The sequence below is a fragment of the Carcharodon carcharias genome, chromosome 15, assembly GCF_017639515.1.
Source record: "Carcharodon carcharias isolate sCarCar2 chromosome 15, sCarCar2.pri, whole genome shotgun sequence".
Taxonomy (NCBI): Eukaryota; Metazoa; Chordata; class Chondrichthyes; order Lamniformes; family Lamnidae; genus Carcharodon; species Carcharodon carcharias.
Window position 1 is genome coordinate 66960872 of NC_054481.1, and position 144179 is coordinate 67105050.

Sequence of the window (144179 nt, forward strand, 5' to 3'; positions counted from 1 at the left end):
ACAACTCACACCGTGTCCAGCTCCACAACTCACATCATGTCCAGATCCACAACTAACACTCTGCCAGATACACAACTCTCAACAAGTCCAGATCCACAACTCTCAACCTGTCCAGATACACAACTCACATGCCGGACAGTTTGACAACTCACACCCTGTCCAGATCCACAACACACACCCTGTACAGATCCACACCTCAGATGCTGTCCTGTCTCAGTACTCCCCCCATGTCCTGATCCACAATTGATACGCTGTCCAGTTTGACAACTCACATCCTGTCCAGATCCTCAAATCTCACCATCTCCACATCCACAATGATCACCCTGTCCTGATCCACAACTTGCACTTTGTCCAGATCCATAACTCACACTTTGTCCATATCCAGATCTCAAATTATTTCCAAATCCACAACTAACACCCTGCCCAGATCAACAATGAACACCCTCACCAGATCCACAACTCTCAACATGTCCAGATCCACAAATCTCAACCTATCCAGATCCACAACTCTCAATCTGTCCAGATCCACAACTCTCAACCTGTCCACATCCACAACTCCCCCACTGTCCAGAACTGCAAGACAGATCAAGTCCTGACTAACAATCCCACGCTGTCTAGATACACAACTCACACCCTGTCCAGATCCAAATCTCACAACATGCCCTGATTGAAAACTCTCACCCCGTTCAGATCCACAACTCTCACCCTGTCCAGATGCATGACTGACACCCTGTCCAGATCCACAACTCACACTCTGTCCAGAACAAAATCTCACACCCTGTCCAGATCCAGACCGCTCACCCTGTCCAGAGTGACATCTCATACCCTATCCAGAACCATTACTCACTTCATGTCCAGATCCACAACTAACACCACGCAAAGATCCACAACTCAAACCCTGTCCAGATCCACAACTCTCATACCCTGTCCAGATCCACACCTCAGACTCGGTCCTGTCTCACTACTCCCCTCATGTCCAGATCTACAAATCATACCCTGTCCTGATTGACAACTCACATTCTGTCCAGATCCTCAAATCTCACCATGTCCAGATCCACAACTCATGCACTGTCCAAATCTGCAACTCAGATCATGTCCGTTTCCACAAATCAAAGCCTGTCCAGATTCACAACTCAGACCATGTCCAGATCCACATTTCACACCCTGGCCTGATTGACAACTCACAACCAGTTCAGATCCACAATTCTCACCCTTTCCAGATCCACAGGTCACACCCTGTCCAGATCCACATCTCACACCCTGTCCATATCCAAAACTCACAAACTTTACAGATCCAAAACTTACACACCCTGCCCTTATTGACAACTCACAACCCATTCAGATCCACAACTCGGACCATCTCCAGCTCCACTACTCGCATCATGTTCAGATCCACAACTAACAGCCTGCCCAAATCCACAACTCTCACCCTGTGCAGATCCTCATATCTCACACCCTGTCCCGATTCACAACTTACATTCTATGCAGATCCATAACTCACACAGTGTCCAGATCCAAAACTCACATCACATCCATATCAACAATTAACACCCTGCCACAACTACCTCCTTGTACAGATCCACAACTCTCATACCCTTTCCAGATCCACATCTCCCACGCTGTCCAGATCCACAGCGATCACCCTGTCCAGATCCACAACTTACATTCTATCCAGATTCATAACTCACACCGTGTCCAGATCCAGAACTCACATCACGTCCATATCCACAACTATGACCTTGTCCAGATCCACAACTCACACCGCATCCAGCTCCACAATTCACATCATGTCCATATCCAAATGTAATGCCCAGCACAGATCCACAACTCACACCCTGTCACGATGCACAACTCTCACCCTCACCAGATTGACAACTCACATGCTGGACTGATTGACAATTCATATGCTAGACAGATTGAAAACTCGCATGCTGGACAGATTGACAACTCACACCCTGTGCAGATCCATGCCACATCGTGTCGAGATCCACAACTCATGCAATGTGCAGATCTGCAACTCAGATCCTGTCCACATCCTCAAATCTCACCCTGTCTGGAGTCACAACTCACCCAATGACCAGCTCGACAGCTCACACCCTGTCCAGCTCCACAACTCACACTCTGTCCTGCTCCACAATGCACACCCTGTCCAGCTCTGCAACTCACATCCTGTCCAGCTCCACAACTCACACCCTGTCCAGCTCCACAACTTACACCCTATCCAGATCCACAATTCACATTTTGGACAGATTGACAACTCACATGCTGGAGACGTTGAGAACTCCAACCCTGTCCTGATCAATGCCATACTGTATCCAGATCCACAACTCACCCAATGTCCAGATATGCAACTCAGATCCAGTCCAGATTGAAAATCCCACCCTGTCTAGATTCACAACTCACACTCTGTCCAGATCCAAATCTCACACCCTGCCCTGATTGACAACTCACACCCCGTTCAGATACACAACTCTCACCCTGTCCAGATGGACAACTGACACACTGTCCAGATACACACTTCACACTCTGTCCAGAACAACATTTCACACCCTGTCCAGATCCAGACCGCTCACCCTGTCCAGAGTGACATCTCAAAACCTATCCAGAACCATAACTCATTTCATGTCCAGATCCACAACTAACACCATGCAAAGATCCACAACTCACACCCTGTCCAGATCCACAACTCTCATACCCTCTACAATCCACACCTCAGACCCCGTTCTGTCTCACTACTGCCCTCATGTCCAGATCTACAAATCATACCCTGTCCAGATTGACAACTCACATCCTGTCCAGATCCTCAAATCTCACCATGTCCAGATCCACAATGATCATCCTATCCAGATCGACAACTCACATGCTGGACAGATTGACAACTCACATGCTGGAGAGGTTGACAACTCACATGCTGGAGAGATGGACAATTCACACCCTGTCCAGATCAACACCACACCATGTCCAGATCCACAACTCATGCACTGTCCAAATCTGCAACTCAGATACTGTCCAGTTCCACAAATCTCACCCTGTCCAGATTCACAACTCACACCATGTCCAGATCCACATTTCACACCCTGGCCTGATTGACAACTCACAACCCGTTCAGATCCACAATTCTCACCCTTTCCAGATCCACAGGTCACACCCTGTCCAGATCCACAACTCATAGCCTGTCCATATCCAAAACTCACAAACTTTACAGATCCAAAACTCACACACCCTGCCCTTATTGACAACTTACAACCCGTTCAGATAAACAACTCGGACCATCTCCAGGTCCACTACTCGCATCATGTCCAGATCCGCAACTAACACCCTGCCCAAATCCACAATTCTCACACTGTCCAGATCCTCATATCTCACACCCTGTCCCGATCCACAACTTACATTCTATGCAGATCCATAACTCACACCGTGTCCAGATCCAAAACTCACATCACATCCATATCAACAATTAACACCCTGCATAGATCCACAACTACCTCCTTGTACAGATCCACAACACTCATGCCCTTTCCAGATCCACATCTCACACCTTGTCCAGATCCACAACGATCACCCTGTCCTGATCCACAACTTACATTCTATCCAGATTCATAACTCACACCGTGTCCAGATCCAGAACTCACATCATGTCCATATCCACAACTATGACCTTGTCCAGATCCACAACTCACACCGCATTCAGCTCCACAACTCACATCATGTCCATATCCAAAAGTAATGCCCAGCACAGATCCACAACTCACACCCTGTCATGATGCACAACTCACACCCAGTCCAGATTGACAACTCACATGCTGGACTGATTGACAACTCATATGCTAGACAGATTGAAAACTCACATGCTGGAGAGATTGACAACTCACACCCTGTGCAGATCCATGCCACATCGTGTCGAGATCCACAACTCATGCAATGTGCAGATCTGCAACTCAGATCCTGCCCACATCCTCAAATCTCACCCTGTCTGGAGTCACAACTCACCCAATGACCAGCTCCACAACTCACACCCTGTCCAGCTCCACAACTCACACTCTGTCCTGCTCCACAATGCACACCCTGTCCAGCTCTGCAACTCACATCCTGTCCAGCTCCACAACTCACACCCTGTCCAGCTCCACAACTCACACCCTATCCAGATCAACAATTCACATTTTTGCCAGATTGACAACTCACATACTGGAGAGGTTGACAACACCTTCCCTGTTCTGATCAATGCCATACTGTGTCCAGATCCACAACTCACCCACTGTCCAGATCTGCAACTCAGATCCAGTCCAGATTGACAATCCCAACCTGTCTAGATTCACAACTCACACCCTGTCCAGATCCAAATCTCACACCCTGCCCTGATTGACAACTCACACCCCGTTCAGATACACAACACTCACCCTGTCCAGCTGGACAACTGACACACTGTCCATATCCACAACAAACACTCTGTCCAGAACAACATCTCACACCCTGTCCATATCCAGACCGCTCACCCTGTCCAGAGTGACATCTCATACCCTATCCAGAACCATTACTCACTTCATGTCCAGATCCACAACTAACACCAGGCAAAGATCCACAACTCAAACCCTGTCCAGATCCACAAAACTCATACCCTGTACAGATCCACACCTCAGACCCGGTCCTGGCTCACTACTGCCCTCATGTCCAGATCTATAAATCATACCCTGTCCAGATTGACAACTCACATCCTGTCCAGATCCTCAAATCTCACCATGTCCAGAACCACAATGATCATCCTATCCAGATCCACAACTCACACGCTGGACAGATTGACAACTCACATGCTGGAGAGGTTGACAAGTCACATGCTGGACAGATTGACAACTCACACCCTGTCCAGATCCACACCACACCATGTCCAGATCCACAACTCATGCACTGTCCAAATCTGCAACTCAGATCCTGTCCAGATCCACAAATCTCACCCTGTCCAGATTCACAACTCACACCATTTCCAGATCCACATTTCACACCCTGGCCTGACTGACAACTCACAACCCATTCAGATCCACAATTCTCACCCTTTCCAGATCCACAGGTCACACCCTGTACAGATCCTCATATCTCACACACCCTGTCCTGATCCACAACTTACTTTCTATGCAGATCCATAACTCACACCCTGCCCAGGTCCAAACCTCATATCACATCCATATCAACAATTAACACGCTGCACAGATCCACAACTACCTCCTTGTACAGATCCACAACTCTCATACCCTTTCCAGATCCACATCTCACACCCTGTCCAGATCCACAACGATCACCCTGTCCTGATCCAAAACTTACATTCTATGCAGATTCATAACTCCCACTGTGTCCAGATCCAGAACTCACATCACGTCCATATCCACAACTATGACCTTCTACAGATCCACAACTCACACCGCATCCAGCTCCACAACTCACATCATGTCCATATACACAAGTAATGCCCAGCACAGATCCACAACTCACACCCTGTCGTGATGCACTACGCACACCCAGTCCAGATTGACAATTCACATGCTGGACTGATTGACAACTCATATGCTAGACAGATTGAAAACTCACATGCTGGACAGATTGATAACTCACACCCTGTGCAGATCCATGCCACATCGTGTCGAGATCCTCAACTCATGCACTGTGCAGATCTGCAACTCAGATCCTGTCCAGATCCACAAATCTCACCCTGTCTGGAGTCACAACTCACCCACTGACCAGCTCCACAACTCACACCCTGTCCAGCTCCACAACTCACACCCTGTCCTGCTCCGCAACGCACACCCTGTCCAGCTCTGCAACTCACATCCTGTCCAGCTCCACAATTCACACCCTGTCCAGCTCCACCACTCACACCCTTTCCAGATCCACAACTCACATTTTGGAAAGATTGACAACTCACATGCTGGCGAGGTTGACAACTCCTTCCCTGTCCTGATCAATGCCATACTGTGTCCAGATCCACAACTCACCCCTGTCCAGATCTGCAACTCAGATCCAGTCCAGATTGACAATCCCACCCTGTCCAGATTCACAACTCACACCCTGTCCAGATCCAAATTTCACACCCTGCCCTGATTGACAACTCTCACCCAGTTCAGATACACAACTCTCACCCTGTCCAGATGGACAACTCACACCCTGTCCAGATCCACAACTCACACTCTGTCCAGATACAAAACTCACACTCTGTCCAGAACAACATCTCACACCCTGTCCAGATCCAGACCACTCACCCTGTCCAGAGTGACATCTCATACCCTTTCCAGAACCATAACTCACTTCATGTCCAGTTCCACAACTAACACCACACAAAGATCCACAACTCACACCCTGTCCAGATCCACAACTCTCATACCCTGTACAGATACACACCTCAGACGCGGTCCAGTCTCACTACTCCCCTCATGTCCAGATCCACAACTCATACCCTGTCCAGATTGACAACTCACATCCTGTCCAGATCCTCAAATCTCACCATGTCCAGATCCACAATGATCATCCCATCCAGATTCACAAACTCACATGCTGGACAGATTGACAACTCACATGCTGGAGAGGTTGACAACTCACATGATGGACAGATTGACAACTCACACCCTGTCCAGATCCACACCACACCATGTCCAGATCGACAACTCATGCACTGTCCAAATCTGCAACTCAGATCATGTCCAGATCCACAAATCTCACCCTGTCCAGATTCACAACTCACACCATGTCCAGATCCACATTTCACACCCTGGCCTGATTGACAACTCACAACCCATTCAGATCCACAATTCTCACCCTTTCCAGATCCACAGGTCACACCCTGTCCAGATCCACAACTCATACCCTGTCCATATCCAAAACTCAAAAACTTTACAGATCCAAAACTCACACACCCTGCCCTTATTGACAACTCACAACCCGTTCAGATCCACAACTCGGACCATCTCCAGGTCCACTACTCGCATCATGTCCAGATCCACAACTAACACCCTGCCCAAATCCACAACTCTCACACTGTCCAGATCCTCATAACTCATACCCTGTCCCGATCCACAACTTACATTCTATGCAGATCCATAACTCACACCGTGTCCAGATCCAAAACTCACATCACATCCATATCAACAATTAACACCCTGCATAGATCCACAACTACCTCCTTGTACAGATCCACAACTCTCATACCCTTTCCAGATCCACATCTCACACCCTGTCCAGATCCACAACGATCACCCTGTCCAGATCCACAACTTACATTCTATCCAGATTCATAACTCACACCGTGTCCAGATCCAGAACTCACATCACGTCCATATCCACAACTATGACCTTGTCCAGATCCACAACTCACACCGCATCCAGCTCCACAACTCACATCATGTCCATATCCAAAAGTAATGCCCAGCACAGATCCACAACTCACACCCTGTCATGATGCACAACTCACACCCAGTCCAGATTGACAACTCACATGCTGGACTGATTGACAACTCATATGCTAGACAGATTGAAAACTCACATGCTAGAGAGATTGACAACTCACACCCTGTGCAGATCCTTGACACATCATGTCGAGATCCACAACTCATGCAATGTGCAGATCTGCAACTCAGATCCTGTCCACATCCTCAAATCTCACCCTTTCTGGAGTCACAACTCACCCACTGACCAGCTCCACAACTCACACCCTGTACAGCTCCACAACTCTCACCCTGTCCTGCTCCGCAACGCACACGCTGTCCAGCTCTGCAACTCACATCCTGTCCAGATCCTCAAATCTCACCAGGTCCAGATCCACAATGATCATCCCATCCAGATTCACAAACTCACATGCTGGACAGATTGACAACTCACATGCTGGAGAGGTTGACAACTCACATGATGGACAGATTGACAACTCACACCCTGTCCAGATCCACACCACACCATGTCCAGATCCACAACTCATGCACTGTCCAAATCTGCAACTCAGATCATGTCCAGATCCACAAATCTCACCCTGTCCAGATGCACAACTCACACCATGTCCAGATCCACATTTCACACCCTGGCCTGATTGACAACTCACAACCCATTCAGATCCACAATTCTCACCCTTTCCAGATCCACAGTTCACACCCTGTCCAGATCCACAACTCATACCCTGTCCATATCCAAAACTCAAAAACTTTACAGATCCAAAACTCACACACCCTGCCCTTATTGACAACTCACAACCCGTTCAGATCCACAACTCGGACCATCTCCAGGTCCACTACTCGCATCATGTCCAGATCCACAACTAACACCCTGCCCAAATCCACAACTCTCACACTGTCCAGATCCTCATAACTCATACCCTGTCCCGATCCACAACTTACATTCTATGCAGATCCATAACTCACACCGTGTCCAGATCCAAAACTCACATCACATCCATATCAACAATTAACACCCTGCATAGATCCACAACTACCTCCTTGTACAGATCCACAACTCTCATACCCTTTCCAGATCCACATCTCACACCCTGTCCAGATCCACAACGATCACCCTGTCCTGATCCACAACTTACATTCTATCCAGATTCATAACTCACACCGTGTCCAGATCCAGAACTCACATCACGTCCATATCCACAACTATGACCTTGTCCAGATCCACAACTCACACCGCATCCAGCTCCACAACTCACATCATGTCCATATACACAAGTAATGCCCAGCACAGATCCACAACTCACACCCTGTCGTGATGCACAACGCACACCCAGTCCAGATTGACAACTCACATGCTGGACTGATTGACAACTCATATGCTAGACAGATTGAAAACTCACATGCTGGACAGATTGATAACTCACACCCTGTGCAGAGCCATGCCACATCGTGTCGAGATCCTCAACTCATGCACTGTGCAGATCTGCAACTCAGATCCTGTCCAGATCCACAAATCTCACCCTGTCTGGAGTCACAACTCACCCACTGACCAGCTCCACAACTCACACCCTGTCCTGCTCCGCAACGCACACCCTGTCCAGCTCTGCAACTCACATCCTGTCCAGCTCCACAATTCACACCCTGTCCAGCTACACCACTCACACCCTTTCCAGATCCACAATTCACATTTTGGAAAGATTGACAACTCACATGCTGGCGAGGTTGACAACTCCTTCCCTGTCCTGATCAATGCCATACTGTGTCCAGATCCACAACTCACCCCTGTCCAGATCTGCAACTCAGATCAAGTCCAGATTGACAATCCCACCCTGTCTAGATTCACAACTCACACCCTGTCCAGATCCAAAGTTCACACCCTGCCCTGATTGACAACTCTCACCCAGTTCAGATACACAACTCTCACCCTGTCCAGATGGACAACTCACACCCTGTCCAGATCCACAACTCACACTCTGTCCAGATACACAACTCACACTCTGTCCAGAACAACATCTCACACCCTGTCCAGATCCAGACCGCTCACCCTGTCCAGAGTGACATCTCATACCCTATCCAGAACCATAACTCACTTCATGTCCAGTTCCACAACTAACATCACACAAAGATCCACAACTCACACCCTGTCCAGATCCACAACTCTCATACCCTGTACAGATACACACCTCAGACGCGGTCCAGTCTCACTACTCCCCTCATGTCCAGATCCAGAACTCATACCCTGTCCAGATTGACAACTCACATCCTGTCCAGATCCTCAAATCTCACCAGGTCCAGATCCACAATGATCATCCCATCCAGATTCACAAACTCACATGCTGGACAGATTGACAACTCACATGCTGGAGAGGTTGACAACTCACATGATGGACAGATTGACAACTCACACCCTGTCCAGATCCACACCACACCATGTCCAGATCCACAACTCATGCACTGTCCAAATCTGCAACTCAGATCATGTCCAGATCCACAAATCTCACCCTGTCCAGATGCACAACTCACACCATGTCCAGATCCACATTTCACACCCTGGCCTGATTGACAACTCACAACCCATTCAGATCCACAATTCTCACCCTTTCCAGATCCACAGGTCACACCCTGTCCAGATCCACAACTCATACCCTGTCCATATCCAAAACTCAAAAACTTTACAGATCCAAAACTCACACACCCTGCCCTTATTGACAACTCACAACCCGTTCAGATCCACAACTCGGACCATCTCCAGGTCCACTACTCGCATCATGTCCAGATCCACAACTAACACCCTGCCCAAATCCACAACTCTCACACTGTCCAGATCCTCATAACTCATACCCTGTCCCGATCCACAACTTACATTCTATGCAGATCCATAACTCACACCGTGTCCAGATCCAAAACTCACATCACATCCATATCAACAATTAACACCCTGCATAGATCCACAACTACCTCCTTGTACAGATCCACAACTCTCATACCCTTTCCAGATCCACATCTCACACCCTGTCCAGATCCACAACGATCACCCTGTCCAGATCCACAACTTACATTCTATCCAGATTCATAACTCACACCGTGTCCAGATCCAGAACTCACATCACGTCCATATCCACAACTATGACCTTGTCCAGATCCACAACTCACACCGCATCCAGCTCCACAACTCACATCATGTCCATATCCAAAAGTAATGCCCAGCACAGATCCACAACTCACACCCTGTCATGATGCACAACTCACACCCAGTCCAGATTGACAACTCACATGCTGGACTGATTGACAACTCATATGCTAGACAGATTGAAAACTCACATGCTAGAGAGATTGACAACTCACACCCTGTGCAGATCCTTGACACATCATGTCGAGATCCACAACTCATGCAATGTGCAGATCTGCAACTCAGATCCTGTCCACATCCTCAAATCTCACCCTTTCTGGAGTCACAACTCACCCACTGACCAGCTCCACAACTCACACCCTGTACAGCTCCACAACTCTCACCCTGTCCTGCTCCGCAACGCACACCCTGTCCAGCTCTGCAACTCACATCCTGTCCAGATCCTCAAATCTCACCAGGTCCAGATCCACAATGATCATCCCATCCAGATTCACAAACTCACATGCTGGACAGATTGACAACTCACATGCTGGAGAGGTTGACAACTCACATGATGGACAGATTGACAACTCACACCCTGTCCAGATCCACACCATACCATGTCCAGATCCACAACTCATGCACTGTCCAAATCTGCAACTCAGATCATGTCCAGATCCACAAATCTCACCCTGTCCAGATGCACAACTCACACCATGTCCAGATCCACATTTCACACCCTGGCCTGATTGACAACTCACAACCCATTCAGATCCACAATTCTCACCCTTTCCAGATCCACAGTTCACACCCTGTCCAGATCCACAACTCATACCCTGTCCATATCCAAAACTCAAAAACTTTACAGATCCAAAACTCACACACCCTGCCCTTATTGACAACTCACAACCCGTTCAGATCCACAACTCGGACCATCTCCAGGTCCACTACTCGCATCATGTCCAGATCCACAACTAACACCCTGCCCAAATCCACAACTCTCACACTGTCCAGATCCTCATAACTCATACCCTGTCCCGATCCACAACTTACATTCTATGCAGATCCATAACTCACACCGTGTCCAGATCCAAAACTCACATCACATCCATATCAACAATTAACACCCTGCATAGATCCACAACTACCTCCTTGTACAGATCCACAACTCTCATACCCTTTCCAGATCCACATCTCACACCCTGTCCAGATCCACAACGATCACCCTGTCCTGATCCAAAACTTACATTCTATGCAGATTCATAACTCCCACTGTGTCCAGATCCAGAACTCACATCACGTCCATATCCACAACTATGACCTTCTACAGATCCACAACTCACACCGCATCCAGCTCCACAACTCACATCATGTCCATATACACAAGTAATGCCCAGCACAGATCCACAACTCACACCCTGTCGTGATGCACTACGCACACCCAGTCCAGATTGACAATTCACATGCTGGACTGATTGACAACTCATATGCTAGACAGATTGAAAACTCACATGCTGGACAGATTGATAACTCACACCCTGTGCAGATCCATGCCACATCGTGTCGAGATCCTCAACTCATGCACTGTGCAGATCTGCAACTCAGATCCTGTCCAGATCCACAAATCTCACCCTGTCTGGAGTCACAACTCACCCACTGACCAGCTCCACAACTCACACCCTGTCCAGCTCCACAACTCACACCCTGTCCTGCTCCGCAACGCACACCCTGTCCAGCTCTGCAACTCACATCCTGTCCAGCTCCACAATTCACACCCTGTCCAGCTCCACCACTCACACCCTTTCCAGATCCACAACTCACATTTTGGAAAGATTGACAACTCACATGCTGGCGAGGTTGACAACTCCTTCCCTGTCCTGATCAATGCCATACTGTGTCCAGATCCACAACTCACCCCTGTCCAGATCTGCAACTCAGATCCAGTCCAGATTGACAATCCCACCCTGTCCAGATTCACAACTCACACCCTGTCCAGATCCAAATTTCACACCCTGCCCTGATTGACAACTCTCACCCAGTTCAGATACACAACTCTCACCCTGTCCAGATGGACAACTCACACCCTGTCCAGATCCACAACTCACACTCTGTCCAGATACAAAACTCACACTCTGTCCAGAACAACATCTCACACCCTGTCCAGATCCAGACCACTCACCCTGTCCAGAGTGACATCTCATACCCTTTCCAGAACCATAACTCACTTCATGTCCAGTTCCACAACTAACACCACACAAAGATCCACAACTCACACCCTGTCCAGATCCACAACTCTCATACCCTGTACAGATACACACCTCAGACGCGGTCCAGTCTCACTACTCCCCTCATGTCCAGATCCACAACTCATACCCTGTCCAGATTGACAACTCACATCCTGTCCAGATCCTCAAATCTCACCATGTCCAGATCCACAATGATCATCCCATCCAGATTCACAAACTCACATGCTGGACAGATTGACAACTCACATGCTGGAGAGGTTGACAACTCACATGATGGACAGATTGACAACTCACACCCTGTCCAGATCCACACCACACCATGTCCAGATCGACAACTCATGCACTGTCCAAATCTGCAACTCAGATCATGTCCAGATCCACAAATCTCACCCTGTCCAGATTCACAACTCACACCATGTCCAGATCCACATTTCACACCCTGGCCTGATTGACAACTCACAACCCATTCAGATCCACAATTCTCACCCTTTCCAGATCCACAGGTCACACCCTGTCCAGATCCACAACTCATACCCTGTCCATATCCAAAACTCAAAAACTTTACAGATCCAAAACTCACACACCCTGCCCTTATTGACAACTCACAACCCGTTCAGATCCACAACTCGGACCATCTCCAGGTCCACTACTCGCATCATGTCCAGATCCACAACTAACACCCTGCCCAAATCCACAACTCTCACACTGTCCAGATCCTCATAACTCATACCCTGTCCCGATCCACAACTTACATTCTATGCAGATCCATAACTCACACCGTGTCCAGATCCAAAACTCACATCACATCCATATCAACAATTAACACCCTGCATAGATCCACAACTACCTCCTTGTACAGATCCACAACTCTCATACCCTTTCCAGATCCACATCTCACACCCTGTCCAGATCCACAACGATCACCCTGTCCAGATCCACAACTTACATTCTATCCAGATTCATAACTCACACCGTGTCCAGATCCAGAACTCACATCACGTCCATATCCACAACTATGACCTTGTCCAGATCCACAACTCACACCGCATCCAGCTCCACAACTCACATCATGTCCATATCCAAAAGTAATGCCCAGCACAGATCCACAACTCACACCCTGTCATGATGCACAACTCACACCCAGTCCAGATTGACAACTCACATGCTGGACTGATTGACAACTCATATGCTAGACAGATTGAAAACTCACATGCTAGAGAGATTGACAACTCACACCCTGTGCAGATCCTTGACACATCATGTCGAGATCCACAACTCATGCAATGTGCAGATCTGCAACTCAGATCCTGTCCACATCCTCAAATCTCACCCTTTCTGGAGTCACAACTCACCCACTGACCAGCTCCACAACTCACACCCTGTACAGCTCCACAACTCTCACCCTGTCCTGCTCCGCAACGCACACGCTGTCCAGCTCTGCAACTCACATCCTGTCCAGATCCTCAAATCTCACCAGGTCCAGATCCACAATGATCATCCCATCCAGATTCACAAACTCACATGCTGGACAGATTGACAACTCACATGCTGGAGAGGTTGACAACTCACATGATGGACAGATTGACAACTCACACCCTGTCCAGATCCACACCACACCATGTCCAGATCCACAACTCATGCACTGTCCAAATCTGCAACTCAGATCATGTCCAGATCCACAAATCTCACCCTGTCCAGATGCACAACTCACACCATGTCCAGATCCACATTTCACACCCTGGCCTGATTGACAACTCACAACCCATTCAGATCCACAATTCTCACCCTTTCCAGATCCACAGTTCACACCCTGTCCAGATCCACAACTCATACCCTGTCCATATCCAAAACTCAAAAACTTTACAGATCCAAAACTCACACACCCTGCCCTTATTGACAACTCACAACCCGTTCAGATCCACAACTCGGACCATCTCCAGGTCCACTACTCGCATCATGTCCAGATCCACAACTAACACCCTGCCCAAATCCACAACTCTCACACTGTCCAGATCCTCATAACTCATACCCTGTCCCGATCCACAACTTACATTCTATGCAGATCCATAACTCACACCGTGTCCAGATCCAAAACTCACATCACATCCATATCAACAATTAACACCCTGCATAGATCCACAACTACCTCCTTGTACAGATCCACAACTCTCATACCCTTTCCAGATCCACATCTCACACCCTGTCCAGATCCACAACGATCACCCTGTCCTGATCCACAACTTACATTCTATCCAGATTCATAACTCACACCGTGTCCAGATCCAGAACTCACATCACGTCCATATCCACAACTATGACCTTGTCCAGATCCACAACTCACACCGCATCCAGCTCCACAACTCACATCATGTCCATATACACAAGTAATGCCCAGCACAGATCCACAACTCACACCCTGTCGTGATGCACAACGCACACCCAGTCCAGATTGACAACTCACATGCTGGACTGATTGACAACTCATATGCTAGACAGATTGAAAACTCACATGCTGGACAGATTGATAACTCACACCCTGTGCAGAGCCATGCCACATCGTGTCGAGATCCTCAACTCATGCACTGTGCAGATCTGCAACTCAGATCCTGTCCAGATCCACAAATCTCACCCTGTCTGGAGTCACAACTCACCCACTGACCAGCTCCACAACTCACACCCTGTCCTGCTCCGCAACGCACACCCTGTCCAGCTCTGCAACTCACATCCTGTCCAGCTCCACAATTCACACCCTGTCCAGCTACACCACTCACACCCTTTCCAGATCCACAATTCACATTTTGGAAAGATTGACAACTCACATGCTGGCGAGGTTGACAACTCCTTCCCTGTCCTGATCAATGCCATACTGTGTCCAGATCCACAACTCACCCCTGTCCAGATCTGCAACTCAGATCAAGTCCAGATTGACAATCCCACCCTGTCTAGATTCACAACTCACACCCTGTCCAGATCCAAAGTTCACACCCTGCCCTGATTGACAACTCTCACCCAGTTCAGATACACAACTCTCACCCTGTCCAGATGGACAACTCACACCCTGTCCAGATCCACAACTCACACTCTGTCCAGATACACAACTCACACTCTGTCCAGAACAACATCTCACACCCTGTCCAGATCCAGACCGCTCACCCTGTCCAGAGTGACATCTCATACCCTATCCAGAACCATAACTCACTTCATGTCCAGTTCCACAACTAACATCACACAAAGATCCACAACTCACACCCTGTCCAGATCCACAACTCTCATACCCTGTACAGATACACACCTCAGACGCGGTCCAGTCTCACTACTCCCCTCATGTCCAGATCCAGAACTCATACCCTGTCCAGATTGACAACTCACATCCTGTCCAGATCCTCAAATCTCACCAGGTCCAGATCCACAATGATCATCCCATCCAGATTCACAAACTCACATGCTGGACAGATTGACAACTCACATGCTGGAGAGGTTGACAACTCACATGATGGACAGATTGACAACTCACACCCTGTCCAGATCCACACCACACCATGTCCAGATCGACAACTCATGCACTGTCCAAATCTGCAACTCAGATCATGTCCAGATCCACAAATCTCACCCTGTCCAGATGCACAACTCACACCATGTCCAGATCCACATTTCACACCCTGGCCTGATTGACAACTCACAACCCATTCAGATCCACAATTCTCACCCTTTCCAGATCCACAGGTCACACCCTGTCCAGATCCACAACTCATACCCTGTCCATATCCAAAACTCAAAAACTTTACAGATCCAAAACTCACACACCCTGCCCTTATTGACAACTCACAACCCGTTCAGATCCACAACTCGGACCATCTCCAGGTCCACTACTCGCATCATGTCCAGATCCACAACTAACACCCTGCCCAAATCCACAACTCTCACACTGTCCAGATCCTCATAACTCATACCCTGTCCCGATCCACAACTTACATTCTATGCAGATCCATAACTCACACCGTGTCCAGATCCAAAACTCACATCACATCCATATCAACAATTAACACCCTGCATAGATCCACAACTACCTCCTTGTACAGATCCACAACTCTCATACCCTTTCCAGATCCACATCTCACACCCTGTCCAGATCCACAACGATCAACCTGTCCAGATCCACAACTTACATTCTATCCAGATTCATAACTCACACCGTGTCCAGATCCAGAACTCACATCACGTCCATATCCACAACTATGACCTTGTCCAGATCCACAACTCACACCGCATCCAGCTCCACAACTCACATCATGTCCATATCCAAAAGTAATGCCCAGCACAGATCCACAACTCACACCCTGTCATGATGCACAACTCACACCCAGTCCAGATTGACAACTCACATGCTGGACTGATTGACAACTCATATGCTAGACAGATTGAAAACTCACATGCTAGAGAGATTGACAACTCACACCCTGTGCAGATCCTTGACACATCATGTCGAGATCCACAACTCATGCAATGTGCAGATCTGCAACTCAGATCCTGTCCACATCCTCAAATCTCACCCTTTCTGGAGTCACAACTCACCCACTGACCAGCTCCACAACTCACACCCTGTACAGCTCCACAACTCTCACCCTGTCCTGCTCCGCAACGCACACCCTGTCCAGCTCTGCAACTCACATCCTGTCCAGATCCTCAAATCTCACCAGGTCCAGATCCACAATGATCATCCCATCCAGATTCACAAACTCACATGCTGGACAGATTGACAACTCACATGCTGGAGAGGTTGACAACTCACATGATGGACAGATTGACAACTCACACCCTGTCCAGATCCACACCATACCATGTCCAGATCCACAACTCATGCACTGTCCAAATCTGCAACTCAGATCATGTCCAGATCCACAAATCTCACCCTGTCCAGATGCACAACTCACACCATGTCCAGATCCACATTTCACACCCTGGCCTGATTGACAACTCACAACCCATTCAGATCCACAATTCTCACCCTTTCCAGATCCACAGTTCACACCCTGTCCAGATCCACAACTCATACCCTGTCCATATCCAAAACTCAAAAACTTTACAGATCCAAAACTCACACACCCTGCCCTTATTGACAACTCACAACCCGTTCAGATCCACAACTCGGACCATCTCCAGGTCCACTACTCGCATCATGTCCAGATCCACAACTAACACCCTGCCCAAATCCACAACTCTCACACTGTCCAGATCCTCATAACTCATACCCTGTCCCGATCCACAACTTACATTCTATGCAGATCCATAACTCACACCGTGTCCAGATCCAAAACTCACATCACATCCATATCAACAATTAACACCCTGCATAGATCCACAACTACCTCCTTGTACAGATCCACAACTCTCATACCCTTTCCAGATCCACATCTCACACCCTGTCCAGATCCACAACGATCACCCTGTCCTGATCCACAACTTACATTCTATCCAGATTCATAACTCACACCGTGTCCAGATCCAGAACTCACATCACGTCCATATCCACAACTATGACCTTGTCCAGATCCACAACTCACACCGCATCCAGCTCCACAACTCACATCATGTCCATATACACAAGTAATGCCCAGCACAGATCCACAACTCACACCCTGTCGTGATGCACAACGCACACCCAGTCCAGATTGACAACTCACATGCTGGACTGATTGACAACTCATATGCTAGACAGATTGAAAACTCACATGCTGGACAGATTGATAACTCACACCCTGTGCAGAGCCATGCCACATCGTGTCGAGATCCTCAACTCATGCACTGTGCAGATCTGCAACTCAGATCCTGTCCAGATCCACAAATCTCACCCTGTCTGGAGTCACAACTCACCCACTGACCAGCTCCACAACTCACACCCTGTCCTGCTCCGCAACGCACACCCTGTCCAGCTCTGCAACTCACATCCTGTCCAGCTCCACAATTCACACCCTGTCCAGCTACACCACTCACACCCTTTCCAGATCCACAATTCACATTTTGGAAAGATTGACAACTCACATGCTGGCGAGGTTGACAACTCCTTCCCTGTCCTGATCAATGCCATACTGTGTCCAGATCCACAACTCACCCCTGTCCAGATCTGCAACTCAGATCAAGTCCAGATTGACAATCCCACCCTGTCTAGATTCACAACTCACACCCTGTCCAGATCCAAAGTTCACACCCTGCCCTGATTGACAACTCTCACCCAGTTCAGATACACAACTCTCACCCTGTCCAGATGGACAACTCACACCCTGTCCAGATCCACAACTCACACTCTGTCCAGATACACAACTCACACTCTGTCCAGAACAACATCTCACACCCTGTCCAGATCCAGACCGCTCACCCTGTCCAGAGTGACATCTCATACCCTATCCAGAACCATAACTCACTTCATGTCCAGTTCCACAACTAACATCACACAAAGATCCACAACTCACACCCTGTCCAGATCCACAACTCTCATACCCTGTACAGATACACACCTCAGACGCGGTCCAGTCTCACTACTCCCCTCATGTCCAGATCCAGAACTCATACCCTGTCCAGATTGACAACTCACATCCTGTCCAGATCCTCAAATCTCACCAGGTCCAGATCCACAATGATCATCCCATCCAGATTCACAAACTCACATGCTGGACAGATTGACAACTCACATGCTGGAGAGGTTGACAACTCACATGATGGACAGATTGACAACTCACACCCTGTCCAGATCCACACCACACCATGTCCAGATCGACAACTCATGCACTGTCCAAATCTGCAACTCAGATCATGTCCAGATCCACAAATCTCACCCTGTCCAGATGCACAACTCACACCATGTCCAGATCCACATTTCACACCCTGGCCTGATTGACAACTCACAACCCATTCAGATCCACAATTCTCACCCTTTCCAGATCCACAGGTCACACCCTGTCCAGATCCACAACTCATACCCTGTCCATATCCAAAACTTAAAAACTTTACAGATCCAAAACTCACACACCCTGCCCTTATTGACAACTCACAACCCGTTCAGATCCACAACTCGGACCATCTCCAGGTCCACTACTCGCTTCATGTCCAGATCCACAACTAACACCCTGCCCAAATCCACAACTCTCACACTGTCCAGATCCTCATAACTCATACCCTGTCCTGATCCACAACTTACATTCTATGCAGATCCATAACTCACACCGTGTCCAGATCCAAAACTCACATCACATCCATATCAACAATTAACACCCTGCATAGATCCACAACTACCTCCTTGTACAGATCCACAACTCTCATACCCTTTCCAGATCCACATCTCACACCCTGTCCAGATCCACAACGATCACCCTGTCCTGATCCACAACTTACATTCTATCCAGATTCATAACTCACACCGTGTCCAGATCCAGAACTCACATCACGTCCATATCCACAACTATGACCTTGTCCAGATCCACAACTCACACCGCATCCAGCTCCACAACTCACATCATGTCCATATCCAAAAGTAATGCCCAGCACAGATCCACAACTCACACCCTGTCGTGATGCACAACTCACACCCAGTCCAGATTGACAATTCACATGCTGGACTGATTGACAACTCATATGCTAGACAGATTGAAAACTCACATGCTAGAGAGATTGACAACTCACACCCTGTGCAGATCCTTGACACATCATGTCGAGATCCACAACTGATGCAATGTGCAGATCTGCAACTCAGATCCTGTCCACATCCTCAAATCTCACCCTGTCTGGAGTCACAACTCACCCAATGACCAGCTCCACAACTCACACCCTGTCCAGCTCCACAACTCTCACTCTGTCCTGCTCCACAATGCACACCCTGTCCAGCTCTGCACCTCACATCCTGTCCAGCTCCACAACTCACACCCTGTCCAGCTCCACAACTCACACCCTATCCAGATCAACAATTCACATTTTGGACAGATTGACAACTCACATGCTGGAGAGGTTGACAACACCTTCCCTGTTCTGATCAATGCCATACTGTGTCCAGATCCACAACTCACCCACTGTCCAGATCTGCAACTCAGATCCAGTCCAGATTGACAATCCCACCCTGTCTAGATTCACAACTCACACCCTGTCCAGATCCAAATCTCACACCTGCCCTGATTGACAACTCACACCCCGTTCAGATACATAACACTCACCCTGTCCAGATGGACAACTGACACTCTGTCCATATCCACAACAAACACTCTGTCCAGAACAACATCTCACACCCTGTCCAGATCCAGACCGCTCACCCTGTCCAGAGTGACATCTCATACCCTATCCAGAACCATTACTCACTTCATGTCCAGATCCACAACTAACACCATGCAAAGATCCACAACTCAAACCCTGTCCAGATCCACAACTCTCATACCCTGTACAGATCCACACCTCAGACCCGGTCCTGGCTCACTACTGCCCTCATGTCCAGATCTATAAATCATACCCTGTCCAGATTGACAACTCACATCCTGTCCAGATCCTCAAATCTCACCATGTCCAGAACCACAATGATCATCCTATCCAGATCCACAACTCACATGCTGGACAGATTGACAACTCACATGCTGGAGAGGTTGACAACTCACATGCTGGACAGATTGACAACTCACACCCTGTCCAGATTGACAACTCACATCCTGTCCAGATCCTCAAATCTCACCATGTCCAGATCCACAATGATCATCCCATCCAGATTCACAAACTCACATGCTGGACAGATTGACAACTCACATGCTGGAGAGGTTGACAACTCACATGATGGACAGATTGACAACTCACACCCTGTCCAGATCCACACCACACCATGTCCAGATCGACAACTCATGCACTGTCCAAATCTGCAACTCAGATCATGTCCAGATCCACAAATCTCACCCTGTCCAGATTCACAACTCACACCATGTCCAGATCCACATTTCACACCCTGGCCTGATTGACAACTCACAACCCATTCAGATCCACAATTCTCACCCTTTCCAGATCCACAGGTCACACCCTGTCCAGATCCACAACTCATACCCTGTCCATATCCAAAACTCAAAAACTTTACAGATCCAAAACTCACACACCCTGCCCTTATTGACAACTCACAACCCGTTCAGATCCACAACTCGGACCATCTCCAGGTCCACTACTCGCATCATGTCCAGATCCACAACTAACACCCTGCCCAAATCCACAACTCTCACACTGTCCAGATCCTCATAACTCATACCCTGTCCCGATCCACAACTTACATTCTATGCAGATCCATAACTCACACCGTGTCCAGATCCAAAACTCACATCACATCCATATCAACAATTAACACCCTGCATAGATCCACAACTACCTCCTTGTACAGATCCACAACTCTCATACCCTTTCCAGATCCACATCTCACACCCTGTCCAGATCCACAACGATCACCCTGTCCAGATCCACAACTTACATTCTATCCAGATTCATAACTCACACCGTGTCCAGATCCAGAACTCACATCACGTCCATATCCACAACTATGACCTTGTCCAGATCCACAACTCACACCGCATCCAGCTCCACAACTCACATCATGTCCATATCCAAAAGTAATGCCCAGCACAGATCCACAACTCACACCCTGTCATGATGCACAACTCACACCCAGTCCAGATTGACAACTCACATGCTGGACTGATTGACAACTCATATGCTAGACAGATTGAAAACTCACATGCTAGAGAGATTGACAACTCACACCCTGTGCAGATCCTTGACACATCATGTCGAGATCCACAACTCATGCAATGTGCAGATCTGCAACTCAGATCCTGTCCACATCCTCAAATCTCACCCTTTCTGGAGTCACAACTCACCCACTGACCAGCTCCACAACTCACACCCTGTACAGCTCCACAACTCTCACCCTGTCCTGCTCCGCAACGCACACCCTGTCCAGCTCTGCAACTCACATCCTGTCCAGCTCCACAATTCACACCCTGTCCAGCTCCACCACTCACACCCTTTCCAGATCCACAATTCACATTTTGGAAAGATTGACAACTCACATGCTGGCGAGGTTGACAACTCCTTCCCTGTCCTGATCAATGCCATACTGTGTCCAGATCCACAACTCACCCCTGTCCAGATCTGCAACTCAGATCTAGTCCAGATTGAAAATCCCACCCTGTCTAGATTCACAACTCACACCCTGTCCAGATCCAAATTTCACACCCTGCCCTGATTGACAACTCTCACCCAGTTCAGATACACAACTCTCACCCTGTCCAGATGGACAACTCACACCCTGTCCAGATCCACAACTCACACCGCATCCAGCTCCACAACTCACATCATGTCCATATCCAAAAGTAATGCCCAGCACAGATCCACAACTCACACCCTGTCATGATGCACAACTCACACCCAGTCCAGATTGACAACTCACATGCTGGACTGATTGACAACTCATATGCTAGACAGATTGAAAACTCACATGCTAGAGAGATTGACAACTCACACCCTGTGCAGATCCTTGACACATCATGTCGAGATCCACAACTCATGCAATGTGCAGATCTGCAACTCAGATCCTGTCCACATCCTCAAATCTCACCCTTTCTGGAGTCACAACTCACCCACTGACCAGCTCCACAACTCACACCCTGTACAGCTCCACAACTCTCACCCTGTCCTGCTCCGCAACGCACACCCTGTCCAGCTCTGCAACTCACATCCTGTCCAGATCCTCAAATCTCACCAGGTCCAGATCCACAATGATCATCCCATCCAGATTCACAAACTCACATGCTGGACAGATTGACAACTCACATGCTGGAGAGGTTGACAACTCACATGATGGACAGATTGACAACTCACACCCTGTCCAGATCCACACCACACCATGTCCAGATCGACAACTCATGCACTGTCCAAATCTGCAACTCAGATCATGTCCAGATCCACAAATCTCACCCTGTCCAGATGCACAACTCACACCATGTCCAGATCCACATTTCACACCCTGGCCTGATTGACAACTCACAACCCATTCAGATCCACAATTCTCACCCTTTCCAGATCCACAGTTCACACCCTGTCCAGATCCACAACTCATACCCTGTCCATATCCAAAACTCAAAAACTTTACAGATCCAAAACTCACACACCCTGCCCTTATTGACAACTCACAACCCGTTCAGATCCACAACTCGGACCATCTCCAGGTCCACTACTCGCATCATGTCCAGATCCACAACTAACACCCTGCCCAAATCCACAACTCTCACACTGTCCAGATCCTCATAACTCATACCCTGTCCCGATCCACAACTTACATTCTATGCAGATCCATAACTCACACCGTGTCCAGATCCAAAACTCACATCACATCCATATCAACAATTAACACCCTGCATAGATCCACAACTACCTCCTTGTACAGATCCACAACTCTCATACCCTTTCCAGATCCACATCTCACACCCTGTCCAGATCCACAACGATCACCCTGTCCTGATCCACAACTTACATTCTATCCAGATTCATAACTCACACCGTGTCCAGATCCAGAACTCACATCACGTCCATATCCACAACTATGACCTTGTCCAGATCCACAACTCACACCGCATCCAGCTCCACAACTCACATCATGTCCATATACACAAGTAATGCCCAGCACAGATCCACAACTCACACCCTGTCGTGATGCACAACGCACACCCAGTCCAGATTGACAACTCACATGCTGGACTGATTGACAACTCATATGCTAGACAGATTGAAAACTCACATGCTGGACAGATTGATAACTCACACCCTGTGCAGAGCCATGCCACATCGTGTCGAGATCCTCAACTCATGCACTGTGCAGATCTGCAACTCAGATCCTGTCCAGATCCACAAATCTCACCCTGTCTGGAGTCACAACTCACCCACTGACCAGCTCCACAACTCACACCCTGTCCTGCTCCGCAACGCACACCCTGTCCAGCTCTGCAACTCACATCCTGTCCAGCTCCACAATTCACACCCTGTCCAGCTACACCACTCACACCCTTTCCAGATCCACAATTCACATTTTGGAAAGATTGACAACTCACATGCTGGCGAGGTTGACAACTCCTTCCCTGTCCTGATCAATGCCATACTGTGTCCAGATCCACAACTCACCCCTGTCCAGATCTGCAACTCAGATCAAGTCCAGATTGACAATCCCACCCTGTCTAGATTCACAACTCACACCCTGTCCAGATCCAAAGTTCACACCCTGCCCTGATTGACAACTCTCACCCAGTTCAGATACACAACTCTCACCCTGTCCAGATGGACAACTCACACCCTGTCCAGATCCACAACTCACACTCTGTCCAGATACACAACTCACACTCTGTCCAGAACAACATCTCACACCCTGTCCAGATCCAGACCGCTCACCCTGTCCAGAGTGACATCTCATACCCTATCCAGAACCATAACTCACTTCATGTCCAGTTCCACAACTAACATCACACAAAGATCCACAACTCACACCCTGTCCAGATCCACAACTCTCATACCCTGTACAGATACACACCTCAGACGCGGTCCAGTCTCACTACTCCCCTCATGTCCAGATCCAGAACTCATACCCTGTCCAGATTGACAACTCACATCCTGTCCAGATCCTCAAATCTCACCAGGTCCAGATCCACAATGATCATCCCATCCAGATTCACAAACTCACATGCTGGACAGATTGACAACTCACATGCTGGAGAGGTTGACAACTCACATGATGGACAGATTGACAACTCACACCCTGTCCAGATCCACACCACACCATGTCCAGATCCACAACTCATGCACTGTCCAAATCTGCAACTCAGATCATGTCCAGATCCACAAATCTCACCCTGTCCAGATGCACAACTCACACCATGTCCAGATCCACATTTCACACCCTGGCCTGATTGACAACTCACAACCCATTCAGATCCACAATTCTCACCCTTTCCAGATCCACAGGTCACACCCTGTCCAGATCCACAACTCATACCCTGTCCATATCCAAAACTCAAAAACTTTACAGATCCAAAACTCACACACCCTGCCCTTATTGACAACTCACAACCCGTTCAGATCCACAACTCGGACCATCTCCAGGTCCACTACTCGCTTCATGTCCAGATCCACAACTAACACCCTGCCCAAATCCACAACTCTCACACTGTCCAGATCCTCATAACTCATACCCTGTCCTGATCCACAACTTACATTCTATGCAGATCCATAACTCACACCGTGTCCAGATCCAAAACTCACATCACATCCATATCAACAATTAACACCCTGCATAGATCCACAACTACCTCCTTGTACAGATCCACAACTCTCATACCCTTTCCAGATCCACATCTCACACCCTGTCCAGATCCACAACGATCACCCTGTCCTGATCCAAAACTTACATTCTATCCAGATTCATAACTCACACCGTGTCCAGATCCAGAACTCACATCACGTCCATATCCACAACTATGACCTTGTCCAGATCCACAACTCACACCGCATCCAGCTCCACAACTCACATCATGTCCATATCCAAAAGTAATGCCCAGCACAGATCCACAACTCACACCCTGTCGTGATGCACAACTCACACCCAGTCCAGATTGACAATTCACATGCTGGACTGATTGACAACTCATATGCTAGACAGATTGAAAACTCACATGCTAGAGAGATTGACAACTCACACCCTGTGCAGATCCTTGACACATCATGTCGAGATCCACAACTGATGCAATGTGCAGATCTGCAACTCAGATCCTGTCCACATCCTCAAATCTCACCCTGTCTGGAGTCACAACTCACCCAATGACCAGCTCCACAACTCACACCCTGTCCAGCTCCACAACTCTCACTCTGTCCTGCTCCACAATGCACACCCTGTCCAGCTCTGCACCTCACATCCTGTCCAGCTCCACAACTCACACCCTGTCCAGCTCCACAACTCACACCCTATCCAGATCAACAATTCACATTTTGGACAGATTGACAACTCACATGCTGGAGAGGTTGACAACACCTTCCCTGTTCTGATCAATGCCATACTGTGTCCAGATCCACAACTCACCCACTGTCCAGATCTGCAACTCAGATCCAGTCCAGATTGACAATCCCACCCTGTCTAGATTCACAACTCACACCCTGTCCAGATCCAAATCTCACACCTGCCCTGATTGACAACTCACACCCCGTTCAGATACATAACACTCACCCTGTCCAGATGGACAACTGACACTCTGTCCATATCCACAACAAACACTCTGTCCAGAACAACATCTCACACCCGTGTCCAGATCCAGACCGCTCACCCTGTCCAGAGTGACATCTCATACCCTATCCAGAACCATTACTCACTTCATGTCCAGATCCACAACTAACACCATGCAAAGATCCACAACTCAAACCCTGTCCAGATCCACAACTCTCATACCCTGTACAGATCCACACCTCAGACCCGGTCCTGGCTCACTACTGCCCTCATGTCCAGATCTATAAATCATACCCTGTCCAGATTGACAACTAACATCCTGTCCAGATCCTCAAATCTCACCATGTCCAGAACCACAATGATCATCCTATCCAGATCCACAACTCACATGCTGGACAGATTGACAACTCACATGCTGGAGAGGTTGACAACTCACATGCTGGACAGATTGACAACTCACACCCTGTCCAGATCTACACCACACCATGTCCAGATCCACAACTCATGCACTGTCCAAATCTGCAACTCAGATCCTGTCCAGATCCACAAATCTCACCCTGTCCAGATTCACAACTCACACCATTTCCAGATCCACATTTCACACCCTGGCCTGATTGACAACTCACAACCCGTTCAGATCCACAATTCTCACCCTTTCCAGATCCACAGGTCACACCCTGTCCAGATCCACAACTCACACACCCTGTCCAGATCCACAACTCACACCCTGTCCATATCCAATACTCACAAACTTTACAGATCCAAAACTCACACACCCTGCCCTTATTGACAACTCACAACCCGTTCAGATACACAACTCGGACCATCTCCAGCTCCACTACTCGCATCATGTCCCGATCCACAACTAACACCCTGCCCAAATCCACAACTCTCACCCTGTGCAGATCCTCATATCTCACAGCCTGTCCTGATCCACAACTTACTTTCTATGCAGATCCATAACTCACACCGTGCCCAGGTCCAAACCTCATATCACATCCATATCAACAATTAACACGCTTCACAGATCCACAACTACCTCCTTGTACAGATCCACAACTCTCATACCCTTTCCAGATCCACATCTCACACCCTGTCCAGATCCACAACGATCACCCTGTCCTGATCCAAAACTTACATTCTATGCAGATTCATAACTCCCACTGTGTCCAGATCCAGAACTCACATCACGTCCATATCCACAACTATGACCTTCTACAGATCCACAACTCACACCGCATCCAGCTCCACAACTCACATCATGTCCATATACACAAGTAATGCCCAGCACAGATCCACAACTCACACCCTGTCGTGATGCACTACGCACACCCAGTCCAGATTGACAATTCACATGCTGGACTGATTGACAACTCATATGCTAGACAGATTGAAAACTCACATGCTGGACAGATTGATAACTCACACCCTGTGCAGATCCATGCCACATCGTGTCGAGATCCTCAACTCATGCACTGTGCAGATCTGCAACTCAGATCCTGTCCAGATCCACAAATCTCACCCTGTCTGGAGTCACAACTCACCCACTGACCAGCTCCACAACTCACACCCTGTCCAGCTCCACAACTCACACCCTGTCCTGCTCCGCAACGCACACCCTGTCCAGCTCTGCAACTCACATCCTGTCCAGCTCCACAATTCACACCCTGTCCAGCTCCACCACTCACACCCTTTCCAGATCCACAATTCACATTTTGGAAAGATTGACAACTCACATGCTGGCGAGGTTGACAACTCCTTCCCTGTCCTGATCAATGCCATACTGTGTCCAGATCCACAACTCACCCCTGTCCAGATCTGCAACTCAGATCAAGTCCAGATTGACAATCCCACCCTGTCCAGATTCACAACTCACACCCTGTCCAGATCCAAATTTCACACCCTGCCCTGATTGACAACTCTCACCCAGTTCAGATACACAACTCTCACCCTGTCCAGATGGACAACTCACACCCTGTCCAGATCCACAACTCACACTCTGTCCAGATACAAAACTCACACTCTGTCCAGAACAACATCTCACACCCTGTCCAGATCCAGACCACTCACCCTGTCCAGAGTGACATCTCATACCCTTTCCAGAACCATAACTCATTTCATGTCCAGTTCCACAACTAACACCACACAAAGATCCACAACTCACACCCTGTCCAGATCCACAACTCTCATACCCTGTACAGATACACACCTCAGACGCGGTCCAGTCTCACTACTCCCCTCATGTCCAGATCCACAACTCACACCCTGTCCTGCTCCGCAACGCACACCCTGTCCAGCTCTGCAACTCACATCCTGTCCAGCTCCACAATTCACACCCTGTCCAGCTACACCACTCACACCCTTTCCAGATCCACAATTCACATTTTGGAAAGATTGACAACTCACATGCTGGCGAGGTTGACAACTCCTTCCCTGTCCTGATCAATGCCATACTGTGTCCAGATCCACAACTCACCCCTGTCCAGATCTGCAACTCAGATCAAGTCCAGATTGACAATCCCACCCTGTCTAGATTCACAACTCACACCCTGTCCAGATCCACACCACACCATGTCCAGATCGACAACTCATGCACTGTCCAAATCTGCAACTCAGATCATGTCCAGATCCACAAATCTCACCCTGTCCAGATTCACAACTCACACCATGTCCAGATCCACATTTCACACCCTGGCCTGATTGACAACTCACAACCCATTCAGATCCACAATTCTCACCCTTTCCAGATCCACAGGTCACACCCTGTCCAGATCCACAACTCATACCCTGTCCATATCCAAAACTCAAAAACTTTACAGATCCAAAACTCACACACCCTGCCCTTATTGACAACTCACAACCCGTTCAGATCCACAACTCGGACCATCTCCAGGTCCACTACTCGCATCATGTCCAGATCCACAACTAACACCCTGCCCAAATCCACAACTCTCACACTGTCCAGATCCTCATAACTCATACCCTGTCCCGATCCACAACTTACATTCTATGCAGATCCATAACTCACACCGTGTCCAGATCCAAAACTCACATCACATCCATATCAACAATTAACACCCTGCATAGATCCACAACTACCTCCTTGTACAGATCCACAACTCTCATACCCTTTCCAGATCCACATCTCACACCCTGTCCAGATCCACAACGATCACCCTGTCCAGATCCACAACTTACATTCTATCCAGATTCATAACTCACACCGTGTCCAGATCCAGAACTCACATCACGTCCATATCCACAACTATGACCTTGTCCAGATCCACAACTCACACCGCATCCAGCTCCACAACTCACATCATGTCCATATCCAAAAGTAATGCCCAGCACAGATCCACAACTCACACCCTGTCATGATGCACAACTCACACCCAGTCCAGATTGACAACTCACATGCTGGACTGATTGACAACTCATATGCTAGACAGATTGAAAACTCACATGCTAGAGAGATTGACAACTCACACCCTGTGCAGATCCTTGACACATCATGTCGAGATCCACAACTCATGCAATGTGCAGATCTGCAACTCAGATCCTGTCCACATCCTCAAATCTCACCCTTTCTGGAGTCACAACTCACCCACTGACCAGCTCCACAACTCACACCCTGTACAGCTCCACAACTCTCACCCTGTCCTGCTCCGCAACGCACACCCTGTCCAGCTCTGCAACTCACATCCTGTCCAGATCCTCAAATCTCACCAGGTCCAGATCCACAATGATCATCCCATCCAGATTCACAAACTCACATGCTGGACAGATTGACAACTCACATGCTGGAGAGGTTGACAACTCACATGATGGACAGATTGACAACTCACACCCTGTCCAGATCCACACCACACCATGTCCAGATCCACAACTCATGCACTGTCCAAATCTGCAACTCAGATCATGTCCAGATCCACAAATCTCACCCTGTCCAGATGCACAACTCACACCATGTCCAGATCCACATTTCACACCCTGGCCTGATTGACAACTCACAACCCATTCAGATCCACAATTCTCACCCTTTCCAGATCCACAGGTCACACCCTGTCCAGATCCACAACTCATACCCTGTCCATATCCAAAACTCAAAAACTTTACAGATCCAAAACTCACACACCCTGCCCTTATTGACAACTCACAACCCGTTCAGATCCACAACTCGGACCATCTCCAGGTCCACTACTCGCATCATGTCCAGATCCACAACTAACACCCTGCCCAAATCCACAACTCTCACACTGTCCAGATCCTCATAACTCATACCCTGTCCCGATCCACAACTTACATTCTATGCAGATCCATAACTCACACCGTGTCCAGATCCAAAACTCACATCACATCCATATCAACAATTAACACCCTGCATAGATCCACAACTACCTCCTTGTACAGATCCACAACTCTCATACCCTTTCCAGATCCACATCTCACACCCTGTCCAGATCCACAACGATCACCCTGTCCTGATCCACAACTTACATTCTATCCAGATTCATAACTCACACCGTGTCCAGATCCAGAACTCACATCACGTCCATATCCACAACTATGACCTTGTCCAGATCCACAACTCACACCGCATCCAGCTCCACAACTCACATCATGTCCATATACACAAGTAATGCCCAGCACAGATCCACAACTCACACCCTGTCGTGATGCACAACGCACACCCAGTCCAGATTGACAACTCACATGCTGGACTGATTGACAACTCATATGCTAGACAGATTGAAAACTCACATGCTGGACAGATTGATAACTCACACCCTGTGCAGAGCCATGCCACATCGTGTCGAGATCCTCAACTCATGCACTGTGCAGATCTGCAACTCAGATCCTGTCCAGATCCACAAATCTCACCCTGTCTGGAGTCACAACTCACCCACTGACCAGCTCCACAACTCACACCCTGTCCTGCTCCGCAACGCACACCCTGTCCAGCTCTGCAACTCACATCCTGTCCAGCTCCACAATTCACACCCTGTCCAGCTACACCACTCACACCCTTTCCAGATCCACAATTCACATTTTGGAAAGATTGACAACTCACATGCTGGCGAGGTTGACAACTCCTTCCCTGTCCTGATCAATGCCATACTGTGTCCAGATCCACAACTCACCCCTGTCCAGATCTGCAACTCAGATCAAGTCCAGATTGACAATCCCACCCTGTCTAGATTCACAACTCACACCCTGTCCAGATCCACACCACACCATGTCCAGATCGACAACTCATGCACTGTCCAAATCTGCAACTCAGATCATGTCCAGATCCACAAATCTCACCCTGTCCAGATTCACAACTCACACCATGTCCAGATCCACATTTCACACCCTGGCCTGATTGACAACTCACAACCCATTCAGATCCACAATTCTCACCCTTTCCAGATCCACAGGTCACACCCTGTCCAGATCCACAACTCATACCCTGTCCATATCCAAAACTCAAAAACTTTACAGATCCAAAACTCACACACCCTGCCCTTATTGACAACTCACAACCCGTTCAGATCCACAACTCGGACCATCTCCAGGTCCACTACTCGCATCATGTCCAGATCCACAACTAACACCCTGCCCAAATCCACAACTCTCACACTGTCCAGATCCTCATAACTCATACCCTGTCCCGATCCACAACTTACATTCTATGCAGATCCATAACTCACACCGTGTCCAGATCCAAAACTCACATCACATCCATATCAACAATTAACACCCTGCATAGATCCACAACTACCTCCTTGTACAGATCCACAACTCTCATACCCTTTCCAGATCCACATCTCACACCCTGTCCAGATCCACAACGATCACCCTGTCCAGATCCACAACTTACATTCTATCCAGATTCATAACTCACACCGTGTCCAGATCCAGAACTCACATCACGTCCATATCCACAACTATGACCTTGTCCAGATCCACAACTCACACCGCATCCAGCTCCACAACTCACATCATGTCCATATCCAAAAGTAATGCCCAGCACAGATCCACAACTCACACCCTGTCATGATGCACAACTCACACCCAGTCCAGATTGACAACTCACATGCTGGACTGATTGACAACTCATATGTTAGACAGATTGAAAACTCACATGCTAGAGAGATTGACAACTCACACCCTGTGCAGATCCTTGACACATCATGTCGAGATCCACAACTCATGCAATGTGCAGATCTGCAACTCAGATCCTGTCCACATCCTCAAATCTCACCCTTTCTGGAGTCACAACTCACCCACTGACCAGCTCCACAACTCACACCCTGTACAGCTCCACAACTCTCACCCTGTCCTGCTCCGCAACGCACACCCTGTCCAGCTCTGCAACTCACATCCTGTCCAGCTCCACAATTCACACCCTGTCCAGCTCCACCACTCACACCCTTTCCAGATCCACAATTCACATTTTGGAAAGATTGACAACTCACATGCTGGCGAGGTTGACAACTCCTTCCCTGTCCTGATCAATGCCATACTGTGTCCAGATCCACAACTCACCCCTGTCCAGATCTGCAACTCAGATCAAGTCCAGATTGAAAATCCCACCCTGTCTAGATTCACAACTCACACCCTGTCCAGATCCAAATTTCACACCCTGCCCTGATTGACAACTCTCACCCAGTTCAGATACACAACTCTCACCCTGTCCAGATGGACAACTCACACCCTGTCCAGATCCACAACTCACACCGCATCCAGCTCCACAACTCACATCATGTCCATATCCAAAAGTAATGCCCAGCACAGATCCACAACTCACACCCTGTCATGATGCACAACTCACACCCAGTCCAGATTGACAACTCACATGCTGGACTGATTGACAACTCATATGCTAGACAGATTGAAAACTCACATGCTAGAGAGATTGACAACTCACACCCTGTGCAGATCCTTGACACATCATGTCGAGATCCACAACTCATGCAATGTGCAGATCTGCAACTCAGATCCTGTCCACATCCTCAAATCTCACCCTTTCTGGAGTCACAACTCACCCACTGACCAGCTCCACAACTCACACCCTGTACAGCTCCACAACTCTCACCCTGTCCTGCTCCGCAACGCACACCCTGTCCAGCTCTGCAACTCACATCCTGTCCAGATCCTCAAATCTCACCAGGTCCAGATCCACAATGATCATCCCATCCAGATTCACAAACTCACATGCTGGACAGATTGACAACTCACATGCTGGAGAGGTTGACAACTCACATGATGGACAGATTGACAACTCACACCCTGTCCAGATCCACACCACACCATGTCCAGATCGACAACTCATGCACTGTCCAAATCTGCAACTCAGATCATGTCCAGATCCACAAATCTCACCCTGTCCAGATGCACAACTCACACCATGTCCAGATCCACATTTCACACCCTGGCCTGATTGACAACTCACAACCCATTCAGATCCACAATTCTCACCCTTTCCAGATCCACAGGTCACACCCTGTCCAGATCCACAACTCATACCCTGTCCATATCCAAAACTCAAAAACTTTACAGATCCAAAACTCACACACCCTGCCCTTATTGACAACTCACAACCCGTTCAGATCCACAACTCGGACCATCTCCAGGTCCACTACTCGCATCATGTCCAGATCCACAACTAACACCCTGCCCAAATCCACAACTCTCACACTGTCCAGATCCTCATAACTCATACCCTGTCCCGATCCACAACTTACATTCTATGCAGATCCATAACTCACACCGTGTCCAGATCCAAAACTCACATCACATCCATATCAACAATTAACACCCTGCATAGATCCACAACTACCTCCTTGTACAGATCCACAACTCTCATACCCTTTCCAGATCCACATCTCACACCCTGTCCAGATCCACAACGATCACCCTGTCCTGATCCACAACTTACATTCTATCCAGATTCATAACTCACACCGTGTCCAGATCCAGAACTCACATCACGTCCATATCCACAACTATGACCTTGTCCAGATCCACAACTCACACCGCATCCAGCTCCACAACTCACATCATGTCCATATACACAAGTAATGCCCAGCACAGATCCACAACTCACACCCTGTCGTGATGCACAACGCACACCCAGTCCAGATTGACAACTCACATGCTGGACTGATTGACAACTCATATGCTAGACAGATTGAAAACTCACATGCTGGACAGATTGATAACTCACACCCTGTGCAGAGCCATGCCACATCGTGTCGAGATCCTCAACTCATGCACTGTGCAGATCTGCAACTCAGATCCTGTCCAGATCCACAAATCTCACCCTGTCTGGAGTCACAACTCACCCACTGACCAGCTCCACAACTCACACCCTGTCCTGCTCCGCAACGCACACCCTGTCCAGCTCTGCAACTCACATCCTGTCCAGCTCCACAATTCACACCCTGTCCAGCTACACCACTCACACCCTTTCCAGATCCACAATTCACATTTTGGAAAGATTGACAACTCACATGCTGGCGAGGTTGACAACTCCTTCCCTGTCCTGATCAATGCCATACTGTGTCCAGATCCACAACTCACCCCTGTCCAGATCTGCAACTCAGATCAAGTCCAGATTGACAATCCCACCCTGTCTAGATTCACAACTCACACCCTGTCCAGATCCAAAGTTCACACCCTGCCCTGATTGACAACTCTCACCCAGTTCAGATACACAACTCTCACCCTGTCCAGATGGACAACTCACACCCTGTCCAGATCCACAACTCACACTCTGTCCAGATACACAACTCACACTCTGTCCAGAACAACATCTCACACCCTGTCCAGATCCAGACCGCTCACCCTGTCCAGAGTGACATCTCATACCCTATCCAGAACCATAACTCACTTCATGTCCAGTTCCACAACTAACATCACACAAAGATCCACAACTCACACCCTGTCCAGATCCACAACTCTCATACCCTGTACAGATACACACCTCAGACGCGGTCCAGTCTCACTACTCCCCTCATGTCCAGATCCAGAACTCATACCCTGTCCAGATTGACAACTCACATCCTGTCCAGATCCTCAAATCTCACCAGGTCCAGATCCACAATGATCATCCCATCCAGATTCACAAACTCACATGCTGGACAGATTGACAACTCACATGCTGGAGAGGTTGACAACTCACATGATGGACAGATTGACAACTCACACCCTGTCCAGATCCACACCACACCATGTCCAGATCGACAACTCATGCACTGTCCAAATCTGCAACTCAGATCATGTCCAGATCCACAAATCTCACCCTGTCCAGATGCACAACTCACACCATGTCCAGATCCACATTTCACACCCTGGCCTGATTGACAACTCACAACCCATTCAGATCCACAATTCTCACCCTTTCCAGATCCACAGGTCACACCCTGTCCAGATCCACAACTCATACCCTGTCCATATCCAAAACTCAAAAACTTTACAGATCCAAAACTCACACACCCTGCCCTTATTGACAACTCACAACCCGTTCAGATCCACAACTCGGACCATCTCCAGGTCCACTACTCGCTTCATGTCCAGATCCACAACTAACACCCTGCCCAAATCCACAACTCTCACACTGTCCAGATCCTCATAACTCATACCCTGTCCTGATCCACAACTTACATTCTATGCAGATCCATAACTCACACCGTGTCCAGATCCAAAACTCACATCACATCCATATCAACAATTAACACCCTGCATAGATCCACAACTACCTCCTTGTACAGATCCACAACTCTCATACCCTTTCCAGATCCACATCTCACACCCTGTCCAGATCCACAACGATCACCCTGTCCTGATCCACAACTTACATTCTATCCAGATTCATAACTCACACCGTGTCCAGATCCAGAACTCACATCACGTCCATATCCACAACTATGACCTTGTCCAGATCCACAACTCACACCGCATCCAGCTCCACAACTCACATCATGTCCATATCCAAAAGTAATGCCCAGCACAGATCCACAACTCACACCCTGTCGTGATGCACAACTCACACCCAGTCCAGATTGACAATTCACATGCTGGACTGATTGACAACTCATATGCTAGACAGATTGAAAACTCACATGCTAGAGAGATTGACAACTCACACCCTGTGCAGATCCTTGACACATCATGTCGAGATCCACAACTGATGCAATGTGCAGATCTGCAACTCAGATCCTGTCCACATCCTCAAATCTCACCCTGTCTGGAGTCACAACTCACCCAATGACCAGCTCCACAACTCACACCCTGTCCAGCTCCACAACTCTCACTCTGTCCTGCTCCACAATGCACACCCTGTCCAGCTCTGCACCTCACATCCTGTCCAGCTCCACAACTCACACCCTGTCCAGCTCCACAACTCACACCCTATCCAGATCAACAATTCACATTTTGGACAGATTGACAACTCACATGCTGGAGAGGTTGACAACACCTTCCCTGTTCTGATCAATGCCATACTGTGTCCAGATCCACAACTCACCCACTGTCCAGATCTGCAACTCAGATCCAGTCCAGATTGACAATCCCACCCTGTCTAGATTCACAACTCACACCCTGTCCAGATCCAAATCTCACACCTGCCCTGATTGACAACTCACACCCCGTTCAGATACATAACACTCACCCTGTCCAGATGGACAACTGACACTCTGTCCATATCCACAACAAACACTCTGTCCAGAACAACATCTCACACCCTGTCCAGATCCAGACCGCTCACCCTGTCCAGAGTGACATCTCATACCCTATCCAGAACCATTACTCACTTCATGTCCAGATCCACAACTAACACCATGCAAAGATCCACAACTCAAACCCTGTCCAGATCCACAACTCTCATACCCTGTACAGATCCACACCTCAGACCCGGTCCTGGCTCACTACTGCCCTCATGTCCAGATCTATAAATCATACCCTGTCCAGATTGACAACTCACATCCTGTCCAGATCCTCAAATCTCACCATGTCCAGAACCACAATGATCATCCTATCCAGATCCACAACTCACATGCTGGACAGATTGACAACTCACATGCTGGAGAGGTTGACAACTCACATGCTGGACAGATTGACAACTCACACCCTGTCCAGATCCACACCACACCATGTCCAGATCCACAACTCATGCACTGTCCAAATCTGCAACTCAGATCCTGTCCAGATCCACAAATCTCACCCTGTCCAGATTCACAACTCACACCATTTCCAGATCCACATTTCACACCCTGGCCTGATTGACAACTCACAACCCGTTCAGATCCACAATTCTCACCCTTTCCAGATCCACAGGTCACACCCTGTCCAGATCCACAACTCACACACCCTGTCCAGATCCACAACTCACACCCTGTCCATATCCAATACTCACAAACTTTACAGATCCAAAACTCACACACCCTGCCCTTATTGACAACTCACAACCCGTTCAGATACACAACTCGGACCATCTCCAGCTCCACTACTCGCATCATGTCCCGATCCACAACTAACACCCTGCCCAAATCCACAACTCTCACCCTGTGCAGATCCTCATATCTCACAGCCTGTCCTGATCCACAACTTACTTTCTATGCAGATCCATAACTCACACCGTGCCCAGGTCCAAACCTCATATCACATCCATATCAACAATTAACACGCTTCACAGATCCACAACTACCTCCTTGTACAGATCCACAACTCTCATACCCTTTCCAGATCCACATCTCACACCCTGTCCAGATCCACAACGATCACCCTGTCCTGATCCAAAACTTACATTCTATGCAGATTCATAACTCCCACTGTGTCCAGATCCAGAACTCACATCACGTCCATATCCACAACTATGACCTTCTACAGATCCACAACTCACACCGCATCCAGCTCCACAACTCACATCATGTCCATATACACAAGTAATGCCCAGCACAGATCCACAACTCACACCCTGTCGTGATGCACTACGCACACCCAGTCCAGATTGACAATTCACATGCTGGACTGATTGACAACTCATATGCTAGACAGATTGAAAACTCACATGCTGGACAGATTGATAACTCACACCCTGTGCAGATCCATGCCACATCGTGTCGAGATCCTCAACTCATGCACTGTGCAGATCTGCAACTCAGATCCTGTCCAGATCCACAAATCTCACCCTGTCTGGAGTCACAACTCACCCACTGACCAGCTCCACAACTCACACCCTGTCCAGCTCCACAACTCACACCCTGTCCTGCTCCGCAACGCACACCCTGTCCAGCTCTGCAACTCACATCCTGTCCAGCTCCACAATTCACACCCTGTCCAGCTCCACCACTCACACCCTTTCCAGATCCACAATTCACATTTTGGAAAGATTGACAACTCACATGCTGGCGAGGTTGACAACTCCTTCCCTGTCCTGATCAATGCCATACTGTGTCCAGATCCACAACTCACCCCTGTCCAGATCTGCAACTCAGATCAAGTCCAGATTGACAATCCCACCCTGTCCAGATTCACAACTCACACCCTGTCCAGATCCAAATTTCACACCCTGCCCTGATTGACAACTCTCACCCAGTTCAGATACACAACTCTCACCCTGTCCAGATGGACAACTCACACCCTGTCCAGATCCACAACTCACACTCTGTCCAGATACAAAACTCACACTCTGTCCAGAACAACATCTCACACCCTGTCCAGATCCAGACCACTCACCCTGTCCAGAGTGACATCTCATACCCTTTCCAGAACCATAACTCACTTCATGTCCAGTTCCACAACTAACACCACACAAAGATCCACAACTCACACCCTGTCCAGATCCACAACTCTCATACCCTGTACAGATACACACCTCAGACGCGGTCCAGTCTCACTACTCCCCTCATGTCCAGATCCACAACTCATACCCTGTCCAGATTGACAACTCACATCCTGTCCAGATCCTCAAATCTCACCATGTCCAGATCCACAATGATCATCCCATCCAGATTCACAAACTCACATGCTGGACAGATTGACAACTCACATGCTGGACAGATTGACAACTCACATGATGGACAGATTGACAACTCACACCCTGTCCAGATCCACACCACACCATGTCCAGATCGACAACTCATGCACTGTCCAAATCTGCAACTCAGATCATGTCCAGATCCACAAATCTCACCCTGTCCAGATTCACAACTCACACCATGTCCAGATCCACATTTCACACCCTGGCCTGATTGACAACTCACAACCCATTCAGATCCACAATTCTCACCCTTTCCAGATCCACAGGTCACACCCTGTCCAGATCCACAACTCATACCCTGTCCATATCCAAAACTCAAAAACTTTACAGATCCAAAACTCACACACCCTGCCCTTATTGACAACTCACAACCCGTTCAGATCCACAACTCGGACCATCTCCAGGTCCACTACTCGCATCATGTCCAGATCCACAACTAACACCCTGCCCAAATCCACAACTCTCACACTGTCCAGATCCTCATAACTCATACCCTGTCCCGATCCACAACTTACATTCTATGCAGATCCATAACTCACACCGTGTCCAGATCCAAAACTCACATCACATCCATATCAACAATTAACACCCTGCATAGATCCACAACTACCTCCTTGTACAGATCCACAACTCTCATACCCTTTCCAGATCCACATCTCACACCCTGTCCAGATCCACAACGATCACCCTGTCCAGATCCACAACTTACATTCTATCCAGATTCATAACTCACACCGTGTCCAGATCCAGAACTCACATCACGTCCATATCCACAACTATGACCTTGTCCAGATCCACAACTCACACCGCATCCAGCTCCACAACTCACATCATGTCCATATCCAAAAGTAATGCCCAGCACAGATCCACAACTCACACCCTGTCATGATGCACAACTCACACCCAGTCCAGATTGACAACTCACATGCTGGACTGATTGACAACTCATATGCTAGACAGATTGAAAACTCACATGCTAGAGAGATTGACAACTCACACCCTGTGCAGATCCTTGACACATCATGTCGAGATCCACAACTCATGCAATGTGCAGATCTGCAACTCAGATCCTGTCCACATCCTCAAATCTCACCCTTTCTGGAGTCACAACTCACCCACTGACCAGCTCCACAACTCACACCCTGTACAGCTCCACAACTCTCACCCTGTCCTGCTCCGCAACGCACACCCTGTCCAGCTCTGCAACTCACATCCTGTCCAGATCCTCAAATCTCACCAGGTCCAGATCCACAATGATCATCCCATCCAGATTCACAAACTCACATGCTGGACAGATTGACAACTCACATGCTGGAGAGGTTGACAACTCACATGATGGACAGATTGACAACTCACACCCTGTCCAGATCCACACCACACCATGTCCAGATCCACAACTCATGCACTGTCCAAATCTGCAACTCAGATCATGTCCAGATCCACAAATCTCACCCTGTCCAGATGCACAACTCACACCATGTCCAGATCCACATTTCACACCCTGGCCTGATTGACAACTCACAACCCATTCAGATCCACAATTCTCACCCTTTCCAGATCCACAGGTCACACCCTGTCCAGATCCACAACTCATACCCTGTCCATATCCAAAACTCAAAAACTTTACAGATCCAAAACTCACACACCCTGCCCTTATTGACAACTCACAACCCGTTCAGATCCACAACTCGGACCATCTCCAGGTCCACTACTCGCATCATGTCCAGATCCACAACTAACACCCTGCCCAAATCCACAACTCTCACACTGTCCAGATCCTCATAACTCATACCCTGTCCCGATCCACAACTTACATTCTATGCAGATCCATAACTCACACCGTGTCCAGATCCAAAACTCACATCACATCCATATCAACAATTAACACCCTGCATAGATCCACAACTACCTCCTTGTACAGATCCACAACTCTCATACCCTTTCCAGATCCACATCTCACACCCTGTCCAGATCCACAACGATCACCCTGTCCTGATCCACAACTTACATTCTATCCAGATTCATAACTCACACCGTGTCCAGATCCAGAACTCACATCACGTCCATATCCACAACTATGACCTTGTCCAGATCCACAACTCACACCGCATCCAGCTCCACAACTCACATCATGTCCATATACACAAGTAATGCCCAGCACAGATCCACAACTCACACCCTGTCGTGATGCACAACGCACACCCAGTCCAGATTGACAACTCACATGCTGGACTGATTGACAACTCATATGCTAGACAGATTGAAAACTCACATGCTGGACAGATTGATAACTCACACCCTGTGCAGAGCCATGCCACATCGTGTCGAGATCCTCAACTCATGCACTGTGCAGATCTGCAACTCAGATCCTGTCCAGATCCACAAATCTCACCCTGTCTGGAGTCACAACTCACCCACTGACCAGCTCCACAACTCACACCCTGTCCTGCTCCGCAACGCACACCCTGTCCAGCTCTGCAACTCACATCCTGTCCAGCTCCACAATTCACACCCTGTCCAGCTACACCACTCACACCCTTTCCAGATCCACAATTCACATTTTGGAAAGATTGACAACTCACATGCTGGCGAGGTTGACAACTCCTTCCCTGTCCTGATCAATGCCATACTGTGTCCAGATCCACAACTCACCCCTGTCCAGATCTGCAACTCAGATCAAGTCCAGATTGACAATCCCACCCTGTCTAGATTCACAACTCACACCCTGTCCAGATCCACACCACACCATGTCCAGATCGACAACTCATGCACTGTCCAAATCTGCAACTCAGATCATGTCCAGATCCACAAATCTCACCCTGTCCAGATTCACAACTCACACCATGTCCAGATCCACATTTCACACCCTGGCCTGATTGACAACTCACAACCCATTCAGATCCACAATTCTCACCCTTTCCAGATCCACAGGTCACACCCTGTCCAGATCCACAACTCATACCCTGTCCATATCCAAAACTCAAAAACTTTACAGATCCAAAACTCACACACCCTGCCCTTATTGACAACTCACAACCCGTTCAGATCCACAACTCGGACCATCTCCAGGTCCACTACTCGCATCATGTCCAGATCCACAACTAACACCCTGCCCAAATCCACAACTCTCACACTGTCCAGATCCTCATAACTCATACCCTGTCCCGATCCACAACTTACATTCTATGCAGATCCATAACTCACACCGTGTCCAGATCCAAAACTCACATCACATCCATATCAACAATTAACACCCTGCATAGATCCACAACTACCTCCTTGTACAGATCCACAACTCTCATACCCTTTCCAGATCCACATCTCACACCCTGTCCAGATCCACAACGATCACCCTGTCCAGATCCACAACTTACATTCTATCCAGATTCATAACTCACACCGTGTCCAGATCCAGAACTCACATCACGTCCATATCCACAACTATGACCTTGTCCAGATCCACAACTCACACCGCATCCAGCTCCACAACTCACATCATGTCCATATCCAAAAGTAATGCCCAGCACAGATCCACAACTCACACCCTGTCATGATGCACAACTCACACCCAGTCCAGATTGACAACTCACATGCTGGACTGATTGACAACTCATATGTTAGACAGATTGAAAACTCACATGCTAGAGAGATTGACAACTCACACCCTGTGCAGATCCTTGACACATCATGTCGAGATCCACAACTCATGCAATGTGCAGATCTGCAACTCAGATCCTGTCCACATCCTCAAATCTCACCCTTTCTGGAGTCACAACTCACCCACTGACCAGCTCCACAACTCACACCCTGTACAGCTCCACAACTCTCACCCTGTCCTGCTCCGCAACGCACACCCTGTCCAGCTCTGCAACTCACATCCTGTCCAGCTCCACAATTCACACCCTGTCCAGCTCCACCACTCACACCCTTTCCAGATCCACAATTCACATTTTGGAAAGATTGACAACTCACATGCTGGCGAGGTTGACAACTCCTTCCCTGTCCTGATCAATGCCATACTGTGTCCAGATCCACAACTCACCCCTGTCCAGATCTGCAACTCAGATCAAGTCCAGATTGAAAATCCCACCCTGTCTAGATTCACAACTCACACCCTGTCCAGATCCAAATTTCACACCCTGCCCTGATTGACAACTCTCACCCAGTTCAGATACACAACTCTCACCCTGTCCAGATGGACAACTCACACCCTGTCCAGATCCACAACTCACACCGCATCCAGCTCCACAACTCACATCATGTCCATATCCAAAAGTAATGCCCAGCACAGATCCACAACTCACACCCTGTCATGATGCACAACTCACACCCAGTCCAGATTGACAACTCACATGCTGGACTGATTGACAACTCATATGCTAGACAGATTGAAAACTCACATGCTAGAGAGATTGACAACTCACACCCTGTGCAGATCCTTGACACATCATGTCGAGATCCACAACTCATGCAATGTGCAGATCTGCAACTCAGATCCTGTCCACATCCTCAAATCTCACCCTTTCTGGAGTCACAACTCACCCACTGACCAGCTCCACAACTCACACCCTGTACAGCTCCACAACTCTCACCCTGTCCTGCTCCGCAATGCACACCCTGTCCAGCACTGCAACTCACATCCTGTCCAGATCCTCAAATCTCACCAGGTCCAGATCCACAATGATCATCCCATCCAGATTCACAAACTCACATGCTGGACAGATTGACAACTCACATGCTGGAGAGGTTGACAACTCACATGATGGACAGATTGACAACTCACACCCTGTCCAGATCCACACCACACCATGTCCAGATCGACAACTCATGCACTGTCCAAATCTGCAACTCAGATCATGTCCAGATCCACAAATCTCACCCTGTCCAGATGCACAACTCACACCATGTCCAGATCCACATTTCACACCCTGGCCTGATTGACAACTCACAACCCATTCAGATCCACAATTCTCACCCTTTCCAGATCCACAGGTCACACCCTGTCCAGATCCACAACTCATACCCTGTCCATATCCAAAACTCAAAAACTTTACAGATCCAAAACTCACACACCCTGCCCTTATTGACAACTCACAACCCGTTCAGATCCACAACTCGGACCATCTCCAGGTCCACTACTCGCATCATGTCCAGATCCACAACTAACACCCTGCCCAAATCCACAACTCTCACACTGTCCAGATCCTCATAACTCATACCCTGTCCCGATCCACAACTTACATTCTATGCAGATCCATAACTCACACCGTGTCCAGATCCAAAACTCACATCACATCCATATCAACAATTAACACCCTGCATAGATCCACAACTACCTCCTTGTACAGATCCACAACTCTCATACCCTTTCCAGATCCACATCTCACACCCTGTCCAGATCCACAACGATCACCCTGTCCTGATCCACAACTTACATTCTATCCAGATTCATAACTCACACCGTGTCCAGATCCAGAACTCACATCACGTCCATATCCACAACTATGACCTTGTCCAGATCCACAACTCACACCGCATCCAGCTCCACAACTCACATCATGTCCATATACACAAGTAATGCCCAGCACAGATCCACAACTCACACCCTGTCGTGATGCACAACGCACACCCAGTCCAGATTGACAACTCACATGCTGGACTGATTGACAACTCATATGCTAGACAGATTGAAAACTCACATGCTGGACAGATTGATAACTCACACCCTGTGCAGAGCCATGCCACATCGTGTCGAGATCCTCAACTCATGCACTGTGCAGATCTGCAACTCAGATCCTGTCCAGATCCACAAATCTCACCCTGTCTGGAGTCACAACTCACCCACTGACCAGCTCCACAACTCACACCCTGTCCTGCTCCGCAACGCACACCCTGTCCAGCTCTGCAACTCACATCCTGTCCAGCTCCACAATTCACACCCTGTCCAGCTACACCACTCACACCCTTTCCAGATCCACAATTCACATTTTGGAAAGATTGACAACTCACATGCTGGCGAGGTTGACAACTCCTTCCCTGTCCTGATCAATGCCATACTGTGTCCAGATCCACAACTCACCCCTGTCCAGATCTGCAACTCAGATCAAGTCCAGATTGACAATCCCACCCTGTCTAGATTCACAACTCACACCCTGTCCAGATCCAAAGTTCACACCCTGCCCTGATTGACAACTCTCACCCAGTTCAGATACACAACTCTCACCCTGTCCAGATGGACAACTCACACCCTGTCCAGATCCACAACTCACACTCTGTCCAGATACACAACTCACACTCTGTCCAGAACAACATCTCACACCCTGTCCAGATCCAGACCGCTCACCCTGTCCAGAGTGACATCTCATACCCTATCCAGAACCATAACTCACTTCATGTCCAGTTCCACAACTAACATCACACAAAGATCCACAACTCACACCCTGTCCAGATCCACAACTCTCATACCCTGTACAGATACACACCTCAGACGCGGTCCAGTCTCACTACTCCCCTCATGTCCAGATCCAGAACTCATACCCTGTCCAGATTGACAACTCACATCCTGTCCAGATCCTCAAATCTCACCAGGTCCAGATCCACAATGATCATCCCATCCAGATTCACAAACTCACATGCTGGACAGATTGACAACTCACATGCTGGAGAGGTTGACAACTCACATGATGGACAGATTGACAACTCACACCCTGTCCAGATCCACACCACACCATGTCCAGATCGACAACTCATGCACTGTCCAAATCTGCAACTCAGATCATGTCCAGATCCACAAATCTCACCCTGTCCAGATGCACAACTCACACCATGTCCAGATCCACATTTCACACCCTGGCCTGATTGACAACTCACAACCCATTCAGATCCACAATTCTCACCCTTTCCAGATCCACAGGTCACACCCTGTCCAGATCCACAACTCATACCCTGTCCATATCCAAAACTCAAAAACTTTACAGATCCAAAACTCACACACCCTGCCCTTATTGACAACTCACAACCCGTTCAGATCCACAACTCGGACCATCTCCAGGTCCACTACTCGCTTCATGTCCAGATCCACAACTAACACCCTGCCCAAATCCACAACTCTCACACTGTCCAGATCCTCATAACTCATACCCTGTCCTGATCCACAACTTACATTCTATGCAGATCCATAACTCACACCGTGTCCAGATCCAAAACTCACATCACATCCATATCAACAATTAACACCCTGCATAGATCCACAACTACCTCCTTGTACAGATCCACAACTCTCATACCCTTTCCAGATCCACATCTCACACCCTGTCCAGATCCACAACGATCACCCTGTCCTGATCCACAACTTACATTCTATCCAGATTCATAACTCACACCGTGTCCAGATCCAGAACTCACATCACGTCCATATCCACAACTATGACCTTGTCCAGATCCACAACTCACACCGCATCCAGCTCCACAACTCACATCATGTCCATATCCAAAAGTAATGCCCAGCACAGATCCACAACTCACACCCTGTCGTGATGCACAACTCACACCCAGTCCAGATTGACAATTCACATGCTGGACTGATTGACAACTCATATGCTAGACAGATTGAAAACTCACATGCTAGAGAGATTGACAACTCACACCCTGTGCAGATCCTTGACACATCATGTCGAGATCCACAACTGATGCAATGTGCAGATCTGCAACTCAGATCCTGTCCACATCCTCAAATCTCACCCTGTCTGGAGTCACAACTCACCCAATGACCAGCTCCACAACTCACACCCTGTCCAGCTCCACAACTCTCACTCTGTCCTGCTCCACAATGCACACCCTGTCCAGCTCTGCACCTCACATCCTGTCCAGCTCCACAACTCACACCCTGTCCAGCTCCACAACTCACACCCTATCCAGATCAACAATTCACATTTTGGACAGAATGACAACTCACATGCTGGAGAGGTTGACAACACCTTCCCTGTTCTGATCAATGCCATACTGTGTCCAGATCCACAACTCACCCACTGTCCAGATCTGCAACTCAGATCCAGTCCAGATTGACAATCCCACCCTGTCTAGATTCACAACTCACACCCTGTCCAGATCCAAATCTCACACCTGCCCTGATTGACAACTCACACCCCGTTCAGATACATAACACTCACCCTGTCCAGATGGACAACTGACACTCTGTCCATATCCACAACAAACACTCTGTCCAGAACAACATCTCACACCCTGTCCAGATCCAGACCGCTCACCCTGTCCAGAGTGACATCTCATACCCTATCCAGAACCATTACTCACTTCATGTCCAGATCCACAACTAACACCATGCAAAGATCCACAACTCAAACCCTGTCCAGATCCACAACTCTCATACCCTGTACAGATCCACACCTCAGACCCGGTCCTGGCTCACTACTGCCCTCATGTCCAGATCTATAAATCATACCCTGTCCAGATTGACAACTCACATCCTGTCCAGATCCTCAAATCTCACCATGTCCAGAACCACAATGATCATCCTATCCAGATCCACAACTCACATGCTGGACAGATTGACAACTCACATGCTGGAGAGGTTGACAACTCACATGCTGGACAGATTGACAACTCACACCCTGTCCAGATCCACACCACACCATGTCCAGATCCACAACTCATGCACTGTCCAAATCTGCAACTCAGATCCTGTCCAGATCCACAAATCTCACCCTGTCCAGATTCACAACTCACACCATTTCCAGATCCACATTTCACACCCTGGCCTGATTGACAACTCACAACCCGTTCAGATCCACAATTCTCACCCTTTCCAGATCCACAGGTCACACCCTGTCCAGATCCACAACTCACACACCCTGTCCAGATCCACAACTCACACCCTGTCCATATCCAATACTCACAAACTTTACAGATCCAAAACTCACACACCCTGCCCTTATTGACAACTCACAACCCGTTCAGATACACAACTCGGACCATCTCCAGCTCCACTACTCGCATCATGTCCCGATCCACAACTAACACCCTGCCCAAATCCACAACTCTCACCCTGTGCAGATCCTCATATCTCACAGCCTGTCCTGATCCACAACTTACTTTCTATGCAGATCCATAACTCACACCGTGCCCAGGTCCAAACCTCATATCACATCCATATCAACAATTAACACGCTTCACAGATCCACAACTACCTCCTTGTACAGATCCACAACTCTCATACCCTTTCCAGATCCACATCTCACACCCTGTCCAGATCCACAACGATCACCCTGTCCTGATCCAAAACTTACATTCTATGCAGATTCATAACTCCCACTGTGTCCAGATCCAGAACTCACATCACGTCCATATCCACAACTATGACCTTCTACAGATCCACAACTCACACCGCATCCAGCTCCACAACTCACATCATGTCCATATACACAAGTAATGCCCAGCACAGATCCACAACTCACACCCTGTCGTGATGCACTACGCACACCCAGTCCAGATTGACAATTCACATGCTGGACTGATTGACAACTCATATGCTAGACAGATTGAAAACTCACATGCTGGACAGATTGATAACTCACACCCTGTGCAGATCCATGCCACATCGTGTCGAGATCCTCAACTCATGCACTGTGCAGATCTGCAACTCAGATCCTGTCCAGATCCACAAATCTCACCCTGTCTGGAGTCACAACTCACCCACTGACCAGCTCCACAACTCACACCCTGTCCAGCTCCACAACTCACACCCTGTCCTGCTCCGCAACGCACACCCTGTCCAGCTCTGCAACTCACATCCTGTCCAGCTCCACAATTCACACCCTGTCCAGCTCCACCACTCACACCCTTTCCAGATCCACAATTCACATTTTGGAAAGATTGACAACTCACATGCTGGCGAGGTTGACAACTCCTTCCCTGTCCTGATCAATGCCATACTGTGTCCAGATCCACAACTCACCCCTGTCCAGATCTGCAACTCAGATCAAGTCCAGATTGACAATCCCACCCTGTCCAGATTCACAACTCACACCCTGTCCAGATCCAAATTTCACACCCTGCCCTGATTGACAACTCTCACCCAGTTCAGATACACAACTCTCACCCTGTCCAGATGGACAACTCACACCCTGTCCAGATCCACAACTCACACTCTGTCCAGATACAAAACTCACACTCTGTCCAGAACAACATCTCACACCCTGTCCAGATCCAGACCACTCACCCTGTCCAGAGTGACATCTCATACCCTTTCCAGAACCATAACTCACTTCATGTCCAGTTCCACAACTAACACCACACAAAGATCCACAACTCACACCCTGTCCAGATCCACAACTCTCATACCCTGTACAGATACACACCTCAGACGCGGTCCAGTCTCACTACTCCCCTCATGTCCAGATCCACAACTCATACCCTGTCCAGATTGACAACTCACATCCTGTCCAGATCCTCAAATCTCACCATGTCCAGATCCACAATGATCATCCCATCCAGATTCACAAACTCACATGCTGGACAGATTGACAACTCACATGCTGGAGAGGTTGACAACTCACATGATGGACAGATTGATAACTCACACCCTGTCCAGATCCACACCACACCATGTCCAGATCGACAACTCATGCACTGTCCAAATCTGCAACTCAGATCATGTCCAGATCCACAAATCTCACCCTGTCCAGATTCACAACTCACACCATGTCCAGATCCACATTTCACACCCTGGCCTGATTGACAACTCACAACCCATTCAGATCCACAATTCTCACCCTTTCCAGATCCACAGGTCACACCCTGTCCAGATCCACAACTCATACCCTGTCCATATCCAAAACTCAAAAACTTTACAGATCCAAAACTCACACACCCTGCCCTTATTGACAACTCACAACCCGTTCAGATCCACAACTCGGACCATCTCCAGGTCCACTACTCGCATCATGTCCAGATCCACAACTAACACCCTGCCCAAATCCACAACTCTCACACTGTCCAGATCCTCATAACTCATACCCTGTCCCGATCCACAACTTACATTCTATGCAGATCCATAACTCACACCGTGTCCAGATCCAAAACTCACATCACATCCATATCAACAATTAACACCCTGCATAGATCCACAACTACCTCCTTGTACAGATCCACAACTCTCATACCCTTTCCAGATCCACATCTCACACCCTGTCCAGATCCACAACGATCACCCTGTCCAGATCCACAACTTACATTCTATCCAGATTCATAACTCACACCGTGTCCAGATCCAGAACTCACATCACGTCCATATCCACAACTATGACCTTGTCCAGATCCACAACTCACACCGCATCCAGCTCCACAACTCACATCATGTCCATATCCAAAAGTAATGCCCAGCACAGATCCACAACTCACACCCTGTCATGATGCACAACTCACACCCAGTCCAGATTGACAACTCACATGCTGGACTGATTGACAACTCATATGCTAGACAGATTGAAAACTCACATGCTAGAGAGATTGACAACTCACACCCTGTGCAGATCCTTGACACATCATGTCGAGATCCACAACTCATGCAATGTGCAGATCTGCAACTCAGATCCTGTCCACATCCTCAAATCTCACCCTTTCTGGAGTCACAACTCACCCACTGACCAGCTCCACAACTCACACCCTGTACAGCTCCACAACTCTCACCCTGTCCTGCTCCGCAACGCACACCCTGTCCAGCTCTGCAACTCACATCCTGTCCAGCTCCACAATTCACACCCTGTCCAGCTCCACCACTCACACCCTTTCCAGATCCACAATTCACATTTTGGAAAGATTGACAACTCACATGCTGGCGAGGTTGACAACTCCTTCCCTGTCCTGATCAATGCCATACTGTGTCCAGATCCACAACTCACCCCTGTCCAGATCTGCAACTCAGATCAAGTCCAGATTGACAATCCCACCCTGTCTAGATTCACAACTCACACCCTGTCCAGATCCAAATTTCACACCCTGCCCTGATTGACAACTCTCACCCAGTTCAGATACACAACTCTCACCCTGTCCAGATGGACAACTCACACCCTGTCCAGATCCACAACTCACACCGCATCCAGCTCCACAACTCACATCATGTCCATATCCAAAAGTAATGCCCAGCACAGATCCACAACTCACACCCTGTCATGATGCACAACTCACACCCAGTCCAGATTGACAACTCACATGCTGGACTGATTGACAACTCATATGCTAGACAGATTGAAAACTCACATGCTAGAGAGATTGACAACTCACACCCTGTGCAGATCCTTGACACATCATGTCGAGATCCACAACTCATGCAATGTGCAGATCTGCAACTCAGATCCTGTCCACATCCTCAAATCTCACCCTTTCTGGAGTCACAACTCACCCACTGACCAGCTCCACAACTCACACCCTGTACAGCTCCACAACTCTCACCCTGTCCTGCTCCGCAACGCACACCCTGTCCAGCTCTGCAACTCACATCCTGTCCAGATCCTCAAATCTCACCAGGTCCAGATCCACAATGATCATCCCATCCAGATTCACAAACTCACATGCTGGACAGATTGACAACTCACATGCTGGAGAGGTTGACAACTCACATGATGGACAGATTGACAACTCACACCCTGTCCAGATCCACACCACACCATGTCCAGATCGACAACTCATGCACTGTCCAAATCTGCAACTCAGATCATGTCCAGATCCACAAATCTCACCCTGTCCAGATGCACAACTCACACCATGTCCAGATCCACATTTCACACCCTGGCCTGATTGACAACTCACAACCCATTCAGATCCACAATTCTCACCCTTTCCAGATCCACAGGTCACACCCTGTCCAGATCCACAACTCATACCCTGTCCATATCCAAAACTCAAAAACTTTACAGATCCAAAACTCACACACCCTGCCCTTATTGACAACTCACAACCCGTTCAGATCCACAACTCGGACCATCTCCAGGTCCACTACTCGCATCATGTCCAGATCCACAACTAACACCCTGCCCAAATCCACAACTCTCACACTGTCCAGATCCTCATAACTCATACCCTGTCCCGATCCACAACTTACATTCTATGCAGATCCATAACTCACACCGTGTCCAGATCCAAAACTCACATCACATCCATATCAACAATTAACACCCTGCATAGATCCACAACTACCTCCTTGTACAGATCCACAACTCTCATACCCTTTCCAGATCCACATCTCACACCCTGTCCAGATCCACAACGATCACCCTGTCCTGATCCACAACTTACATTCTATCCAGATTCATAACTCACACCGTGTCCAGATCCAGAACTCACATCACGTCCATATCCACAACTATGACCTTGTCCAGATCCACAACTCACACCGCATCCAGCTCCACAACTCACATCATGTCCATATACACAAGTAATGCCCAGCACAGATCCACAACTCACACCCTGTCGTGATGCACAACGCACACCCAGTCCAGATTGACAACTCACATGCTGGACTGATTGACAACTCATATGCTAGACAGATTGAAAACTCACATGCTGGACAGATTGATAACTCACACCCTGTGCAGAGCCATGCCACATCGTGTCGAGATCCTCAACTCATGCACTGTGCAGATCTGCAACTCAGATCCTGTCCAGATCCACAAATCTCACCCTGTCTGGAGTCACAACTCACCCACTGACCAGCTCCACAACTCACACCCTGTCCTGCTCCGCAACGCACACCCTGTCCAGCTCTGCAACTCACATCCTGTCCAGCTCCACAATTCACACCCTGTCCAGCTACACCACTCACACCCTTTCCAGATCCACAATTCACATTTTGGAAAGATTGACAACTCACATGCTGGCGAGGTTGACAACTCCTTCCCTGTCCTGATCAATGCCATACTGTGTCCAGATCCACAACTCACCCCTGTCCAGATCTGCAACTCAGATCAAGTCCAGATTGACAATCCCACCCTGTCTAGATTCACAACTCACACCCTGTCCAGATCCAAAGTTCACACCCTGCCCTGATTGACAACTCTCACCCAGTTCAGATACACAACTCTCACCCTGTCCAGATGGACAACTCACACCCTGTCCAGATCCACAACTCACACTCTGTCCAGATACACAACTCACACTCTGTCCAGAACAACATCTCACACCCTGTCCAGATCCAGACCGCTCACCCTGTCCAGAGTGACATCTCATACCCTATCCAGAACCATAACTCACTTCATGTCCAGTTCCACAACTAACATCACACAAAGATCCACAACTCACACCCTGTCCAGATCCACAACTCTCATACCCTGTACAGATACACACCTCAGACGCGGTCCAGTCTCACTACTCCCCTCATGTCCAGATCCAGAACTCATACCCTGTCCAGATTGACAACTCACATCCTGTCCAGATCCTCAAATCTCACCAGGTCCAGATCCACAATGATCATCCCATCCAGATTCACAAACTCACATGCTGGACAGATTGACAACTCACATGCTGGAGAGGTTGACAACTCACATGATGGACAGATTGACAACTCACACCCTGTCCAGATCCACACCACACCATGTCCAGATCGACAACTCATGCACTGTCCAAATCTGCAACTCAGATCATGTCCAGATCCACAAATCTCACCCTGTCCAGATGCACAACTCACACCATGTCCAGATCCACATTTCACACCCTGGCCTGATTGACAACTCACAACCCATTCAGATCCACAATTCTCACCCTTTCCAGATCCACAGGTCACACCCTGTCCAGATCCACAACTCATACCCTGTCCATATCCAAAACTCAAAAACTTTACAGATCCAAAACTCACACACCCTGCCCTTATTGACAACTCACAACCCGTTCAGATCCACAACTCGGACCATCTCCAGGTCCACTACTCGCTTCATGTCCAGATCCACAACTAACACCCTGCCCAAATCCACAACTCTCACACTGTCCAGATCCTCATAACTCATACCCTGTCCTGATCCACAACTTACATTCTATGCAGATCCATAACTCACACCGTGTCCAGATCCAAAACTCACATCACATCCATATCAACAATTAACACCCTGCATAGATCCACAACTACCTCCTTGTACAGATCCACAACTCTCATACCCTTTCCAGATCCACATCTCACACCCTGTCCAGATCCACAACGATCACCCTGTCCTGATCCACAACTTACATTCTATCCAGATTCATAACTCACACCGTGTCCAGATCCAGAACTCACATCACGTCCATATCCACAACTATGACCTTGTCCAGATCCACAACTCACACCGCATCCAGCTCCACAACTCACATCATGTCCATATCCAAAAGTAATGCCCAGCACAGATCCACAACTCACACCCTGTCGTGATGCACAACTCACACCCAGTCCAGATTGACAATTCACATGCTGGACTGATTGACAACTCATATGCTAGACAGATTGAAAACTCACATGCTAGAGAGATTGACAACTCACACCCTGTGCAGATCCTTGACACATCATGTCGAGATCCACAACTGATGCAATGTGCAGATCTGCAACTCAGATCCTGTCCACATCCTCAAATCTCACCCTGTCTGGAGTCACAACTCACCCAATGACCAGCTCCACAACTCACACCCTGTCCAGCTCCACAACTCTCACTCTGTCCTGCTCCACAATGCACACCCTGTCCAGCTCTGCACCTCACATCCTGTCCAGCTCCACAACTCACACCCTGTCCAGCTCCACAACTCACACCCTATCCAGATCAACAATTCACATTTTGGACAGATTGACAACTCACATGCTGGAGAGGTTGACAACACCTTCCCTGTTCTGATCAATGCCATACTGTGTCCAGATCCACAACTCACCCACTGTCCAGATCTGCAACTCAGATCCAGTCCAGATTGACAATCCCACCCTGTCTAGATTCACAACTCACACCCTGTCCAGATCCAAATCTCACACCTGCCCTGATTGACAACTCACACCCCGTTCAGATACATAACACTCACCCTGTCCAGATGGACAACTGACACTCTGTCCATATCCACAACAAACACTCTGTCCAGAACAACATCTCACACCCTGTCCAGATCCAGACCGCTCACCCTGTCCAGAGTGACATCTCATACCCTATCCAGAACCATTACTCACTTCATGTCCAGATCCACAACTAACACCATGCAAAGATCCACAACTCAAACCCTGTCCAGATCCACAACTCTCATACCCTGTACAGATCCACACCTCAGACCCGGTCCTGGCTCACTACTGCCCTCATGTCCAGATCTATAAATCATACCCTGTCCAGATTGACAACTCACATCCTGTCCAGATCCTCAAATCTCACCATGTCCAGAACCACAATGATCATCCTATCCAGATCCACAACTCACATGCTGGACAGATTGACAACTCACATGCTGGAGAGGTTGACAACTCACATGCTGGACAGATTGACAACTCACACCCTGTCCAGATCTACACCACACCATGTCCAGATCCACAACTCATGCACTGTCCAAATCTGCAACTCAGATCCTGTCCAGATCCACAAATCTCACCCTGTCCAGATTCACAACTCACACCATTTCCAGATCCACATTTCACACCCTGGCCTGATTGACAACTCACAACCCGTTCAGATCCACAATTCTCACCCTTTCCAGATCCACAGGTCACACCCTGTCCAGATCCACAACTCACACACCCTGTCCAGATCCACAACTCACACCCTGTCCATATCCAATACTCACAAACTTTACAGATCCAAAACTCACACACCCTGCCCTTATTGACAACTCACAACCCGTTCAGATACACAACTCGGACCATCTCCAGCTCCACTACTCGCATCATGTCCCGATCCACAACTAACACCCTGCCCAAATCCACAACTCTCACCCTGTGCAGATCCTCATATCTCACAGCCTGTCCTGATCCACAACTTACTTTCTATGCAGATCCATAACTCACACCGTGCCCAGGTCCAAACCTCATATCACATCCATATCAACAATTAACACGCTTCACAGATCCACAACTACCTCCTTGTACAGATCCACAACTCTCATACCCTTTCCAGATCCACATCTCACACCCTGTCCAGATCCACAACGATCACCCTGTCCTGATCCAAAACTTACATTCTATGCAGATTCATAACTCCCACTGTGTCCAGATCCAGAACTCACATCACGTCCATATCCACAACTATGACCTTCTACAGATCCACAACTCACACCGCATCCAGCTCCACAACTCACATCATGTCCATATACACAAGTAATGCCCAGCACAGATCCACAACTCACACCCTGTCGTGATGCACTACGCACACCCAGTCCAGATTGACAATTCACATGCTGGACTGATTGACAACTCATATGCTAGACAGATTGAAAACTCACATGCTGGACAGATTGATAACTCACACCCTGTGCAGATCCATGCCACATCGTGTCGAGATCCTCAACTCATGCACTGTGCAGATCTGCAACTCAGATCCTGTCCAGATCCACAAATCTCACCCTGTCTGGAGTCACAACTCACCCACTGACCAGCTCCACAACTCACACCCTGTCCAGCTCCACAACTCACACCCTGTCCTGCTCCGCAACGCACACCCTGTCCAGCTCTGCAACTCACATCCTGTCCAGCTCCACAATTCACACCCTGTCCAGCTCCACCACTCACACCCTTTCCAGATCCACAATTCACATTTTGGAAAGATTGACAACTCACATGCTGGCGAGGTTGACAACTCCTTCCCTGTCCTGATCAATGCCATACTGTGTCCAGATCCACAACTCACCCCTGTCCAGATCTGCAACTCAGATCAAGTCCAGATTGACAATCCCACCCTGTCCAGATTCACAACTCACACCCTGTCCAGATCCAAATTTCACACCCTGCCCTGATTGACAACTCTCACCCAGTTCAGATACACAACTCTCACCCTGTCCAGATGGACAACTCACACCCTGTCCAGATCCACAACTCACACTCTGTCCAGATACAAAACTCACACTCTGTCCAGAACAACATCTCACACCCTGTCCAGATCCAGACCACTCACCCTGTCCAGAGTGACATCTCATACCCTTTCCAGAACCATAACTCACTTCATGTCCAGTTCCACAACTAACACCACACAAAGATCCACAACTCACACCCTGTCCAGATCCACAACTCTCATACCCTGTACAGATACACACCTCAGACGCGGTCCAGTCTCACTACTCCCCTCATGTCCAGATCCACAACTCATACCCTGTCCAGATTGACAACTCACATCCTGTCCAGATCCTCAAATCTCACCATGTCCAGATCCACAATGATCATCCCATCCAGATTCACAAACTCACATGCTGGACAGATTGACAACTCACATGCTGGACAGATTGACAACTCACATGATGGACAGATTGACAACTCACACCCTGTCCAGATCCACACCACACCATGTCCAGATCGACAACTCATGCACTGTCCAAATCTGCAACTCAGATCATGTCCAGATCCACAAATCTCACCCTGTCCAGATTCACAACTCACACCATGTCCAGATCCACATTTCACACCCTGGCCTGATTGACAACTCACAACCCATTCAGATCCACAATTCTCACCCTTTCCAGATCCACAGGTCACACCCTGTCCAGATCCACAACTCATACCCTGTCCATATCCAAAACTCAAAAACTTTACAGATCCAAAACTCACACACCCTGCCCTTATTGACAACTCACAACCCGTTCAGATCCACAACTCGGACCATCTCCAGGTCCACTACTCGCATCATGTCCAGATCCACAACTAACACCCTGCCCAAATCCACAACTCTCACACTGTCCAGATCCTCATAACTCATACCCTGTCCCGATCCACAACTTACATTCTATGCAGATCCATAACTCACACCGTGTCCAGATCCAAAACTCACATCACATCCATATCAACAATTAACACCCTGCATAGATCCACAACTACCTCCTTGTACAGATCCACAACTCTCATACCCTTTCCAGATCCACATCTCACACCCTGTCCAGATCCACAACGATCACCCTGTCCAGATCCACAACTTACATTCTATCCAGATTCATAACTCACACCGTGTCCAGATCCAGAACTCACATCACGTCCATATCCACAACTATGACCTTGTCCAGATCCACAACTCACACCGCATCCAGCTCCACAACTCACATCATGTCCATATCCAAAAGTAATGCCCAGCACAGATCCACAACTCACACCCTGTCATGATGCACAACTCACACCCAGTCCAGATTGACAACTCACATGCTGGACTGATTGACAACTCATATGCTAGACAGATTGAAAACTCACATGCTAGAGAGATTGACAACTCACACCCTGTGCAGATCCTTGACACATCATGTCGAGATCCACAACTCATGCAATGTGCAGATCTGCAACTCAGATCCTGTCCACATCCTCAAATCTCACCCTTTCTGGAGTCACAACTCACCCACTGACCAGCTCCACAACTCACACCCTGTACAGCTCCACAACTCTCACCCTGTCCTGCTCCGCAACGCACACCCTGTCCAGCTCTGCAACTCACATCCTGTCCAGATCCTCAAATCTCACCAGGTCCAGATCCACAATGATCATCCCATCCAGATTCACAAACTCACATGCTGGACAGATTGACAACTCACATGCTGGAGAGGTTGACAACTCACATGATGGACAGATTGACAACTCACACCCTGTCCAGATCCACACCACACCATGTCCAGATCCACAACTCATGCACTGTCCAAATCTGCAACTCAGATCATGTCCAGATCCACAAATCTCACCCTGTCCAGATGCACAACTCACACCATGTCCAGATCCACATTTCACACCCTGGCCTGATTGACAACTCACAACCCATTCAGATCCACAATTCTCACCCTTTCCAGATCCACAGGTCACACCCTGTCCAGATCCACAACTCATACCCTGTCCATATCCAAAACTCAAAAACTTTACAGATCCAAAACTCACACACCCTGCCCTTATTGACAACTCACAACCCGTTCAGATCCACAACTCGGACCATCTCCAGGTCCACTACTCGCATCATGTCCAGATCCATAACTAACACCCTGCCCAAATCCACAACTCTCACACTGTCCAGATCCTCATAACTCATACCCTGTCCCGATCCACAACTTACATTCTATGCAGATCCATAACTCACACCGTGTCCAGATCCAAAACTCACATCACATCCATATCAACAATTAACACCCTGCATAGATCCACAACTACCTCCTTGTACAGATCCACAACTCTCATACCCTTTCCAGATCCACATCTCACACCCTGTCCAGATCCACAACGATCACCCTGTCCTGATCCAAAACTTACATTCTATCCAGATTCATAACTCACACCGTGTCCAGATCCAGAACTCACATCACGTCCATATCCACAACTATGACCTTGTCCAGATCCACAACTCACACCGCATCCAGCTCCACAACTCACATCATGTCCATATACACAAGTAATGCCCAGCACAGATCCACAACTCACACCCTGTCGTGATGCACAACGCACACCCAGTCCAGATTGACAACTCACATGCTGGACTGATTGACAACTCATATGCTAGACAGATTGAAAACTCACATGCTGGACAGATTGATAACTCACACCCTGTGCAGAGCCATGCCACATCGTGTCGAGATCCTCAACTCATGCACTGTGCAGATCTGCAACTCAGATCCTGTCCAGATCCACAAATCTCACCCTGTCTGGAGTCACAACTCACCCACTGACCAGCTCCACAACTCACACCCTGTCCTGCTCCGCAACGCACACCCTGTCCAGCTCTGCAACTCACATCCTGTCCAGCTCCACAATTCACACCCTGTCCAGCTACACCACTCACACCCTTTCCAGATCCACAATTCACATTTTGGAAAGATTGACAACTCACATGCTGGCGAGGTTGACAACTCCTTCCCTGTCCTGATCAATGCCATACTGTGTCCAGATCCACAACTCACCCCTGTCCAGATCTGCAACTCAGATCAAGTCCAGATTGACAATCCCACCCTGTCTAGATTCACAACTCACACCCTGTCCAGATCCAAAGTTCACACCCTGCCCTGATTGACAACTCTCACCCAGTTCAGATACACAACTCTCACCCTGTCCAGATGGACAACTCACACCCTGTCCAGATCCACAACTCACACTCTGTCCAGATACACAACTCACACTCTGTCCAGAACAACATCTCACACCCTGTCCAGATCCAGACCGCTCACCCTGTCCAGAGTGACATCTCATACCCTATCCAGAACCATAACTCACTTCATGTCCAGTTCCACAACTAACATCACACAAAGATCCACAACTCACACCCTGTCCAGATCCACAACTCTCATACCCTGTACAGATACACACCTCAGACGCGGTCCAGTCTCACTACTCCCCTCATGTCCAGATCCAGAACTCATACCCTGTCCAGATTGACAACTCACATCCTGTCCAGATCCTCAAATCTCACCAGGTCCAGATCCACAATGATCATCCCATCCAGATTCACAAACTCACATGCTGGACAGATTGACAACTCACATGCTGGAGAGGTTGACAACTCACATGATGGACAGATTGACAACTCACACCCTGTCCAGATCCACACCACACCATGTCCAGATCGACAACTCATGCACTGTCCAAATCTGCAACTCAGATCATGTCCAGATCCACAAATCTCACCCTGTCCAGATGCACAACTCACACCATGTCCAGATCCACATTTCACACCCTGGCCTGATTGACAACTCACAACCCATTCAGATCCACAATTCTCACCCTTTCCAGATCCACAGGTCACACCCTGTCCAGATCCACAACTCATACCCTGTCCATATCCAAAACTCAAAAACTTTACAGATCCAAAACTCACACACCCTGCCCTTATTGACAACTCACAACCCGTTCAGATCCACAACTCGGACCATCTCCAGGTCCACTACTCGCTTCATGTCCAGATCCACAACTAACACCCTGCCCAAATCCACAACTCTCACACTGTCCAGATCCTCATAACTCATACCCTGTCCTGATCCACAACTTACATTCTATGCAGATCCATAACTCACACCGTGTCCAGATCCAAAACTCACATCACATCCATATCAACAATTAACACCCTGCATAGATCCACAACTACCTCCTTGTACAGATTCACAACTCTCATACCCTTTCCAGATCCACATCTCACACCCTGTCCAGATCCACAACGATCACCCTGTCCTGATCCACAACTTACATTCTATCCAGATTCATAACTCACACCGTGTCCAGATCCAGAACTCACATCACGTCCATATCCACAACTATGACCTTGTCCAGATCCACAACTCACACCGCATCCAGCTCCACAACTCACATCATGTCCATATCCAAAAGTAATGCCCAGCACAGATCCACAACTCACACCCTGTCGTGATGCACAACTCACACCCAGTCCAGATTGACAATTCACATGCTGGACTGATTGACAACTCATATGCTAGACAGATTGAAAACTCACATGCTAGAGAGATTGACAACTCACACCCTGTGCAGATCCTTGACACATCATGTCGAGATCCACAACTGATGCAATGTGCAGATCTGCAACTCAGATCCTGTCCACATCCTCAAATCTCACCCTGTCTGGAGTCACAACTCACCCAATGACCAGCTCCACAACTCACACCCTGTCCAGCTCCACAACTCTCACTCTGTCCTGCTCCACAATGCACACCCTGTCCAGCTCTGCACCTCACATCCTGTCCAGCTCCACAACTCACACCCTGTCCAGCTCCACAACTCACACCCTATCCAGATCAACAATTCACATTTTGGACAGATTGACAACTCACATGCTGGAGAGGTTGACAACACCTTCCCTGTTCTGATCAATGCCATACTGTGTCCAGATCCACAACTCACCCACTGTCCAGATCTGCAACTCAGATCCAGTCCAGATTGACAATCCCACCCTGTCTAGATTCACAACTCACACCCTGTCCAGATCCAAATCTCACACCTGCCCTGATTGACAACTCACACCCCGTTCAGATACATAACACTCACCCTGTCCAGATGGACAACTGACACTCTGTCCATATCCACAACAAACACTCTGTCCAGAACAACATCTCACACCCTGTCCAGATCCAGACCGCTCACCCTGTCCAGAGTGACATCTCATACCCTATCCAGAACCATTACTCACTTCATGTCCAGATCCACAACTAACACCATGCAAAGATCCACAACTCAAACCCTGTCCAGATCCACAACTCTCATACCCTGTACAGATCCACACCTCAGACCCGGTCCTGGCTCACTACTGCCCTCATGTCCAGATCTATAAATCATACCCTGTCCAGATTGACAACTCACATCCTGTCCAGATCCTCAAATCTCACCATGTCCAGAACCACAATGATCATCCTATCCAGATCCACAACTCACATGCTGGACAGATTGACAACTCACATGCTGGAGAGGTTGACAACTCACATGCTGGACAGATTGACAACTCACACCCTGTCCAGATCCACACCACACCATGTCCAGATCCACAACTCATGCACTGTCCAAATCTGCAACTCAGATCCTGTCCAGATCCACAAATCTCACCCTGTCCAGATTCACAACTCACACCATTTCCAGATCCACATTTCACACCCTGGCCTGATTGACAACTCACAACCCGTTCAGATCCACAATTCTCACCCTTTCCAGATCCACAGGTCACACCCTGTCCAGATCCACAACTCACACACCCTGTCCAGATCCACAACTCACACCCTGTCCATATCCAATACTCACAAACTTTACAGATCCAAAACTCACACACCCTGCCCTTATTGACAACTCACAACCCGTTCAGATACACAACTCGGACCATCTCCAGCTCCACTACTCGCATCATGTCCCGATCCACAACTAACACCCTGCCCAAATCCACAACTCTCACCCTGTGCAGATCCTCATATCTCACAGCCTGTCCTGATCCACAACTTACTTTCTATGCAGATCCATAACTCACACCGTGCCCAGGTCCAAACCTCATATCACATCCATATCAACAATTAACACGCTTCACAGATCCACAACTACCTCCTTGTACAGATCCACAACTCTCATACCCTTTCCAGATCCACATCTCACACCCTGTCCAGATCCACAACGATCACCCTGTCCTGATCCAAAACTTACATTCTATGCAGATTCATAACTCCCACTGTGTCCAGATCCAGAACTCACATCACGTCCATATCCACAACTATGACCTTCTACAGATCCACAACTCACACCGCATCCAGCTCCACAACTCACATCATGTCCATATACACAAGTAATGCCCAGCACAGATCCACAACTCACACCCTGTCGTGATGCACTACGCACACCCAGTCCAGATTGACAATTCACATGCTGGACTGATTGACAACTCATATGCTAGACAGATTGAAAACTCACATGCTGGACAGATTGATAACTCACACCCTGTGCAGATCCATGCCACATCGTGTCGAGATCCTCAACTCATGCACTGTGCAGATCTGCAACTCAGATCCTGTCCAGATCCACAAATCTCACCCTGTCTGGAGTCACAACTCACCCACTGACCAGCTCCACAACTCACACCCTGTCCAGCTCCACAACTCACACCCTGTCCTGCTCCGCAACGCACACCCTGTCCAGCTCTGCAACTCACATCCTGTCCAGCTCCACAATTCACACCCTGTCCAGCTCCACCACTCACACCCTTTCCAGATCCACAATTCACAGTTTGGAAAGATTGACAACTCACATGCTGGCGAGGTTGACAACTCCTTCCCTGTCCTGATCAATGCCATACTGTGTCCAGATCCACAACTCACCCCTGTCCAGATCTGCAACTCAGATCAAGTCCAGATTGACAATCCCACCCTGTCCAGATTCACAACTCACACCCTGTCCAGATCCAAATTTCACACCCTGCCCTGATTGACAACTCTCACCCAGTTCAGATACACAACTCTCACCCTGTCCAGATGGACAACTCACACCCTGTCCAGATCCACAACTCACACTCTGTCCAGATACACAACTCACACTCTGTCCAGAACAACATCTCACACCCTGTCCAGATCCAGACCACTCACCCTGTCCAGAGTGACATCTCATACCCTTTCCAGAACCATAACTCACTTCATGTCCAGTTCCACAACTAACACCACACAAAGATCCACAACTCACACCCTGTCCAGATCCACAACTCTCATACCCTGTACAGATACACACCTCAGACGCGGTCCAGTCTCACTACTCCCCTCATGTCCAGATCCACAACTCATACCCTGTCCAGATTGACAACTCACATCCTGTCCAGATCCTCAAATCTCACCATGTCCAGATCCACAATGATCATCCCATCCAGATTCACAAACTCACATGCTGGACAGATTGACAACTCACATGCTGGAGAGGTTGACAACTCACATGATGGACAGATTGACAACTCACACCCTGTCCAGATCCACACCACACCATGTCCAGATCGACAACTCATGCACTGTCCAAATCTGCAACTCAGATCATGTCCAGATCCACAAATCTCACCCTGTCCAGATTCACAACTCACACCATGTCCAGATCCACATTTCACACCCTGGCCTGATTGACAACTCACAACCCATTCAGATCCACAATTCTCACCCTTTCCAGATCCACAGGTCACACCCTGTCCAGATCCACAACTCATACCCTGTCCATATCCAAAACTCAAAAACTTTACAGATCCAAAACTCACACACCCTGCCCTTATTGACAACTCACAACCCGTTCAGATCCACAACTCGGACCATCTCCAGGTCCACTACTCGCATCATGTCCAGATCCACAACTAACACCCTGCCCAAATCCACAACTCTCACACTGTCCAGATCCTCATAACTCATACCCTGTCCCGATCCACAACTTACATTCTATGCAGATCCATAACTCACACCGTGTCCAGATCCAAAACTCACATCACATCCATATCAACAATTAACACCCTGCATAGATCCACAACTACCTCCTTGTACAGATCCACAACTCTCATACCCTTTCCAGATCCACATCTCACACCCTGTCCAGATCCACAACGATCACCCTGTCCAGATCCACAACTTACATTCTATCCAGATTCATAACTCACACCGTGTCCAGATCCAGAACTCACATCACGTCCATATCCACAACTATGACCTTGTCCAGATCCACAACTCACACCGCATCCAGCTCCACAACTCACATCATGTCCATATCCAAAAGTAATGCCCAGCACAGATCCACAACTCACACCCTGTCATGATGCACAACTCACACCCAGTCCAGATTGACAACTCACATGCTGGACTGATTGACAACTCATATGCTAGACAGATTGAAAACTCACATGCTAGAGAGATTGACAACTCACACCCTGTGCAGATCCTTGACACATCATGTCGAGATCCACAACTCATGCAATGTGCAGATCTGCAACTCAGATCCTGTCCACATCCTCAAATCTCACCCTTTCTGGAGTCACAACTCACCCACTGACCAGCTCCACAACTCACACCCTGTACAGCTCCACAACTCTCACCCTGTCCTGCTCCGCAACACACACCCTGTCCAGCTCTGCAACTCACATCCTGTCCAGCTCCACAATTCACACCCTGTCCAGCTCCACCACTCACACCCTTTCCAGATCCACAATTCACATTTTGGAAAGATTGACAACTCACATGCTGGCGAGGTTGACAACTCCTTCCCTGTCCTGATCAATGCCATACTGTGTCCAGATCCACAACTCACCCCTGTCCAGATCTGCAACTCAGATCAAGTCCAGATTGACAATCCCACCCTGTCTAGATTCACAACTCACACCCTGTCCAGATCCAAATTTCACACCCTGCCCTGATTGACAACTCTCACCCAGTTCAGATACACAACTCTCACCCTGTCCAGATGGACAACTCACACCCTGTCCAGATCCACAACTCACACTCTGTCCAGATACACAACTCACACTCTGTCCAGAACAACATCTCACACCCTGTCCAGATCCAGACCGCTCACCCTGTCCAGAGTGACATCTCATACCCTATCCAGAACCATAACTCACTTCATGTCCAGTTCCACAACTAACACCACACAAAGATCCACAACTCTCACCCTGTCCAGATCCACAACTCTCATACCCTGTACAGATACACACCTCAGACCCGGTCCTGTCTTACTACTCCCCTCATGTCCAGATCCAGAACTCATACCCTGTCCAGATTGACAACTCACATCCTGTCCAGATCCTCAAATCTCACCAGGTCCAGATCCACAATGATCATCCCATCCAGATTCACAAACTCACATGCTGGACAGATTGACAACTCACATGCTGGAGAGGTTGACAACTCACATGATGGACAGATTGACAACTCACACCCTGTCCAGATCCACACCACACCATGTCCAGATCGACAACTCATGCACTGTCCAAATCTGCAACTCAGATCATGTCCAGATCCACAAATCTCACCCTGTCCAGATTCACAACTCACACCATGTCCAGATCCACATTTCACACCCTGGCCTGATTGACAACTCACAACCCATTCAGATCCACAATTCTCACCCTTTCCAGGTCCACAGGTCACACCCTGTCCAGATCCACAACTCATACCCTGTCCATATCCAAAACTCAAAAACTTTACAGATCCAAAACTCACACACCCTGCCCTTATTGACAACTCACAACCCGTTCAGATCCACAACTCGGACCATCTCCAGGTCCACTACTCGCATCATGTCCAGATCCACAACTAACACCCTGCCCAAATCCACAACTCTCACACTGTCCAGATCCTCATAACTCATACCCTGTCCCGATCCACAACTTACATTCTATGCAGATCCATAACTCACACCGTGTCCAGATCCAAAACTCACATCACATCCATATCAACAATTAACACCCTGCATAGATCCACAACTACCTCCTTGTACAGATCCACAACTCTCATACCCTTTCCAGATCCACATCTCACACACTGTCCAGATCCACAACGATCACCCTGTCCAGATCCACAACTTACATTCTATCCAGATTCATAACTCACACCGTGTCCAGATCCAGAACTCACATCACGTCCATATCCACAACTATGACCTTGTCCAGATCCACAACTCACACCGCATCCAGCTCCACAACTCACATCATGTCCATATCCAAAAGTAATGCCCAGCACAGATCCACAACTCACACCCTGTCATGATGCACAACTCACACCCAGTCCAGATTGACAACTCACATGCTGGACTGATTGACAACTCATATGCTAACAGATTGAAAACTCACATGCTAGAGAGATTGACAACTCACACCCTGTGCAGATCCTTGACACATCATGTCAAGATCCACAACTGATGCAATGTGCAGATCTGCAACTCAGATCCTGTCCACATCCTCAAATCTCACCCTGTCTGGAGTCACAACTCACCCAATGACCAGCTCCACAACTCACACCCTGTCCAGCTGCAGAACTCTCACTCTGTCCTGCTCCACAATGCACACCCTGTCCAGCTCTGCACCTCACATCCTGTCCAGCTCCACAACTCACACCCTGTCCAGCTCCACAACTCACACCCTATCCAGATCAACAATTCACATTTTGGACAGATTGACAACTCACATGCTGGAGAGGTTGACAACACCTTCCCTGTTCTGATCAATGCCATACTGTGTCCAGATCCACAACTCACCCACTGTCCAGATCTGCAACTCAGATCCAGTCCAGATTGACAATCCCACCCTGTCTAGATTCACAACTCACACCCTGTCCAGATCCAAATCTCACACCTGCCCTGATTGACAACTCACACCCCGTTCAGATACATAACACTCACCCTGTCCAGATGGACAACTGACACTCTGTCCATATCCACAACAAACACTCTTTCCAGAACAACATCTCACACCCTGTCCAGATCCAGACCACTCACCCTGTCCAGAGTGACATCTCATACCATATCCAGAACCATTACTCACTTCATGTCCAGATCCACAACTAACACCATGCAAAGATCCACAACTCAAACCCTACCCAGATCCACAACTCTCATACCCTGTACAGATCCACACCTCAGTCCCCGTCCTGTCTCACTACTGCCCTGATGTCCAGATCTATAAATCACACCCTGTCCAGATTGACAACTCACATCCTGTCCAGATCCTCAAATCACACGATGTCCACATCCACAATGATCATCCTATCCAGATCCACAACTCACATGCTGGACAGATTGACAACTCACATGCTGGAGAGGTTGACAACTCACATGCTGGACAGATTGACAACTCACACCCTGTCCAGATCCACACCACACCATGTCCAGATCCACAACTCATGCACTGTCCAAATCTGCAACTCAGATCCTGTCCAGATCCACAAATCTCACCCTGTCCAGATTCACAACTCACACCATTTCCAGATCCACATTTCACACCCTGGCCTGATTGACAACTCACAACCCGTTCAGATCCACAATTCTCACCCTTTCCAGATCCACAGGTCACACCCTGTCCAGATCCACAACTCACACACCCTGTCCAGATCCACAACTCACACCCTGTCCATATCCAATACTCACAAACTTTACAGATCCAAAACTCACACACCCTGCCCTTATTGACAACTCACAACCCGTTCAGATACACAACTCGGACCATCTCCAGCTCCACTACTCGCATCATGTCCCGATCCACAACTAACACCCTGCCCAAATCCACAACTCTCACCCTGTGCAGATCCTCATATCTCACAGCCTGTCCTGATCCACAACTTACTTTCTATGCAGATCCATAACTCACACCGTGCCCAGGTCCAAACCTCATATCACATCCATATCAACAATTAACACGCTTCACAGATCCACAACTACCTCCTTGTACAGATCCACAACTCTCATACCCTTTCCAGATCCACATCTCACACCCTGTCCAGATCCACAACGATCACCCTGTCCAGATCCAAAACTTACAGTCTATGCAGATTCATAACTCACACTGTGTCCAGATCCAGAACTCACATCACGTCCATATCCACAACTATGACCTTCTACAGATCCACAACTCACACCGCATCCAGCTCCACAACTCACATCATGTCCATATACACAAGTAATGCCCAGCACAGATCCACAACTCACACCCTGTCGTGATGCACAACGCACACCCAGTCCAGATTGACAATTCACATGCTGGACTGATTGACAACTCATATGCTAGACAGATTGAAAACTCACATGCTGGACAGATTGATAACTCACACCCTGTGCAGATCCATGCCACATCGTGTCGAGATCCTCAACTCATGCACTGTGCAGATCTGCAACTCAGATCCTGTCCAGATCCACAAATCTCACCCTGTCTGGAGTCACAACTCACCCACTGACCAGCTCCACAACTCACACCCTGTCCAGCTCCACAACTCACACCCTGTCCTGCTCCGCAACGCACATCCTGTCCAGCTCTGCAACTCACATCCTGTCCAGCTCCACAATTCACACCCTGTCCAGCTCCACCACTCACACCCTTTCCAGATCCACAATTCACATTTTGGAAAGATTGACAACTCACATGCTGGCGAGGTTGACAACTCCTTCCCTGTCCTGATCAATGCCATACTGTGTCCAGATCCACAACTCACCCCTGTCCAGATCTGCAACTCAGATCAAGTCCAGATTGACAATCCCACCCTGTCCAGATTCACAACTCACACCCTGTCCAGATCCAAATTTCACACCCTGCCCTGATTGACAACTCTCACCCAGTTCAGATACACAACTCTCACCCTGTCCAGATGGACAACTCACACCCTGTCCAGATCCACAACTCACACTCTGTCCAGATACACAACTCACACTCTGTCCAGAACAACATCTCACACCCTGTCCAGATCCAGACCACTCACCCTGTCCAGAGTGACATCTCATACCCTATCCAGAACCATAACTCACTTCATGTCCAGTTCCACAACTAACACCACACAAAGATCCACAACTCACACCCTGTCCAGATCCACAACTCTCATACCCTGTACAGATACACACCTCAGACCCGGTCCAGTCTCACTACTCCCCTCATGTCCAGATCCAGAACTCATACCCTGTCCAGATTGACAACTCACATCCTGTCCAGATCCTCAAATCTCACCATGTCCAGATCCACAATGATCATCCCATCCAGATTCACAAACTCACATGCTGGACAGATTGACAACTCACATGCTGGAGAGGTTGACAACTCACATGATGGACAGATTGACAACTCACACCCTGTCCAGATCCACACCACACCATGTCCAGATTGACAACTCATGCACTGTCCAAATCTGCAACTCAGACCATGTCCAGATCCACAAATCTCACCCTGTCCAGATTCACAACTCACACCATGTCCAGATCCACATTTCACACCCTGGCCTGATTGACAACTCACAACCCGTCCAGATCCACAATTCTCACCCTTTCCAGATCCACAGGTCACACCCTTTACAGATCCACAACTCACACACCCTGTCCAGATCCACAACTCACACCCTGTCCATATCCAAAACACACAAACTTCACAGATCCAAAACTCACACACCCTGCCCTTATTGACAACTCACAACCCTTTCAGATCCACAACTCGGACCATCTCCAGGTCCACTACTCGCAACATGTCCAGATCCACAACTAACACCCTGCCCAAATCCACAACTCTCACCCTGTGCAGATCCTCATATCTCACACCCTGTCCCGATCCACAACTTACATTCTATGCAGATCCATAACTCACACCGAATCCAGATCCAAAACTCACATCAGATCCATATCAACAATTAACACCCTGCTTAGATCCACAACTACCTCCTTGTACAGATCCACAACTCTCATACACTTTCCAGATTCACATCTCACACCCTGTCCTGATCCTCAACTTACATTCTATCCAGATTCATAACTCACACCGTGTCCAGATCCAGAACTCACATCACGTCCATATCCACAACTATGACCTTGTCCAGATCCACAACTCACACCGCATCCAGCTGCACAACTCACATCATGTCCATATCCACATGTAATGCCCAGCACAGATCCATAACTCACAACCTGTCGTGATGCACAACTCTCACCCTCGCCAGATTGACAACTCACATGCTGGACCGATTGACAACTCATATGCTGGACAGATTGAAAACTCACATGCTGGACAGATTGACAACACACACCCTGCCCAGATCCACTTACCATCGTGTCGAGATCCACAACTCATGCACTGTCCTGATCTGCAAATCAGATCGTGTCCAGATCCACAAATCTCAGCCTGTCTGGATTCACAACTCACACGCTACCAAAATCCACATCTCACACCCTGCCGTGATTGACAAGTCTCACCCCGTTCAGATCCACAACTCTCACCCCATTCAGATTCACAACTCACACCCTGCCAGGATCCACAACTAACACGCTGATAGATCCACAACTCTCAACATGTGGAGATCCACAACTCTCAACCTGTCCAGATCCACAACTCATGCACTGTCCAAATCTGCAACTCAGATCATGTCCAGATCCACAAATCTCACTCTGTCCAGATTCACAACTCACACCATGTCCAGATCCACATTTCACACCCTGGCCTGATTGACAACTCACAACCCGTTCAGATCCACAATGCTCACCCTTTCCAGATCCACAGGTAACACCCTGTACAGATCCACAACTCAAACACCCTGTCCAGATCCACAACTCACACCCTGTCCATATCCAAAACACACAAACTTCACAGATCCAAAACTCACACACCCTGCCCTTATTGACAACTCACAACCCTTTCAGATCCACAACTCGGACCATCTCCAGGTCCACTACTCGCAACATGTCCAGATCCACAACTAACACCCTGCCCAAATCCACAACTCTCACCCTGTGCAGATCCTCATATCTCACACCCTGTCCCGATCCACAACTTACATTCTATGCAGATCCATAACTCACACCGAATCCAGATCCAAAACTCACATCAGATCCATATCAACAATTAACACCCTGCTTAGATCCACAACTACCTCCTTGTACAGATCCACAACTCTCATACACTTTCCAGATTCACATCTCACACCCTGTCCTGATCCTCAACTTACATTCTATCCAGATTCATAACTCACACCGTGTCCAGATCCAGAACTCACATCACGTCCATATCCACAACTATGACCTTGTCCAGATCCACAACTCACACCGCATCCAGCTGCACAACTCACATCATGTCCATATCCACATGTAATGCCCAGCACAGATCCATAACTCACAACCTGTCGTGATGCACAACTCTCACCCTCGCCAGATTGACAACTCACATGCTGGACCGATTGACAACTCAACTCACATGCTGGAGAGGTTGACAACTCACATGATGGACAGATTGACAACTCACACCCTGTCCAGATCCACACCACACCATGTCCAGATCGACAACTCATGCACTGTCCAAATCTGCAACTCAGATCATGTCCAGATCCACAAATCTCACCCTGTCCAGATTCACAACTCACACCATGTCCAGATCCACATTTCACACCCTGGCCTGATTGACAACTCACAACCCATTCAGATCCACAATTCTCACCCTTTCCAGATCCACAGGTCACACCCTGTCCAGATCCACAACTCATACCCTGTCCATATCCAAAACTCAAAAACTTTACAGATCCAAAACTCACACACCCTGCCCTTATTGACAACTCACAACCCGTTCAGATCCACAACTCGGACCATCTCCAGGTCCACTACTCGCATCATGTCCAGATCCACAACTAACACCCTGCCCAAATCCACAACTCTCACACTGTCCAGATCCTCATAACTCATACCCTGTCCCGATCCACAACTTACATTCTATGCAGATCCATAACTCACACCGTGTCCAGATCCAAAACTCACATCACATCCATATCAACAATTAACACCCTGCATAGATCCACAACTACCTCCTTGTACAGATCCACAACTCTCATACCCTTTCCAGATCCACATCTCACACCCTGTCCAGATCCACAACGATCACCCTGTCCAGATCCACAACTTACATTCTATCCAGATTCATAACTCACACCGTGTCCAGATCCAGAACTCACATCACGTCCATATCCACAACTATGACCTTGTCCAGATCCACAACTCACACCGCATCCAGCTCCACAACTCACATCATGTCCATATCCAAAAGTAATGCCCAGCACAGATCCACAACTCACACCCTGTCATGATGCACAACTCACACCCAGTCCAGATTGACAACTCACATGCTGGACTGATTGACAACTCATATGCTAGACAGATTGAAAACTCACATGCTAGAGAGATTGACAACTCACACCCTGTGCAGATCCTTGACACATCATGTCGAGATCCACAACTCATGCAATGTGCAGATCTGCAACTCAGATCCTGTCCACATCCTCAAATCTCACCCTTTCTGGAGTCACAACTCACCCACTGACCAGCTCCACAACTCACACCCTGTACAGCTCCACAACTCTCACCCTGTCCTGCTCCGCAACACACACCCTGTCCAGCTCTGCAACTCACATCCTGTCCAGCTCCACAATTCACACCCTGTCCAGCTCCACCACTCACACCCTTTCCAGATCCACAATTCACATTTTGGAAAGATTGACAACTCACATGCTGGCGAGGTTGACAACTCCTTCCCTGTCCTGATCAATGCCATACTGTGTCCAGATCCACAACTCACCCCTGTCCAGATCTGCAACTCAGATCAAGTCCAGATTGACAATCCCACCCTGTCTAGATTCACAACTCACACCCTGTCCAGATCCAAATTTCACACCCTGCCCTGATTGACAACTCTCACCCAGTTCAGATACACAACTCTCACCCTGTCCAGATGGACAACTCACACCCTGTCCAGATCCACAACTCACACTCTGTCCAGATACACAACTCACACTCTGTCCAGAACAACATCTCACACCCTGTCCAGATCCAGACCGCTCACCCTGTCCAGAGTGACATCTCATACCCTATCCAGAACCATAACTCACTTCATGTCCAGTTCCACAACTAACACCACACAAAGATCCACAACTCACACCCTGTCCAGATCCACAACTCTCATACCCTGTACAGATACACACCTCAGACCCGGTCCTGTCTCACTACTCCCCTCATGTCCAGATCCAGAACTCATACCCTGTCCAGATTGACAACTCACATCCTGTCCAGATCCTCAAATCTCACCAGGTCCAGATCCACAATGATCATCCCATCCAGATTCACAAACTCACATGCTGGACAGATTGACAACTCACATGCTGGAGAGGTTGACAACTCACATGATGGACAGATTGACAACTCACACCCTGTCCAGATCCACACCACACCATGTCCAGATCGACAACTCATGCACTGTCCAAATCTGCAACTCAGATCATGTCCAGATCCACAAATCTCACCCTGTCCAGATTCACAACTCACACCATGTCCAGATCCACATTTCACACCCTGGCCTGATTGACAACTCACAACCCATTCAGATCCACAATTCTCACCCTTTCCAGGTCCACAGGTCACACCCTGTCCAGATCCACAACTCATACCCTGTCCATATCCAAAACTCAAAAACTTTACAGATCCAAAACTCACACACCCTGCCCTTATTGACAACTCACAACCCGTTCAGATCCACAACTCGGACCATCTCCAGGTCCACTACTCGCATCATGTCCAGATCCACAACTAACACCCTGCCCAAATCCACAACTCTCACACTGTCCAGATCCTCATAACTCATACCCTGTCCCGATCCACAACTTACAATCTATGCAGATCCATAACTCACACCGTGTCCAGATCCAAAACTCACATCACATCCATATCAACAATTAACACCCTGCATAGATCCACAACTACCTCCTTGTACAGATCCACAACTCTCATACCCTTTCCAGATCCACATCTCACACACTGTCCAGATCCACAACGATCACCCTGTCCAGATCCACAACTTACATTCTATCCAGATTCATAACTCACACCGTGTCCAGATCCAGAACTCACATCACGTCCATATCCACAACTATGACCTTGTCCAGATCCACAACTCACACCGCATCCAGCTCCACAACTCACATCATGTCCATATCCAAAAGTAATGCCCAGCACAGATCCACAACTCACACCCTGTCATGATGCACAACTCACACCCAGTCCAGATTGACAACTCACATGCTGGACTGATTGACAACTCATATGCTAAACAGATTGAAAACTCACATGCTAGAGAGATTGACAACTCACACCCTGTGCAGATCCTTGACACATCATGTCAAGATCCACAACTGATGCAATGTGCAGATCTGCAACTCAGATCCTGTCCACATCCTCAAATCTCACCCTGTCTGGAGTCACAACTCACCCAATGACCAGCTCCACAACTCACACCCTGTCCAGCTGCAGAACTCTCACTCTGTCCTGCTCCACAATGCACACCCTGTCCAGCTCTGCACCTCACATCCTGTCCAGCTCCACAACTCACACCCTGTCCAGCTCCACAACTCACACCCTATCCAGATCAACAATTCACATTTTGGACAGATTGACAACTCACATGCTGGAGAGGTTGACAACACCTTCCCTGTTCTGATCAATGCCATACTGTGTCCAGATCCACAACTCACCCACTGTCCAGATCTGCAACTCAGATCCAGTCCAGATTGACAATCCCACCCTGTCTAGATTCACAACTCACACCCTGTCCAGATCCAAATCTCACACCTGCCCTGATTGACAACTCACACCCCGTTCAGATACATAACACTCACCCTGTCCAGATGGACAACTGACACTCTGTCCATATCCACAACAAACACTCTTTCCAGAACAACATCTCACACCCTGTCCAGATCCAGACCACTCACCCTGTCCAGAGTGACATCTCATACCATATCCAGAACCATTACTCACTTCATGTCCAGATCCACAACTAACACCATGCAAAGATCCACAACTCAAACCCTACCCAGATCCACAACTCTCATACCCTGTACAGATCCACACCTCAGTCCCCGTCCTGTCTCACTACTGCCCTGATGTCCAGATCTATAAATCACACCCTGTCCAGATTGACAACTCACATCCTGTCCAGATCCTCAAATCTCACGATGTCCACATCCACAATGATCATCCTATCCAGATCCACAACTCACATGCTGGACAGATTGACAACTCACATGCTGGAGAGGTTGACAACTCACATGCTGGACAGATTGACAACTCACACCCTGTCCAGATCCACACCACACCATGTCCAGATCCACAACTCATGCACTGTCCAAATCTGCAACTCAGATCCTGTCCAGATCCACAAATCTCACCCTGTCCAGATTCACAACTCACACCATTTCCAGATCCACATTTCACACCCTGGCCTGATTGACAACTCACAACCCGTTCAGATCCACAATTCTCACCCTTTCCAGATCCACAGGTCACACCCTGTCCAGATCCACAACTCACACACCCTGTCCAGATCCACAACTCACACCCTGTCCATATCCAATACTCACAAACTTTACAGATCCAAAACTCACACACCCTGCCCTTATTGACAACTCACAACCCGTTCAGATACACAACTCAGACCATCTCCAGCTCCACTACTCGCATCATGTCCCGATCCACAACTAACACCCTGCCCAAATCCACAACTCTCACCCTGTGCAGATCCTCATATCTCACAGCCTGTCCTGATCCACAACTTACTTTCTATGCAGATCCATAACTCACACCGTGCCCAGGTCCAAACCTCATATCACATCCATATCAACAATTAACACGCTTCACAGATCCACAACAACCTCCTTGTACAGATCCACAACTCTCATACCCTTTCCAGATCCACATCTCACACCCTGTCCAGATCCACAACGATCACCCTGTCCTGATCCAAAACTTACAGTCTATGCAGATTCATAAATCACACTGTGTCCAGATCCAGAACTCACATCACGTCCATATCCACAACTATGACCTTCTACAGATCCACAACTCACACCGCATCCAGATCTACAACTCACATCATGTCCATATACACAAGTAATGCCCAGCACAGATCCACAACTCACACCCTGTCGTGATGCACAACGCACACCCAGTCCAGATTGACAATTCACATGCTGGACTGATTGACAACTCATATGCTAGACAGATTGAAAACTCACATGCTGGACAGATTGATAACTCACACCCTGTGCAGATCCATGCCACATCGTGTCGAGATCCTCAACTCATGCACTGTGCAGATCTGCAACTCAGATCCTGTCCAGATCCACAAATCTCACCCTGTCTGGAGTCACAACTCACCCACTGACCAGCTCCACAACTCACACCCTGTCCAGCTCCACAACTCACACCCTGTCCTGCTCCGCAACGCACATCCTGTCCAGCTCTGCAACTCACATCCTGTCCAGCTCCACAATTCACACCCTGTCCAGCTCCACCACTCACACCCTTTCCAGATCCACAATTCACATTTTGGAAAGATTGACAACTCACATGCTGGCGAGGTTGACAACTCCTTCCCTGTCCTGATCAATGCCATACTGTGTCCAGATCCACAACTCACCCCTGTCCAGATCTGCAACTCAGATCAAGTCCAGATTGACAATCCCACCCTGTCTAGATTCACAACTCACACCCTGTCCAGATCCAAATTTCACACCCTGCCCTGATTGACAACTCTCACCCAGTTCAGATACACAACTCTCACCCTGTCCAGATGGACAACTCACACCCTGTCCAGATCCACAACTCACACTCTGTCCAGATACACAACTCACACTCTGTCCAGAACAACATCTCACACCCTGTCCAGATCCAGACCACTCACCCTGTCCAGAGTGACATCTCATACCCTATCCAGAACCATAACTCACTTCATGTCCAGTTCCACAACTAACACCACACAAAGATCCACAACTCACACCCTGTCCAGATCCACAACTCTCATACCCTGTACAGATACACACCTCAGACCCGGTCCAGTCTCACTACTCCCCTCATGTCCAGATCCAGAACTCATACCCTGTCCAGATTGACAACTCACATCCTGTCCAGATCCTCAAATCTCACCATGTCCAGATCCACAATGATCATCCCATCCAGATTCACAAACTCACATGCTGGACAGATTGACAACTCACATGCTGGAGAGGTTGACAACTCACATGATGGACAGATTGACAACTCACACCCTGTCCAGATCCACACCACACCATGTCCAGATTGACAACTCATGCACTGTCCAAATCTGCAACTCAGACCATGTCCAGATCCACAAATCTCACCCTGTCCAGATTCACAACTCACACCATGTCCAGATCCACATTTCACACCCTGGCCTGATTGACAACTCACAACCCGTCCAGATCCACAATTCTCACCCTTTCCAGATCCACAGGTCACACCCTGTACAGATCCACAACTCACACACCCTGTCCAGATCCACAACTCACACCCTGTCCATATCCAAAACTCACAAACTTTACAGATCGAAAACTCACACACCCTGCCCTTATTGACAACTCACAACCCTTTCAGATCCACAACTCGGACCATCTCCAGGTCCACTACTCGCAACATGTCCAGATCCACAACTAACACCCTGCCCAAATCCACAACTCTCGCCCTGTGCAGATCCTCATATCTCACACCCTGTCCCGATCCACAACTTACATTCTATGCAGATCCATAACTCACACCGAATCCAGATCCAATACTCACATCAGATCCATATCAACAATTAACACCCTGCTTAGATCCACAACTACCTCCTTGTACAGATCCACAACTCTCATACACTTTCCAGATTCACATCTCACACCCTGTCCTGATCCTCAACTTACATTCTATCCAGATTCATAACTCACACCGTGTCCAGATCCAGAACTCACATCACGTCCATATCCACAACTATGACCTTGTCCAGATCCACAACTCACACCGCATCCAGCTGCACAACTCACATCATGTCCATATCCACATGTAATGCCCAGCACAGATCCATAACTCACAACCTGTCGTGATGCACAACTCTCACCCTCGCCAGATTGACAACTCACATGCTGGACCGATTGACAACTCATATGCTGGACAGATTGAAAACTCACATGCTGGACAGATTGACAACACACACCCTGCCCAGATCCACTTACCATCGTGTCGAGATCCACAACTCATGCACTGTCCTGATCTGCAAATCAGATCGTGTCCAGATCCACAAATCTCAGCCTGTCTGGATTCACAACTCACACGCTACCAAAATCCACATCTCACACCCTGCCGTGATTGACAAGTCTCACCCCGTTCAGATCCACAACTCTCACCCCATTCAGATTCACAACTCACACCCTGCCAGGATCCACAACTAACACGCTGATAGATCCACAACTCTCAACATGTGGAGATCCACAACTCTCAACCTGTCCAGATCCACAACTCATGCACTGTCCAAATCTGCAACTCAGATCATGTCCAGATCCACAAATCTCACTCTGTCCAGATTCACAACTCACACCATGTCCAGATCCACATTTCACACCCTGGCCTGATTGACAACTCACAACCCGTTCAGATCCACAATGCTCACCCTTTCCAGATCCACAGGTCACACCCTGTACAGATCCACAACTCAAACACCCTGTCCAGATCCACAAGTCACACCCTGTCCATATCCAAAACACACAAACTTCACAGATCCAAAACTCACACACCCTGCCCTTATTGACAACTCACAACCCTTTCAGATCCACAACTCGGACCATCTCCAGGTCCACTACTCGCAACATGTCCAGATCCACAACTAACACCCTGCCCAAATCCACAACTCTCACCCTGTGCAGATCCTCATATCTCACACCCTGTCCCGATCCACAACTTACATTCTATGCAGATCCATAACTCACACCGAATCCAGATCCAAAACTCACATCAGATCCATATCAACAATTAACACCCTGCTTAGATCCACAACTACCTCCTTGTACAGATCCACAACTCTCATACACTTTCCAGATTCACATCTCACACCCTGTCCTGATCCTCAACTTACATTCTATCCAGATTCATAACTCACACCGTGTCCAGATCCAGAACTCACATCACGTCCATATCCACAACTATGACCTTGTCCAGATCCACAACTCACACCGCATCCAGCTGCACAACTCACATCATGTCCATATCCACATGTAATGCCCAGCACAGATCCATAACTCACAACCTGTCGTGATGCACAACTCTCACCCTCGCCAGATTGACAACTCACATGCTGGACCGATTGACAACTCATATGCTGGACAGATTGAAAACTCACATGCTGGACAGATTGACAACACACACCCTGCCCAGATCCACTTACCATCGTGTCGAGATCCACAACTCATGCACTGTCCTGATCTGCAAATCAGATCGTGTCCAGATCCACAAATCTCAGCCTGTCTGGATTCACAACTCACACGCTACCAAAATCCACATCTCACACCCTGCCGTGATTGACAAGTCTCACCCCGTTCAGATCCACAACTCTCACCCCATTCAGATTCACAACTCACACCCTGCCAGGATCCACAACTAACACGCTGATAGATCCACAACTCTCAACATGTGGAGATCCACAACTCTCAACCTGTCCAGATCCACAACTCATGCACTGTCCAAATCTGCAACTCAGATCATGTCCAGATCCACAAATCTCACTCTGTCCAGATTCACAACTCACACCATGTCCAGATCCACATTTCACACCCTGGCCTGATTGACAACTCACAACCCGTTCAGATCCACAATGCTCACCCTTTCCAGATCCACAGGTCACACCCTGTACAGATCCACAACTCAAACACCCTGTCCAGATCCACAACTCACACCCTGTCCATATCCAAAACACACAAACTTCACAGATCCAAAACTCACACACCCTGCCCTTATTGACAACTCACAACCCGTTCAGATCCACAACTCGGGCCATCTCCAGCTCCACTACTCGCATCATGTCCAGATCCACAACTAACACGCTGCCCAAATCCACAACTCTCACCCTGTGCAGATCCTCATATCTCACACCCTGTCCTGATCCACAACTTACATTCTATGCAGATCCATAACTCACACCATGTCCAGATCCAAAACTCACATCACATCCATATCAACAATTAACACCCTGCATAGATCCACAGCTACCTCCTTGTACAGATCCACAACTCTCATACCCTTTCCAGATCCACATCTCACACCCTGTCCAGATCCACAACGATCACCCTGTCCTGATCCACAACTTACATTCTATCCAGATTCATAACTCACACCGTGTCCAGATCCAGAACTCACATCACGTCCATATCCACAACTATGACCTTGTCCAGATCCACAACTCACACCGCATCCAGCTCCACAACTCACATCATGTCCATATCCAAAAGTAATGCCCAGCACAGATCCACAACTCACACCCTGTCGTGATGCACAACTCACACCCTCGCCAGATTGACAACTCACTTGCTGGACTGATTGACAACTCATATGCTAGACAGATTGAAAACTCACATGCTGGACAGATTGACAACTCACACCCTGTGCAGATCCATGCCACATCGTGTCGAGATCCACAACTCATGCAATGTGCAGATCTGCAACTCAGATCCTGCCCACATCCTCAAATCTCACCCTGTCTGGAGTCACAACTCACCCACTGACCAGCTCCACAACTCACACCTTGTCCAGCTCCACAACTCACACTCTGTCCTGCTCCACAATGCACACCCTGTCCAGCTCTGCAACTCACATCCTGTCCAGCTCCACAACTCACACCCTGTCCAGCTCCACAACTTACACCCTATCCAGATCCACAATTCACATTTTTGACAGATTGACAACTCACATGCTGGAGAGGTTGACAACTCCATCCCTGTCCTGATCAATGCCATACTGTATCCAGATCCACAACTCACCCACTGTCCAGACCTGCAACTCAGATCAAGTCCAGATTGACAATCCCACCCTGTCTAGATTCACAACTCACACCCTGTCCAGATCCAAATCTCACACCCTGCCCTGATTGACAACTCACACCACGTTCAGATACACAACTCTCACCCTGTCCAGATGCACAACTGACACACTGTCCAGATCCAAAACTCACACTCTGTCCAGATCCACAACTCACACTCTGTCCAGATACACAACTCACACTCTGTCCAGAACAACATCTCACACCCTGTCCAGATCCAGACCACTCACCCTGTCCAGAGTGACATCTCATGCCCTATCCAGAACCATTACTCACTTCATGTCCAGATCCACAACTAACACCATGCAAAGATCCACAACTCAAACCCTGTCCAGATCCACAACTCTCATACCCTGTCCAGATCCACACCTCAGACCCCGTCCTGTCTCACTACTCCCCTCATGTCCAGATCTACAAATCATACCCTGTCCTGATTGACAACTCACATCCTGTCCAGATCCTCAAATCTCACCATGTCCAGATCCACAATGATCATCCTATCCAGATCCACAACTCACATGCTGGACAGATTAACAACTCATATGCTGGAGAGGATGACAACTCACATGCTGGACAGATTGACAACTCACACCCTGTCCAGATCTACACCACACCATGTCCAGATCCACAACTCATGCACTGTCCAAATCTGCATCTCAGATCCTGTCCAGATCCACAAATCTCACCCTGTCCAGATTCATAACTCACATTATGTCCAGCTCTACATTTCACATCCTGGCCTGATTGACAACTCACAACCCGTTCAGATCCACAATTCTCACCCTTTCCAGATCCACAGGTCACACCCTGTCCAGATCCACAACTCACACACCCTTCCAGATCCACAACTCACACCCTGTCCATATCCAAAAGTCACAAATTTTACAGATCCAAAACTCACACACCCTGCCCTTATTGACAACTCACAACCCATTCAGATACACAACTCGTACCATCTCCAGCTCCACTACTTGCATCATGTCTAGATCCACAACTAACACCCTGCCCAAATCCACAACTCTCACCCTGTGCAGATCCTCATATCTCACACCCTGTCCCGATCCACAACTTACTTTCTGTGCAGATCCATAACTCACACCGTGCCCAGGTCCAAACCTCACATCACATCCATGTCAACAATTAACACCCTGCACAGATCCACAACTACCACCTTGTACAGATCCACAACTCTCATACCCTTTCCAGATCCACATCTCACACCCTGTCCAGATCCACAACGATCACCCTGTCCTGATCCACAACTTACGTTCTATCCAGATTCATAACTCACACTGTGTCCAGATCCAGAACTCACATCACGTCCATATCCACAAGTAATGCCCAGCACAGATCCACAACTCACACCCTGTCGTGATGCACAACTCACACCCAGTCCAGATTGACAATTCACATGCTGGACTGATTGACAACTCACACCCTTTGCAGATCCATGCCACATCGTGTCGAGATCCTCAACTCTTGCACTGTGCAGATCTGCAACTCAGATCCTGTCCAGATCCACAAATCTCACCCTCTCTGGAGACACAACTCACCCACTGACCAGCTCCACAACTCACACCCTGTCCAGCTCCACAACTCACACCCTGTCCTGCTCCGCAACGCACACCCTGTCCAGCTCTGCAACTCACATCCTGTCCAGCTCCACAACTCACACCCTTTCCAGCTCCACCACTCACATCCTTTCCAGATCCACAATTCGCATTTTGGACAGATTGACAACTCACATGCTCGCGAGCTTGACTATTCCTTCCCTGTCCTGATCAATGCCATACTGTGTCCACATCCACAACTCACCCACTGTCCAGATCAGCAACTCAGATCAAGTCCAGATTGACAATCCCACCCTGTCCAGATTCACAACTCACACCCTGACCAGATCCAAATTTCACACCCTGCCCTGATTGACAACTCTCACCCCGTTCAGATCCACAACTCTCACCCTGTCCAGATGCACAACTCACACCCTGTCCAGATCCACAACTCACACTCTGTCCAGATCCACAACTCACACTCTGTCCAGATACACAACTCATACTCTGTCCAGAACAACATCTCACACCCTGTCCAGATCCAGACCGCTCACCCTGTCCAGAGTGACATCTCATACCCTATCCAGAACCATAACTCACTTCATGTCCAATTCCACAACTAACACCACACAAAGATCCACAACTCACACCCTGTCCAGATCCACAACTCTCATACCCTGTACAGATCCACACTTCAGACCCAGTCCTGTCTCACTGCTCCCCTCATGTCCAGATCCACAACTCATACCCTGTCCAGATTGACAACTCACATCCTGTCCAGATCCTCAAATCTCACCATGTCCAGATCCACAATGATCATCCTATCCAGATTCACAAACTCACATGCTGGACAGATTGACAACTCACACCCTGTTCAGATCCACACCACATCATGTCCAGATCCACAACTCATGCACTGTCCAAATCTGCAACTCAGATCATGTCCAGATCCACAAATCTCACCTTGTCCAGATCCACAACTCACACCACATCCAGCTCCACAACTCACATCATGTCCATATCCACATGTAATGCCCAGCACAGATCCACAACTCACAACCTGTCGTGATCCACAACTCACACCCTCGCCAGATTGACAACTCACATGCTGGACCGATTGACAACTCATATGCTGGACAGATTGAAAACTCACATGCTGGACAGATTGACAACTCACACCCTGCCCAGATCCACTTAACATCGTGTCGAGATCCACAACTCATGCACTGTTCAGATCTGCAAATCAGATCTTGTCCAGATCCACAAATCTCACCCTGTATGGATTCTCAACTCAAATGCTATCAAGATCCACATCTCACACTCTGCCGTGATTGACAAGTCTCACCCCGTTCAGATCCACAACTCTCACCCCATTCAGATTCACAACTCACACCCTGCCAGGATCCACAACTAACACCCTGCTAGATCCACAACTCTCAACATGTGGAGATCCACAACTCTCAACCTGTCCAGATCCACAACTCTCAACCTGTCCAAATCCACAACTCACATGATGGACAGATTGACAACTCAGACCCTTTCCAGATCCACAACTCACACCCTGTCCAGATCCACAACTAACACCCTGACCAGTTCCACACTAACACCCTGCCCAAATCCACAACTCTCATACCCTGTTCCAATCCATTCCTCAGACCCTTTCCAATCTCACAACTCCCCCCATGTCCAGATCCACAACTCATACCCTGTCCAGACTGACAACTCACACCCAGTCCAGATCCTCAAATCTCACCATGTCCTGATCCACAAATATCACCCTGTCCTGATCCACAACTCACACCCTGTCCAGAGACACAATTCACACCCTGTCCAGATCCAGAAGTTACACCCTGTCCAGATCCGCAACTCACACCCTGTGCATATCCACAACTCCCATCATGTCCAGATACACAACTCACACCCTTTCCAGATACACAACTCACACACTGACCAGCTCCACAACTCACACCCTGTCCAGCTCCACAACACACACCCTGTCCTGCTCTGCAACTCACACCCTGTCCAGCTCCACAACTCACACCCTATCCAGATCCACAATTCACATTTTGGACAGAATGACAAATCACATTCTGGAGAGGTTGACATTTCAAACCCTTACCTGATAAATGCCATACGTCTCGACATCCACAACTCACCCACTGTCCAGATCTGCAACTCAGATCAAGTCCAGATTGACAATTCCCACCCTGTCTAGATTCACAACTCACACCCTTTCCAGATCTAGATCTCACGCCCTGCCCTGATTGACAACTCTCACCCCGTTCAGACCCACAACTCTCACCCTGTCCAGATCCACAACTCTCATACCCTGTACAGATCCACATCTCAGGCCCGGTCCTGTCTCACTACTGCCCCCATGTCCAAATCCACAACTCATACTCTGGCCAAATTGACAACTCACATCCTGTCCAGATCCGCAAATCTCACCATGTCCAGATCCACAATGATCACCCTAACCAGATCCACAACTCACATGCTGGACAAATTGACAACTCACATGCTGGAGAGTTTGACAACTCACATGCTGGAGAGATTGACAACTCACACCCTGTTCAGATCCATGCCACACCATGTCCAGATCCACAACTCATGCACTGTCCAGATCTGCAGCTCAGAACCGGTCCAGATCCACAAATCTCGCCCTGTCCAGATTCACAACTCACACCCTATCCAAATCCATAACTCACACCTTGCCCAGATCCACAACTCACACCATGTCCAGATCTACATCTCACACCCTGTTCAGATCCACAACTCCCACCCTGTCCAGATCCACACCTCACACCCTGTCCAGATCCACAACACACAGACTGTACAGACCCACACCTCAGAAGCTGTGTGTCTCACTACTGCCCCCATGTCCAGATCAACAATACATACCCTGTCCAGATTGACAACTTACACCCAGTCCAGATCCTCAAATCTCACCATGTCCAGATCCACAACAATCACCCTGTCCTGATCCACAACTCACACCCTGTCCAGAGACACAATTCACACGCTGTCCAGATCCAGAAATTACACCCTGTCCAGATCCACAACTCACACCCTGTCCATATCCACAAATCCCATCCTGTGCAGATACACAACTCAAACCCCTTCCAATTCGACAACTCATGCACTGACCAGCTCCACAACTCACACCCTGTCCAGCTACACAACTCACACCCTGTCCAGCTCCACAACTCACACCCTGTCCAGCTCCACAGCTCACACCCTATCCAGATCCACAATTCACATTTTGGACAGATTGACAACTCACATGCTGGAGAGGTTGACAAGTCAATCCCTGTCCTGATCAATGCCACACCGTGTCCACATCCACAACTCACGCACTGTCCAGATCTGCAATTCAGATGAAGTCCAGATTCACAAATCCCACCCTTTCTAGATTCACAACTCACACCCTGTCCAAATCCACATCTCACACCCTGCCCTGATTGACAACACTCACCCCGTTCAGATCCACAACTCACACCCTGTCCAGATGCACAACTGACACACTGTCCAGATCCACAACTCACACTCTGTCCAGATATACAACTCACAATCTGTCCAGAACAACATCTCACACCCTGTCCAGATCCAGACCGCTCACCCTGTCCAGAGTGACATCCCATACCCTATGCAGAACCATAACTCACTTCATGTCCAGATCCACAACTCTCATACCCTGTACAGATCCACACCTCAGACCCGGTCCTGTCTCACTACTCCCCTCATGTCCAGATCCACAACTCATACCCTGTCCAGATTGACAACTCACATCCTGTCCAGATCCTCAAATCTCACCATGTCCAGATCCACAATGATCATCCTATCCAGATCCACAACTCACATGCTGGACAGATTGACAACTCACATGCTGGAGAGGTTGACAACTCACATGATGGACAGATTGACAACTCACACCCTGTCCAGATCCACACCACACCATGTCCAGATCCACAACTCATGCACTGTCCAAATCTGCAACTCAGATTCTGTCCAGATCCACAAATCACACCCTGTCCAGATTCACAACTCACACCATGTCCAGATCCACATTTTACACCCTGGCCTGATTGACAACTCACAACCCGTTCAGATCCACAAGTCTCAGCCTTTACAGATCCACAGGTCACACCTTGTCCAGATCCACAACTCACACACCTGTCCAGATCCACAACTCACACCCTGTCCATATCCAAAACCCACACCCTGCCCTTATTGACAACTCAGAACCCGTTCAGATCCACAACTCGGACCATCTCCAGCTCCACTTCTTGCATCATGTCCAGATCCACAACTAACACCCTGCCCAAATCCACAACTCTCACACTGTCGAGATCCTCATATCTCACACCCTGTCCCGATCCACAACTTACATTCTATGCAGATCCATAACTCACACCGTGTCCAGATCCAAAACTCACATCACATCCATATCAACAATTAACACCCTGCATAGATCCACAACTACCTCCTTGTACAGATCCACAACTCTCATACCCTTTCCAGATCCACATCTCACACCCTGTCCAGATCCACAACGATCACCCTGTCCTGATCCACAACTTACATTCTATCCAGATTCATAACTCACACCGTGTCCAGATCCAGAACTCACATCACGTCCACATCCACAACTATGACCTTGTCCAGATCCACAACTCACACCGCATCCAGCTCCACAACTCACATCATGTCCATATCCAAAAGTAATGCCCAGCACAGATCCACAACTCACACCCTATCGTGATCCACAACTCACACCCTCGCCAGATTGACAACTCACACCCTGTCGAGATCCATGCAACATCGTGTCAAGATCCACAACTCATGCACTGTCCAGATCTGCAAATCAGATCCTGTCCAGATCCACAAATCTCACCCTGTCTGGATTCACAACTCTCACTCTATCAAGATCCACATCTCACATCCTGCCATGATTGACAAGTCTCACCCCGTTCAGATCCACAACTCTCACCCCATCAGATTCATAACTCACAACCTGCCCAGATCCACAACTAACACACTGTCAGGATCCACAACTAACACCCTGCTAGATCCACAGCTCTCAACATGTAGAGATCCACAACTCTCAACCTGTCCAGATCCACAACTCTCAACCTGTCCAGATCCACAACTCACATGATGGACAGATTGACAACTCACAACCTTTCCAGACCTACAACTCACACCCTGTCCAGATCCACAACTCACATCATGTCCAGATCCACAACTAACTCCCTGCCCAGTTCCACAACTAACACCCTGCCCAAATCCACAACTCTCATACCCTGTTCCAATCAATACCTCAGACCCTTTCCAGTCTCACAACTCCCCCCATGTCCAGATCAACAACTCACACCCTGTCCAGACTGACAACTCACACCCAGTCCAGATCCTCAAATCTCACCATGCCCAGTTCCACAAATATCACCCTGTCCTGATCCACAACTCACACCCTGTCCAGAGACACAATTCACACCCTGTCCAGATCCAGAACTTACACACTGTCCAGATCCGCAAGTCAAACCCTGTCCACATCCACAACTCCCATCCTGTCCAGATACACAACTAACACCCTTTCCAGATTCACAATTCACACCCTGTCCAGCTCCACAACTCACACCCTGTCCAGCTCCACAACTCACACCCTGTCCAGCTCCACAACTCACACCCTATCCAATTCCATAATTCACATTTTGGACAGATTGACAAATCACATGCTGGAGAGGTTGACAATTCAAACCCTGGCCTGATAAATGACATACGTGTCCACATCCACAACTCATCCACTGTCCAGATCTGCAACTCAGATCAAATCCAGATTGACAAATCCCACCCTGTCTAAATTCACAACTCACACCCTTTCCAGATCTAGATCTCACACCCTGACCTGTTTGACAACTCTCACCCCGTTCAGATCCACAACTCTCACCCTGTCCAGATCCACAACTCTCATACCATGTACAGATCCATACCTCAGGCCCGGTCCTGACTCACTACTCCTCCCATGTCCAGATCCACAACTCATACTCTGGCCAAATTGACAACTCATACCCTGTCCAGATCCGCAAATCTCACCATGTCCAGATCCACAATGATCACCCTAACCAGACCCACAACTCACATGCTGGACAAATTGACTTCTCACATGCTGGAGAGATTGACAACTCACATGCTGGAGAGATTGACAACTCACACCCTGTTCAGATCCATGCCATACCATGTCCAGATCCACAACTCATGCACTGTCCAGATCTGCAGCTCAGAACCGGTCCAGATCCACAAATCTCACCCTGTCCAGATTCACAACTCACAGTCTGTCCAGATCCACAACTCTCAACCTGTCCAGATCCACAACTCACACCCTGTCCAGATCCACATCTCACACCCTATCCAGATCCACAACTCACACCGTGTTCACATCCACATCTCACACCCTGTCCAGATCCACAACTCACACCCTGTCTAGATCCACACCTCACTCCCTGTCCAGATCCACAACACACACACTGTACAGACCCACACATCAGAAGCTGTGTGTCTCATAACTCCCCCCATGTCCTGATCAACAATACATACCCTGTCCAGATTGACAACTCACACCCAGTCCAGATCCTCAAATCTCACCATGTCCAGATCCACAACGATCACCCTGTCCTGATCCACAACTCACACCCTGTCCAGAGACACAATTCACACCCTGTCCAGATCTAGAAATTACACCCTGTCCAGATCCACAACTCACACCCTGTCCATTTCCACAAATCTCATCCTGTCCAGATACACAACTCAAAACCTTTCCAGATCGACACCTCACGCACTGACCAGCTCCACAACTCACACCCTGTCCAACTACACAACTCACACCCAGTCCTGCTCTGCAACTCACACCCTGTCCAACTCCACAACTCACACCCTATCCAAATCCACAATTCACATTTTGGACAGATTGACAACTCACATGCTGGAGAGGTTGACAACTCCATCCCTGTCCTGATCAATGCCATACTGTGTCCACGTCCACAACTCACCCACTGTCCATATCTGCAACTCAGATGAAGTCCAGATTGACAAATCCCTCCCTTTCTAGATTCACAACTCACACCCTGTCCAGATCCACATCTCACACCCTGCCCTGATTGACAACTCTCACCCCGTTCAGATCCACAACTCTCACCCTGTCCAGATGCACAACTGACACCCTGTCCAGATCCACAACTCACACTCTGTCCAGATACACAACTCACACTCTGTCCAGAACATCATCTCACACCCTGTCCAGATCCAGACCTCTCACCCTGTCCAGAGTGACATCTCATACCCTATCCAGAACCATAACTCACTTCATGTCCAGATCCACAACTAACACCACGCCAAGATCCACAACTCAAACCCTGTCCAGATCCACAACTCTCATACCCTGTACTGATCCACACCTCAGACCCAGTCCTGTCTCACTACTCCCCCTATGTCCAGATCCACAACTCATACTCTGTCCAGATTGACAAATCACATCCTGTCCAGATCCTCAAATCTCACCATATCCAAATCCACAATGATCATCCTATCCAGATCCACAACTCACATGCTGGAGAGTTTGACAACTCACATGCTGGACAGATTGACAACTCACACCCTGTCCAGATCCACGCCACACCATGTCCAGATCCACAACTCATGCACTGTCCAAATCTGCAACTCAAATCCTGTCCAGATCCACAAATCTCACCTGGCCAGATTCACAACTCACACCATTTCCAGATCCACATTTCACACCCTGGCCTTATTGACAACTCACAACCCGTTTAGATCCACAATTCTCACCCTTTCCAGATCCACAACTCACACCCTGTCAATATCCAAAACTCACAAACTTTACAGATCCAAAACTCACACACCCTGCCCTTATTGACAACTCACAACCCGTTCAGATCCACAACTCGGACCATCTCCAGCTCCACTACTCGCATCATGTCCAGATCCACAACTAACACCTGCCCAAATCCATAAATCTCACCCTGTGCAGATCCTCATATCTCACACCCTGTCCAGATCTACAATGATTACACTGTCTTGATCCACAACTTACATTCTATCCAGAACCATAACTCACACCGTGTCCAGATCCAAAACTCACATCACATCCATATCCACATTTTACACCCTGCACAGATCCACAACTACCTCCTTGTACAGATCCACAACTCTCATACCCTTTCCAGATCCACAACTTAGTCCCTGTCTAGATCCACACCTCAGACCCTGTCCTGTCTCCCTAATCCCCCACAGGTCCAGATCCACAATTCATACACTCTCCAGATGGACAACACACACCCTGTTCAGATCCTCAAATCTCACACGCTGTCCAGATCCACAATGATCACCCTTTCCTGATCCACAACTTATATTCTCTCCAGATTCATAACTCACACCGTGTTCAGATCCAGAACTCACATCACATCCATATCCACAACTATGTCATTGTCCATATCCACAACTCACACCGCATCCAGCTCCACAACTCACATCATGTCCATATCCAAAAGTAATGCCCAGCACAGATCCACAATTCACACCCTGTCGAGATCCACAACTCACACCCTCGCCAGATTGACAACTCACATGCTGGACCGATTGACAACTCATATGTTGGACAGATTGAAAACTCACATGTTGGAGAGATTGACAACTCACACCCTGCCCAGATCCACTTAACATCGTGTCGAGATCCACAACTCATGCACTGTCCAGTTCTGCAACTCAGATCCTGTCCAGATCCACAAATCTCACCCTGTCTGGATTCACAACTCATACGCCATCAAGATCCACATCTCACACCCTGCCGTGATTGACAAGTCTCACCCTGTTCAGATCCACAACTCTCACCCCATTCAGATTCACAACTAACACCCTGCCCAGATCCACAACTAATACCCTGCCAGGATCCACAACTAACACACTGCCAATTGCACAACTCTCAACATGTGGAGATCCACAACTCTCAACCTGTTCAGATCCACAACTCTCAACCTGTCCAGATCCACAACTCACATGCTGGAGAGATTGACAACTCACACCCTTTCCAGACCCACAACTCACACCCTGTCCAGATCCACAACTCCCATCCTGTCCAGATACACAATTCACAGCCTATTCAGATCCACAACTCACATGCTGGAGAGATTGACAACTCACATGCTGGAGAGATTAACAACTCACACCCTGTTCAGATCCATGCCACACCATGTCCAGATCCACAACTCATGCACTGTCCAGATCTGCAGCTCAGAACCTGTCCAGTTCCACAAATCTCACCCTGTCCAAATTCACAACTCACACCCTGTCCAGATCCACAACTGACACCCTGTCCAGATCCACAACCCACACCCTGTCCAGATCCACATCTCACACCCTATCCAAATCCACAACTCATACCCTGTGCAGGTCCACAGCACACACCCTGCCCCTATCCACAAAGCTCACCCTGTCCATGTTGACAACGCGCACTCTATGCAGACCTACAACTGTCACCTGCCCAGTCTCACTACTGACCCCGTGTCCAGCTCCACAACTCACACCCTGTCCAGCTCCACAACTCACATCCTGTCCAGCTGCACTACTCCTATCCTGTCCAGATACACACCTCCTCACCTTATTCAGATTCAAAACTCACATGCTGGACAGATTGACAACTCACATGCTGGAGAGATTGACAACTCACACCCTGTTCAGATCCATGCCACACCATGTCCAGATCCACAACTCACACCCTCTCCAGCTCCACAACTCACACCCTGTCCAGCTCCACAACTCACACCCTACCAGATCCACAATTCACATTTTAGACAGATTGACAAATCACATGCTGGAGAGGTTGACAATTCAAACCCTGGCCTGATAAATGCCATACTATGTCTACATCCACAACTCACCCACTGTCCAGATCTGCAACTCAGATCAAGTCCGGATTGACAAATCCCACCCTGTCTAGATTCACAACTCACACCCTTTCCAGATCTACATCTCACACCCTTCCCTGATTGACAACTCTCACCCCGTTCAGATACACAACTCTCACTCTGTCCAGATCCACAACTCTCATACCCTGTACAGATCCACACCTCAGACCCGGTCCTATCTCACTACTCCCCCCATGTCCAGATCCACAACTCATACTCTGTCCAAATTGACAACTCACATCCTGTCCAGATCCGCAAATCTCACCATGTCTGTATCCACAATTATCACACTATCCAGATCCACAACTCACATGCTGGACAGATTGACTTCTCACATGCTGGAGAGATTGACAACTCATATGCTGGAGAGATTGACAACTCACACCCTGTTCAGATCCATACCACACCATGTCCAGATCCACAACTAATGCACAGTCCAGATCTGCAGCTCAGAACTTGTCCAGATCCACAAATCTCACCCTGTCCAGATTCACAATTCACAGGCTGTCCTGATCCACAACTCTCATCCTGTCCAGATCCACAACTCACGCCCTGTCCAGATCCACATCTCACACCCTATCCAGATCCACAACTCACACCCTTTCCAGATCCACAACTCACACTCTGTCCAGATCCAGATCTCACAACCTGTCCAGATCCACAACTCACACCCTGTCCAGATCCACAACACACACACTGTACAGATCCACACCTCAGAAGCTGTGTGTCTCACTACTCCCCCCATGTCCTGATGAACAATACATACCCTGTCCAGATTGACAACACACATCCTGTCCAGATCCTCAATTCGCACCATCTCCAGATCCACAGTGATCACCCTGTCCTGATCCACAACTTACATTCTGTCCAGATCCATAATTCACACGGTGTCCAGATCCAGATCTTACATTACATCCATATCCACAACTAACACCCTGCCCAGATCCACAACTAACACGCTGACCAGATCCACAACTCTCAACATGTCCAGATCCACAACTCTCAAACTGTCATAATCCACAACTGTCAACCTGTCCAGATCCACAACACTCAACATGAGCAGATCCACAACTCACATGCTGTACAGATTGACAACTCACTCCAGATCCTCAAATCTCACCATGTACAGATGCACAACGATCACCCTGTCCTGATCCACAACTCACCCTGTCCAGATACACAACTCTCAACCTGTCCAGATCTACAACTTACACCCTGTCCGGATCCACAACTCACACCCTGTCCAAATCCTCAACTCACATCCTATCCAGATCCACAACTCACATCCTGTCCAAATCCACAACTCACACTCTGTCCAGCTCCACAACTCACACCCTTTCCAGCTCCACAACTCAAACCCCGTTCAGATCCACAACTCTCACCCTGTTCAGATTCACAGCTGACACCCTGTTGAGATCCACAACTCACACTCTGTCCAGAAAAACATCTCACAACCTGTCCAGATCCAGACCTCTCACCCTGTCCAGTGTGACATCTCATACCCTATCCAGAACCATAACTCACTTCATGTCTAGATCCACAACTAACACCATGCCAAGATCCACAACTCTCACCTTGTCCAGATCCAGAACTCTCATACCCTGTACAGATCCACACCTCAGACCCGGTCCTGTCTCACTACTCCCCCCATGTCCAGATCCACAACTCATACCCTGTCCAGGTTGACAACTCACATCCTGTCCAGATCCTCAAATCTCACCATGTCCAGATCCACAACTAACACACTGTCCAGATCCACAACTTACACCCTGTCGAGATCCACATCTCAAACCATATCCAGATGCACAACTCATACCCTGTCCAGATCCACAACTCACACCCTGTCCAGATCCACAACTCACACCCTGTCCAGATCCACAACTCACACCCTGTCCAGATCCACAACACACACCCTGTACAGTTCCTCACCTCAGATGCTGTCCTGTCTCAATAATCCCCCCATGTCCAGACTCACAATTCATACCTTGTCCAGACTGACAACTCACATCCTGTCCAGATCCTCAAATCTCACCATCTCCAGATCCACAATGATCACCCTGTCCTGATCCACAACTTGCACTCTGTCCAGATCCATAACCCACACGGTGTCCAGATCCAGATCTCACATTACGTCTATTTCCACAACTAACACCATGCCCAGATCTACAATGAACACACTGACCAGATCCACAACTCTCAACATGTCCAGATCCACAACTCTCAACCTGTCCTTATCCACAATGTCAACCTGTCCAGATCCACAATTCTCAACCTGACAAGATCCACAACTCATATGCTGGACAGATTGACATCTCACACCCAGTCCAGATTCTCAAATCTCACCCTGTCCAGATGCACAACGATCACCCTGTCCTGATCAACAACTCACACCCTGTCCAGATACACAACTCACACCATATGCAGATCCACATCTCACACCCTATTAAGATCCATAACTCACATTTTGGACAGATTGACAACTCACATGCTGGAGAGGTTGATAACTCCATCCCTGTCCTGATCAATGCCATACTGTATCCACATCCACAACTCACCCACTGTCCAGATCTGCAACTCAGATCAAGTCCAGATTGACAAATCCCACCCTGTCTAGATTCACAACTCACACCCTGTCCAGATGCACATCTCACACCCTGCCCTGATTGACAACCCTCAAACCATTCAGATCCACAACTCTCACCCTGTTCAGAGGCACAACGGACACCCTGTCCAGATCCACAACTCACACCCTGTGCAGAACAACATCTCACACACTGTCCAGATCCAGACGTCTCACCAAGTCCAGAGTGACATCTCATACCCTATCCAGAACCATAACTCATTTCATGTCCAGATCCACAACTAACACGCTAACCAGATCCACAACTCTCAACATGTCCAGATCCACAACTCTCAACCTGTCCTTATCCACAACTGTCAACCTGTCCAGATCCACAACTCTCAACCTGACAAGATCCACAACTCACATGCTGGACAGATTGACATCTCACACCCAGTCCAGATTCTCAAATCTCACCCTGTCCAGATGCACAACTCTCATACCCTGTACAGATCCACACCTCAGAACCAATCCTGTCTCACTACACCCCGCATGTCCAGATCCACAACTCACACCCTGTCCAGATTGACAACTCATATCCTGTCCAGATCCTCAAATCTCACCATGTCCAGATCCACAATGATCATCCTATGCAGATCAAAAACTCACAGGCTGGATAGATTGACAACTCACATGCTGGAGAGATTGACAACTCACATGCTGGAGAGATGAAAACTCACACCCTGTTCAGATGCATGCCACACCATGTCCAGATCCACAACTCATGCACTGTCCAGATCTGCAGCTCATAACCTGTCCAGATCCACAAATCTCACCCTGTCCAGATTCACAACTCACACCCTACCCAGATCCACAACTCACACCCTGTCCAGATCCACAACTCACACCCTGTCCAGATCCACATCTCACACCCTATCCAGATCCACAACTCATACCCTGTGCAGATCCACAGCTCATACCCTGACCCTATCCACAAATCTCACCCTGTCCATATTGACAACTTGTACTCTATCCAGACCTACAACCCTCAAGGGCCCAGTCTCACAACTGTTCCCATGCCCAGACACACAAATTATACTCTGTCCAGAACAACATCTCACTCCCTGTCCAGATTCGCAACTGACAATCTGCCCACAACCGCAAATCACACCCTGTCCAGATCCAGAACTCTCACCCTGTCCAGATTGACATCTCATACACTAAACAGATCCATAACTCAATTCATGCCCAGAAACACAACTAATACCATGCCAATATCCACAACTGACATTCTGTCTACATGTAAAAATCACACCATGTCCAGGTTCACAACTCACACCCTGTCCAGATCCACAACTCACACCCTGCCCAGATCCACAACTCACACCCTGTCCAGATCCACAACTCACACCCTGTCCAGATCCACAACTCTCATACCCTGTACAGATACACACCTCAGACACGGTCCAGTCTCACTACTCCCCTCATGTCCAGATCCACAACTCATACCCTGTCCATATTGACAACTCACATCCTGTCGAGATCCATAAATCTCACCATGTCCAGGTCCACAATGATCAACCTATCCAGATCCACAATTCACATGCTGGACAGATTGACAACTCACATGCTGGAGCAATTGACAACTCACATGCTGGAGAGATTGACTACTCACACCCTGTTCAGATCCATGCCACACCATGTCCCAATCCACAATTCATGCACTGTCCAGATGTACAGCTCAGAACCTGTCTAGATTCACAAATCTCACCCTGTTCAGATTCACAACTCACACCCTGTCCAGATCCACAACTCACACCCTGTCCAGATCCACAACTCACACCCTGTCCAGATCCACAACTCACACCCTGTCCAGATCCACAATTCTCAATCTGTCCAGATCCACATCTCACACCCTATCCAGATCCACAACTCATACCCTTTGCAGATCCACAGCTCACACCCTGCCCCTATCCACAAATCTCACCCTGTCCATATTGACAACTCGCACTCTATCCAGACCTAGAACTCTCACCTGCCCAGTCTCACTACTGTCCCCGTGTCCAGCTCCACAACTCACACCCTGTCCAGGTCCACAACTCACACCCTGTCCAGCTCCACAACTCACACCCTGTCCAGCTCCAAAACTCACATCCTGTCCAGCTCCACCACTCACACCCTATCCAAATCCACAATTCACATTTTGGACAGATTGACAACTCACATGCTGGAGAGGTTGACAAGTCAAACCCTGTCCTGATCAATGCCACACTGTGTCCAGATCCACGACTCAACCACTGACAACCTCTGCAACTCAGATCAAGTCCAGATTGACAAATCCCACCCTGTCTAGATTCACAACTCACACCCTGTCCAGATCCACATCTCACACCCTGCCCTGATTGACAACTCTTACCCCGTTCAGATCCACAACTCTCACCCTGTCCAGATGCACAACTGACACCCTGTCTAGTTCCACAACTCTCACCCTGTCCAGATCCACAACTCTCATACCCTGTACAGATCCACACCTCAAACCCGGTCCTGTCTCACTACTCCCACCATGTCCAGATACACAACTCATACCCTGTCCAGATTGGCAACTCACATCCTGTCCAGATCCTCAAATCTCACCATGTCCAGATCCACAATGATCACTCTATCCAGATCCACAACTCACATGCTGGACAGATTGACAACTCACATGCTGGAGAGATTGACAGCTCACATGCTGCAGAGATTGACAACTCACACCCTGTCGAGCTCCATGCCACACCATGTCCAGATGCACAACTCATTCACTGTCCATATGCAGCTCAGAACCTGTTCAGATCCACAAATCTCACCCTGTCCAGATTCAAACTCACACTCTCTCCAGATCCACAACTAACAAACTGTCCAGATCCACAACTCACACACTGTCCAGATCCACATCTCAAATCATATCCAGATCCACATCTCATACCCTGTCCAGATCCACAACTCACACCCTGTCCAGATCCACAACTCACACCCTGTCCAGATCCACAACACACACCCTGTACAGTTCCACACCTCAGATGCTGTCCTGTCTCAATACTCCCCCCATGTCCAGATCCACAATTCATGCCTTGTCCAGATTGACAACTCACATCCTGTCCAGATCCTCGAATCTCACCATCTCCAGATCCACAATGATCACCCTGTCCTGATCCACAACTTGCACACTGTCCAGATCCATAACCCACATGGTGTCCAGATCCAGATCTCACATTACTTCTATATCCACAGCTAAAACCCTGTCCAGATCCACAATGAACACGCTGACCAGATCCACAACTATCAACATGTCCAGATCAACAACTCTCAACCTCTCCTTATCCACAACTGTGAACCTGTCCAGATCCACAAATCACACTCTGTCCAGATCCACAACTCACACTCTGTCCAGAACAACACCTCACATGCTGTCCAGATCTAGACCTCCCACCCTGTCCAGAGTGACGTCTCATAACCTATGCAGATCCATAACTCACTTCATGTCCAGATCCACAACTAACACCATGCCCAGATCCGCAATTTTCACCCTGTACAGATCCACACCTCAGACCCTGTCCTGTCCCACTACTCCCCCCATCTCCAGATCCACAACTCATACCTTGTCCAGATTGACAACTCACATCCTGTCCAGATCCTCAAATCTCAGCCTGTCCAGATCCACAATGATAACCCTGTCCTGATCCACAACTTACACTCTGTCCAGGTCCATAATTCACACAGTGTTCAGATCCAGACCTCACATCTTGTCCATATCCACAACGATTACCCTTTCCGGATCAACAACTCACACCGTGTCCAGACCTCACACCATGTCAAGATCCACAACTAACACACTGCCCAGATAAACAACTAACACCCTGCCCAGATCCACAACTAACACCCTGCCAGGATCCACAACTTACACGCTGTCCAGCTCCACAACTCACACCCTATCCAGATCCACAATTCACATTATGGACAGATCGACAACTCACATGCTGAAGAGGTTGACAAGTCAAACCCTTTCCTGATCAATGCCACACCGTGTCCAGATCCGCAACTCACGCACTGTCCAGATCCCCAACCCACACCCTGTCCAGATCCACAACTCATATCATGTCCAGATCCAACAACTAACACCCTGCTGATATCCACACCTCATACCCATTCCAGTTTCACTACTCCCGCATGTCCAGATCCACAACTCACATCCTGACCAGATCCACAACTCACACCATATCCAGATCCACAACACACACCCTGTGCAGGTCCACAGCTCACTCCCTGCCCTTATCCACAAATCTCACTCTGTTCATATTGACAACTCGCACCCTGTCCACACATGCAACTCTCACATTACCCAGTCTCACTACTCTCCCCATGTCCAGATCCACAACTTACATGCTGTCCAGAAAATCATCTCACTCTGTGTCCAGATCCGTAACTGACAATCTGCCCATATCTACAACTCACACCCTGTCCAGATCCAGACCTCTCACCCTGTCCAGATTGACATCTCATAACCTATCCAGATCCATAACTCACATCATGTCCAGATACATAACTAACACCATGCCCAGATCCACAACTGACAATCTGTCCACATCCGAAAATCACACCCTGTCCAGATGCAGTCCTCTCACCGTGTCCAGCTCCACAACTCACATCGTTTCCAGATCCACAACTAACACCCTGCCCAGATCCAAAACTCTCATACCATGTTCCGATCCACACCTCAGACCCTTTCCAGTCTCACTACTCCCCACATGTCCTGATCCACAACTCACACCCTGTCCAGATACACAACTCACACCCTGTCCAGATCCACAACTCACACCCTGTCCAGATCCACAACTCACATCTTGTCCAGATCCACAACTCACACCCTGTTCAGCTACACAACCCGCACCCTGTCCAGCTCCACACTCACAACCTGTCCAGCACCGCAACTCACACCCTGTCCAGCTCCACAACTCACATCCTGTCCAGATCCTCAAATCTCAGCCTGTCCAAATCCACAATGATAACCCTGTCCTGATCCACAACTTACACTCTGTCCAGATCCATAATTCACACAGTGTTCAGATCCAGACCTCACATCTTGTCCATATCCACAATGATTACCCTTTCCGGATCGACAACTCACACCGTGTCCAGACCTCACATCATGTCAAGATCCACAACTAACACACTGCCCAGATCAACAACTAACACCCTGTCCAGATCCACAACTAACACCCTGTCAAGATCCACAACTTACATCCTGTCCAGCTCCACAACTCACACCCTATCCAGATCCACAATTCACATTTTGGACAGATTGACAACTCACATGCTGAAGAGGTTGACAAGTCAAACCCTTCCCTGATCAATGCCACACCGTATCCAGATGCACAACTCCTGCACTGTCCAGATCCCCAACTCACACCCTGTCCAGATCCATGACTCACATCAGGTCCAGATCCACAAATAGCATCCTGACAAGATCCACACCTCATACCATTTCCAGTCTCACTACTTCCCCAATGTCCAGATCCACAACTCACAGACTGTCCAGATCCACAACTCACACTCTATCCAGATCCACAACACACACCCTGTGCAGATCCACAGCTCACACCCTGTCTAGATTGACAACCCGCTTCCAGTCCAGATCCTAAAATCTCACCCTCTCCAGATCCACAATGATCACCCTGTCCTCATCCACAACTTACACTCTGTCCAGATCCATAACTCACACCATGTCCAGATCCAGATCTCACATCACGTCCATATCCACAACTAACACCATGCCCAGATCCACTACTAACACCCTGCCCAGATCCACAACTCTCAACATGTCCAGATCCACAACTCTCAACATGTCCAGAACCACAACTTACATGCTGGAGAGAATGACAACTCACACCCTGTCAAGATCCATGCCACACCATGTCCAGATCCACAACGATCAACTTTTCTGCATCGACAACTCACAACGTGTCCAGAACTCACACCATGTCAAGATCCACAACTAACACACTGCCCAGATCAACAACCAACACCCTGCCCAGATCCACAACTAACACACTGCCAGGAGCCACAACTTACACGCTGTCCAGCTCCACAACTCACAACCTGTCCAGCTCCGCAACTCACAACCTGACCAGCTCCACAACTCACACCCTGTCCAGATCCATAATTCACATTTTGGACAGATTGACAACTCACCTGCTAGAGAGGTTGACAAGTCAAACCCTGTCCTGATCAATGCCACACTGTGTCCACATCCGCAACTCAACCAACGTCCAGATCTGCAACTCAGAACAAGTCCAGATTCACATATCTCACCTTGTCTAGATTCACAACTTGCACACTGTCCAGATCCACATCTCACACCCTGCCTTGATTGACAACTCACACCCCGTTGAGATCCATAACTCTCAAACTGTCCAGATGCACAACTCACACCCTGTCCAGATCCACAACCCACACTCTATCCAGATCCACAAGTCACACTCTTTCCAGAACAACCATTCACACCCTGTCCAGATCCAGACCTCTCACACTGTCCAGAGTGACATCTCATACCCTATCCAGATCCACAACTCAATTCATGTCCAGATCCACGACTAACACCATGACCAGATCCACAACTCTCACCCTGTCCAGAACCACACCTCAGACCCTGTCCTGTCTCACTACTCCCCCATGTCCAGATGCACAACTCACACCCTGTCCAGATCCACAACACACACCCTGTACAGATCCACACATCAGATGCTGTCCTGTCTCACTAAGCCCCCATGTCCAGATCCACAACTCATACCCTGTCCAGATTGACAACTCACATCCTGTCCAGATCCTCAAAACTCATCATCTCCAGATCAACAATGATCACCCTGTCTTGATCCACAACTTAAACTCTGTCCAGATCCATAACTTATTTGGTGTCCAGATCCACACATCACATCACATCTATATGGGCAACTATCACGCTCTCCAAATCTACACCTCACACCATGTCCAGCTCCACAATTCACATCATGTCCAGATCCACAACTAACACCCGGCCCAGATCCACAACTAACACCATGCCCAGAGCCACACCTAACACCCTGCCAGGATCCAAAACTAACACTCTGCCAGATCCACAACTCTCAACATGGCAACATCCACAACTCTCAACCTGTCCAGATCCACAACCCTCAACCTGTCCAGATCCACAACTCTCAACCTGTCCAGATCCACAACTCACATGCTGGACAGATTGACAACTCACACCCTGTCCAGATCCACAACTCAAAACATGTCCAGATGCACCACTCACAATCTCTCCAGATCCACCACTCACACGCTGTCCAGATCCACAACTCACACACTGTCCAGATCCACAACACACAGCCTGACCAGATCCACAGCACACACCCTGTACAGATCCATACCTCAGATGCTGTCCTGTCTCAGTACTCCCCTTATGTCCAGATCCACAACTCATACCCTGTCCAGATTGACAACTCACATCCTGTCCAGATCCTCAAATCTCACCATATACAGATGCACAACGATCACCCTGTCCTGTTTCAAAACTTACACTCTGTCAAGATCCATAACCCACATGGTGTCCAGATCCAGATCTCAATTTACGTCCATATCCACAACTAACACCCTGCCCAGATCCACAACAAACACCATGCCCAGATCCACACACTCAACATGTCCAGATCCACAAATCTCAACCTGTCCAGATCCACAAACCTCAACCTGTCCAGATCCACAACTCTCAACCTGTCCAGATCCACAACTCACATGCTGGACAGATTGACAACTCACATGCTGGCGAGATTGACAACTCACACCCTGTCGAGATCTACGCCACACCATGTCCAGATCCACAACTCATGCACCGTCCAGATCTGCAACTCAGATCCTGTCCAGATCCACAACTCTCACACTGTCCAGATTCACAACTCACACCCTATCCAGATCCATAATTCATATTTTGGACAGATTGACAACTCACCTGCTGGAGAGGTTGACAAGTCAAACCCTGTGCTGATCAATGCCACACTGTGTCCACATCCACAACTCAACCAACGTCCAGATCTGCAACTCAGAACAAGTCCAGATTCACAAATCTCACCTTGTCTAGATTCACAACTTGCACACTGTCCAGATCCACATCTCACACCCTGCCCTGATTGACAACTCACACCCCGTTGAGATCCATAACTCTCAAACTGTCCAGATCCACAACTCACACTCTATCCAGATCCACAAGTCACACTCTTTCCAGAACAACCTTTCACACCCTGTCCAGATCCAGACCTCTCACACTGTCCAGAGTGACATCTCATACCCTATCCAGATCCACAACTCAATTCATGTCCAGATCCACAACTAACACCATGCCCAGATCCACAACTCTCACCCTGTCCAGATCCACACCTCAGACCCTGTCCTGTCTCACTACTCCTCCATGTCCAGATGCACAACTCACACCCTGTCCAGATCCACAACTCACATCCTGTCCAGATCCACAACACACACCCTGTCCAGATCCACAACACACACCCTATACAGATCCACACATCAGATGCCGTCCTGTCTCACTAACCCCCCATGCCCAGAGCCACAACTCATACCCTGTCCAGATTGACAACTCACATCCTGTCCAGATCCTCAAAACTCATCATCTCCAGATCAACAATGATCACCCTGTCTTGATCCACAACTTAAACTCTGTCCAGATCCATAACTTATTCTGTGTCCAGATCCACACATCACATCACAGCTATATCCACAACTATCACGCTCTCCAGATCTAAACCTAACACCATGTCCAGCTCCACAATTCACATCATGTCCAGATCCACAACTAACACCCGGCCCAGATCCACAACTAACACCATGCCCAGAGCCACACCTAACACCCTGCCAGGATCCAAAACTAACACTCTGCCAGATCCACAACTCTCAACATGGCAACATCCACAACTCTCAACCTGTCCAGATCCACAACCCTCAACCTGTCCAGATCCACAACTCTCAACCTGTCCAGATCCACAACTCACATGCTGGACAGATTGACAACTCACACCCTGTCCAGATCCACAACTCAAAACATGTCCAGATGCACCACTCACAATCTGTCCAGATCCACAACTCACACACTGTCCAGATCCACAACACACACCCTGTCCAGATCCACAGCACACAGCCTGACCAGACCCACAGCACACACCCTGCCAAGATCCATACCTCAGATGCTGTCCTGTCTCAGTACTCCCCCCATGTCCAGATCCACAACTCATACCCTGTCCAGATTGACAACTCACATCCTGTCCAGATCCTCAAATCTCACCATCTCCACATGCACAATGATCACCCTGTCCTGATCCACAACTTACACTCTGTCCAGATCCATAACTCACATGGTGTCCAGATCCAGATCTCACTTTACGTCCATATCCACAACTAACACCTTGCTCAGATCCACAACAAACACCCTGCCCAGATCCACAACTCTCAACATGTTCAGATCCACAAATCTCAACCTGTCCAGATCCACAACTCTCAACCTTTCCAGATCCACAACTCTCAACCTTTCCAGATCCACAACTCACATGCTGGACAGATTGACAACTCACATGCTGGCGAGATTGACAACTCACACACTATCGAGATCCACGCCACACCATGTCCAGATCCACAACTCATGCACCGTCCAGATCTGCAACTCAGATCCTGTCCAGATCCACAACTCTCACCCTGTCCAGATTCACAACTCACAGTCTATCCAGATCCACAATTCACATTTTGGACAGATTGACATCTCACATGCTGGAGAGGTTGGCAAGTCAAAGCCTGTCCTGAACAATGCCACACTGTGTCCACATCAACAACTCACCCACTGTCCAGTTCTGCAACTCAGATCAAGTCCAGATTCACAAATCTCACCCTGTCTAGATTCACAACTCGCACACTGAACAGATCCACATCTCACACTCTATCCAGATCCAGACCTCTCACCCTGTCCAGAGTGACATTTCATACCCTATCCAGATACATAACTCACTTCATGCCCAGATCCAAAACTCTCACGCTGTCCAGATCCAAAACTCTCATACCCTGTACAGATCCACACCTCAGACCCTGTCCAGATTGACAACTCACATCCTGTCCACATCCACTAATCTCACCATGTCCAGATCCACAATGATCACCCTGTCGAGATCCACAACTCACACCATGTCCAGCTCCACAACTCACACCCTGTTCATCTCCACAACTCACACCCTATCCAGATCCATAATTCACATTTTGGACAGATTGACAACTCACCTGCTGGAGAGGTTGACATGTCAAACCCTGTCCTGATCAATGCCACACTGTGTGCACATCCACAACTCACCCACTGTCCAGATCTGCAACTCAAAACACGTCCATTTTCACAAATCTCACCTTGTCTAGATTCACAACTTGCACACTGTCCAGATCCAGATCTCACACCCTGCCCTGATTGACAACTCACACCCCGTTGAGATCCATAACTCTCAAACTGTCCAGATGCACAACTCACACCCTGTCCAGATCCACAACTCACACGCTATCCAGATCCACAACTCATACTCTTTCCAGAACAACCTTTCACACCCTGTCCAGATCCAGACCTCTCACCCTGTCCAGAGTGACATCTCATACCCTATCCAGATCCACAACTCAATTCATGTCCAGATCCACAACTAACACCATGCCCAGATCCACAACTATCACCCTGTCCAGATCCACAACTCTCATACCCTGTACAGATCCACTCCTCAGATGCTGTCCTGTCTCACTACTCCCCCATGACCAGATGCACAACTCACACCCTGTCCAGATCCACATCTCACACCCTGTCCAGATCCACAACACACACCCTGTCCAGATCCACAACACACACCCTGTACAGATCCACACATCAGATGCTGTCCTGTCTCACTAATCCCCCCATGTCAAGATCCACAACTCATACCCTGTCCAGATTGACACCTCACATCCTGTCCAGATCCTCAAAACTCACCATCTCCACATCAACAACGATCACCCAGTCTTGATCCACAACTTACACACTTTCCAGATCCATAACTTATTGGTGTCCAGATCCACACCTCACATCACATTCATATCCACAACTATCACGCTCTCCAGATCTACACCTCACACCATGTCCAGCTCCACAATTAACATCATGTCCTGATCCATAACTAACACCCGGCCCACATCCACAACTAACACCCTGCCCAGAGCCACAACTAACACCCTGCCAGGATCCAAAACTAACACTCTGCCAGATCCACAACTCTCAACATGTCAACGTCCAAAACTCTCAACCTGTCCAGATCCACAACTCACATGCTGGACAGATTGACAACTCACACACTGTCCAGATCCACAACTCACTCCATGTCCGCATCCACAACTCACACCCTGTCCTGATCCACAACTCACATCCCGTCCAGATCCACAGCACACACCCTGTACAGATCCACACCTCAGATGCTGTCCTGTCTCAGTACTCCCCCCATGTCCAGATCCACAACTCATACACTGTCCAGATTGACAACTCACATGCTGGCGAGATCGACAACTCACACCCTGTCGAGATCCACGCCACACCATGTCCAGATCCACAACTCATGCACTGTCCAGATCTGCAACTCAGATCCTGTCCAGATCCACATTTCACACTCAGTCCTGACTGACAACTCACAACTCGTTCAGATCCACAATTGTCACCATTTCCAGATCCACAACTCACACTCTGTCCGGATCCACAACTAACACTCTGTCCAGATCCACAACTCACACCCTGTCCAGATCCACAGCACACACTCTGTACAGATCCACACCTCAGATGCTGTCCTGTCTCAGTACTCCCCCCATGTCCAGATCCACAACTCATACCCTGTCCAGATTGACAACTCACATCCTGTCCAGATCCTCAAATCTCACCATATACAGATCCACAATCATCACCCTGTCCTGTTCCACAACTTACACTCTGTCCAGATCCATAGCTCACATGGTGTCCAGATCCAGATCTCACATTACGTCCATATCCACAACGAACACCCTGCCCAGATCCACAACTCTCAACATGTCCAGATCCACAAATCTCAACCTGTCCAGATCCACAACTCTCAACCTGTCCAGCTCCACAACTCTCAACCTGTCCAGATCCACAACTCACATGCTGGACAGATTGACAACTCACATGCTGGCGAGATTGGCAACTCACACCCTGTCGAGATCCATGCCACACCATGTCCAGATCCACAACTCATGCACCGTCCAGATCTGCAACTCAGATCCTGTCCAGATCCACAACTCACACCCTGTCCAGATTCACAACTAACACACTATCCAGATCCACAATTCACATTTTGGACAGATTGACATCTCACATGCTGGAGAGGTTGGCAAGTCAAAGCCTGTCCTGAACAATGCCACACTGTGTCCACATCAACAACTCACCCACTGTCCAGTTCTGCAACTCAGATCAAGTCCAGATTCACAAATCTCACCCTGTCTAGATTCACAACTCGCACCTTGTCCAGATCCACATCTCACACTCTATCCAGATCCAGACCTCTCACCCTGTCCTGGTTGACATCTCATACACTATCCAGATGCATAACTCACTTCATGCCCAGTTCCAAAACTCTCACGCTGTCCAGATCCACAACTCTCATACCCCGTCCAGATTGACAACTCACATCCTATCCACATCCACTAATCTCACCATGTCCAGATCCACGATGATCACCCTGTCCTGATCCACAATGATCACCCTATCCAGCTCCACAACTCAATTCCAGTTCAGCTCCGCAACTCACACCATGACCAGATCCACAACTCACACCCTGTCCAGCTCCACAACTCACACCCTATCCAGATCCATAATTCACATTTTGGACAGATTGACAACTCCCCTGCTGGAGAGGTTGACAAGTCAAACCATGTCCTGATCAATGCCACACTATGTGCACATCCACAACTCACCCACTGTCCAGATCTGCAACTCAGAACAAGTCTAGATTCACAAATCTCACCTTGTCTAGATTCACAACTTGCACACTGTCCAGATCCTCATCTCACACTCTGCCCTGATTGACAACTCTCACCCCATAGAGATCCATAACTCTCAAACTGTCCAGATGCACAACTCACACCCTGTCCAGATCTACAACTCACACTCTTTCCAGAACAACCTTTCACACCCTGTCCAGATCCAGACCTCTCACCCTGTCCAGATTGACATCTGATGCCCTATCCATATCCATAACTCACTTCATGCTCCGATCCAAAACTCTCACCCTGTCCAGATCCACAACTCTCATACCCTGTACAGATCCACACCTCAGACCCTGTCCAGATTGACAACTCACATCCTGTCCACATCCACTAATCTCACCATCTCCCGATCCACAATGATCACCCTGTCCTGATCCACAACTTACACTCTGTCCAGATCCATAACATACACCCCGTCCAGCTGCACAACTCACACCCTGTCCAGCTCCGCAACTCACACCTTGACCAGCTCCTCAACTCACACCCTGTCCAGTTCCACAACTCACACCCTATCCAGATCCATAATTCACATTTTGGACAGATTGACAACTCCCCTGCTGGAGAGGTTGACAAGTCAAAACCTGTCCTGATTAATGCCACACTGTGTGCACATCCACAACTCACCCACTGTCAAGATCTGCAACTCAGAACAAGTCCAGATACACAAATTTAACCTTGTCTAGATTCACAACTTGCACACTGTCCAGATCCAGATCTCACACCCTGCCCTGATTGACAACTCTCACCCCGTTGAGATCCATAACTCTCAAACTGTCCAGATGCACAACTCACACCCTGTCCAGATCCACAACGAACACCCTGCCCAGATCCACAACTCTCAACAAATCCAGATCCACAAATCCCAACCTGTCCAGATCCACAAGGCTCAACCTGTCCAGATCCACAACTCTCAACCTGTCCAGATCCACAACTCACATGCTGGCGAGATTGACAACTCACACCCTGACCAGATCCACACCACACCATGTCCAGATCCACAACTTATGCACTGTCCAGATCTGCAACTCAGATCCTGTCCAGATCCACAACTCTCACCCTGTCCAGATTCACAAATCATACCCTGTCCAGATCCACATTTTGCACTCAGCCCTGACTGATAACTCACAACTCCTTCAGATCCACAATTGTCACCCTCTTCTGATTCACAACTCACACCCTGTGCAGATCCACAGCTCACACCCTGCCCTTTTTAAAAAATCTCTCCTTGTCATTACTGACAACTTGCACCTTGTCCACATCTACAACTCTCACATTGTCCAGTATCACTACTCTCCTCATGTCCAGATCCACAACTTACACTCTGTCCAGAACAACATCTCACTCCCTGCCCAGATCCACAACTGACAATCTGCCCACTTCTGCAACTCACACCCTGTCCAGATCCAGCCCTCTCTCCCTGTCCAGTTTGACATCTCATACCCTATCCAGATCCATAATTCACTTAATGGCCAGATACACAACTAACACCATGCCCAGATCCACAACTGACAATCTATCCACATCCAAAAATCACACGCTGTCCAGATCCACAACTCATAAGCTAGACAGATTGACAACTCACATGCTGGCGAGATTGACGACTCACACCCTGTCGACATCCACGCCATACCATGTCCAGATCCACAACTCATGCACTGTCCAGATCTGCAACTCAGATCCTGTCCAGATCCACAACTCTCACCCTGTCCAGATTCACAACTCATACCCTGTTCAGATTGACAACTCACATCCTGTCCAGAACCCCAAAACTCACCATATCCAGTTCCACAATGATCACCCTGTCCTGTTCCACAACTTACACTCTGTCCTTATCCATAACTCACATGGTGTCCAGATCCAGATCTCACATTACGTCCATATCCACAACTAACACCCTGCCCAGATCCGCAATGAACACCTTGCCCAGATCCACATCTCTCAACATGTCCAGATCCACAACTCACATGCTGGACAGATTTACAACTCACATGCTTGTGAAATTGACAACTCACACCCTGTTGAGATCCACGCCACACCATGTCCAGATCCACAACTCATGCACTGTCCAGATCTGCAACTCAGATCCTTTCCAGATCCACAACTCTCACCCTGTCCAGATTCACAACTCATGCACTGTCCAGATCCACATTTCGCACTCATCCCTGACTGATAACTCACAACTCCTTCAGATCCACAATTGTCAGCATCTCCAGATTCACAACTCACACCCTGTCCAGATCCACAACTCACACCCTGTCCTGATCCACAACTCACAACCTATCCATATCCACAACTCACACACTGTGCAGATCCACAACTCACACCCTGTCCAGATCCACAGCACACACCCTGTACAGATCCACACCTCACATCACATCCATATCCACAACTATCATGCTCTCCAGATCTACACCTCACACCGTGTCCAGCTCCACAATTCACATCATGTCCAGATCTACAACTAACATCCGGCCCACATCCACAACTAACAACCTGCCCAGATCCACACCTAACACCCTGCCAGCATCTAAAACTAACACCCTGCCAGATCCACAACTCTCAACATGTCAACATCCACAACTCTCAACCTATCCAGATCCACAACCCTCAACCTGTCCAGATCCACAACTCTCAACCTGTCCAGATCCACAACTCACATGCTGGACAGATTGACAACTCACACCCTGTCCAGATCCACAGCACACACCCTGTACAGATTCACACTTCAGATGCTGTCCTGTCTCAGTACTCCCCGCTTGTCCAGATCCACAACTCATACCCTGTCCAGATTGACAACTCATACCATGTCCAGTTCCACATTTCACATCATGTCCAGATCCACAACTAACACTCGGCCCAGATCAATAACTAACACCCGCCCAGATCCACACCTTACACCCTGCCAGATTCACAACTCTCAACATGTCCAGATCCACAACTCTCAACCTGTCCAGATCCACATCTCACATGCTAGACAGATTGACAACTCACACCCTGTCCAGATCCACAACTCAAAACATGTCCAGATCCACCACTCACACACTTCCAGATATACAACGTACACCCTGTCCAGATCCACAACTCACCCTGTCCAGATCCACAACACACACCCTGTACATATCCACACCTCAGATGCTGTCTTGTCTAACTACTCCCCCCATGTCCAGATCCACAATTCATACCCTGTCCAGATTGACAACTCACATCCTGTCCAGATCTTCAAATCTCACCATCTCCACATCCACAATGATCACCCTTTCCTGATCCACAACTTACACTCTGTCCAGATCCATAACTTACATGGTGTCCAGATCCACACCTCACATTACATCCATATCCACAACTATCACGCTCTCCAGATCCACAACTCACACCGTGTCCAGCTCCACAATTCACATCATGTCCAGATCCACAACTAACACCCGGCCCAGATCCACAACTAACACCCTGCCCAGATCAACACCTAACACCCTGCCAGGATCCACAACAAACACCCTGCCAGATCCACAACTCTCAACATGTCCAGATCCACAACTCGCAACCTGTCCAGATCCACAACCCTCAACCTGTCCAGATCCACAACTATCAACCTGTCCAGATCCACAACTCACATGCTGGATAGATTGACAACTCACAACCTGTCCAGATCCACTACTCACACCCTGTCCAGATCCACAATACACACCCTGTACAGATCCACATCTCAGATGTTGTCCTGTCTCACTACTCCCCCCATGTCCAGATCCACAATTCATACCCTGTCCAGATTGACAACTCACATCCTGTACAGATCCTCAAATCTCACCATCTCCAGATCCACAATGATCACCCTGTCCTTATCCACAAGCTACATGCTGTCCAGATCCATAACTCACATGGTGTCCACATCCAGATCTCACATTATGTCCATATCCACAACTAACACCCTACCCAGATCCACAACTCTCATACCATGTTCAGATCCACACCTCAGACCCTTTCCAGTCTCACTACTCACCCCATGTCCAGATCCACAACCCATACACTGTCCACATTGACAACTCACACCCAGTCCAGATCCTAAAATTTCACCATGTGCAGATCCACAACGATCATCCTGTCCTGATCCACAACTCACACCCCGTCCAGATCCACAACTCACACCCTGTCCTGATCCAGACCTCTCACCCTGTCCAGAGTGACATCTCATAACCTATCCAGATCCATAACTCACTTCATGTCCAGATCCACAACTAACACCATGCCCAGATCCACAACTAATACCCTCCCCAGACCATCAACTAACACACGGCTCAGATCGACAACTCTCATACCCTTTACAGATCCACACCTCAGATGCTGTCTTGTCTCACTACTCCCCTCATGTCCAGTTCCATAACTCATACCAGATTAACAACTCACATCCTGTCCAGATCCTCAAATCTCACCATGTCCAGATCCACAATGATCACCCTGTCCTGATCCACAACTTACACTCTGTCCAGATCCATAACTTACACGGTGTCCAGATCCACACTTCACATCACATCCATATCCACAACTATCATGCTCTCCAGATCCACAACTCACACCGTGTACACCTCCACAATTCACACCCTGCCCAGATCCACACCAGCACCCTGCCAGGATCTACAACTAACACCCTGCCAGATCCACAAAATTCAAGATGTCCAGATCCACAACTCACACCCTGTCCAGATCCACAACTCAAAACGTGTCCAGATCCACAACTCACACCCTGTCCAGGTCCATAACTCACACCCTGTCCAGATCCACAACTCAAACCCTGTCCAGATCCACAGCACACACCCTGTACAGATCCACACCTCAAATGCTGTCCTGTCTCAGTACTCCCCCCAACCCCCCCCCCCCCCCACACCCCCCAATGTCCAGATCCACAACTCATACCTTGTCCAGATTGACAAGTCACATCCTGTCCAGATCCTCAAATCTCACCATGTCCAGATCCACAATATTAACCCTGTTCTCATCCACAACTTATACTCTGTCCAGATCCATAACTTACACGGCGTCCAGATCCACACCTCACATCACATCCATATCCACAACTATCATGATCTCCAGATGCACAACTCACACCGTGTCCATCTCCACAATTCACATCATGTCCAGATCCACAACTAACACCTGGCCCAGATCATTAACTAACACCCTGCCCAGATACACACCTTACACCCTGCCCAGATCCACACCTTACACCCTGCCAGATCCATAACTCTCAACATGTCCAGATCCACAGCTCTCAACCTGTCCAGATCCACAACTCACATGCTAGACAGACTGACAACTCACACCCTGTCCAGATCCACAACTCAAAACATGTCCAGATCCACCATTCACACACTGTGCAGATACACAACTCACACCCTTTCCAGATCCACAACACACACCCTGTACAGATCCACACCTCTGATGCTGTCCTGTCTCACTAATCCCCCGATGTCCAGATCCACAACTCAAACCCTGTCCAGATTGACAACTCTCATCCTGTCCAGATCCTCAAAACTCACCATCTCCAGATCCACAATGATCACCCTGTCCTGATCCACAACTTACACTCTGTCCAGATCCATAACTTACATGGTGTCCAGATCCACACCTCACATCACATCCATGTCCACAACTATCACGCTCTCCAGATCCACAACTAACACCATGTCCAGCTCCACAATTCACATTATGTCCAGATCCACAACTAACACCCAGCCCAGATCCACAACTAACACCCTGCCCAGATCAACACCTAACACCCTGCCAGGATCCACAACTAACACGCTGCCAGATCCACAACTCTCAACATGTCCAGATCCACAACTCTCAACATGTCCAGATCCACAAGTCACATGCTGGACAGATTGAAACTCACGCCCTGTCCAGATCCAGAACTCAAAACATGTCGAGATCCACCACTCACACCCTGTCCAGATCCACAACACACACCCTGTACAGATCCACACCTCAAATGCTGTCCTGTCTCACCACTCCCCCCATGTCCAGATCCACAATTCATACCCTCTCCAGATTGACAACTCACATCCTGTCCAGATCCTCAAATCTCACCATCTCCACATCCACAATGATCACCCTGTCCTGATCCACAACTTACACTCTGTCCAGATCCATAACTTACATGGTGTCCAGATCCACACCTCACATCACATCCATGTCCACAACTATCACGCTCTCCAGATGACCAACCCACACCGTGTCCAGCTCCACAATTCACATTATGTCCAGATCCACAACTAACACCCAGCCCAGATCCACAACTAACACCCTGCCCAGATCAACACCTAACACCCTGCCAGGATCCACAACGAACACCCTGCCAGATCCACAACTCCCAACATGTCAAGATCCACAACTCTCAACCTGTCCAGATCCACAACCCTCAACCTGTCCAGATCCACAACTCTCAACCTGTCCAGAACCACATCTCACATGCTGGACAAGATTGAAACTCACACCCTGTCCAGATCCACAACTCAAAACATGTCGAGATCCACCACTCACACCCTGTCCAGATCCACAACATACGCCCTGTACAGATCCACACCTCAAATGCTGTCCTGTCTCACTACTCCCCCCATGTCCAGATCCACAATCCATACCCTGTCCAGATTGACAACTCACATCCTGTCCAGATCCTCAAATCTCACCATCTCCAGATCCACAATAATCACCCTGTCCTGATCCACAACTTACACTCTGTCCAGATCCATAACTCACATGGTGTCCAGATCCAGATCTCACATTACGTCAATATCCACAACTAACACCCTGCCCAGATCAACAACGAACACGCTGCCCAGATCCACAACTCTCAACATGTCCAGATCCACAAATCTCAACCTGTCCAGATCCACATCTCTCAAACTGTCCAGATCCACAACTCACATGCTAGATTGGCAACTCACATGCTGGCGAGATTGACAACTCACACCTCATCAAGATCCACGCCACCCATTGTCCAGATCCACAACTCATGCACTGTCCAGATCTGCAACTCAGATCCTGTCCAGATCCACAACTCTCATCCTGTCCAGATACACAACTCATACCCTATCCAGATCCACATTTCACACTCAGCCCTGACTGACAACTCACAACTCGTTCAGATCCACAATTCCCACGCTCTCCACATCCACAACTCACACCCTGTGCAGATCCACAGCTCACACCCTTCCCTTTTTAACAAATCTCTCCTAATCCATACTGACAACTCGCACCTTGTCCACATCTACAACTCTCACATTGTCCAGTCTCACTACGCTCCCCATGTCCAGATCCACAACTTACACTCTGTCCAGAACAACATCTCACTCCCTGTCCAGATCCGCAACTGACAATCTGCCCACATCTGCAACTCACACCCTGTCCAGATCCAGCCCTCTCACCCTGTCCAGACTGACATCTCATACCCTATCCAGATCCATAACTCACTTAATTGCCGGATACACAACTAACGCCATGCCCAGATCCACAACTGACAATCTATCCACATCCAAAAATCACACCCTGTCCAGATCCACAACTCACATCGTGTCCAGCTCCACAAATCACATCATGTCCAGATCCACAACTCTCAACATGTCAGGATCCACAACGATCACCCTGTCCTGATCCACAACTCACACCGTGTCCAGCTCCACAACTCACATCATGTCCAGATCCACAACTAACACCCTGTTTAGATCCACAACTAACACCCTGCCCAGATCCACAACTCTCAAACTATGTTCAGATCCACACCTCAGACCTTTTCCTGTCTCACTACTCACCCCAAGTCCAGATCCACAACTCATACCCTGTCGTCACTGACAACTCACACCCAGTCCAGATCCTCAAATTTCACGATGTCCAGATCCGCAACGATCACCCTGTCCTGATCCACAACTCACATCCTGTCCAGATCCACAACTCACACCCTGTCCAGATCCACAACTCACACCCTGTCCAGATCCAGCCCTCTCACCCTGTCCAGATTGACATCTCATACCCTATCCAGATCCATAATTCACTTAATGGCCAGATACACAACTAACACCATGCCCAGATCCACAACTGACAATCTATCCACATCCAAAAATCACACCCTGTCCAGATCCACAACTCAAACTGTGTCCAGCGCCACAAATCACATCATGTCCAGATCCTCAAATCTCACCATGTCAGGATCCACAACGATCACCCTGTCCTGATCCACAACTCACACCCTGTCCAGATCCACAACTCACACCCTGATCAGATCCAGACCTCTCACCCTGTCCAGAGTGACATCTCATACCCTATCCAGATCCATAACCCACTTCATGTCCTGATCCACAACTAACACCTTGCCCAGATCCACAACTAATACCCTGCCCAGACCATCAACTAACACCCTGCGCAGATCCACAACTCTCATACCCTGTACAGATCCACAGTTCAGACCCGGTCCTGTCTCACTACTCTCCTCATGTCCAGTTCCACAACTCATACCCTGTCCAGAATGACAACTCACAACCTGTCCAGATCCTCAAATCTCACCATGTCCAGATCCACAATGATCACCCTGTCCTGATCCACAACTTACACTCTGTCCAGATTCATAATTTAAACGGTGTCCAGATCCACACCTCACATCACATCCATATCCACAACTATCATGCTCTCCAGATCCACAACTCACACCGTGTACAGCTCCACAATTCACATCATGTCCAGATCCACAACTAACACCAGGCCCACATCAACAACTAACACCAGGCCCACATCAACAACTAACACCCTGCCCAGATCCACACCTAACACCCTGCCAGGATCCACAACTAACACCCTGTCAGATCCACAACTCTCAACCTGTCCAGATCCACAACTCTCAAACTTCTAGATACACAACTCACATGCTGGAGAGATTGACAACTCACACTCTGTCCAGATCCACAACTCAAAACATGTCCAGATCCACAACTCACACCCTGTCGAGATGTGCAACTCACAACCTATCCAGATCCACAACTCACACCCTGTCCATATCCACAACTCACACCCTGTCCAGATCCACAACACACACCCTGTACAGATCCACACTTCAGATGCAGTCCTGTCTCACTTCTCCCCCCATGTCCAGATCCGCAACTCATACCCTGTCTAGATTGACAACTCACACCCAGTCCAGATCCTCAAATTTCACCATGTCCAGATCCACAACTCACACCCTGATCAGATCCAGACCTCTCACCCTGTCCAGAGTGACATCTCATACCCTATCCAGATCCATAACCCACTTCATGTCCTGATCCACAACTAACACCTTGCCCAGATCCACAACTAATACCCTGCCCAGACCATCAACTAACACCCTGCGCAGATCCACAACTCTCATACCCTGTACAGATCCACAGTTCAGACCCGGTCCTGTCTCACTACTCTCCTCATGTCCAGTTCCACAACTCATACCCTGTCCAGAATGACAACTCACAACCTGTCCAGATCCTCAAATCTCACCATGTCCAGATCCACAATGATCACCCTGTCCTGATCCACAACTTACACTCTGTCCAGATTCATAATTTAAACGGTGTCCAGATCCACACCTCACATCACATCCATATCCACAACTATCATGCTCTCCAGATCCACAACTCACACCGTGTACAGCTCCACAATTCACATCATGTCCAGATCCACAACTAACACCAGGCCCACATCAACAACTAACACCAGGCCCACATCAACAACTAACACCCTGCCCAGATCCACACCTAACACCCTGCCAGGATCCACAACTAACACCCTGTCAGATCCACAACTCTCAACCTGTCCAGATCCACAACTCTCAAACTTCTAGATACACAACTCACATGCTGGAGAGATTGACAACTCACACTCTGTCCAGATCCACAACTCAAAACATGTCCAGATCCACAACTCACACCCTGTCGAGATGTGCAACTCACAACCTATCCAGATCCACAACTCACACCCTGTCCATATCCACAACTCACACCCTGTCCAGATCCACAACACACACCCTGTACAGATCCACACTTCAGATGCAGTCCTGTCTCACTTCTCCCCCCATGTCCAGATCCGCAACTCATACCCTGTCTAGATTGACAACTCACACCCAGTCCAGATCCTCAAATTTCACCATGTCCAGATCCACAACTCACACCCTGTCCTGATCCACAGCTTACACTCTGTCCAGATCCATAACTGACACTTTGTCCAGATCCAGATCTCACATTACGTCCATATCCACAACTAACACGCTGCCCAGATCCAAAACTCTCAACCTGTCCTTATCCACAACTGTCAACCTGTCCAGATCCACAACTCTCAACCTGTCCAGATCCACAACACACATGCTGGACAGATTGACAACTCATGCTAGCGAGATTGACAACTCACACCCTGTCGAAATCCATGCCACACCATGTCCAGATACTCAGCTCATGCACTGTCCAGACAGGCAACTCAGATCCTGTCCAGATCCACAACTCAACCTGTCCAGATTCACAACTCGCACCCTGTCCAGATCCACATTTCACACCCATTCCTGACTGACAACTCACAACACGTTCAGATCCACAATTCTCACCCTATGCTGATCCACAGCTCACACCCTGCACTTATTAACAAATCCCCCCCGTCCATATTGACAACTCGCACCTTGTCCACACCTACAACTCTCACATTGCCCAGTCTCACTACTCTCCCCGTTTCCAGATCCACAACTTACATTCTGTCCAGAATAACATCTCACTCCCTGTCCAGATCCGCAATTGACAATCTGCCCACATCTGCAACTCACACCCTGTCCAGATCCGGCCCTCTCACCCTGTCCAGATTGAGATCTCATACTCCATCCAGATCCATAACTCACTTCATGTCCAGATACACAACTAACACCATGGCCAGATCCACAACTGACAATGTATCCACATCCAAAATTCACAGCCTGTCCAGATCCACAACTCACACCATGTCCATCTCCACAACTCACATCATGTCCAGATCCGCAAATCTCAACATGTCAGGATCCACAACCATCACCCTGTCCTGATCCACAACTCACACTGTATCCAGCTCCACAACTCACATCATGTCCAGATCCACAACTAACACCCTGCCCAGATCCACAACTAACACCCTGCTCAGATCCACAACTCTCATACCCTGTTCCAATCCATATCTCAGACCTTTTCCAGTCTCACTACTCCCCCCTTGTACCGATCCACAACTCATACCCTGTCCAGATCCACAACTTACACCCTGTCCAAATCCACAACTCAGACCCTGTCCAGATCCACTACTCACATCCTGTCCTTGTCCACAATTCACACCCTGTCCAGCTCCACAACTCACATCCTGTCCAGCTCCACAACTCACACACTATCCAGATCCACAATTCACATTTTGGACAGATTGACAACTCACATGCTGGAGAGATTGACAAATCAAACCCTGTCCTGATCAATGCCCCACTGTATCCAGATCCATAACTCACCCACTGTCCAGAGCTGCAACTCAGATCAAGTCCAGATGGACAAATCGCAGCCTGTCTAGATTCACAACTCACACCCTGTCCAGATCCACATCTCACAACCTGCCCTGATTGACAACTCTCACCCCGTTCAGATCCACAACTCTCACCCTGTCCAGGTGCACAACTCACACCCTGTCCAGATCCACTACTCTCACCCTGTCCAGATTCACAACTCTCATACCCTGTACAGATCCACACCTCAGACCCGGTCCTGTCTCACTACTCCCCCCATGTCCAGATCCAAAACTCATACCCCGTCCAAATTGAAAACTCACATCCTGTCCAGATCCTCAAATCTCACCATGTCCAGAATCACAATTGTCACCCTATCCAGACCCACAACTCACATGCTGGACAGATTGATAACTCACATGCTGGAGAGATTGACAACTCACATGCTGGAGAGATTGACAACTCACAACCTGTTCGGTTCCATGCCACACCATGTCCAGATCCACAACTCATGCACTGTCCAGATCTGCAGCTCAGAACATGTTCAGATCCACAAATCCCACTCTGTCCAGATTCACAACTCACACACTGTCAAGATCCACAACTCACACCCTGTCCAGATTCATAACTCACACCCTGTCCAGATCCACAACGCACACCCTGTCCAGATCCACAACTCACACCCTGTCCAGATCCACAACACACACCCTGTACAGATCCACACCTCAGGTGCTGTCTTGTCTCACTACTCCCCCCATGTCCAGATCCACAACTCATACCCTGTCCAGATTGACAACTCACATCCTGTCCAGAACCTCAAATCTCACCATCTCCAGATCCACAATAATCACCCTGCCCTGATCCACAATTTACACTCTGTCCAGATCCATAACTGACACGGTGTCCAGATCCAGATCTCACATTACATCCATATCCACAACTAACACCCTGCCCAGGTCCACAACGAACACGCTGCCAAGGTCCACAACTCTCGACATGGCCAGATCCACAACACTCAACATGTCCAGATCCACAACTCTCAACCTGTCTTTATCCACAATTGTCAACCTGTCCATATCAACAACTCTCAACCTGACCAGATCCACAACTCACATGCTGGCCAGATTGACAACTCGCATGATAACGAGATTGGCAACTCACACCTCATCGAGATCCATGCCACACCATGTCCAGATCAACAGCTCATGCACTGTCCAGATCTGCAACTCAGATCCTGTCCAGATCCACAACTCTCACCCATTCCAGATTCACAACTCACACCCTGTCCAGATCCACATTTCACACCCAGCCCTGACTGACAACTCACAATCCGTTCAGATCCACAATTCTCACCCCGTCCAGATCCACAACTCACACCCTGTCCAGATCCACAACTCACAACCTATCCATATCCACAACACACAACCTATCCATATCCACAACTCACACCCTGTGCAGATCCACAGCTCACACCCTGCACTTATTAACAAATCCCCCCCTGTCCATATTGACAACTCGCACCTTGTCCACACCTACAACTCTCACATTGCCCAGTCTCACTACTCTCCCCGTGTCCAGATCCACAACTTACATTCTGTCCAGAACAACATCTCACTCCCTGCCCAGATGCGCAACTGACAATCTGCCCACATCTGCAACTCACACCCTGTCCAGATCCAGCCCTCTCACTCTGTCCAGATTGACATCTCATACCCTATCCAGATCCATAACTCACTTCATGTCGTGATACACAACTTACACCATGGCCAGATCCACAACTGACAATCTATCCACATCCAAAATTCACACCCTGTCCAGATCCACAACTCGCACTGTGTCCATCTCCACAACTCACATCATGTCCAGATCCTCAAATATCACCATGTCCTGATCCACAACGATCACCCTGTCCAGATCCACAACTCACACCCTGTTCAGATATACAACTCACAACCTGTCCAGTTCCACATCTTACACCCTGTCCAGATCCACAACTCATACCCTGCCAGATCCACAACTCACACCCTGTCCAGATCCACAACTCACACACCGTCCAACTCCACAACTCACACCCTGTCCAGCTCCACAATTCACATCCTGCCCAGCTCCACAACTCACACCATGTCCAGCTCTGCAACTCACACCCTGTCCAGCTCCACAACTCACACCCTGTCCAGCTCCACAACTCACACCCTATCCAGATCCACAATTCACATTTTAGACAGATTGACAACTCACATTCTGGAGAGGTTGACAAGTCAATCCCTGTCCTGAGCAATGCCATACTGTGTCCACATCCACAACTCACCCACTGTCCAGATCTGCAACTCAGATCAAGTCCAGATTGACAAATCCCACCCTGTCTAGATTCACAACTCACACCCTGTCCAGATCCACAACTCACACCCTCGCCAGATTGACCACTCACATGCTGGACCGATTAACAACTCATATGCTGGACAGATTGAAAACTCACATGCTGGACAGATTGACAACTCACACCCTGTCCAGATCCACGCCACATCGTGTCGAAATCCACAACTCACGCATTGTCCAGATCTGCAACTCTGATCCTGTCCAGATCCACAACTCTAACCCTGTCTGGATTCACAACTCACACGCTATCAAGATCCACATCTCACACCCTGCCCTGATTGACAAGTCTCACCCCGTTCAGATCCACAACTCTCGCCCCATTCAGATTCACAACTAACAACCTGCCAGGATCCACAACTAACACCCTGCCAGATCCACAACTCTCAACATGTGGAGATCCACAACTCTCAACCTGTCCAGATCCACAACTCTCAACCTGTCCAGCTCCACAACTCATATTCTGGACAGATTGACAACTCACATGCTGGACAGATTGACAACTCACACCCTTTCCAAACCCACAACTCACACCCTGTCCAGATACACAACTCACACCCTATTCAGATCCACAACTCATATTCTGGACAGATTGACAACTCACATGCTGGAGAGATTGACAACTCACATGCTGGAGAGATTGACAACTCACACTCTATTCAGATCCATGCCACACCTTGTCCAGATCCAGAACTCACACCCTATCCAGATCCACAATTCACATTTTGGACAGATTGACAATGCACATCCTGGAGAGTTTGACAAGTCAAACCCTGTAATGATCAATGCCACACAGTGTCCAGATCCACAACTCACGCACTGTTCCGATCTGCAACTCAGATCAAGTCCAGATTCACAAATCTCACCCTGTCTAGATTTACAACTCACACCCTGTCCAGATCCACATCTCACACACTGTCCTGATTGGCAACTCACACCCCATTCAGATCCACAACTCTCATGCTGTCCAGATCCACAACTCACTCCCTGTACAGATCCGCAACTCTCATACCCTGTACATATCCACACCTCAGACCCTATCCAGTCTCACTGCTCCCCCATGTCCAGATCCACAACTCATACTCTGTCCAGATTGACAACTCACATCCTGTCCAGATCCTCAAATCTCACCATCTCCAGATCCACAATGATCACCCTGTCCTGATCCACAGCTTACACTCTGTCCAGATCCATAACTCACATCGTGTCCAGATCCAGAACTCATATCACATCCATATCCACAACTAACACCCTGTCAAAATCCACAACTAACACCCAGCCCAGATCCACAACTCTCAACATGTCCAGATCCACAACTCTCAACATGTCCAGATCCACAACTCTCAACATGTCCAGATCCACAACTCTCAACATGTCCAGATCCACAACTCTCAACCTCTCCACATCCAGAACTCTTAGCCTGTCCATTTCCACAACTCACATGCTGGACAGATTGACAGCTCACATGCTGCAGAGATTGGCAACTCACACCCTGTCCGGATCCACGCCACACCATGTGCAGATCCACAGCTCATGCACTCTCCAGATCTGCAACTCAGATCCTGTCCAGATCCACAAATCTCACCCTGTCCAGATTCACAACTCACACCCTGTCCAGATCCACATTTCACACCCTGCCCTGATTGACAACTCACAACCCATTCAGATCCGCAATTCTCACCCTGTCCAGATCCACAACTCACACCTTGTCCAGATCCAGAACTCACACCCTACCCAGATCCAGAACTCACACCCTATCGAGATCCACAGCTCACACCCTGCCTTTATTCACAAATCTCACCCTGTCCATATTGACAACTCACACCCTGTCCACACCTACAACTCTCACACTGCCCAGTCTCACTACTCTCCCCGTGTCCAGATCCACAACTCACACCCTGTCCAGATCCACAACTCACACCCTGTCCAGATCCACAACTCACACCCTGTACAGATCTACAACTCACACCCTGTCCTGATAGACAACTCGCAACCCGTTCAGATCCACAACTGGGACCATGACCAGATCCACAACTCATATCATGTCCAGATCCACGACTAACTTCCTGCCCGGATCCACAACTCTCACCCTGTCCAGATCCACAACTCACACCCTGGCCAGATTGACAAACTCACATGCTGGACAGATTGAAAACTCACATGTTGGACAAATTGAAAACTCACATGCTGGACAGATTGACAACTCACACCCTGTCCAGATCCACACCACATCGTGTCCAGATCCACAACTCACGCACTGTCCAGATCGGCAACTCAGATCCTGTCCAGATCCACAAATGTCACCGTGTCTAGTTTCACAACTCACATCCTGTCCAGATCCAGCTCTCACCCCCTGCCCTGATTGACCACTCACTCCCTGTTCAGATCCACAACTCTCAACCTGTCCAGATTCACAACTCAAACCCTGTCCAGATCTAGAACGCACACCCAGTCAAGATCCACAATTTACACCCTATCCAGATCCACAATTCATATTTTGGACAGATTGACAACAAACATGCTGGAGGGGTTGATAAGTCAAACCCTGTAATGACCAATGCCACACCGTGTCCAGGTCCACTACTCAGACACTGTCCAGATCGGCAACTCAGATCCTGTCCAGATCCACAAATGTCACCCTGTCTAGTTTCACAACTCACATCCTGTCAGGATCCAGATCTCACCCCCTGCCCTGATTGACCACTCACTCCCTGTTCAGATCCACAACTCTCAACCTGTCCAGATCCACAACTCAAACCCTGTCCAGATCTAGAATGCACACCCTGTCCAGATCCACAATTCACACCCTATCCAGATCCACAATTCATATTTTGGACAGATTGACAACAAACATGCTGGAGGAGTTGACAAGTCAAACCCTGTAATGATCAATGCCACACCGTGTCCAGGTCCACTACTCACACACTGTCCAGATCTGCAACTCAGATCAATTCCAGATTCACAAATCTCACCCTGTCTAGATTTACAACACACAACCTGTCCGGATCTACATCTCACACCCTGCCCTGATTGGCAACTCACACCCCATTCCGAACCACAGCTCCCACCTGTCCAGATCCACAACTCAAACCCTGTCCAGATCCACAACTCACACCCTGTCCAGATCCACAACTCACACCCTGTCCAGGTCTACAACTCACACCCTGCCCTGATCCACAACTCACACCCTGTCCAGATCCACAACTCACACCCTGTCCAGATCCACAACTCTCATACCCTGTACAGATCCACACCTCAGACTCTATCCAGACTAGATCCACAACTAACACCCTGCCCAGATCCACAACTCACACCCTGTCCAGATCCACAACTCTCATAGCCTGTTCAGATCCACACTTCTGACCCTGTCCAGTCTCACTACTCCCCCCATGTCCAGATCCACAAGTCATACCCTGTCCAGATTGACAACTCACAACCTGTCCAGATCCTCAAATCTCACTATGTCCAGATCCACAATGATCATCCTGTCCTGATCCACAACTTACACTCTATCCAGATCCATAACTCACACCGTGTCCAGAACTCAAATCACGTCCATATCCACAACTAACACCCTGCCCAGATCTACAACTCTCAACATGCCTAGATCCACATCTCTCAACCTGTCCAGATCCACAACTCTCAAACTGTCCAGATCCGCAACTGACAACCTGCCCACATCCGCAACTCCTACCCTGTCCAGATCCAGACCTCTCACCCTGTCCAGATTGACATCTCATACTCTATCTAGATCCATAACTCACACCCTGTCCAGACACACAACTAGCTCCATGCCCAGATCCACAAATGACAATATGTCCATATCCGAAAATCACACCCTGTCCAGATCCACAACTCTCACCCTGTGCAGATCCACAGCTCACACCCTGCCATATTGACAACTCGCACCTTGTCCACACCTACAACTCTCACATTGCCCCGTCTCACTACTCTCCCTGTGTCCAGATCCACAACTTACACTCTGTCAAGAACAACATCTCACTCCCTGTCCAGATCTGCAACTCATGCACTGTCCAGATATGCAATTCAGATCCTGTCCAGATACACAAATTTCACCTTGTCCAGATTCACAATTCGCACCACGTCCAGATCCACATCTCACTGCCTACCCTGATTTTCAACTCACAACCCGACAATCTGCCCACATCTGCAACTCACACCCTGTCCAGATCCAGACCTCTCACCCTGTCCAGATTGATATCTCATACCCTATCCAGAGCCATAACTCACTTCATGTCCAGATACACATCTAACATCATGTCTAGATCCACAACTAACACCCTGCCCAGATCCACAACTCTCACCCTGTCCAGATACACATCTCAGACCCTCTCCAGACTCACTACTCTCCCCATGTCCAGATCCACAACTCATGCCCTCTCCAGATTGACAACTCACACCCTGTCCAGATCCTCAAACCTCTCCATGTCAGTATCCACAACAATCACCCTGTCCTGATCCACAACTTACACTCTGTCCAGATCCATCACTCACACCCTGTCCAGATCCAGAACTCACATCATGTCCATATCCACAGCTATCACCTTCTCCAGATCCACAACACACACCGTGTCCAGCTCCACAACTCACATCATGACTAGATCCACAACTAACACCCTGCCCAGATCCACAACTCACACCCTGCCCAGATCCACAACTCTCATAGCCTGTTCAGATCCACACTTCTGACTCTGTCCAGTCTCACTACTCCCCCCATGTCCAGATCCACAACTCATACCCTGCCCAGATCCACAACTCACACCATGTCCAGATATACAATGATCACCCTGTCCAGATCCACAACTCACACCCTGTCCAGCTCCACAACTCACACCCTATCCAGATCCACAATTCACATTTTGGACAGATTGCCAACTCACATGCTGGAGAGGTTGACAAGTCAAACCCTGCCCTGATCAATGCCACACCGTGTCCACATCCGCAACTCACGCACTGTCCAGATCTGCAACTCACACCCTGCCCAGATCCACAACTGTCATAGCCTGTTCTGATCCACACTTCCGACCCTGTCCAGTCTCACTACTCCCCCCATGTCCAGATCCACAACTCATACCCTGTCCAGATCCACAACTCACACCATGTCCAGCTACACAATGATCACCCTGTCCAGATCCACAACTCACACCCTGTCCAGATTCACAACTCACACCCTGCCCAGATCCAGAACTCACACCCTGTCCAGCTCCACAACTCACACCCTATCCAGATCCACAATTCACATTTTGGACAGATTGCCAACTCACATGCTGGAGAGGTTGACAAGTCAAACCCTGCCCTGATCAATGCCACACCGTGTCCACATCCGCAACTCACACACTGTCCAGATCTGCAACTCACACCCTGCCCAGATCCACAACTTTCATAGCCTGTTCAGATCCACACTTCCGACCCTGTCCAGTCTCACTACTCACCCCATGTCCAGATCCACAACTCATACCCTGTCCAGATCCACAACTCACACCATGTCCAGATACACAATGATCACCCTGTCCAGATCCGCAACTCACACCCTGTCCGGATTCACAACTCACACCCTGCCCAGATCCAGAACTCATACCCTGTCCAGCTCCACAACTCACACCCTATCCAGATCCACAATTCACATTTTGGACAGATTGCCAACTCACATGCTGGAGAGGTTGACAAGTCAAACCCTGTCCTGATCAATGCCACACCGTGTCCACATCCACAACTCACGCACTGTCCAGATCTGCAACTCAGATCATGCCCAGATCCACAACTAACACCCTGCCCAGATCCACAACTCTCAACATGCCCAGATCCACAACTCACAACCTGTCCAGATCCACAACTCTCAACCTGTCCAAATCCACAACTCTCAACCTGTCCAGATCCACAACTCTCAACCTGTCTAGATCCACAACTCACATGCTGGACAGATTGACAACTCACATGCTGGATAGATTGACAACTCGCACCATGTACAGATCTATGCCACACCATGTCCAGATCCACAACTCATGCACTGTCCAGATCTGCAACTCAGATCCTGTCCAGATCCATAAATCTCATCCTGTCCAGATTCACAACTCACACCCTGTCCAGATTCACAACTCACAACCCGTTCAGATCTGCAATTCTCACCCTGTCCTGATCCACAACTCACACCCTGTCCAGATCCACAACACACACCATGTCCAGATCCACACATCCTGTCCTGATCCACAACTCACACCCTGTCCAGATCCACAACTCACACCCTGTGCAGATCCATAACTCACTCCCTGCCATAATCCACAATCTCACCCTGTCCATGTTGACAAATTACACCCTTTCCAGATCCTCAAATCTTAAACTGTCCAGTCTTACTACTCGCCCCTTGTCCACATCCACAACTTACACTCTGTCCAGAACAACATCTCACTCCCTGTCCAGATCCACAACTGACAATCTGCCCACATCCGCAACTCACACCTTGTCTATATCCAGCACTCTCACCCTGTCCAGACTGACATCTCACACCCTGTCCAGATCCACAACTCACACCGTGTCCAGATCCTCAATTCTCACCATGTCAGGATCCACAACAAGCAGCCTGTCCTGATCCACAACTTACACCCTGTCCAGATCCATAACTCACAGCGTGTCCAGATCCAGAACTCCCATCATGTCCATATCCACAACTATCACCCTCTCTAGATCCACAACTCACACCATGCCCAGCTCCACAACTCACATCATGTCGAGATCCACAACTAACACTCGGCCCAGATCCACAACTAACACCCTGCCCAGATCCACAACTCTTATACCCTGTTCAGGTCCACACCTCAGACCCTGTCCAGTCTCACTACTCCCCCCAAGTCCAGATCCACAACTCATACACTGTCCTGATTAATAACTCACACCATGTCCAGATCCACAATGATCACCCTGTCCTGATCCGCAACTCGCACCCTGTCCAGATCCACAACTCACACCCTGTCTAGATCCACAACTCACACCCTATCCAGATCCACAATTCAAATTTTGAACAGATTGACAACTCACATGCTGGAGAGGATGACAAGTCAAACCCTGTCCATATCAACGCCACACCGTGTCCAGATCCACAACTCATGCACTGTCTAGATCTGCAACTCAGATCATGTCCAGATCCACAAATCTCACCCTGTCTAGATTCACAACTCACACCCCATTCAGATCCACATCTCTCACCCTGTCCAGATCCACAACTCACACCCTGTCCAGATCCACAACTCACTTCCTGTCCTGTTCCACAACTCACACCCTGTCCAGATCCACAATTCTCACCCTGCCGAGATCCTCAACTCTGACACTGTCCATTTTCACACCTCACAATCTGTCCACATCGACATCCCCTAAACTGTCCAGATCCACAACTCTCACCCTGTCCAGATCCACAACTCTCACCCTGTCCAGATCCACAACTCACACCCTGTCCGGATCCGCAACCGACACCCTGTCCAGAACCACAACTCACACCCTTTCCAGATCCACAACTCACACCCTGTCCAGATCCACAACTCACACCCTGCCCAGATCCTCAACTCACACCCTGCCCAGATCCTCAACTCACACCCTACCCAGATCCACAACTCACACCCTGTCCAAATCCACATCTCACACCCTGTCCAAATCCACAACTCACACCCTGCCCAGATCCCCAGTTCACACCCTGTCTAAATCCACAACTCACACCCTGTCCAGATCCACAATTCTCACCCTGTCCAGATTCACATATCACACCCTGTCCAGACCCACAACTCGCACCCAGTCCATATCCACAACTTTCCGTTTTCCAGAGCCACAAACTCTCCACGTGTTGACATCAACTTTTTTTTATAAGTTAAAAGGTAGCATATCTCTTTTCATGAGCCTTGGATGAGAAAGGAAATAAATGTTTGACCAAAACTGCACTTTCTGTTGGACTACTAAATATGGGAGGAAAATTCTTGACAGAACCTCCAGAGCCACAAACAATTGAAATCAATATGCAAGCTTAGGACCACAATCCTTCAGTTTCAATAAACAAGCACGCACCTTTAAGACACCAGAGTGTTATTTGTATCACCAGTTCTATAGCGATGGTTTTACTTTGGCTCAGGATTGAGATGAAAGCTGGGGAGCCAAGCAGGATTGTTGCCTATGGCAACCTACTGAGGTTTGAATTCGGCAGGGCAATTTCAGGCAGGTTTTAAAGATGAGGGGTTTTTTTATCAGTAGAGAGTTTAGGCACAGTTTATTTTCTAGTAGCAATTTTAATGCAGGAAACCCTACCACCTCATTTAAGTAAGTTAGACTGCTCAAAGGTGCTTAGGAACATATGGTAACTTAAAAGAAAATCCAGATCATTCGTCTCAACAATCTGGAGAACAATAAGAACATATTCCCAAGGTGCAGAGAGTCCAATTTTTGCACGAGTGAAAAAAATATTGGTTAAAAATTCTTTGGCAAACATTTTTTCCCAATGAACATAAAAGTCAATGTAAATTGCATCAAAGCTCCTTCTTCTCTTATGATCAAGTTATTGTGACAAAAATACTTTAGAACTCAAGCACTCATTCATGAAGCTGTTGGCCATTTAAACTTCAAAAAGAAGACATTTTGTATCAGATTGATTTGACTTTAAAGTTAACTAGTTAAATTAAAAAAGAGGCGTTATATTGCACAAGTGAGGAAACAGCCTTCAATATTTTAGTAAAACACATATTAAAATATTTTTTCTTGATAACTCTGTTTAATCGTGGTGGTTAATTTTCCCATGAGATCCTTTAGCAAGTTCAGTTACTGCAGATTTGCAGTAACTTGAACAACAGCAAACCTTTGCATGTTGTGCAACTGCACAAAAGACTTACAAGTTAAGATTTCAGCCAGCCATTGAAAATAGTCTAATTTACAAAGCAGTTTTTCTGTAGTTCTATTACATTTCCAAGAGTGACTATTACAACATCAGCAACATGTTAAATAGCTTTATATAAAACGTTCTTTTAAGCTTTTTTGTGCTGTGTTGGACATAATGCAGAGTGTCTTCATTACCACTTGATGTGCTTGTGCACCCTGGAGAGATGTTATACTCCCTCTCAAACAGATCAGTAGAATTGAGGATTGATGCTGGGATCTGGCATTTATGCTGAAGGCATTTCTATTTTGGCTGTTTGTTAGCTTCTTGTTTGTTAGCTTCTACAAATAAATGTTAACAGCATGAATTTGACATGAGTTATCTTTCTCTGGAGGTCTGCTCTAAGCACTTAGAAAACAAGGCAAATGTTTTTATAGCTTTGCACACTCTTTTAGAAAGATTGGTAGGCTGAGTCCTAATAACAATCAATACGCACCCTGTCAAGCAAAGCTTTTGGAAAAGTGATGCAAATTGCCTCGAGTATAGCAATGAACTTAACTCATTTTGCTTTGCTTCTTTTTGCCATATATCTCGCTAAAATATCCACGTACATCCTTATTTGTACCCTTATAATGTTTTGCTACCATTTCGAAAGATAAAGTACTCCAGCTTTGGACCTTGCTCTCAATGTTAATTAATTTAAACCATATCAATGCTGCCTGATGCAATTAGTGATGAAAATCAAAACATTGATTGGTGGAGGTGCTAACCTGTTAATTCCTCAGTTAATGTTGCCATTAGTTAATGGAGAAGTAATCTATTAACCCCTTCATTGAAATTTCAGACAAAAGAATTTCTTATGATCCTAGTGAAGCTTCATACATGAATCTCAGCACAATGCTAATTACAAGCAATTATGTTTATATAAAAACATAGAAAACAAATGAGTGGCAGTGAGTTTAAAGATTAGGATCTTACACTACTCCAGATTCCCTTCAGCAGTTTCTGATGTTATCAGAGTATTGACAAAGAATGCCTCTGTGCGATGGATGTAATGATATTGCAAACATGAACACAAAGATGTTTTACCAATACATTAAGGGCAAGCGAATAACTAAGGAAAGGGTAGGGCCTATTAGAGATGTACATGGTAACTTGTGCACTGATGCTGAAGATATGGGCAGGGTTCTCAATGAGTACTTCGTCTCTGTCTTCACTAAGGAGAGGGATGGTGCAGATATTCTAGTTAAAGAGGAGGAGTTTGAAACATTAGAAACAATAAGCATAGTGAGAGGGGATGTACTGGAAGGACTGGCATCCTTGAAGGTAGATAAATCACCAAGGCCAGATGGATTGTATCATAGGTTGCTAAAGGAAGCCAAGGAGGAAATAACCGATGCTTTGGGAATCATTTTCCAATCCTCACTCGACACAGGTGAGGTACCAGAGGATTGGAGATCTGTGAATTTTGTACCATTACTTAAAAGGGTGCGAGGGATAGGCCAAATAATCATAAGCCAGTTGGTCTGACCTCAGTCATGGGTAAATTATTTGAATCAATCCTGAGAGACAGGATAAACTGTCACTTAGCAAGGAATGGATTTATCAGGGATAGACAGTATGGTTTTGTTAGGGAAGGTTGTGCTTTATAATTTAATTGTCTGTTTTGAGGAAGTAACCAAGGAGGATTGATGAGGGTAGTGCTATGGATGTTGTGTACATGGATTTTAGTAATGCATTTGACAATATCCTACATATCTGGTCAGAAAAGTAAAAGGTCATGGGATACAGGAGAATATGGCGAGTTGGATCCAAAATTGGCTCAGCGACATGGAACAAAGGGTAATGGTTGATGGATGCTTTTGTGAATGGAAATGTGGCATTTCACAGGGCTCAGTTTGCTGTTTATTGTATATATAAATGATTTGCGTTTAAGTGTAGGTGGCATGATTGGGAAATTTGCAGATGACACAAAAATTGGCCATGTACTTGATAGTGAAAAGCATAGCTGTTGTCTCCAGAATGATATAAATGGTTTGGTTGTGTGGGCGGAAGAATGGCAGATGGAATTCAATCCAGAGAAGTCTGAGGTAATGCATTTGGGGAAGGCAAACAAAGCATGGCAAACAATATGTATTTGGGGAAGGCAAACAATAAATGGGAGAATATTGGGAGGGGTAGAGAAAGTGAGAGACCATGGAGTGCATGTCCGCAGGTCCCTGAAGGTGGCAGCATAGGTGGGTAAGGTGTTAAAGAAAACATATGGAATGTTTTCCTTTATTGGGCAAGGTGTAGAATACAAAGGCAGGGATCCAGTGATGGAACTGTGTAAAATGCTGGTTAGGCCACAGCTGGAATTTTGTGTACAGTTCTGGCCACCACATTAAAGGAAGGACATAATCACTCTGGAGAGAGTACAGAGGCGATTTTAAAAAATGTTGCCAGAGTTTGGAAATTGCAACTATAAAGAAATGTTGGATAGGCTAGGGTTGTTTTCTTAGAACTAAGGAGGCGAGGGATGACCTAATTGATCTGTACAAGATTATGAGGGATCTTGATAGGGTAGACAGGATAGCCCTGATTCCCCTAGCAGAGCAGTCAATTACCAGGGGGCACAAGTTTAAAGTGATTGGTAAAAGGATTAGAAAGGAAATGAAGAAAAACATCTTCACTCAGAGGGTGGTGGGTGTTTGGAATTTGTTGCTTGGTTTGGTGGTGGAGGCAGAAATCCTCAGCTCATTTAAATAGATACCTGGGTCTGCACCTGAAGTGCTATAACCTACAAGGCTACAGACCAGGTTCTGGAAGAGGGGATTAGAATGGGCAGATAGATTTTTCTTTTTCTTGTTTGGCTGGCACAGACACAATGGGCTGAATGGCCTCTTTTTGTGCCGTAACTTTTCTATGGTTCTATAGTTTACAAATAATAGAGCCATTTTAAATGCTTGTTACTGGTTTAAATTAACAGACTGAAAATAACATTTCAGATTTCCAGAGCCTGCGAGATGTTGATTTCATTAAAATAGCATTGGGCCATTTACCCTTATTTATGCTGATGTTGTGGATGCCATTATCTGGGATATGTTCCTGACATGTGCAGTCAGAACACTGGTTTGTCTGAGGTGGGAGACCACTGCGATATACAAACGGGGATTGTATAATGTACATGGGGCACTGATTGCAACTTTGAGGTACAGAAGTGAACTGTAAACTCATGGGGCAGTGTTTTCCCGTCAGCAAGCGGGAGGGTGGGTGGTGGGGCCCACTCGCCGACGCGTAAAATGAAGCGCAGTGACGTTGGGCAGAACTCCCGACATCACCGCGCCCCATTTAAATTTTTAGGTAGGTGGGGGTGCAGCAAAATCAGCTGTGCGCCCGCCAACCTGTCATAGCCAATCAAGGCCATTGACAAAGTCATTTAACTAATTAAAGGCCCTGCCTATCCAACCTTAAGGTTGGTGGGCAGGCCAGGAACCCTGGCGGGGAATAGAAAAAACATGAAACCTCATCCACGGGCGGGATGAGGTTTCATATAGGTTTTTAAAAATTTTAATAAAGTTTTTGTAAAAATTATGGACATGTCCCAACTCACGTGACAGTGTCACATGAGGGGACATGTTAGGGAAATTTTATTATTCTATTTTTAGCTTTTTTACATTTACAGCTGATCTCCCTGAGGCTGCATTAGCCTCAGGGAGCTGAGTACGCTCTTTCATGCGCATGCACGAAAGAGCGCACTCTTGATTTTGGGACTCCCCCCCACCCATCTCCCCTCCTGCACAGGGAGCACACAGCGCTTCTAAAAGGACGTCATGCTGGGCGGGCCTTAATTGGCCCACCCACATAAAATGGCGCTGCGCCACCGATCAGGGCGCTGATCAGAAGCACACCGGTACACACCCGCCATTCAAATTCGCCCCCGACAGGGGGAATATCCTGCCCATGATGATGAATAACATTCGCACCATACAAGTGTCAGGCAATGACCAACTCCAGCAATACAGAATCTAACCATCACCCTTTGACATTCAATGGCATTACCATCACTGAATCCCCCCTATTAGCATCCTGGGGGTTACCATTGACCAGAAACTGAACTGGACTAGCCATATAAATGCAGTGGCTACAAGAGCAGGTCAGAGACTAGGAATCCTGTGGTGAGTAACTCACCTCCTGACTCCCCAAATCCTCTCCACCTTCTGCAAGGCACAAGTCAGGAGTGTGATGGAATACTGCCCACTTGCCTGGATGAGTGCAACTCCAACAACACTCAAGGAGCTTGACACCACCCAGAGCAAAGCAGCCCACTTTATTGGCACCCCATCCACAAACATTCACTCCCTTCACCACCGACACACAGAAGCAGCAGTATGTACCATCTACAAGAAGTACTGCAGGAACTCACCAAGCCTCCTTAGCCTCCGGCAGCTTCCATGAGCACTACCATCTAGAAGGACAAGGCCAGCAGGCAGATGGGACACCACAACCTGGAAGCCCCCGTCCAAGCCATTAAACATCCTGACTTAGAAATGTGTTGTTCCTTCACTGTCACTGGTCAAAATCCTGGAACTCCCTCCCTAACAGCACTGTGGATGTACCTACACCACATGAACTGCAGAGGTTCAAGAAGGCAGCTCACCAACACCTTCTCAAGGGCAACTAGGGATGGGCAATAAATGCTGGCCTCGGCAACAGCGCCCACATCCCATGAATGAATAATAAAAAATTGACTTTAACTTGAGCAGCCAAACCAATGGTCCTTAAAGTGGACTGCTGGAGGCCATTCAGAAAACTGATACAAGTTTTTTATTAACTTGTATTTTGTGGGAACAAGAGGAGCTGATGGCCTAGACAAGTCCCAAACAAGATCAGCTCCCTCCCAGACATGAGCTGGCAGGCATCTTAAAAGAAGACATCTTGTAGCACCCTAAGTGCCAGTTTGGCTCCGACAGTGCACTGATGAGACCTGGATTTCAAAATAGTTCCTGCTCACAGCCATTGAAGCAACTGGAAGCCTATTGTGTGACTGAAGTTAAATTCGGTACCAGTGGGTTTACAGTTCACAATGCGTAGGGTGCAAAGGAAAGCTTTATTCACTATCACAGGACCACTTCCTTGGACACCTGAAACAAAAATAAAAATAGCTGGAAAGACTCAGCAGGTCTGACAGCATCTGTGGAGAGGGATACAGTTAAGGTTTCGAGTCCGTATGACTCTTCATCAGAGCTGAGGTAAAATAGAAATGAGTTGAAATGTATTCCCATCCATTGTTTCACCTCCACCTTTTAGCCTATTTCGATCCCTTCCCCCACCCCACCCCCACTAGGGCTATCTGTCACTTGCTCATCCTGCTTTCTACCCTTAACATTACCATTAGCACCTTTCTTAACTAATATCACCAACTTCAACACCCTTTTGTCCTTTTATCTATGACATCTTTGGCAATCTCTTCTTTGCCTCTACCTATCACTGGCCCTCTATCCAGCTCTACCTGCCCCACCCCCCTCCACCAGCTTATATTTCACCTCATTTCTATTTTTCCTCAGTTCTGATGAAGACTCATTTGGACTCGAAACATTAACTGTATTCCTCTCTGCAGATGCTGCCAGACCTGCTGAGTTTTTCCAGCTATTTTTATTTTTGTTTCAGATTTCCAGCATCCGCAGTATTTTGCTTTTACCTTAGAAACCTGCTCCAGTTGCTTTAATTTTCAAAATAAAGTTCAACATTTCTTCTTTCTCGTAATGTTTTCTTTTTAATCTGATTTTTATTTTCCTTTCCAATTTTCTTCCCTTTTTTCCTGCTCCATGGTGTGTTTGCTTGGTAACCAATTTACAGAATACCATTAAATCAGAGAGAAAAATGATCACGATTTCAATTTGGCTGAAATGTACGGAGGATTTGACTTTTCAATTTCAAAGTTGAAATTTTTTTTTTAAAATAATATACCTCAGAGAAACAAATAGTAAATGCCTTTGAGAAATGGAATGGAATGCAGGGAGATGTTAATGCGTGAAAATGTTTCACTAAGAGCTCACTATGATGCAGGTTATACATGAAATTATAATTTGATAAAGTCTTTGCAGTATTTTTAATTTGATCCAATAATATTGCGTGGTTAGATTTCTTAAATTTATCTGTGTTTTATTTCTGTATTATTTATGCTTATTTAACTTTTTATGTCAATTGTCATCACTTTGCTGGTCTTAGCATTTATCCTATAGTATATATTTATATTATTTTAAAATTTGAACATTTAAAAGGCATTCTTTGGTATTTTGCATCACACCGAGTACAGTCTATCCAAGGGTGGAAAAAGTAAATTTGCGGAGATGCCCCTTAAGACATTTGTGGTACAGTGACTAAAGAATTCATTCTTATTTCTTACAGGTTGATTAATGTAATGTAATGTATTAAGTCGGTATTACAGTAAGACTGACCCATTCTTAATGAGTATGTTAAAGCACTCAATCAATTGATTGTTGAACAAGACTTGCCAAGTTAAACGGTTATGTGCTTAACCCATGAGTTTACATCAAATTTGTTACCACAGCTTTGGCAGTATCTCATCTCTTTAATTTATTTAATCAGACATGAAGCTCACATCAAAGGACCATTGTTGAAATCTGTGAACAACAATTGCTATAATTGTTTGTAGCAGCCATGGTATTATTTGTGTCTAAACCTGAATCCCAAAGGGCACAGTAAAAATCCCTTTTGTTCATGTGTGTTTGTAGGGTTGTGGTGTGAACAGTTGTTATGAATAATAATTTCTCATTTCTGATTGTGTTTGTATTTGTTGGAATTCTAGAAAATGGAAAACAGCTCAGCTAATATGTTGTCACGATAGTGTTCAGCGAGTGATCCATCCTCAGCTATTTGCTGTATCAATGATTTTAATGAGGGGACTGAGTGTCATGCATCCAAATTTACTGATGAAACAAAGTTAGTTTGGAAAGTAAGCCATAATGAGGACATAAAGAGGCTGTAAGGGATATAGACAAGTTTAGTGAGCAGGCAGGAACACAGCGGGTGGAATATAATGTGGGAAAATGTGAAGTTATCCACTTTGGAAAGAAAATAGAAAAGTAGATTTTGTTTTAAAAATGGTTTGCAACTGGTGCATGTTGGTATTCAGAGGCACTATGTATATGATGTACATGTCCTTGTACATGAATCACAGAAAGTTAACATGCAGCTGCAGCAAACAATTAGGACAGCAAATGTATGTTAGCCTTTGTTACAAGGAGCTTTAGAGTATAAGAGTGAAGAAGTCTTACTGGAATTGTATAGGGCCTTGGTGAAGCCACATCTGGAGTACTGTGCAGAGGTTTGGTCGCCTTAGCTAAGAAATGTTATATCGGCCTTGGAGGGAATGCAACAAAGTTCACATGACTGATTCCTGGGATGAGCGTGTTGGGACGGCGCTGGTTGCAGAATGTGTCTGTTAATGAAGTCTTCCAGGTCTTCTGTATGTTAACAGCAAGTCTTTACCTAACTACTTGTAACTATTTACAAATATACAGTAAAGGATACAGGTGAGGAACTATCTACATCCTAGGTCTCGACACATCCCTGGCCAACACTACACTGACCCTAGGTCTAGGTCATGTGCCTTCTTACATCACTGTGTGGGCGATACTCTACTCAGTTCTACATCAACCCTGTATGTACTACACCTCCTCCCAAGTCTTTATCCAATAGATATGGAGTTACTTTAGTTTACTTCAAGCCTTACATTATTATAAGTCTTATGCATTTACCTTATTGTTACAACATTAATGCTATTTCAACATTACTGCTATTCCAGTATTAACATTAACAGCATTCTCACTACCCCATCTCCCCCAAGTCCTTGAAGTTAGAGGTTCAGGCGGTCAAGAGCCATTATCACCCTTCCACATCTCCTTTGCCTTTCTGTCAGGTTCTGGTTCTTGTTATTAACTTGGAGATGGACAGGCATTTGGCTATTCTTTCATTCTTTTCTTCCATTGCTTTATGTTGACCCATGCCTGGTCGGTTCAGCTGTTGTGTCGATGTATTGCTGCTATTACTGTCGATCGTTTCTTGCGAGGTGGAAAAAGATGGTAGTCATCTCCTTTGCACTGGTTTTTCTTCTTTTTCCATGGGGGCCGTCTGGAAGCCCTCTGAGGCTGAGGAAGAGCATTCCTGTGGTGAGAGGAAGACTGATTGGTATGCTCAACTCTGCTGTTTGTCGCCGATGGTGATAGACTGCTAACCGGTTACAGCATCCCTTGTGGTTGTGGCATGCTGGCAAGAAGTTGCAGAGTGTGCACAGTAGTTGGTGTGTTGACCAGCTGTACAATGTTATAGTTGGAGGTAGAGGCTTCTCAGTCTGCTGATCATTCTTCCATCAGAGGCGCAATGGAAATCTCATGTGCAGAAGGTTGGTCTGACCACTGGGGACTTTCCAGTGACTGGGCTGATAATGGACAAACCTGCTCCACAGAGAGAAAAGAGAGATCAAAGGTGAAATCCAGTCCAAATACTCTAGTATTTGAGAACTCAGGACCATGCTGTTCTGGCTTGCTAATGAAAGCAGTCACCTTTACATCTTCCACTGGCAAGGCTGCGTGTATTCTGGATTTTCTGCCTTGGCCTAATGGAATACCTTGGGTCTATCTGTGTGGTGGTGGGGGTTTAGACTTGCACAGTTTACCAAAAATGTCCTTGTATGTTGCAGTGGAAGCATTGGGCTATACTCACAGGACAATGATCTCTCTTGTGAGGACACTCTATACTGCAGCACTGGCAAGGTTGCTGTGCTGAATAGTTTGGGAATTGTTTTTCCTGACTTGGATTGTCCCTGCCTCTTTTTGACCCGATAAGCTGGACTGAGGATTGGCTTCTTCCCCATGCTGTATTCTCTCCCCTTAGGATTGTCTTGTGTTGTGCATGTTGCTCAGACAGTCTAACTCTCTGGATTGCCTTGCCTAAGGTAAGATCATCTTTAGCTTGTAGGAGGTCAGAGAGTGAATCGTCTGCAGCACCCACCACGCTTCTGTCTCGGATGAGCTCAAATATTAAATCTCCACATTCATACCCTCCATCTTCCTGCAGAGATCATTTATGCAGGAATTGACTATTTCCCCAGGCAGTTGGAATCACCTCATCGAATTTAGCACTTTCCAATATTTTGTTGGATCTCAAGTGGAAATAAACATCAAAGGATTTTAAAACTCCCTCAAATTTGGCAGATGACTCATCAATATCCTGTTGTACAATGATGTAATCTGCAATTGGCCTTGAGTAAAGAAGTGTGATTAGTTGTTCCTCTTATTTATTTAAACCTGAAGCAATTTTGTATATTAAAAACCCTTTCCACCGAAGACTCCAATCTTGTGACTGATCTGGGCGTTGGTTGACTCCCGGTGGAGTTGTAAGTGTGGAATGGTGATCCATGTTAAAAGTGTGGGTACAGCTTTAAGAGATTACAGGCTTCCAAGATGGTGCTGCTGGTTTTGTTGGGCTTTGCAAAATGGCAGTGGCGTGCTTCTGGAAAAAGAATTTTCAACAATGGCTGTGTGGCCATTGATCAGCCGACTTGATTAAACCAGTGATGTAATGTTGCGAGTAGCGAGATGTTTGAATGAACCCCTAGCTTGCTGTTTAATTTAATAGGTCACAAGGGTCTTGAGAGTTAAGTAAGTTAATTATTAATTTGTATGTTTTTTTCTCTTCAACTCTGAAGCCTCAAGTTGAAGCTTGGAGTTAGGGAATTGGGATTAGCAACAAGTTTTGCTCCAACGGCTCTTCTGAGTGAATTAGTAAAAAGGGCTTCTAAGGTCTGGTTGCAACCTGGAAGTGAAAAGTGAAAACCCTTGCAGGCTATGAACTCTGCACGCTGAAGATGGACTTCCAAGGGGAATTGTATGGAGTCTTCTGCTGCAGCAAAACTTCTGCCCTGAGCTTCCAGGCTCTTCTCTCTTGGACCTTTCTCTAGTGAATTTTCTCAGCATCTGTAACTTCATTTGGTGGTTTATTTCAGTTCAGAATTCATTTAAAGTTTCCTTTTCTTTCTGTGTAGATGAGTGTTTTTGATTCAAAGCTGTTACCATGTTGGGATGCTGTTGGTTATAGAATGTGACTGTTGAAGAAGTCTTCATAGTCTTCTCTATGTTAACAGCAAGTCTTTATTAACTACCTACACATATACAATAAAGGGCACAGGCAAGGAACCATCTCCATCCTAGGTCTTAATACATCTCTGGCCAACACCACACTGACCCTAGGTCTAAGTCATGTGCCTTCTAACATCACTATGGGCTGTACTGTACTCAGTCTCACATTAACCCTGTATATACCAGACCCTTCCACTGCAGAAGAGATTGGCCTATGAAAAGAAGTTGAGGAGACTGGGACTATAATCTCATAGAAATATATAAAATTCTTAAGAGGCTTGATAGGATAGATGCAAAGAGGATGCTTCCCTTGAATGGGGAGCCTGGAACTAGGTCTCAGAATAAAGGGTCAGTTATTTAGGAAAAAGTTCTCTGTTCTAATGTTATTGAAATTCTCCAGCCCAAAGAGCTGTGATTGCTCAGTTTTTGAACAAATTCAAGGCAGAGATCAAGAGTTTTGTTTAGACACTAAGGGATATGAGGATAATGCAGGGACATGGATCTGAAGTAGAATATTAGCCATGGTCATATTGAATAGCGGAGCTGGCTCGAAGGGCCAAATGGCCCCCTCTTCCTACTATATCTTATGTTCTGCAATTCAAAGGAAAGCATGCCTTTGTTTTCATTCCAATTGTTCTCCTTTTAGCTATTGGGTTGAAGCATATGATTCATTGTGGCATTCAAGAAATGTTGTGCGATAATTCATCATGTGGATCTATTGTATAAATTGAAAACTTTGAGAAGGCAATAGTAACACTACGGTGGTCCCTCAGTCTCCATTGAGAAACCCACATGCAATCTCTCAA